This window comes from Anopheles stephensi, chromosome 2, assembly GCF_013141755.1.
Source record: "Anopheles stephensi strain Indian chromosome 2, UCI_ANSTEP_V1.0, whole genome shotgun sequence".
NCBI classification, from domain to species: domain Eukaryota; kingdom Metazoa; phylum Arthropoda; class Insecta; order Diptera; family Culicidae; genus Anopheles; species Anopheles stephensi.
In genome coordinates, this window is record NC_050202.1 from 47,467,686 (window position 1) to 47,589,581 (window position 121,896).

Here is a 121,896-nt window from a genome sequence, read left to right on the forward strand (position 1 = left end):
ATCGTAAATCAATAAAGGAAAAAGCACAGCAGAAAATATATGAATTATGAAATATATAAATATATGAAATATATGACATAAAATGAAATTTAAAACAAACTACTATATCTAAAGGATTATCAGAGAGTTGAAGAGCGATTAGAATTATTCTCGTGACTAATATTTTTTAGAAAGACAAAAACAAATCTACTTATAGTTTCTTCTTCTTCTTCTTCTTCTTCTTCCTTTAAGCCTCGGATCTGTTCATGAATGAAGTTGAATTTAATTTTGCCTCAGATAGTTCGGCTCTGAGATGAAAATAGATGGCTCAAAAAACAGATGGGACAAAAATATGGGACACCTTCAAAATCCAAAGGAAAGCGTAAAAAACCTTAAGATATCTCGTGATAAAGTACATTTAGAAAATGAGAAACAACCTGAAGTTCTCCATGTCTCGAAGTAAATTGATAAGTTTTTGTTACGCTTGATCTTGTTGTTTTCAGGCCAATTGTGTAAAGATGTGACATATCCTCCTAAAAATTCTCCTAAAGATAGCAACAGTTGTCTAAGGAAGGATGAAATGTTGTTCTACTAAACATAAACAGCCATTACCATCTGAATCACAATATCATACATCACCTAATTTATTCCAACGGAAAAGATAATATTAACGCAAGCGAAGCAATTGTTGTTCTAAACGTCTTCCATATCCGTTTGCAATAACAGTGTCCGAATTATACAGCAAAAGCTGATTAATGTACGAAGAAACTTTTACTTCTCCCGTGTGTGAGTTTACGTTCCTTCCCGAAAAACCCGATTCGAATCGTGTGACGTTAAGGCAACATCCCATGCATTCCCTTACACCGTGTTCCGTGCTGTACGAAACAGCACCCGGTGAGTACCGTGAAGCACGGTCGTAGATGAAGCTCATTTTTCAACCATTTTTTTCGAGCATACAGCATCATACAGCCACTGCTGCGACTACTGTCACGAGTGCCCGGAAGCCCCTTAGGCGCTTGTGAGGCGTAATCATAACGCGCAATTTATTACCTTCGTCTCCGATATTACATTCCGCATGTTCCGGGTCGAGTGGTGCCCTTTTTTTTGCTTACGTCCTACCTCACAAGTCGTCTATTTGTGGCCATGGTTCAATGCTCAATTGAATGTGAACAAATGTGTTTTATCGCTTCGTCTAGCAGTGGTGGACTTCCCATGGTAGCGAAGTCAAAAGTCAGGATACAAGAAAGCTCGGAAAACATCAGCCCTCGGAAGCGTATGAAGCGGGATGACAAAAAAACGGATTCAAACCTCAGCTGAACCGAAAAACATGGACCATGCGCAAAATCAAACCCCCGCCTATTGTTCAATCAGGGACACAAGGAGGTGGTCGCGGTGAACAAAGCCGACGTTCAAGATGAGCTTCAGCCAAACTGTCGCCAACGCAGTGGAGGATGGAAAAAATTGTCAATAATATTTCATGTGTTCAATCGCTTCCGATCGATCGTAATGAATATCCTTAATAAACAATTTCGATGTCTTTCTCGGACGGGTAGGCTTTTATTGGAGGATGTGAGTGGGTAGTGGGCATTTCAGTTTAATATTCCTTGATGCTTGGTTGTGCATAAAAGCAAATGATTTACTTAGTTTTACGGTTGTACCATGACGAAATGGAAGTATATTAGTGTTATGTACTATATGCAAATGTCGCAAAAATCAATTACAAAAAAAAACAATCGCCGTGAGAGTGTCCCGGTGGATCATCAAGACGGTTTTAAGCCGAGAAAAGACGGGACACTTATGCGCAAATCGAATTCGAAAATCGATAATTGATGGAATGGAAGAATGAAATCGAGGGCACGGAAACAAACTCACATGATAACCGACCCCATGCCAGGGAGCCAGTAGTCAAGCGATGCAAGAAAACTTGAGCTTCCTCAAGTGAAACAATCCGGTAACCTTGTTCACTAGCGAGAGCATGTTTAACTTTGATCCTGCATCAAATTGCAGAACCAACCGATACACTAGTTCTCTTCCAGTAAAAGACGTGGCTGACGAGCACAACAACGTGCAACTGACCAAGCATCCTGCTATCGTTATTATATTTGGCTTCCGATGGCAAAAAATGGACCCGATGTTCATTCCAAAAGGCGGCAAGGTCAACACGGAGATCTACATTGGGATTTAAAGTAAGTATGTTCTTTGGTGGATCAAAGAACAGTACGGTCCGAAGCCAAACGTTGTGAATCAACAAGACGAGGCTCCTAGTCACACCTTTAGCCGCACTCAGAAGTAGTTGCAGGAACATTATTCGTTCTGGGCCCAAGGATATGTGGCCACCATCCAGCCCCGATCTTATTCCACTGGACTACTCAATATGGCGCTAAGGCCTGTGCTAAACGCTTCCCGAGTACAGCAAGCCTCAGACAAACATCGACCCATGCGTGGAGAGAAATGGATGGAGACTACATACATTACACCAAAATGGAACTCGTTCGAAGAGTAACATAGTCTAAGACTTCAAGAAACAATCTCCCTTTGGAATGTGTCCATAGTTTGCCCTTGACTACATTAGAAACCTAAATTAGCTTCCAGTACTAGTTACGATCTAATCAAGTGTGACAAACATACAATGGGATTTGAAAAACAAAAACAGAATACTGTAAGTGAAGAAGTAAATTCAGATACACTATATCGTAATCAACAAAATGGGACGAAAAGTTTAACATGTTGATAGCATTAAGAATGAGATTAATTTGGGAGGTCGGGAGTGATTTACGGTCGGAAGGGAACATTAGGCGGGATCGACATAAGCGTTTGAGCAGTAGAACCACAATCTCCAAAGAATCCAAGGCCAAACAGGGCAGAGTAGAGCAACAATCAGCAAGGATTTTACGAACTGAAAACCTCGTGAAGTTTCTCTACACTCGCTCGATACTATCGTTTTGGGCTATGGGCGAAGAAGACCAGAACTCGAAACAATGTTCTAGTACTGTTCTGACCAATGAGCAAAATGATTACTTCAAGCAAAGGGGTTTCGGAGAAGTCTCGAGCATCACATTTCAGTACACCAAGTGACCTCATCGTCTGAGAGTCTTGGATTTTTATAAAGAGCTTAAAATGTCTGTTCGCTTAGTATACACGCAGTGGTGTTGCCGGTCTAATGACTATAATTTGGCGAACGCCTTTCTCTTTGACAGTCATGCTCGGGTTTGTTTACAGATGATCGAAAGCCGTGGCAACAGATATGAACAGGTGTCTGCAAAGGAAATCTGGATGCCTTCAAATTAAATAAATGTGTCTAAGACATGGACATGATATCTGATCTTTTGGTTTCCTTCAATCGATTAGTAAAAACGTGTAGTAAAAGATATTTAAAAGCATATCAAGATCATTCTCACTGTATGGTTCTCTAAGTGTTGACAAAATACAACGTCAACGTCAAGTGCGATGACAGCCGACCGCGGAAGTACGCAGCCACTTAATGAGCCACGAGCGCAGCCGAAGAAAGCAAATCTAGCCAGAGAGAGCCGGAGAAAGAGAGCGAAGGGAAAGGGCGAATGACTGCGTTACACACGGCAGTAACAACCAAAAAGCGAGAGAAAGAAGACGTTTAGTTTTTTATCTACTAAAAGTGTAACCGAAACTTACAAAAAATACACTTATTCACGGATGTAAAGAAGGCGTCAAATTCATTAATTCTCGCGGATTGTTGCCTGTTGCATTTGCAACATTTAGTTTTGGGCTATGTCAACCACCATCAAAGTCGGTCAAAGTCGCGTTTGATTTTAAAGAGTTTGGGAGGTTCATTTCAAGCACTGCCTGAGGTGATTGGCTTCGGCTAAAATTTTTGAACAAATATCATAACATCCTCAGATTTGATAATTTATTATTCACTAGTGTTTGTATAATCGAACCATAGAAAATTTTAGGTTATCATAGTGTGATAAAATAATTTTATAGGAAAATTTAAAGTTTTCTTTTTGAATCATTATACTGCGCACTGTATTGTCACCGTCGTAATGAGGGAGATGAGACATCCTTAAAGCTTAAGAAATTTAATGAACGAGGCGAAGCACCAATTGACTTACAATACTGCCGGCACAGCACCGGCATTCCAGTGCGTTTCATGGTTTCAGGCACATGGCTGTTACCATAACGATTGGAGATAGCGTGTTAACTGAATTTATGCCCGAATTGCATGATGATTTCATTTACCACACTGAAGGAGACACTGAATAAAAGCGTGTTCGTGTTCGAGACTTGAAGCAGATGATAAGCTAAGTCAAGATGCCTTGAAAGTGAGATAATGCCAAAGTCGACTTTAAAATTATCGAAACCCAACCAATACTTGAAGTTTCCCGACGATAGGCGGTGGTGGATATAATTATAATAAAAATATATTACGCTCGCCCCAAATGTGCGTCATGAGGCATTCGAAATCGCAACTACCGGGGTGCGATCGGCGGTCTTTTGAAGCAGCCCCATCCAACCGATGGTACACCGTTCAGCTTAATTTATATTTCCGGCGCAAACTAACGAGACCAACACCCACGAGCGGTGGTGACTTCGTAAAATTGAAGGCTCCCGGCGGCTCCATTACACGAGTATAATGAACGAAAGAATGCACTAATTATCTAAAAACCACCGGCTGTCGACTACCCGTTGTTAGGGCATGGGAGTGAAACGTGATTTCGCTATACGCCGGGTGCCCACGTATTCTATAATTTGGTTTCCAGTTGCCGAGCAAGACTGAACAACGGCGGCGGTGAATGAATATTTGAATATTTGGAGCATCTGTTATGGGGGTTCGTTTTATTGTTTTTGGGGCACTATAAATTCTATTTTTTGGTATAGGTTTTAAACGATCTGACATGAGAAACATGACGACATGTTTGGTATTTTGCAGGTCATCAAATTTTTGGGTTTTTATTTTGACGCTAGCTGGCACCGGTTGGATGGGATGGATGGATAGTTTTGATTGTCATCCACTTATTTTACTATGACACGATGAATAAGCCACTGAATTCTAGCAGCTCGATGTGCGGATAAACAATTGAAAGCTCGCCCGAGGATTAAAGTGGCCGGTTCGGTAACATTTTCTTCACGCTGCGAGCTGCATTGTGGTGTTGACAATATTTCACAAATACAGCAACTCACAGTTCAAAAGTTTTATGAAATCACGAAAAAATAAAACAGATTGTGGGTATTTTTTCGGTCCTGTCACTCAAAAGGTTGCTGATAGTTTGGGTCTAACTACGGTGAACTGTAAAAATGACCTAGGAATGGATCGGTGGCATTCGTATCCGTTGCTACAGCTACAAACTTCGGATTTAGGTGAATTGTTTCGAAGCAAATGTGCATTAATTGTGATATGATTTGATTGGATGCGAACTGAACTGATTGAATTATTTGTATTTTGTTGATTTTTATTTATATAATACAGATAAAAAAATTTAATCACTTGCCGTGAAGTATTATGGAATGCAAGTTGAAGCAAATGGGCTATAACATATATGAAGTACAGAATTTAAGTTTCAATAACTAATGTAACTATACTGGCGTAATAATAAGAATTAATTTCAAAGACTAATAGAACCTGTAGTAGATAGAAAACATAGTGGTTTTGGCTTCTTCATACAGTGACATTTCATTGCGTCAAAGATGCGAATCTTTAATAATTCGACATAGATATTTTGTAAAAGTTTGTTGAAGATTTTGGAAAAACGCTCCTGTGATTGAATTAATAAGGAAGTTGCTTTTTGTGTCATAAGTTTTTATTGCGGTAAAAGACTCGAGAAGGTCCCCCCTAGAATCTTTTGTGTGCAGCACTGTGGCCTGTCATTTTTGATGTACAGTGGGAATTCTGTATGGTCAAAACACATTTGATATAAACATTGTGCATTGTTCCTTAATACTGTTAATAGACAGCAAGTAGAAGTTGATAAAATACATTGTAACAAGTGGTTTGAGATTTTGATATTCTTATGTTTCCTCCTTTGCTGAATATCAATCCAAGGTAACAAGTATTCATCGAATTACTGTTCCGTTACCGTCCGAGAACGCCGTGCATGTTTTAGGCCCGATTGCTCACCCCTAGTGCGACCGAAAATTAGTACGAAGCCCCTGTTAGCCAAAATGAATGGTAGGGTTAGCGGAGAGGGGGTTTTAATGAAATAATAACAATATTTTATTCGACTTTCTTCAACCAATTTTGACCACACTGAAAGCACACTGAAAGCACACTGTGAAGCTTTCGCAATGTGTACTGCGGATTGCATACCTTTAGGCGTATATCCTATAGTGCCTAACAAATTTTGTCACTTTGTCATTTTATCATTTTGTCATTTTGTCATTTTTTGGGGGGGGGGGGGGGGGGGGGGTGGCTTCTCGAGTCTTTTACCTTTTTTGCAATGTTTTATCAAACTTTAAATTATAAATATAATAAAGGTTAACATAAAAGTGGTCTTATTCTGTTGTCCATTGCTGTATACATCATACGTCTCAACAATGTATTGAATTTAAATTAAGAACTTATCACAAGAAGCTGCATCTATCTACTAAAAATAATTGAGCCAAACTATGCAACACATTCTCAAGGCCAAAGGTTCAAATGTCAGTGCTACACGTTTGAAGCAACCAGATAACAACATACCCTTTTGGTGGTGTGATAGTTTGTCAAGATAATTTTAGTTAGCTGATACAAAAATAGGTTTGACCTAGTTTCCCAGAATCATCAAATGATAAGAGTGCTCAATGATAAGAGTAACTATCGGTTAAGGATAGCCAAAGTACTCAAAGGACTTGAAAAGACTTGGCAGCCTCAGTTTGCCAAATAATGCATAAGTATTTCTTAGAGCCAAGACCAACTGGGATTCCCTGTATGCTTAGTATTTGAATATTTACACGTTATTTAAAACTATATCAATAAGAATTTGTATTCTACATTTTTGCTAAACACAACATCTCGCTGTTTGTAAAAATAGCTTAAAAATACACAGTTACTCATTCACATCTTGAAATGGAAGGAGTAATATGAAGACTATGAGCCACTTTACATTCAAAGCTCATATTGAAAACCTAAAATCAAAAACATGTGGTCTTCTACTCAGTATGTATCCTCTTATCAAAAGACGGTCCACTCTTACAATAGAAAGCAAACTTATACTGTGCAAACAAGTTATACTACCTGTAATTCTATATGGATCACACATCTGGGGGTCATGCTCCAGCAGGAGTATGCTTGTTGTACAGCGAATACAAAACAAATCTTTGAAAATGATCCTCAATCATCCGCCAAGATATCGCACAGCACAGCTTCACAAGGAAACTGGAACACTTCTTGTCAGGGATCAGATCCAACAAAATCTGGATAACCTTAAACATAAATGTTTCTCATCCAATTTTAGGATGATTCAGACGTTGTTTATTGATGATTAGATAGGAGAATTGAAAATGTACATATTGTAAATATTGCCTTGTTTAAAATAAAGATAATTCAGGTAAGTTAGTAAGATACGTTAGGTACGTGAGATAGATTCAGAATATTCAAATAATACATGGGATGATTCCTTTCATGAAGACAGCTTAAGTGACCTTCCTCTGACTTATTTTCTTCAAATTAATTAAATTCAGTAGAAAACTACAGCGTAAACACTAAATAGAAAGTTACCTGTCAGGATGTTCAAAGCGACCTATTAATGCAAATATTATTGTAAAATAAAACCAATTTTGTTCTTAAAAAATATGAAGACTATGAAAGCCTCTTACAATAAAAAGAAGCAAATACTATCTAGTATATTTATAACATAAATCAAATGCTTTAAAAAACCATAATAATTTGTCTTCTAATATTTGCTTTGTACTGAATTTAATTTGAGATAACAATTGGAAACAATCCTCTACAGTACGAAAATGTACTTATTCCACGAAAACATTTCTATATTCCAAAATTTTGCGGCTGTTAATTTATTTCACTGCCGTCGGGTGCTATTCTACCGATAATTACGAAAAAAAAGTCTTCCGTCAATGCTTTATTATATTAAGCAATTAAAAATTTACCGAAAGAGATCACCAAAGTTTGATTAATTCAATCCCTTGCTGTGGTTTATGTGGAGAGGTGTGTGTGTGCATGGGGGCAAGCAGCCGTACGAAACAAACACGCTCGTAGCGAATGTTTGCCAAAAAAAAGGAGGATGAAAGTAGGTAAAAAGTTTTCCCATCGGGATATGCCGGTTGTTGTTTTTTTGTTAAAAGTAAACCTTCCCCCAGGAAGTTCGAAGAAAAGGATCATTTAAATGTACGTCAAATATAGCAACACTTGCGTTGCACGGCGGAACAGCGCTCCACGGGATGGAATTTCATCGTGAACCGAAATTTACCAATTCACCGAGTGGATGAAGGGATCGGTTACTTTGTATCGGAGGGTAGAATTTTAATATTTGTCAAAAGCAAACATTCAGCCAAACCTTGGCTCGGTCGAAAGGTTATGTGGAAATCCCGGTAAATCTTTCATTAAGTTTTACGGACATGGAAGCCAAGGAACACGGGTAAACATTCTTCAGGTTTGGGTCCGGTACCGGTGTGGTAGAGTTCGGTGCTTAATTTGTTGGTGCTTTAAAGACTTTTTCTTCATCGCTTCTGCTCCTTCCATCCATCTCCCCTACTGAAACCTTCCTGTTCCGTCCCTTTCCCCATGGGGAGTGCCCGTTGGAAGCTTAGCATTCTATTTTGGCTACCATTTTCCTTGCTCGTTCGTTCGTCCGCGGAATGTTCCGAAAGCCTAGGACCGATTAATTTTCATGGTGCGTGCAGGACGTAAACATGACGAAAGCAGAGACCAGCTTGTACGGTTGTACGGGCGATAGTAAGGTGAATGACATGATTACGGCTTCATTAGGCGCCCCAGCCTAGGAGAGAATGGTTTTGGGTCAGATTAAAAGAAAAAAAAGGGGGAGCCGATCGGGAGCCAGCGGACACATTTCACACTCGCCCAATAAACAGGGAGCTTGTTGCTATTTTCCATTAACTACCAACACAAAGGCACCGGAATGTCTAAACGTTTGCAATCAATTTAACACAAAAGTTTAACCGAGCCGAGCGCAGGTAAAACTTTGTTCCTCATAGACCTTCTGCGCTCAGGCAGCTTTTCAGCAATATATCTCGGGATGGTTAAAAATGTTGAAAGAAATGAAAGAAAAATAAAAACCTTCTCCTGCCTTCTGGAAAGTGAAATAGAACACAAGTCAATTTTAGCGAATTTCCACGAACCACTGCGGTTCAACCTTCGCCGAATGGCAATGTGTATTTAGTTTCACTCTCGTTTGACCTTTTGGGTTTTGTACGTGGGGAGGGTTGTTCGGCGTTGCAAAACCCATTTCTCCGTTTTTTCCGTGAGCATCCCTTCTTCGGGTTTGGATGAGTATGCTTCGATGTTCACTAAGAAATAAGCACAAGCACTGGACAGAGGCTGTAATGGGCTTGAGCTTCCTTGAGGATGTTTAATGAAGTTGTTACGAGAAGGTGTAAGATGTTAGATGGATAGGATGGACACGCAGTGGCAAAGTTGAAGCTGGATTGTTGGAAAAATGAGCTCGGTTGCAATATTAAATCTGTGAGACACTTTATTTCGGGAGAAGGAAGATGTTGTACAAAAAATGTCTTGTAACTGGCAATCCACTGGGTGTCACAAGGCATGGACTGAGCATTAAATTCAGTACGGATAATTTTTTTCACAAAGAAGGATTGATTTTTTAAGCTATAGGTATACTAAAGTAAAGGTAACCATTAGCGGTTGGTCAAGAATTCTTGAGGTTGTAGAGCCAAAGAATCATAAATTTTCCGACTACCATCGAAAACCGACCTTTGTACCATCCTACATTAATAGTACATTGAATACTTTTTGAACAGTCATGTCATAATGCTCATGGGCACATTTACGCCATATCACTTGTTATGTTAAATCTCATGACGACCTTCCTTGTAGTCGAATTTATATCAATCAAGGAACTGAGAAAATGATGTTGTCTGGTAGCGATAGCGTATCGATTGTCGATAATATTAAGCCATCTATAAATAAAACTTGTGCGTCTCTTTGTCCTTTTTTCCAATGTCTTTAATCACAACAGCAACAGGCGTTCGTTGTATCGTGATAAATTGGTTTGATCTCTTAGGATCAATTTAGAAAAAGTAGATCGGCATGACTTTTCTTTGTAATGCCTCCAACCTGTGTATCAATGCTCCGGCAGACGCATATCTCATCTTCTTTCTTGGCCTAACGACTTATTAGGCCATGCTTGCCATTTTTGGCTTACTAGACTTATTGTAATACGTCTAATAAGTGTAATAAGTGGTAATTGGCATACGCTGATGAAATAGACATCATTGGTTTAAGGCTCTCCTATTTAGCAGAAGCTTACCAAAGGTTTAGTCGAGCGAACAACCTCAGGTCGGCGAAGGCACCACCAGCGACCCTGCTAACAAACACTGATTTACGCAGGGGTGATGTACAGATAGGTGACCGCACCTTCGAAGTCGTCCAAAACTTCACCTATCTGGGGTCAGAAGTCAGCACCGACAACAACATTGATGTTGAGTTACGCGCATGGGTGCTGGCTGCCAACCGTTCCTACTACAGCCTGAGGAAACTTCTCCACTCAAAATACCTGTTGCGACGGTCGAAGCTGGGACTGTACAGAACATTTATAGTCCCAGTACTCACATACGCCTCTGAGACATGGACTCTGTCCAAAACTGAAGAAGCCCTCTTAGCCGCGTTCGAGAGGAAGATGCTCAGAAGGATTTTTCGCTTCTGACGACGGCGCTAAACCGTGAGCGGTTTCGAGGATTTTTGCAGCAGGCCAAGACCGCAAAGCGGTTGTAGCACCTGATAAGTAAGTAAGTAAGACTGCAGTACAAAGGGGTTTGCATATGGTGAATAGGCTGCATATGAAGATTCATACTTCTAATTGAGGTATTAACGTAAGTCTTGGATTTAATGACCACCTCTCAGTCAATGCTTGTCCATCGATGGTATTTTTTTTTTCTGATAGAGCGGCCTGGCCTTATTGCAACCATTGTCGCATTTAAATCGTTTAGATGAACGAAGACACATTTTACTGTCTTTTATTATTATCATCTATTTGTAAATTCATTGCTTGCTGAAGGACTATACAAAAGAGTCAATCACAGTGTAAATAAAGTCTTACATTACATCGTCAAGTCGGGAAGGACACATTAGGATGAGGTTAACATAAAACGGTAGCGAAGATAAGCGAAGGACATATTGTGGTCGAACAAAACACACGTCCACAGAATTATATTCCTTTAATGCAACCAAGGTTCACTCTGAGAGAACTGCGTGCGTCTCAAAGGAATAAGAAGGGATGGGCGTGCGCGCAAGTGGTAGGATGAGACATAAAGGGGAATGATCACCAGGAGGTTAGGGGAGTCCATGTTGAATAGAAGGATGTTGATAATAAATAGCTTGCGCACATAGCCATGGCGTTCTTTTAACCCAACCAGCCCTAGCAATTGACACCGCTCGGGATAAGAAGATAATCGAGCACTGGGCCCATTTTGGAAATACCAGATGGCTACTTACGCTGTACTACCCTAGCCATAGAGGGAACGCCTGCAGGAGAACAAACGAGGCTCACATAGTTCAGGAAAGGATGGACCCAGCAGCAACATAACGCCCTCGAGTACAGTGGATTACGAACCTCGGTCACCATGTGGATGATGAGATGCCAATACCTTGTTGGTCCGCTCGTGGAATCGTTATCTGGTTCAAACAACAATGTTTCGTCGAGCCACACACCAACAACTTTGAGCAAAGTGACTCACAGGAAGTGTGAGCCAGAGAACTGGTAGTTATGTAGCTACTTGACGGGAGATCAACTTTTCCATCGGAGGCAAACCAACCAGCATATGCATCAGCGTAGATTTGGAGGGAGTGACAATCAAGAGACGAGAATGCTTATCTACGAAAACCCACGAAAAGTCAAAAGAAAAGTAAAAATAAGAAAAAGAACAGCCTTATAAAATATGATACACACCAATAATTTAAACGTAACTCACCCATTCTCCAGCGTAGTTTTATTTTAATCTTCTGATATTCTCAGGTATCCTCCTTGAGTTACCTATTTTTTCTTTCACTCTCTAGCACGTGACTCCACTTCCGAACTCTCTTGCTAACATTTGTCTGTGTACAATTTTCCTGACTGATCATTTCCGGACGGGAGTCTATTTCACGACGCAATTTGTGGTACTTTTTGTTGCCGCATTCTTGGTACGATGTCAGGAATGCATCCTGTTTAGGAATCTGCTCTGAACACGCGCAGCGCGACCTTGGAAGGCCTCTTCGGAATTATTTTTTGTTTCTCATTTAGCTTCACAACACAGTGCTATCGGATTGCATGTCCTGTGTGTCTTGAATTTCCTACAGAGATGGACACTAGAATTAGACCACTTTTTATGCTTTCATTATGTACTTTTTTCTTCTTTGGCACTACACAAAAGGACTAGGCCTGCCGTATCTAGCTATTCGTGACTTGATTTTACCCATAGTTGGGCAGTAAGTCCTGCATACGGGGAGGCTGTCTGGGTGGTATTTAATTCCCGATCCTATTCATATTTATGATCTAATAGTTTTAATTTTGTTTTATTTTCGTTTAACAATTATTGTGCCGTTGCTTAAGAATAGAAAAGCTTGATTTAAGCAATCAAACTTAGCAAACAAAAAACATCTCTAGTTTTCCTTATACTAAAGCTGAAGCATTCGAGCCAGGTCGTTTCTAAGGGATAATAACGATATCGGAGCTGGATCGCGCTAAAGTTGAAAACTATGAAGGAAACAGATGCCCAGGAACCAAATTTCTTCGCATAACCTAAAAACAAAGCTCTTTTCTGCGCTATTTCAATAATAAAGTAAAACAATTTGAAATATAATATATCAGTACTTTATAACTTGCAACATGTTCTCACTTTTACTGTAATGTATTTATTTTATTTATTTATTAATGATAACGGACCGATGCCGTATTGTCGATAATGTTATGTAGTAGCATGACAACTGAAACAACCTTTCGTAATTCAAAACTCAGCGTAATTCATTATCTGAATAATTATTACTCGAGACACTGATGGCAAACAATTACAGTACAATAAATCCTGACAGCTGGAGGTTGATTTACTCGATTAGTCTAAAAAGAAGAACAACACGTTTTATAAACTCTCCAAAAATCATTTGAAAAAAAAAATCCTCCCATCACATCGAATAATTTTTCAAATCACATCATCTCCTCTCGGCCAAATCTGTCCAGCCGTGCCACTTAAGCGATCCATTCATTTCCCCCGGGGCAACCAATCCATCACCAGGTTTTTGGGAAGCCCTTGTATCATCATCGTTTGGCTCGCTTCTGAAAAGCAAAATGGGCATGATTGGGAACCGATAAGGACATCACAAATGAAGACCTTTTCGATCGATCGGAACTGTACCTTCGGGGAGTTTACACGGCGTTGGTCCAATGCCAAACTTTTAACTCACTTAGTGTAACACTAACCTGTCGTTAACACTGAACGAGTGGTTCGATAACTTGCTGTACTTGTATGACATGGTGTTTACGTTTAGATGTTTTGTTTACGCTTAGACGTCACACCATACTTGACGAAAGCTAGTTTCGTCAAGTTTTTGATAAACGAAATATTTCAAGTATACAGTGAGTAAGGATGAGTGTCGCTCGCGTGGGGGGCACTCAGAAAGTTTATAAATAGGGCAGGAAACACAATTATATCTCTCTTCGAATTTGGAATCTGAACACGACGCTTGGTAAATATTGCAACACACCTCGATCCGAAACTCCGCGAATTCTTCATGGTGCCGTGACCAGGATATAGCTCGAATTTCTGGTGCTTTCGCGAGTTTGATCGACCCATCGTTCACCGTTTTCTGTGTCGTACCACATTTCGTTTGGATTTTCGTGCACCGTACAGCTGTTTTTGCCGCATCACGCATTACACTGCAGGTCACTCACTCACACGCACATACACACACACAAGATTGCACAATGCCCGTACCACCCGTTGTTTTGGCGTCCCGTCGGACAATTTTGTTGGCGTCCCTTACTCGGTACGAGAAATTTTTGGATAGTTTCGTTCACGCACGGGATCAAGTACAAGTGGAGGTTCGCCTAAGAAAATTCGAAACATTATGCAAGGACCTAGAGAGTGTTCAACAAGAATTAGAGGATTCCGCTTCCACGCTGGAAGAAACAACGCAGAATGCTGCATTTCGAGAGAATTTCGAGAATAGATTGATTCGTGTCCAATCTCAACTGCAGGCAAAGCTAACTCCTACCGCGCACCCGAGCACTGGATCGAACTCACTCAAGGGCATCAAGCTTCCCACCATCGCGCATCATACGTCACAGGGTCACGAACTGAGTCACTCGCGGCGAATAACCTTTCCGCGTCAAACTAGTTTTGGTACCACGTCACATGAAACGCCAAATTGCATTTTATGCAATTCCTCGCATTCATTGCTAAAATGCCCACGATTTGAAGGAATGGAGCCTAAGGATCGCTATCGTTTCGCGATGACCGCGCGTTTATGCACAAATTGCTTACGCGAGAATCATGCGGCTCGTGATTGTCCGGCGCACTACAAATGCCGGTATTGTAATTTGGCACACCACACAAAACTGCACTTCACACCGAATAGCCCTAGTGACACAGCTCCGCCACATCACACACACAACACCGCTAACGATCACACGGCCACCGATAACACACAACGCACATTTGCAGCAGCACTACAGCAAGCACCCGAGCAGGTATTGCTCCAAACTGCTTTCGTGAATATTATTGATAATTTCGGAATTGCTCATCCTGCGCGCGCGCTGTTGGACAGCGCATCGCAGCCGTATCTAACTAGCGATCGACTCGCTAAACGGCTAAGTTTGAAGACGAGTAACGTACACGTTACCACGCTAAATTGGATTTTGTCACTACCCAACACCTGGAAAACCGTTGTGGCTAATCGTGTTGCTGAGATCCAGAACTATTCACGTCCTCGTCAGTGGAAACACATTCCCGGCTCAACAAATCTCGCCGGCCTGGTATCTCGTGGGATGTCAGCAGTGGACATGCTGAAAAGGTCGATATGGACTTGTGGTCCCGAGTGGTTGGGGCTACCTGCTTTTGATTGGCCAATATCGAATTCATTGCTGGCGGCCGAAGCTGATATTGAAATTCGTCGGACACGCACACAACAATCGTCACAAGTTACTTCATCCGCGATCACACCTAAATTCCTGGAAGCAGCTAAACTCACATTATGCATCCTGGCGCAACAAGACGAGTTTTCATCGGAGATCCGGTTGCTGAAAAAGGGAGAAACTATAGGGCGGCGCTCACCTCTACGGCGCTTGAAACCATTCCTCGATGAGGAAGGAATAATGCGAGTGGGTGGCCGATTGAAGCTTGCACAGCTTCCCTACCAGTTCAAACACCCTATCCTGCTTCCCAAGAACCATCTGTTTGCTCGTCTCATCGCATACCACTTTCATGAAAAGCTGATGCATGGCGGGGGAAGACTATTACTTTCCCAGATTCGAGAAGAATATTGGCCGCTCGACGGACGGAGATTAGTGAAAGGAGTAGTCCGTAATTGTTTTCGTTGCATACGACAGGATCCCGCCCTAGTGCAACAACAAACCGGCCAACTTCCGTATCAACGCATCACTCCGAGCCGGCCGTTTTCTGTTACTGGAGTGGATTACGCCGGCCCATTTTGTCTTAAGCCGACGTACAAGAGAGCTGCCGCTGCCAAGTGTTATTTGTTTTTGTTCTTTTGTTTTGCAACCAAGGCGGTTCACCTGGAGCTGGTCAGCGATCTCACCACTGCAGGGTTCTTGGCCGCTTTACACCGCTTCACAGCCCGGCGCGGGCTACCGTCGGATATACACTCCGACAACGTGAACAACTTGAAGGTTCGTCACACGCGCTAAAAGAATTTTTTGAGTTATTTCAGAGTGAGCAACAGCAAAACATCATCGCAACCAACTGCTCTGACATGGGGATTACCTGGCAATTATTCGTGCAACGTTTCTGGAAGCATTGGGCCACTGAGTATCTGCAGGAAATGCAGAAGGACAATAAGGTTGCGGTTCGGTGCGAAATCGTTCCCGGCAGGCTGGTCATCCTTGTGGACGATTCCCTCCCCATCACCCGCTGGCCACTGGCGCGCATCATTGATGTACACCCTGGAGAGGATCAGCTTACTCGTGTAGTGAAGCTGAAAACGGCAAAGGGATTAGTCACGCGTCCTGTTACGAAAATTTGCGTTTTACCTGTTGCGAAACCGTCCTGTTAGTACCGCGTGTTAGTTATTTTGTTATGACATTCTGTCATGGGGGGGAGTATGTTTACGTTTAGATGTTTTGTTTACGCTTAGACGTCACACCATACTTGACGAAAGCTAGTTTCGTCAAGTTTTTGATAAACGAAATATTTCAAGTATACAGTGAGTAAGGATGAGTGTCGCTCGCGTGGGGGGCACTCAGAAAGTTTATAAATAGGGCAGGAAACACAATTATATCTCTCTTCGAATTTGGAATCTGAACACGACGCTTGGTAAATATTGCAACACACCTCGATCCGAAACTCCGCGAATTCTTCACATGGTGAAAAGTGAACTACACCGGGCAAGCGTGGATGATTCGCTTTTAAATCGGATTAAAAAAAAGATGAATGCATTTCAATTCTTTTTGAATGGTTAAAAGGTTTTTGGAGAAGATATTTTTTTCTCATATTTAATCATTGATAGTGAATTAAATGTACAAAGATATACAAGGATGGTATTAAAACATAAAAATAAAAATATAGTTTTCAATCTTCACCACTCGCTTTGGAACAGTTACACTAACAATGGCAAGTGAAACGTCGTCACAAAGAATGGAAACGCTAAAACCACAATCGAGACACGCATTTCGAAGAGGGAACGGACACAACGACACACAATGCATGAAAAATAATATAAACTTTTCATCCGCCCTTGTCTGCACAGCCGTATGCCGCAGCTTCGATAAAGCAAAATAACACTTTAAATCAACTCCGAGACCATTAGATGTCGCTTCCTGGTGTAGGATGTAGGTTTCCTCTCGAGGTGCACCATTTTGTCGTGCGAAACGACCGTAACAACTCGATCGATTGATATTTTTTGCTTCACCCATCCGGTCGTTTTGATGATGCTCGTGACGGTGCTGGTGCATCGGTACGTTTCAACTTACACTTCAGGATGCCCCGTTCCTCCCGCGGTGCTGCTGCTGGAGTGACATTGAAAAGAGTCACTAGTACGGCATTAGTTGGCTCTTTGCGTTGGTGTGGAACTGCCGTTTTATCGCGTTTATTGGTGTAGTATTAATTTACACTTAAATTCAAAGGGTAGCAATATAATACAACACTCAGCAAGGCTAGAAGCTCTACTTGCATCTTATATCTACCATGGAAAAGCTCCTGCTGAGGAGTAATTTGATAATATAAAATTTTAAAAGGGTTTTAAAATAACAACAAACTCATCTATTTTCTGGATGAATGTGGTTGAGAAAATGGAATCGAACAACAAAAACCTTGGAAACTTCTTTCCGCTTATGGAATAATAACGACCGATAGGAATCGTCCTAGTTCCAGTGAGATAAAGCTTCCTATCTGTGGTAGCTTTAATCGCTTAGGTTTAATGTTACCACACTATAGCGCCAATATGTCTCATTATGGGCGAGCCTGAATCACAAGGACTATCAAAAACAAGAATGCTGAGCTACTCAACCTAGAATTGATTGAATTAAAGTTTTTTAACATCAAGAGAAAATATACTCTAATGATGTTCGGATTGTCTTGAAGTCTGAAGCATTTGAGATTCAACTGATCGTTTGATTCTGGTTACTTAAGCGGAGACATTTGTTTCTCCAAATCGTGAAATGACTCTTTATCCCGAGTGAGCTGGGCCAAAAATATACTCTCAATATTAGAACAATAATTTGGTTCGAGTGGTTAATTTTGGGCGAATTGAAGATTTATTCTGGTAGATTGGTTGGGCATTCCGTTTTTAAAGTATTTTCTAAATGCACTTGTTATGACAAAAGGCTGGCACTTTGATGGTTACCTATGCTCAGACAATTTTTAAGACTTCTTTGTAATCCTGGGCAGTTGTTGGGGCTGTCCGTTGGTTGCAGCATCCGGACAGCCCCCCGTAGTGAGGGGTCAGATTTTGCAACTCCGTGACATCAATAAGCCTTATTCTTCTTTAGTCGAAACGTCGAAAGGTCTCGGCCTGCCATTTCTAGCTTTCTGCGGTCCTGCCGTGTGAAGACTGGTGCCGCTGTCGCCTCGGCTACTGGGTACCACCCTCATCAATAAAACTAGTAAGGCAGAAATGGTGAGCATGACTTAAGAGGCCCAAAAAAAAGGAGAGATAGTTATAGGGAAAGTGACGTTATAGTAAGGTTAGTGTGGCCAAGTTTTATCATGCAGCAAACTGACTTTGTCGTAACCACATCTAACTGATCCTACTAAATGCGCGCAATATGATCGTCGCACCGTGAACATTCGGCTTTATGTCCCATAAATACCAACCTAATGGACCCACTGTTTTAATCGCCAATAACAAATCGAGCTAAAAATCTATCCGGTATTTTGCTGTTGGAGCCGTTGTTCAGAAGTGAATAAACGGTGTCCAATATCACTTGGCCTCCGTCTGTATACGTTAGCCAATTTCCCAATTGCCAATGGCTGGCGGTGTTACTTCAAGCGTTTTCGGTAGTTCGACTTGGATGTGCAATGGATCACGATCAAGCATTGCCTCTAGTGCTGTGTTTTCAATTTGAAATGGGCCCTTCAGTACGTTTTTCTTTTTTTTTAATACAAAACTACCACTTGTGAACCGTGCGAAACACTTATGTACACGGTCGTATAGCCAGGGTATGGATACCAAAAACTTGAGCTAACATTTGATTACTTTCGGTAGCCGCTTTTTTCATATTGCAAAATAGTAGTAGCACTCTCCGTAAAACACTAACTGTTGTCACTGCAAAATGGCAATGTTGCCAGATTGAACAAAAATAAATTGAATTAGAGGGGATATGGCATATCACAGCTGCACATCCTTATTTATATTCGTGATAGAAGAATCCTATAGCTATCTTTTACACTGTTCAACTCGTTATGGCTAAAGTGCTCGACAAAGTTCACCTTTAACTTTTGGATAGCAGCAGGTTATCATCTCAAACGGATTTGTTTTTCTGAAGAAATATTGGGTGATAATCCGAAGTTAGTTGGTCATTATTTTCTCAAGAAAACTTCGTCGGTAATCCCGAGTTCTGCAAATTCCGGTCTGTGTTATACTTTGAGGTCTCATATAGAATGCTGTGTGGATAATGAAAGTTAATAGATTAGATATGGTTTTGTGTATACTTATGTGAAATAGTTAGATTTTTTATTGCACTCAAAACCAATTGTTTTGTGGTTCAAACAGAACCACCAAATCTAATTGACTACCTGAGAGTCCAAGCTCTAGAACAGCATCTAATCGAAAAGAAGTTAATAGATTTTGTCAATTAATAAAATATGTTATCACTTTGTAACATATAGTTTAATTCTGTGCAGTGTTTTTTTGCTCTTGTCAGCATGGAAAATTGCGTACAGCTTATGCGAAATCTTACCTATTTGCTTTTTTATTCTGAGAAAGGACTCAATTCCAGTTTTTTTTTTATATTTTTAGCAATACATATATCGATTGATACCATAAACAACATCTGTACATAGCTCCATCTATTCCTTACGTCCACTAGCTTCATACAATTACTTTCTTTGATATGATACTGGTGCAGACACCAGACCACTGCAGACATAAAAACCATTCCATAAAAGCGAAATACCACAGCTAAGCGACATTGTGACGGTGAAGTAATCAAACGTATCGACGTTTCGGCACAAATCATCCTTCTTCGGGTGATGGTGCCGCAGCGCGTGTGTGTGTGTCATCCGGACACCCGACAACTCACAACATTTTGGGTCGGACATGATTGGTAGGATCAAGCGCTTGGCTGTCCTCGAAGGTGTCGAAAAAGAGATTGAAATTCAAATCACTTTCCCTGGCACACATTCGATTCCGGGCGATGTAACGTGACCGACAACGAAGATGAGCCTGATGTCTGTGTCATTTCCTCCAAGTGTTTGGCCTCTGGCTGGCTATGATTTACAGTTGATTGGAATGTGAGGTTGGCGTGACGGGTGGCTTTCTCTTCCGCATTGGAAGCATACAATCATACCGAAGCTCTTATCCTTACGATCGAACCGGGCAGTTCGGATACTTGGAACGGTTGTCTTACTTCTCTGTGTTTGCAATGCCGACCATAGGGTGAAAGGTCAGCCTCAGCAGGGTAGAGGATTGGTTGTGCTGTCCAGCCGTGCTTCGCCGGGAGCGACCGTTTTTATGAACCTGCGGGTTGTCTTTGGGGTTTACGGTGCAAACTGTTCCGGACCGTTGGGGATGAGCGATGACTATGATTTTCTGCACAATATGCGTCACGGTTCGGTTGCACTTGGTTCCAGTAAAGCGTTCCGGCAGTGTATTGCGTGAGATGAAGAAGTTGACCCTATGTGTGTGCTTCTACACATATGTAACACATTTTCCAACTCAATCAAGCTTTTCCATGACGAACATTCAATACTACTAATTTTTGTTTTTCCCTAACGACCATACGATTTGAAATGAACACCTGAGCTTGAACTTGAATCTTCTTCTGATCTGAAGGCTCCACTTATCAGATACCTTATGATGTCGATAAAGGTCACGGTATGGTATGTACTCATAGCAAAAAGTAGAGGAAAGGAGAGGGAAGATCATGGCCCGAAGGAACTAGTTTAGAAGAGGTGCAACAAGAAGGGGAAAATATATGAGGAAAAATAGGTTGTACATCCATCGAGTCGAGCACAGGAGTATTCAAAGATGTGGCTCACGCTGACTTCCGGGAAACAAACCCTTTATGCTGATAAGCTTAATGTATCCGTCTTCAGTCTCGGGTAAATGAGTCGTTCAGCAGGATGGATGTTGTTTGAAGTGTCAGGCTGTCGAATGGAATGCCCAGCATTTGGAATGTTAGCTTTCGATGGAAAGAAAATAAGTTGAAGACCTCATAAAATGCAGAAGTATTTCCCAGACAAAACAAACGGAATAGTATCAATAATATCTGGCTTTTTAAGAGGTATTTTTTGTGAAGATGCTACAGCAAGAACATCTTTTATTCTTTTGGCTCATTCCTATGTATTTTTTGTACCGTGATTTTTTGACTGATTTTTATTTAATTTTGATATGCAACAACTCGAGAGAAGTTTCATGTATACAATTATAAGAGCAGACCACAGGAATTAGCTCTAAGTTAATCTGTTCTTACAATGTTATTTACAGGATGTTATAAATCAGGAGTTTCAAATGTAGGTCAAATGTATTTTATTTATTTATTTACTTGTTTATTCATAAATTTATCAATTTGTTTATTTATTTAGTTATGAGTATGAAACCCTTCAAACCTTTTTGAAAGGCCTTAAAAACAAATATTTTTATTTTCTTTGCACAGAATGAAGTTATAGTGATTTATGTGACTAAATTACGGCTGGCCTTGCTGTTGATGTCGGCCAGTTCGCTGGAATGATGAATTCTCGATATAGTTGACCGGAAGAGCGTGTCGGGTTGCTTCAGCAGTTACCATGCGTGTCATACTTACGAACCGGGGAACGCGTGGCCATTGGGTGCTATCTTACTGTGTGTAGCAATATTTTTATTGCAGTGATTATGCGGATAGACCGTACAAAACAACATTATAAAATCTAACGAAAAGTGCATAGTCTTAAAAGTATTAAATTTAACAAGTATTGATTCGAAAACAAAATTGTTGATCAGCTTTAGTTTGTAGCACTGCTTGGACCGGTAAGCAAGGCAAGCAAGGCAAGCAAGGTCTATCATTTGTCCCATTTAAATAATTTAAAAAAAATCTATTATACTGGTTTATTTTGTTGCGTTGTAAAACCGCAAGACGAAGTCATTCATATATAATATGAAAATGGTAGTTTTCTTTCGGGCGATCCGTTGGCCAAGTACACGGCAGGACCGGGGTTCAAATCCCTTCAGAGACAGCCTCCGTACGCAGGGCTGACTAGCTTGCTACGCTTTTTGACGATTCTTCCATGTTCCTTGTTACTATTTATCTGTTGGTTTTAGTGATCCATCGTCTTTAATCATAAAAGTGTTTTCATGCCAAATTTCTTCGTGATGGCTCTTATCTGTAAGCCTAAAAATTTTAATCGATTTTATAGTTAACTTTTGCCGGATGAATTAATTATAATATAAATAAATAAATGAGTAATTAACGACCGATTTGGATAAGAGATTTGCTAGCAGCTAAGAGTGATGGAGTTGGTGTCCGATATATCATGTAAAAAAAAACAGTCCAATGTCTCAACTCTATGATCGTATGAGCTCTTTATTTTCATCGTAGTAATGCTAGCTGAAAGCAATAACAAAACAAAACAAATACAACCCTATTAATTCCACCACTACGCCAAACGGATTCTGAAGAAGCTCTGAGACACAAGTTTCCTTCGACATAGTGTTACGGCACACGTGTGCCACGTAACAGTTCGTTATACAGTGTGCTCGGCACATTGGATTAAAAGATTGACATTTTCAACGAACACACATAATCCATTCTTGCTTCCGAAGAATCCATCCATCGTTCAAGCTCCCACCATCTCAACTGTTGATTAATAACTTGAAAAAGCAGCACTTAAGAAATCTTGTCGGGATTCGTTCCTCTAACACACACAGCTAGCGGGGAAAAACATCTTCCCCGTACGATCACGTTTTTGTTTGTCCTTTTCTTCGGTTGGATGGGAAACGAAACCCTTTTGCCGTATTGATGTCACCATATCCGGGCCGGATTGGGTCAGTTGAATGAAGAATGCAAATTGCTACAACAGCCCAGGTTCCGTACGCCTTATCTTTCGACATCCGGTTTGAAAGTTCATCCCGTGCACCATTAGCTGCCGCCATGCGTTGTGTCGAAATGGAGACGCCTGGTAGCCCGTGACCAGAATTGACCATTTCTCAAGCGGGTGTTTCTGTGTTTCGTTTCCGCGTGCTAGGCAAACAGCAAGACTTTTTCCACCGCTCTGGTATGATATCAGTCATCGTTCGTTGCGAATCGAAACCCGAAACCGGATATTGAGGCGCTGTGTGTATGTGTCTGTGAGTTCTTTTTTGCCATTTTTGATCCTTCGGAGCCGGGATCCCCAAATCTGGTTTACATTGGAAAATTGAATTGAATGCGGGAAATGAGGATGTAATTTATCATGCGTTCAAAGCCGTTCGAAGCAGAAAGGTTCGAGGTCGGGGGTAGCTTACTTGAAAGCTGTATCCTGTTTGCTAAGGAGATGTAGTACGAGAATGACCTTTTTGTTGGAGCGGAGATCATGTTTAGCCATGGATCACCGCCATCAAGATGCCTATGAAACATTATCATTAGAAGGATCTTTCACACCGAAAGGTTTCTTGAAATATGAGCTCATTGGCAAGTGATTTGCTACCAGCTAGAAACTTAGGCGAAAGGAAAATATTGTAAACAGACTCCCCGCGATGGAACGAGCCATGTTAAGCCCATCGAGGAGCTGAATGAAAACGAACGAGATGATACTTTATGCCAATGTTTAAAGCTCAAACTTTGCTCCACTCCCCTCGTACTCCTAGACACATGTGAAGCTACCCAAAAGTCACCGACACCATTCGCACACATCGTACAGTAATGAATTCTCCTATGAAATAAATTTTACACTGGATGTAATTTCCCACTCAACACATCACGGTGCACTGTTTGCCCGTCGGAAAACTGATTTATAGCACAGTCGACGGGAGGTCTACACGTGCGTACCGATATTTACGTGCCCGAAACAAGGTGTCCCGAAACCGACTGTGCTTTGATCATTGGGGTGCAATGTGCGAGCAAGAGTAAAGCAAAAAACCCGGCCACGACAAGCAAACGGCGGCGAGTCATCAAAGTGCTACTTTACGACACATCTGGGTAAGAAATTATTACAATTTATGTTCTTATCATCGTTCATCTCGATGCCGGGTGGAAGGTTTCGGTCGCGTAAGAATGGATTGTGAAGAAATTAATAACGCTTAAACGGCCGCCTGTTTATTGCGAGTTTGTATGTGCTTTCGTGGGACTTTTACCTGTGCCTGACGCTTAGGGAAGGAGATTAACTGTTTTTTTTTTTATTTCTCGTGGCAGGTGAGATAACAAAGAAATTTTTGCTCCTGTGGGGGAAACAATTTCCTTGAATTGTGGAATTGTGTTTAATCTTTGATACATTTGCTGTGGTTAAACCGAGTGTTGCTTTTTGTCTGAGACAACATACAGAGAATTGATTGTGAAACTGGGTTTTCAGTTACTTGAATCTTAAAAGCGTTACTACTGCTTAAAAAATATTCGTTCAAATGTTTTAACGCAGATTTTTGTTTATCCAATAAGCGCTTTAGCAATACAGCCGTTGTTTATGAATAAAAAAACATAATTTTTTTTTATTCGATAGGTCAATCGTTTCGGTTTTAAAAATTTAAGAACTACCTCGAAAGTTTTCATTTGATGCAATAACTGATGAAATATGCCTGGGCGTTTTTTTACTTAAATTAAAATCAGGAAAATTTTGGAATACCCAGATGGCAAATAGACAGCAGCTTTGGGAGAGTTTATAAAAATTTTGAGAGGTTTTGAACGTATCTTGCTGAACATATCTTTGCTTTTAATGTATGGGTTTTCTCAAGGGTGTTAGATAAAACCTTAGCAAAATGAGACGATTCTCAGCAGTGTTTCCAGATAAAGATACAGTGAGAAAAAAGAGATTATTTTAGGCATTATTTTGAGGCAGAAAACGTTCAAAAAGTTTATAGAAAAAGGTAAAATAGTGATGATTGATGGAGAAATAAACTAATCAACTATTTTTGAACTTTCTATGTCTTTTGCTGTACAACCTCAATAGGGCTTCGTTTGCTGTTAATGGCCTCTTAATCTGACTATTGAGGCGGTCCAGTGGCTGAGGCGATAGCGGCGCCGGTCTTGGCAGCACTGGGGATCAGATTACATTCCGACTGCCTAACTGACTATCCAGCTACTGGTTAAATTAAGTAAAGGGAAGCTAGAAATGGCAGCCTCAAGTCTTCTCGAGATTGAAGAGCCTAATAAGAAGAAGAAGACGACTTGACCATATCCCGCATAGCTGGTTAGTCGGACCAGATGGATAGCTATGAGGACCTGGTCCTGCCTTGTGATAACTGGCATCGCTCATTTCGCAATTGGTTACAACGGGTGCACCAAAACTTAGTTCTTTTGCTTTAGTTTTATCTTATTTCACATGTGATACGGAATTCCCCATCATTAGATGCTTCCGGATTCGCATGGAGACGCCTGGTAGCTCATGATGTATGTACTACGAGTAGTGTACTTACCGGCAACCAGTGCTCTACTTTCTCTGCTGGGATGAACTAGAATATTTCAACATAGCTGGGGAAAATAGTCCACACAGATGTCGATGGCCATGTAAAGCGTTAGGTGGTAAGGGTGAATCATCTTGTTAACGGTAATAATAAAGAACCGTGCAGCACATTCGCGCTACAGTTTCACCAGGTACTACATGCATTATTTTGAGTAACTTCAAGCTTGTTTTCATAGCGTATGCGGTTTGCGACAAAAATGTTTTTTTTTATTCATAAGGAACGGCCTGGCCGTATTGCTAAAAGCTAAATTACAAATATTTTGATAAAAATATTAATCTGAAAGAAACTTTGTTTTGACTGTGAGCATTTTAAAAATCAACCTTCAAACAAGCTTTTTTTAGCACATGATAACTGTGTGATGCTCGTTTCTATCCTGACTGATCTCATTTTTTGGTTGGATAGAAAAGGCTTGTCAAAGCAAATTGAAACGGGATTGCAGGACGGTTTAGGAAACCTTTTTGTGTACGGCAAAAGATAAAGAACCATTCACACAAAGTGGTCAACATGAATAGAACAAAATTCTCAATTCAGTCGTTGCTCAGCGTCAGCTTGATTTGCTGTTTAAAAATAAAATCAAGCGTATACTGTGGTGACTGTGGATAACCCTTACAGATAACAAACAGACAAACAGATATCATAATTTTGCAATCATGTTGAGCATTCTTTGGCTCTAGAAATATTTCAGACGACTGCAAAAAGCACTCATTGAACCACATGAAGAAAAAACCAGATTCTTCGCTAGACTAGCAGACACAGAGGATAAAATATGCGAAAGCCCAACCGTGAATAAATTTATAAGTCGAACGTGTGTTTCCGTTCCGGAGCAATGCTTTCACAGATTGGGCATAGCTTACACCGAGCTGGGCTTACATTTATGACAGCCCAAATCCATGCGGACTCACAATTTTACAGTACAATGTCTTCAGATCTGCGAGCCAATGGCAACGAGCTGAAGTAAGCTGACTGCAGTAAGCCGATACACCGTAGAAAGGGCTCCGAGGGGATGTGTCTGGGAAATATGTGCATCAAGTATGTGGATGTGGCCGGTGTCAGTTCATAAAGCTCTTAAGAGTTAGTTTGCGCGTCTGGAGATGTTTGTTGTGCATCTTGCCAAGGATAAGGATATGATGCGACAGGATTCTCGGAACACACAAGTGCCAGGCTATGGCTTGAAGGTTCGCCCAGGATGCGATGACTGAGGCAGTATAAGCCTGCTTAAGCGGCGAGGTGGTTAGTTTCGAGTTGGAAATGTGGATCTGAAATCCAGTTAATGTACCAGCATATAAGCATAATCTCATGATTAGATACGTACGTTTCACATCTAGTTGATGCGACGAGTGATAACAACAACGGGTGCTTTCTCGAGAAAGATAGTTTAAGTACGTGATGATGATAAATTGATAAATTGAATTTATAAGTTTGGTGCCCAATCAGTATCAATATTTGGCTAGCTATAATTATTAAAAACAATTTGATACAAAAAATAATCCTTTCAAATAACTAAACGCAATGCATCTATTGTACAATAAAAAATGATGAAATAAAAATTCTTCAATTCTTGCCTAAAACACGTATAGAGCTTTGTTGCTTAAGTAAATCATAAAATGACCTTCTGAAAACTTACACAACTTACATACAGTTTGAAAAACTAATAAAAAAATTAAACGTATTAAAATATAATAAAAACAATTGACGAAGGCGCAGAAAAAGGAATGAAAATTTTTAACACCCTTTTTTTAATTAATGTAAGACGGCTTAGTCGTATTGCTTAAAACAAGATTACAAAACGAATACAATTCAGGATGGTTTGGAGACATTTTCATCTCCAAACCGTGAAAGAGCACCTTATTCCGGGTGAGCTTGGCTGGTTTTTAAATACTTTAAGCTTGGGACGGCCCGATAGTGAATGCAACAGCGGCGCCGGTCTTCACACGGCAGGACCGGGGTTCGAATCCCATTTCGACCGGTCTCCCCATAGTGAGGACTGACTATCCAATTATGCGGTATCATTAAGTCAAGTGAGCCATGTATGGCAGGCATGACCCAAGAGGTCGCTTGGCCAAATAATAATAATAATAATAAGAAGATAACCTAAGCAATCTACGACTTCTTCTTATAATATAATTATAAGCAATATAATTGTTTTATTCAATTCTAAGCACCAAGCAGAACGTTAATAGGCAGGCAACTAATAAGACCAAACAATCACTGTCATCGTATGAACAGGTATCCCAGTCTTCATGTTTGCTATGTTATGTTTTCAATTTTCGCGGAATGACTAATACTATAAAAATACCATGTAAATGTATTTACGAATTAAAACAATACATTTACATACATACATATGAATTACGAATTAATATGTATGTATGTAAATTGTAAATTAATTACGAGTTAATTATTTAAGAATACATACAAGAATTACGAATTAAAAATAAATTAACCAAAAATAACGATATCCAATACATAAACTATATCCAATATGGCATATCCCTCCTATCATTAGCTTTATTCCGGGGCATGCTCGGCTGTGGATATGTAGAGATTGCGGTGTGGTTGTCCAGGTCTATCGTGGTGGTTTTGTTCGAGTAGTTTGGGAGGATATGATCCTAGCAGTGATAGCCTCAGCTCGACCAGACAATTGCATCGAACTCAGAAACTATTGGCAAGTTCCATCCTTTAATAGCAGGGTCTCTGCTAACCACAGGGTTGCACTTGCCTCCGAACCCAACGCCAGCGACACCGAACTCGTTCCATCAAAGCTAAACTGAGGTGATGAGATGAGAATGTCAGCGTCACCATTGTCCGCTGATGCTGTTGCTCCGTCAACGGATCACCCGAGGAATCACAAACAAAAACACCACCTTCACTATATCAGTTTTTATTTTTTCTTAAAAAAATAATAAGTCATTGCGTTGAGAAACTGAGTTGAAGGTTAACAATGGAAATAGATCAAATTGGAAAAACCAAACCAAAAACCAATAATGATATCTTTTTACTGGACTCCCCAATTCTTGTTCTTCTTTCTTGGCTTAACGACCTCTCAGGTCATGCCTACCATTTCGAGTTGTCTAGACTTATTGTCACCGCATAGTTGGATAGTCAGTCCACACTATGGGGGAACGGCTCAGATGAGAATTTTGAACCCCGATCCTGCCATGTGAAGACTGGCACCGCTGTCGCATCAACCACCGGATCGCCCTCAATTAAAGCGATCTCCGATTACACCGGATTCTCCCCCAGTTAAATAATACAAGAAAGATAAAAGTAAACCATTCGCTGGAAAATTTTCATCAGAAATTAATTTTTACGCTTGAACGATTTTATTTTTCGTCGCCCCATACGTATAGACATTATTTTATACATTGAATGCTATCAGTTTGACAAGTATTTATTAAACTTTAGAAATTTTGAAGTTGTTAATCTCAGTAAACATAAAAATAGCCAAGTGCTGGATTGTCCAACAGATTGTTCAAACCCCAGGACATTAGGCAAGAATTTGTTATCAATTTGAGTCTAAAAAAGATACAACAGAGTCGATAGTGGTGTGCGTGCTTTTCAGCCCCCGATTAAAATTTACCATGTTCCGCGTAAGCTCACGTGCAAATTTTCCTAGGAAAAGCAATCTCTCTTCGAATGTAAAATTTTAAAAGGAAAAGCCATTATTTAATGGATGGCAAAAGTAAAGCAACAAAAAATCACTTTATCCGCTCGCACTATTCACCCCACCGAGTACGTGCTACGGTGACATACACAGCATAGTGCGCTGTTCCAATCCCACGTCCAACTATGGCTTACCATGGCTTGCATCACAACAACATTTGTAAAATTCCCTCGGTTTTTTGTTGTTCACTAACTTTTATGCAAAAGTTTTCTACCACGCAAACGACAGCAGTGCAACGTGTGGGTCCAGCGTCGAAGCAAATTATCATATAAATAACCAATGTACTCAAAAAAGGAAGCAGGGTGTCTGCAACAGCGCCGAATGTTAGGCTCCATACAAAACAACCGGGGTCGGGCACGTGTTTAGAAATTCGATTGACAGCAGCAGCAGGGGGGTCAGTTTTTAGCAGGTCACAGCGCCAATGTACCGTGGGCGCTTGGTTGGTTGACGAGCGATTTCTAGCCCCATTCTCTAAACCCTAAACGTGCAGGGTTCATGTTGCAGTCCCCTTCGGGTCGGAATGCGCTGTCCAATGGCGTGTGCGATATGTTGTTTTCCGTCGAATAAAGCTGTATTCAAATTGACATTGGGACACCTTGCGATGGGGGCAATGTGGGCCGGAGCCGTGGTTCAGTTGGGATATATTTTACAACTTGTTGTGCTCCTTTGAACTATTGCGCCATGGTCGACGAGTTTTGTTGCGAAAGTGGCACGTCCGTTATGTTTCTCCGTAGGATGCAACAAATCTAGAGTGATAACTATTTCAAGTTTTCTGTTCTCCTTTCTGCTTCCAGTGCACTCGCTTGGCGTAGATATTGGCCAACATTCAAATCTTCACCCGTCGCACGACCCAATCACCCAGAATGTCCTTCCTGCGCTATTATCGAAGTCTGAACGAAAGCTTTACCGGCGAGGAACCGACACTGCTGGACGGGATGGATGGTGTGAATCGGATACAGAAGTCAATTCGCTTGCTTTCCGGTGATGCAATGGCGGGCAGCTCACCGTGGACCAGTCCTGCGCCGGGCGAGGGAACGCCCCACATAAAGGACATCCTGCAGAACGAGGTGATCGTGGACGATTATGTGCCGTACGAGCAGCGACCGGAAACGTACATTGTGCCCGTCGTGTTTGCGATCATCTTTATCGTGGGCATCGTGGGCAATGGGACGCTGGTGGTAATCTTTCTGCGGCACCGGGCGATGCGCAACATTCCCAACACGTAAGTGAAGCGACCAATCTACAACCACCAACCATCCACACTTTAACGCTTTAAATCATCTAGCAGAATTGCTTTAAGGAGTCTCCATTCACAAAAGCACACCACGGTGAAGCTTTTCCATCCCTAACACCTCCAAAATGTTACCAGCGACGAGCATGGAAAATTGAATCATACGAACTTTTTTGGAATCAATCAATTTAGTGCTTTTGATGTGCACGGTGCAGTGTGCTCAGGTCTCTGGGTTTTTTTTTGTGCCAAATCTGGACTATAAATAACTTGTATCCACGCTCCCTCGAGCTGGACATCATAGCTGACAAACAATAGTTGACTTCTGTAGGAAAATACCTTTTACGAACCGGACAGAGTTTTACGTGAAAACCGATTACAGCTATGAAAATGGAAGCTTGGTTGGTTGTTTGTGCTACTTTTTTTATTCAACGGGCTCGATGTTGACGATAACCATTAGGAGTATTAAGGAGTTATGTTTTTTTTTTCGCCGGAAAGTTTTCATGCAGGGCAAATACAATTACTCTATGGAAAAGGTAAACCATGCATATTTTGGCTACTCTTACAGCAACCCGTTCTATTTTAATACGACACGTTTGAAGAGACGTTTCAATTTTAACTGCAATTTAAATGTGGTTGAAATCGAAGCTGTAACACTATTGCTACAACTCATTAACTTGCGCTCGCTGTTTTTGCCAGTAAACTCCACTAGCTCTTCGCTCGTTGATGTCCTTAGCTGTCGCTTCGTTTTTCTTTCCCTTTTTCTCTCTATTGGGCAGACAGAACTGGGCTCAATAGGGTAGATTCGATTATTTGGATATTTATTTTATTTTAATATAATGAAAGCTTAATAGATCTCATTCATCACGAAAACGGGGGTCATTAAGCTACATGAAAATTGCCTAGGGACATTGCCGCGAGCGGAAACCATCGTTCAGACGGTTTGGTCAGCACCTGATCGTACAGCTTCTGAGTCTGGTTTCTGGCCATTGTTTGTTGAGGTTTAGGGATTGGAATGATTACTTGCTCGGTAACACTGAAATCCTTCTCAGAGTAGGAGTCAGAGATCACCGTAACGTAGAGTCCTATTTCCAAATGAATCAGCCCTTTGACTCTGATGAGAAAAGAGGCTTGGGATGCAGGATTGAGGATGTGAATCGTTCTGTTTAAAGACTTTCCAACCCCATTATCTGACATCAAGTTGGAAAGGGAGGAAATTGGTGATCTTCTCCCAAGATCTTTCAAAGTGTGAAACGTGTTAACGCTTTTGGCACTCGTACTAATCTCAGGATGGGAGAGGATGACGACCAGACAACACTCGAAAACTCTAGTATTCGTCCCACAAGAATACTATATAGAGCCTTCATGCACAGAGGGTCTGAAAAATCAGAGTGTCCCCTAAAGCTCAGGCCTTGGTACAGCCATACCCCTAAGACTTTTACAGATAACACTTGGTCGAGGGGTTTACCATCGATGCAGTTAACATGGTTGAGGTTCATCTGAGAATTATAGGTCAGACAATCAGACGGCATAGTTGCATCACCATTGTTGACAAACTAGGAGCACAATTAAGGACTCAAAACATTGCCTTATTCAGAGAAGGACACACCCACACATGACGTGGATCTCCTTCCAGTTCAGGAGATTGTGTGCTTTGCATGGAATCAATAAGAAAATGATTGGAAGGAATGGAATTTCCTTAATGCTAATTTGGTAATTTTTCTTTCAATTTCCTCCTGAGGAATCTAGGTTTAAGTTAGGTAGAATCGAATTGCCTGAAAATCTCCAAGAATCAATTATTTTTGTTTTCAGCTAAAGTTCTCAAAAAACAATGAGATAATTTGAGATTGATATTGTTATTTTTTATCACCATACAATGTCAACTATTGTTGAAAGAAACCGACTGTCCAGTCTTGAATAATTTGAGTAAAATAAAGATAGAATGAAAGCAGTTCATACCAACACAGGCAATCAGGGTAGAAGAAAATGGTTTCCGAAACCACACAACAAAGGTTCTATGGAGTTCTATGCGACAACGGAAGTTGTCGCAACAGGTAGAAAAAGCTTTTCCGTGCCATTTTCGTAAGCTCACTCACTCTCTCTTGTGTTGAAACTCGGAGGAGCTCTTGGGATAATAAAATCCAAATACTTCAACTTCCCAATTGGAGAGTGCTTATCTGATGTCTCGCCTAAAACCTCTCAAAAGTTGCGATAGTCAATGACTCTAGATTTCTAACTCTGGCAGTGCTGTCACCACCAAACATCAAACTATAGTTCTTGCACCACAAAGAATAATGTATGTGTGAACCCCCGTCGAGTTTCTGCTGAGATTGGGCTTCAAACCTCCGTGTTGTTGATGGAACAACAAAAGTGTTTCAGAGCTATCCGGGCACTGCGACGCCCTGGCGAGACTAGACACAAAGGATATTGTTTGGCGGAAGCTTTCATATCCAAATGTAGACTGTGCATTATAATTGGTATCTAGTGTGAGTGAAAAGGAAATGCCAGATTGTCAGGGAACTTGTTCCCAAATTTTGACTGTGAAAAAAAGTTTAAATCACCTTACATAGTTTCAGTTTTTATTAGAAATTTTAGTCGAAATGCAATTTTAAACAATATTGAAAAGACATTTGTTTTCAGAAACTGACAAGAAAATATTGAAAATCTAAATTTATGATTATTTCTAAAAATATTTATAATTAAGATCAATTTCAAACAAAGTCCACATCGAATTATTCATTTCATCAAAACTAAATATTTGCTGGTATAACGGGAAAATAAGCCTTGCAGAATTATTTACTCATTCGATAGAGGGTTTATGTTTTAGTTACCACAACGTAGGTAGCATTCCGCTAGGTTCCTGCCATGATTGACACAATACAGGGTTTACGCAGCCAATCAGTCATCGTAAAGTGTCTGAATTTCACATTGCCTGTAGTTTGGCTTCCTGCATCTCAATGAATCGGTCAAACAAAATAAATTGTGTCGCCGGTTAGTTTTGCTTAGATTCTGGATGGTAGATCTATACCTTCATTTGATTGAAAAAATAACCGTTGTTACGTACAAAAAGCTAAACTTTTTCAATCTGCTACACCGTTTCGACACGAGACAGAGAAATGGGAAAGAATCGAGAAAAAAATGAGAGCATATTGAGAGAGAAGTTTGGGAGAATTGAGAGGAAGTCGCGAGAAATGAGAAAATCGAGCGACAATTGAGAGAATCTTCCGAAATGACTGAAAAACGAGAGAGAATTAATGAGAAATCGAGAGAGAAATGATAATTTTTTTAAAGAGAATCGAGAGAGAAATATGTGCGATAGAAATATAAGAGGCTCGAAAGAGAATCGGGAGAGAAATGGGAGAGAGATGAGAGAAAATTGGGGTATGCTCGAAATAGAAATGAGGGAGAATCGAGAGAGAAATCAGAAAGAAATGAGAGAAAAATGAGGCAGAGAAATTGAGATGAGATGAGATGAGATGAGATTAATTTCTCTCGCAATTTTCTGTTATTTATCCTCATTTATCTGTCAATTCTTTCTTAATATTTGCTCATTCTCTCTCTCGATTCTTTCCCATTTCTCTCTCGACTTTGTCTAATTTTTATCGAAGCGATAAAGCAGATCGAAAAAGTTTAACATTTTGTACATAACCGTGGTTATTTTTAAATCAAACTAACTTATAGATCTACCAGTCGGAATTAAAGCGAAGTGAAGCGGCCAAACCACTTATTTTGTTATACCGATTCAAATTTTGTTTTGAGATGCAGGATGCTAAATAACAGATTCAGGATGGCAATGTGAATTTTAATAGAAAAAACATTCGGGAGTTTTACGTTGACTGATTGGCTGAGTAAACCCTGTAAATTTCTCTGTGAATGTGGTGTGAGTTCTGGAAAAAACCGAATGATAGATAAATTTCTGCAACAACAAAAAATTTAAATTATATTTCCTCCTACAAAACGATGTTTTTTTTGTGTAATTGGGCATTAAAACACTTTTTTTTACATATAACAGTATTTATTGATCAAAGTATTGAATGAGCTTATGAGTAATCTAATTCCGGTTGGCAGATTAAAATGATGTTCCATCATATTTTGTTTCAATCGATCTTTTATTATTTATTTATATTTTATTTTTAATTTCAGTATTACGGCATGACATCGTTCTTTTATTGTTAACAATATTTCCTTTCTATTACTAAAGCAGGATTTAACTGGTTTTGGGTTAGTTTAATATTAATATATTGTTGATAATTTTCAGTCTTAAATCCTAGCACAATAAGTACCAGTTTGCTAAAATTTGTTTCAAACAAATTCAAACCAACTTCCTCAACCGAGAAGCCACTCCAAACTTGTATCCGCCGGTTGCAATGGACTGAGGTACTAATCTGGACTTTAGGGCTTGTTTGATAAAAAATAACTGGCAATTCTCTGGTAAACTTCACAACCCCTTTTGTTTCTGCTCCACAAGCACCATTCTCGGATGCTGAGATGTTGCCAATTTGGTGTAAATTATTCTCCCATCTGCCCAAATCTCCATTTTTTCTGTTTTCCTGCCTATTCTGTTTTACCAGGGTTTTGTGTGTGCCGATCAACTGACTTTTTACCGAAAACCTTGTACTGCAAATCATTGTGAGGATGTTTGCATCATTCGCTTCCCAAACCAACTCGTGGTACGGTTCGTAGTGTCTTCTGCCCACTCCAAAACCCCAAATGCCCCAACCGGCGAGACCTTTTTGCATTTCTCTCGAAGGGATTGTTGGCTTCCGGAAAGGTGGAGAGCGAACAAAGCAAAAAAAAAAGAGAAAAAGAAGTTCATCATTTCCATTCTGCATTCCCGTTTTCCCTGGCTTTGTTTTGTGTTGTGGAGCTTTTTGTTGTTGTTGTTTGGCTTCTCTTTTTTTCTCCCACCCAACAAAACAACCTGAAAGGTGAAAAACTCTCGGGCCTGCTGGGGCGCTGGCATAGCCCAGGTGCCGCCAGGAATATTCAACCACCATTCGATCCGATCGTACATCTCGTACATTTGTTTTTCGTGCGCTTCCGAGTCGCTTCAGGGCGAGAGTGGAAGAAGAACGAAGTCGGCCAAGTGATTGATTGTTGGGATGAGAATGCGTTCGTTTAAGGTCACATCCACACAAACACACGCTTCATTCACTCATTATCATCCAATGAGGCGCTAGTGCTAGTTGGTGTGGTGCCATTTGTTATGTGTTTTTCCTCACATGTGCAGGGTGAAAAAAAAAATGGAAAAGTGCCTGAAGTAAATACATTCCCAACCAAACACTACCGACACGGCCAAGGCATTCGGAGAGCAAACCTTCCAAAGAAGCAGCAGTGCGAAAGAGTTTCCCACACGACTTGTGTGATATGGGAAGATGTATTAGTGGAGCTTTGCGAACATTACGGACGTGAAATTCGTCTCGTCCTCTTCGACAGGATGTTGTTACTGTGTAAGCAATTGATAGCAGCGAACGTGACGAACCATACCGAATGCTGGTGGATGTTTTCCCTTGGTGTTCCATTTTTGTTTTTGCACACTCACACCCAGCCGGAGCTCGTTCGTTACAGAAAACGGAACTTAATCTTCTTCACCGCGCAAAGGTCACCTGCTTAACCCACAGTCTATTTCTCGTTATGCGGTGTACGGTGAAGAACAGAACCTTCCTCTTAATGGCGGAAAGACCTGCCCGAGGAACGCTCGTGTACACCGCACTCGGTAAACAAAATAAAGTGCCCTTAAGCAGCGTACGACTAGTGGTATGATTCCTGTCTTACGATACGTACGTGCGGGTTGCAATCGAGCGAATAATTTTGCGTTGACGGGGGGGCACGCATTTTCCGCACAAACTAAATGGAATACACTAATAGCGAGCAACGCGAGTGGTGTTGCGCTGTACGAGCTTTTGCACGTGAATGGTTTTTAGGGAACGGTGAATTATGTCATGCCTTAGTTATAGATGATGCGAATGGGCTTTGGCGGGCTTTCCGGCAGCAGGATAGTAATTATAGTTAGTAAATAGAATTGCTCGCGGTGCTTGGAAGGGAATTTTAATTTTAAAATTTTGAAGGATGCTCGAACTAAGTGTCGTACGTGGTAATTGAATGTAGGGCTGTGTCGTTTGTGAGTTGTTTACTTTACTGTAGCTGTTGAATAATTTAATTTCGTGTTGCTGAGAGATAGCTTGCTTTAGATTCGATTATTTCAAGCCTGAAAGTTTATTAAAATAGTTATTTTATCGTCTTCATCCTGGTCGTGTGAAGAATCCTGATAAGGTGTTGCGAATAGTCTAACCGCTAGGCGCAAACCATTTATTACTTACATTTGCACTAACAGACATAACATTTCAGGATATCTCAGAGATTTTTGACACTTTTCCTTGTCGAGATTTGTCAACAGTCGACAGATGGCTTCCTCCTACAAATGTTTAGATGGGTTCTTATTTTTAAACATAAAAAACTTGACGAGTTGAATTTAAGACATACTCTAGAACTAGTACGCTTATTATTGTGATATAGTTTTAATACATTTTTGAAACTTGTTTCTTTAGCAATTCGTCCAGATCGTTCTCATCGAATAACAAAAAGTAACTCTTTCATTATCCAGAAAATTGGGGCCTGTCAATTAGCTTCAAATTAATATGAAGAATGATTTTGCTTGCCCTTTTTTTATTCATCAAGACCAGGTCCGTATTGCTTAAAACTAGATTATCAAACGAGTACAATCTGCACCGAAAGGGAACCTTATTGGCACCAGCACCTTTAGAATGGTTTTACTCTCCCGTGGCATGAAACTTTGCAATAAGACTGTAGGAAGGTAAAATAAATGTCTTTGAATGTGTGGTGTGTTGTTCGCCCATAAGAAAGACCGACTATCCAACTGACTGACTATACAAAGGACTGACTTTGCGGTATCAATAAGTCAAGTGAGCCAGAAAAGGTAGGCATGACCCAAGAGGTCATTAGGCAAAGAAAGAAGAAGAAGCAGAAGATAACTCATGAAAAATAATGGAATTTTCTAAATAATTTCCAGACAAAACTTAAAGTTCTAATCATTCTTGATGATCATGATTTGAACAAAACTTATTTTATTCCATAACAGTCTTAAATCAGCAACTAGGAATCATGAGAAAAAAATGTTTAAGGAAGTATAAGATTTTTTTTATTCATGAACGACAGTCTGGTCATATAGCTTAAAACAATATTATAAAACAGACTACAATTCACGATGGTTTGGGAGACATTTCTTTCTCCAAACCCTTGAAAGGGCACCTTGTCCTGGATGAGCTCGGCAGGGAAGTATAAGATTTAATCAAAACAGAATTAGGCTTTGAAGGTCAAAAACTTTTTTTTATTTATTAAGGAAGACCTGGCCGTCAACTGCTTTAAAAAAACAGTATACTATTCACCTAAGTTGAAAGGTGTTCGTTCCTTCGAACCGTGAAAGGGCACCTAATGCCGGGTGCACTCGGTTAAGATAAAGAACTTTAAAGCTTTTAAAAATAGAACCGGCCGACAAACAACCTTGAACAAAGTTCTCGCTTGCAACACAAACCTGACGTTTCCCACAATGATTAGCATTTGCTTATGAAATCAACTGAATTATTTAAGACTACCCTTTTATACTTCCTTATTGCTGCGTAATTTTATTAAATAAACAAACCTCGCTAAACGACCTTCACTTTAGCTTAATACACGTATAACAACAAGACGTACCCAATAAGTTGGAAATTTGAGCTTTTGACATAATCATGCATTTGACGACAGATTTTGAGTCAATTTATATAAATCATAGCATTCTCTAATTCCATTTTTGTTTAATAAAAAACCACCCTGCTACACTCACTCGCACCACCTCACTGTTGTAATTCATTTAATTTATTACCTCTAAATCTATAATAAATGAGTCTATATTCATTGTTATTATTCATGCACCGGTTTCAGATACATCTTCTCGCTTGCGTTAGCCGATCTGCTGGTGATACTGATCTGCGTACCGCTCGCCTCCATCATCTACACGCTCGAGTCCTGGCCGTGGGGTGATGCCCTCTGCCGGGTGTCGGAGTTTGCGGAGGAAATCTCGATCGGTGTGTCCGTGTTTACGCTCACCGCGCTGTCTGCCGACCGGTACTGTGCCATCGTAAATCCGCTTCGAAAGCTGCAGGTAATATGCTTTTCTCCAAAATCCCCCGAACGGCAGAGTCTTCCAACCCACGTACTTACCGGCTGCTTGCGTGACGGCTCTATTTTGGGCTAAAAGTTTGCTTCACCCTGGTTCTTACAGACGCGCCCGCTGACGGTGATCGTGGCCTTTCTCATCTGGGTGCTGGCCATCATCTGTGCGATACCGTCGGTCGTCATGTCCGAGGTGGTGGTTGTGCATCTGTCGAACAAAACCATCGAATACTGCTCACCGTTCGGTCCGAGAAAGAAGGATTCCAACTATTCCAAGTAAGTGCGAGCTGGACCGTGTTGGAGGGCTTGTAGTGCAATTTATCATCGGAGATGTCATGAGTTCGTTCGAGAAATTTGGACCATGTCTGGGCCGCCTGACAAATTGTTAATCATCTAATCCCATTGTTTGCAAAGTACTGCTTTGAACGGGGGCCTCAAAGACATGACGAGACCAACAACAAAGTCCTATCATTTTCCCGTCCGCATGAATGATGCTAATGATAGCTTGATGCTTGCTCACCCACCCTTCCACAGGTACAAAACGGTGCTCAACTCAATCGTTTACTACTTCCTGCCGCTGTCCATCATCGGAATCCTGTACGTACTGATGGCGCAGCGGCTACACACGAGCGCCCGGGAGATGCCGGGCGAGAATGCGGGCCCCCAGAGCCGTTCGCAGGCCCGTGCCCGTCGCCACGTGGCCCGCATGGTCATTACGTTCGTGATAGTGTTCATCGTGTGCTTTCTGCCGCATCACGTGGTCGAGCTGTGGTTCCATCTGAATCCGCACGCCGAAGATGATTACGATGACTTCTGGCACATTTTCCGCATCACCGGCTTCTGTCTCAGGTAAGTCTGTTCGGGTGGTTGTGGGCAGTGGGGGGGATGTTAGAAAAAGGATTTACAGGTCGGTGTGGTAAACCGGCGGTGGGGTTAACCGGCGGTGGGGATTTTATCGCCCGAGTTAGCACCGGTTGCGGTTCGGTGAAGGTTTGACGGCTGTCCCTAGACTTCTGTGGGTGTAGAAGTGTGACAAGTGCCAGTCATTCGTCTTCCGATGACACTGCAAACGACCCGGGCCCCTTTATTTGTCGCTGATGATCAATTAATCTGGAGACCGCACGGGATCCCGCCATCTAGTCGACTAGTGGCGCACGGTCGTGCATTGTCATGCTACATTGACTTTGGCTGTCGCTTCATTGTCACGTGGTACATCTTCGGTCTATATTTACCATTTGAGCTGTGAAATGAAATGTGTCATGTAGGACATAAAAATAAATATATTAATAAACCGTTAATTACATGAATGAAATGAATAACGAGTTGGTAGATGTTTTCATCAAAGCTTGTAAAAAACTTCGATTGATATATTAATAATTTCTATTAACATTTGCAATGATTGTAGTAAGTTTTACCATATATTTGCTGTATTTATTCATCACTGAGACTTGAGATATTTCTTATGTTCATTAGCTGAATAAAGATATAAAAAAAATCAGTGAAAGTATGCTTAGCTTCTTCTTCTTCTTTCTTGGCCTAACGGTCTCTTAGGTCAGGCCTGCCATTTCTGGCTTACTAGACATAAGTCTAGTTCTAAAAATAAGATACCGCATAGTTGGATAGTCTATCCTCACTACAGGGGAACGGCTCAGATGAGATTTAAACCTCGGTCCTGCCGAATGAAGCCTGGCTCCGCTGTCTTCCACCGGGCCGCCCTTAAATAGTTTATATGCTTGTTAAAACGGTATAAAAATTAGATGAAATAGAAACTGTATTTTATAAGAAGAAAGAATATATAAAACTCGGTAAAAAAATTATTTAATTTTGATTTAATATAATTCAATTTAAAAAATTAAAAAAAAATACACAAACATTACTACTACCTTTATCTTGCACAACACCAAATGAAAATGATTTATATACTTTTTACATGGAACAAACTGTGGGTTTTAATTCAATTATTTTGTCCTGCATATTCATGTGCTTCTTCCATAGTTCATTTCTACACAAGATTTTCTACGGGTTAGTTCCTTATAATTTGTGTGCCTTTTCTACTCCTTAGTCGAACTGAAATACTAGAAGTTTGTTGGTGATTCACAAAAGTGACTTATTTTTGGCTTTAATTACTAGTTGTAAGCAATTCGGTCAAGCCATTCCCTGAAGAAAAATCAGTGGAAGCTATTAGTTGTAGTGTAAATTTGATACGGTTAGCTGCAGTTCATTGAAAGATCTACAGAATTCCTTTTCGTAAGCTATTTAGACCGATTACTTCATCGATTTTATGTTCCGTTTCCCTCAAGCTCATGACACTGCCGATACGCCGATAGACATTCTCCAAATCCACAAGACGCGAAGTACTCACAACAAATAAGTGTCTGTGTGCCAGTAAAAGATGTGTCTTATCACTTTATAGGACCAATGACGGGGTCTCGGGAAACTCGCACACAAAATCGATTGCACATAACTTGGTCAAATTGATTCTTTATTCGTGCTTGACAAAGTCGTGGTCCGTTGCCATTTGGCTAGCTTAGATACTAAAAGTTCCATTAAGCCTCCTCAGTATCATGCTTTTAGGCACTCGGACGATCGCCTTTTTTATCTCGAGGAGCATCCTTGTATTCGTTTGACCTTCAGCTGTTAATGATCACCAACCGTTGAAATCTGCTACGCCCTCTGAATGTCGGACGGTGAACTAACTAACTGAGTACTAGTATCTAGCATAAAGACGAGATATACAAATATACAAATAAATCTTGCTCCTACTCATTGACTCATCATATTCGGGAGGTTTTAGACTTTCACTTCTGGCACTCGGATTGAATAGTTAGTAACCAAGTCCTTTGTAAATAGCCTTTATAAATTAAAGCACCTGACGGTAAATTAATTTGAACGGGTCGGTAAACGATTATAACTATTAACACCACACCTGACAGGACATCAATCGTTATGCACGGGCATTTCCTTCCCAAACCGCCCCTACCACAAAATGTAAAATTTGTAGTAACTAACAGCTAATTAACTTTCTGAGCCCCCAGCGACACTGCTGCACCCCATAGTCTCCAGTTACTATTTGCGCCAGCCCTATCGATTGATGAGCTCCTTTGTAGGTTGGGTGCTTGATTGAAAATTTAATTTAGTAAAGCCCTATCGCTGCTGGCCACCAGCACCGTTACCGCGCCGAGCCATGTCGCCGCGAGGCCTTTGAAGCGGAAGATGTAATATGCATCAATTATTGACTTCTATGTGATGGGATATGCAGCGTATCGTTTGAATTGTGATCAAAATGTGTTACTTGAATCAGATGTTACTAACCGGATTGTTGACACTTGATTCTGATAGTTTGTAAATGGATATAGGAAAATAAGGCTAATGAGTAGCTTATCTTTTCTAAATCTTTCCTATTTATTTTGGAACCATGAAAGAATATGACAAAAGCTTTCCTGCAATATTTTTTAGCAGCAAATTGCGGCATGTATGTTATGCTACGGTTTATTGCATTTTTTATCGTGTCAGTTACAGGACAGGAGTCTTTTAATTGTTTTCTTGCCGTAAACGATAGGCAATGTGTACAATAAATCTTAACGCTCACCGTTAACTTCCTTTTTTTTACTGTTTACACCTATAATTGAAGCTTTATAGCTACATTTAAGCGCCAAGTGCTATAGTACTTTCACCTGTCAGAGTGCTTCAGTACTAAAAGCGTAAGACTGTAAACCAGATTTATGGTTCTATTCTACACAGTCGAAGGATGAGATTATATCTAGACTTCAGAGAGTACTTATAGGTTTGTTTGAGAAGCAGGTGAACCCAACCAGCGATTCCTATTAACCCAGAAAGAAGGCTTTATGTTTAGCTTGAATGTTGTTGGATAAGTATAAGTCTTAAAGGTAATTTGAATTTTATTTTATTTGAATCTAGTTGTAATATCTAACAGTCATACTCAAGCAAGTGGAGCAAACAAATTCAATTCATAGGAAAAGATTTTTTGCAGGTAATCTTCCAATCAAAAAATCAGTGTAAAGCTTTACTTCTTCCCTTCGCCCACATAAATTGGTGGACATAAATTTGACCGTAACGAGCATTCGTTAGCAGCATTTTGTATCGTTTGTTCAGGGTAAATAATGCCAAAAAAAGTTCGTCAGTCGATCGGTTTGATTGAAGAGATTATTCCGAGACAAATACGTCATGCTTGTTGCAATCCATCTACAGACACACCCTGAATTCGTCCGTGAACAATGGACTCTGGATGGCATTTTGGCAACTGCCGATGATTGGCTGCGGTGATGATTATGATGAAGGTTCGTGCGTCTTTATTTGCGCCGTCGTAAAAAGCTTTATGTATCATCTGGACTAAGAAGTATCAGCGTCTACAATATCTTCACGAGACAGACGAGCCTTGGGGAAATGCCTTTTTTAGCATGAACGCTCAGTATTATTGGGTATTTCGTTTCCGTTAGTGTGTTTAAGTGTGGTATAAATCGTCCACAAATGATGCTCATTTGTTCTGTCGCTCATGCTCATAGGAATCTTCTCACGTAGTAATATATTAAAACGATATAATTTATCTTTATTTCAGTACTCATGGCACAAAAACTTGCAAATAGAATCTTCATCTCACAAACTCACCAACGAACCGAAAAGCTTCTCTCCCAATGGAAAAGCTCGTCAAATATTTGTTTTCGGTCTCTTTGGTATGATTCGCTCGTACGGTAGCCTTGATTTTGTACAGCATCCCACGAGATATCCACATGCATGCTGGTTTGGGGTATTGCGCCTTAGATCCAATGATTTCATATTCGGCACGCATCTACAGCTAGCAAACCAGATTTGCTCCAAGCTATGGGGCATGGACTTGAGATTACACCAGATCGATCAGATCTCGTATGGTGCGGTAGAACAGCTTTGTTCATAGTTCTTAATTTAAGGAAATTCCCCGGACTCTCAATTTGAAATCTATTGATGTATCGTAGTGCAGTTTTGTGAATTTGCAGTGCGTATGATTGGTATTTCGTTTTCCTCACCCTGTCGACACATGACACACCCTCTTTATGTCAAATATAATGTACCTCGGAGATATGATTGACGATGTTGAATTGCGTGTGGAAAGGAAGAAGTGGATGAGTCAGATGGTTGCTGATATTCAGTTAAATCAAATAACGACTAAGCTATTAAAATAATATCGATAGGGCTATTCTGTGAAAAGACGCTGATGTGGATATTGGCTTGTAGACCTTGGCTAAAAATGATTTCAATTCTATGCTTATTGCTAGGAAATCAATCATCGATGAGTTTGTAATCCAAATCTAGAGTATTACAAGGAAATGCCACGTTCAATATTTTTTCTACAAATAATTTAGCCATTTCTGGAATCTGTTCAAGGTGAAGTAGAGCAGTTTACTTCTCAGGCATTTTCAAGCATTTTCTCTGGCAGTCATTGTCCGATTCATTTAAAAAAAATTTGCTTCGGAGAAGTTAATACAGAAATACTAATAGAAATACTACACCGTATAACAGATTTTGATGCCTAACTTTGCCCTACTAACATCTTAGCTATACTGTGATATTTTAAACAAATCCAACAAAATATAAGGATTAATTCGTCGCTGGTCTGGAGAACTTAATGAACAACACTGTTTATAAATGTCGTAAAAATCCTTTGTTCGTTCCGTTATTGAGTTCAGTTCTGTCCTTTAGTTTGTTGTCTACTCGTTGTTTGTTGATTGGCTTAGATACACTCGCTAGGAGACGTGATAATGCCCTATTGCATCTTTCTGCTTAAGCTCTTTGTCGATGAGATAGATGCAACTGATCTATCGGCTGAAGTAAACTTAAATATCCCTCCTAGAATGTTACTACAGAGGTCTTAGAAGAGATCTTAGAAGTCATACAAACAGTGAGAACGACCCTTTAACGGCGATGGCTGACACCCAGCATTTTAATTGTGACTGAATTTATTTTAATTCTTGTGCCTCTGTCATCGTTTTTACTATAGTTTACTAAGCTTTACTTTGAAGACAGTGATACATAGGTTGCAGGCATAGTGAACATGGGCTGAACAAACCAACTATCATCATTCGTAATTTAGCTGTCCTGCCAGTCGTGAAGAATCGAGGTGAAAATCTTCCTTACTTGCTCGTTGAAGACATTGAGGCCTTACCGTTGGTGGGGGAACTCCCAAACGCTCATAGGCGTATCAAGTCGGCCAGAATTCTTTAAATATTCATATAATATATAATAGGCGTGTTGATATATACTTGTCGGGCAGGAATCGATTCGTGATCATCAAATTTGTCCAAAATGTTGGCTTTGCAATTAATATCGGCATTTCTTTTCTGCTCGTTGAAATTGTTCCAGTAAGAGTGGATTTGTATAGTAGAGGTTCGTTTACGACACGTTTACGATACAACTTCAATCCGAATTGGGCGCCATAGCAGTGCCCAATGAGTTGGTGCTTCAAATCGACTGGGCGCCTGTATCGACACCACTCGAGTCTTCGAGGGTGATTACATTTTCTGAGTGTCACTCAGACAACACTTGCCGTTTTACTGATATCCTGAAGAATCCTGAATTCAAGCCTCTTCTGGACTCTACATTCTACAGGTAGAGTTGCAATCTGTAGCACTTTACTAATGTTATTATAGGGGAAGTTTAATGTTTCCACGGGTTGATGAACTGAAATTTGTCAGCTGTATAACTTGCTCATTAAATGTAGTTATTCTTATTCTTGAGAAAAAATTTGCTCGAAATTTACAAGAGTTTGATTAGCTTTTTTTAATCACCCTTGACGGTTTGACTATATTGCTGACTTGAAGGACTTAATGTACTTAAAAAAATGCAAACAATCGTCGATGTGTGTTTCAAGCATATATAATATCTAAATATGTTAATCAAAGTATTGAATAGCAAAATTAATTAAATAACGAAGCCAACGATAAATGCCACCCGTAAATAATGTACCAGAAATTGTTGGAATCAATGTTGATTGCAATAGAAACCATTCCTTTGGCCCAGAAAAGAAAGGAATTTCTTCCTATTAGTTGGCTCTGGGACCGTTGCTGGGATACTGCTTGTGCTTGCTGTGTCAGCCTGACGGCAGCTTCGGCTGCCTATCGTCTATTGATTCTACCCAGCACTTCCCCGTGGGCGTTTTTATTCGGCGCTCGCCTTTGTTCGCATCACAGGCCGCTTCATCGGATTTATCGATATGGTGCGCAGACTACCGATACGATGCATTACTACATCCATCATACAAAAGGGTGAAAACTGCAAGTGCTGCGCTGTGTTACCAACAGTTTAGTTTGGTAGAATTTTCCCAGGGGAGGATTTAAAAATGGTTGGTTCCGACGTTGATGCGGGGACCGATTGATGCGTGGGCTAAACTAAAGCAACTCATAAATCTTATCCCGTTCGATAACGCCATTTTTTGGCATACGATGGACGGGATAGCCTGAAGAAAATGGGATCCATCATACCAAGGTTCCTGCCCGAATACTGCAACTGATGCTACACACTAGCGCATGGAAGCTTCCCGAAGCGCCAGCAGGGCCTGGTGATGATGATGGGTAAAACTTTTCACGGCACTGCATGTCGGAAAACCGTATCCGCTAACTGGTGAAGTTTCATCGATTACGAAAGCGTCCTGGAAGTACGCATCAGTTTCGTGCCGCGAGCATGTTACGGAGCCTTCATTTCATCATACATTAGCTGAAAGCTCACTGTGGCAGTGTCTTGTGTGTCGTACATTTAATGTAATCCCGTGCGCAAACCACGTGAAGATCCATTGAAGTTTATTTGCACTGCTGGTTGGATCCATTCAAGGGGACATACTTTTCCGACCTTTAGCATACTTTCTAATTGCCATTGATCTGAAAGCAAAATGGCTGCCATAATTCTGTTAATCACTCCGGCTGGCTACCACCTTCCGTCCGAGTAATATCCCATCCACATGGCAAGGTATGTTTTAAAGCATTCGACAACATTTCCGCCTGTGCCATGCTAGGAGGCTAGGCAATCGGGGCGAGCGGCCAAGAATTTCATTAACGCTCGTACACGTCTGAAACTATTTCCGTTCGCTCATTGGTGCCGCTTTCTGTCCCTTTTCATCTACTTTTGCCACATAGTTTCTTCGACGCCGGTGAGATATATGGCGAGAGTTCTTGCATCCTCACGAAGAACGGAAGTTGTAATTTACTCTACCGCTTCTCATTCCATAATTAGTGCCAACGATCAAAGCTCGCTCAGTCAGCGCTTTTCGCGTGATGTTGTGCGTGATGGTTTTTGGAATTTTCCTTCTTTTCTTTTGCTTTCTTTAGGGAGTTTGTTAACATCGTTTAGAAGGAGTGAGAGAGAGAGAGAGACTGCTATGTTTACGAGTTTTCCCACGCTGTACGCTGAACCCGTTGATTGACTTGTGCCTGTGGAAATGGAAATTGTTTTTCGACATTTTTAATGGTATTTGGCGTAAGCACGCCACCGAAACTGAAATTTATAATCGTGAAATGGTGTTTCCTTGGGTTTTTTGTTAACATTCTATTCAATTTGTGCCTTCCTGTGGGCTATGGTTTTGTGAAAATAAAAGTTCTTGCTGATGTTGCATGTAATAATAAGTATCCGTTGTTGGAAATAAATTTAACTGAAACTTTTGCAACCTTCTAAGTATGTAGGTCCATACAGTTTTATTTTTATTACATTAGTGCTTTTGTAGCCAGGGCTTTAACCGGATCTGGCCAATGGTCTGGCCGTATCGCTCGTGCTTATTAAACTTTTTTCAAGCAAAGCATTTCTAGCAGCGTAGCTTGAAATGGGATTAATTGGTAGCTTAAAATAAATTTTTTGGGGAAAATATGTTTGGTAAACATACCAAAAATTAAGTACAGTCTACTCATTAACTGGGTGGTCGAAGTGACAACGGCGTCAGTATACACACGGCAGAAACGAGATTCAATGTATTTCAGCATACACACAACATTAACGAGAATCATCAGATCCTATAAAGAGGGCTGGTTATCCATGGACGGAAGAATTAAGCCATAGTAGAATGAAGTGAATGAGTGTGAATGAGTGAATGACTTAAATCTTGATCTTAAATGACTTAAATGAATTAAATGATTTAAATCATCACGAAGAGTTATTTCAACTCACCTTTGATTTAACTCTCCGTGCCGACTAGCCACTCACTCACTGCGTTTTAACTCACTCATGAGTTAAATAACTCCTTGGTAATTTAACTCTCCGTGCCGACTAACCACTCACTTACCTCGTTTTAACTCACTCACCTCGTTTTTACTCATTAGAGAGTTAAATGTCGTATTGGCATATCGCATTGGTCACGATCACACAATATTCAAGGCAATAACAGGGAAATATTAAGTAGTACTGGTAGCAATAACTTTCTTCTTCTCTCTTGGCACTACAATCTCGGGAGGTCTCGGCCTGTCATTTATCAATTAACAAAACGGCAACTTCAGAGCGTAAAGCAAATTTTTGCAACACTCAGAATTTGTGGATGAATTTCGGCTGTGAAGGATCATTTGAGTTATTATACGTTCATACTAGTATGCGCGGTCTTCCGAGACGAAGATTGTTGCGGTGATAGCGGCGCTGGTCTTCAACCGGCATTAAACACGGTTTTTAAATCCCACCAGGATCGTTCGTCCACCGACTGGGATTGACTATCCAACTCCGTGGTATAAAGAAGTACATGTCTAGTAAGCCATTATATGGCTGGCTTAACGTAGCAGAATGTTAATTCTGACTCGCTGGCTGTATGGCGATAAATGAATAGACTTTGGTTTGTTTTGGAAGCGTTCATTTGAGAGGTTCAGTATTACATTTCTAAATGATTTGGTGCAAGGCTCGAGATGAATCTCGTTGATGCCTTCTCCGACCAGAAAATCATCGCTTGTTAGCGCTTCAGCGTAAAATGCACAGTCAAATAGTGTGTTTCTGGTAAGACCTACAGACTTGGAGAATCTCGTGTGGAAATGTCGAGAATATAACTTGGTACTTGGTAACGTGGTTTCAGAAATAGGCCTCGTATTCATTAGGTTCGCTGAAGTCAAGCAAATTCTAGATCTGTTTTTGACTGCTGGACTGTTTTCCTGTACGAAGAACTGACCTTACAGGTACAGATAAGCTAAGTCAAAGAAACCATTCGACAAAACCTGTAGAAGTTGTACAGTCAGATTGAAAGGAGCTGAAGGCCGAAATTCACTCGCGAGTCCTATGTTTAACTTGTTTAGCATGATTTATTCAACCAACAATACAAGGATAGAAAAAATATCATGAAACAATAAAAAATGTTCCATCTTCTGTCACTGCGTAAATGGCGCCTGGCGTGTCAGATTACGCTCACCACCTTGAGATAATGCCTGTGTCTGTACTGCCTGTGGTAGGTCCTCAGAGGCGTACAATTACTGCTAAAAGCCTTTGCCAGCCTCTGTACCTTTCCTTGCAACATGGAGACATGAAAGCCTTGATTGATTCTGCGGCACTTCAACAGTTCGGACATATGACGCAAACAACAGTGACACGTCGTGGTCGTCGAAGTTTTGCGTTTATTTGGATGTACTGGGCCTTGTGATTCCCTGTGGAGCTTCACTGACACTTCAGGAGGTGACAATCGAAGAAGCCGTGTTTCCTGTTAACAACTGCTTTGTGTAGAAAAAATATTATAGCCTTAAAGAAACTCTGCAGGAAGGAATGTATTTAGATAATTTATTATACTCGTAAAATACTACATGTACAAAACAGCGAGAAGGATTGGGGACGTTACCAAGAGTTTCTAGACAATGATTTTCTTTTATTAAAATAAGCCGTGTACATGACAGGCATAATTCATTCATCTCTTTCTTCAATCTCTCCATCTTTTTTTTCTCAACAGCTTCCTAAACTCCTGCATCAATCCGGTCGCACTGTACTGCGTGTCGGGCGTGTTCCGGCAACACTTTCATCGCTACCTGTGCTGCCGCCCCATGACGGTACAGCGCCGGATCGGTCTCTCGTCGGCTGGAAACGCTTGCGAGACAAGCTTCGTGTCAACGATTCGCCGTTCGCAGCATCACAGCATCCGGAAGTCACTGTCGGTGCAGAGCGTTCACGGGAAGAGGTGAAAGTTTGTGCGTCTGGTCGTGACTGGCCGCGATCGTACGGACATACAGAAGCAGCAGTTTGATCAGCTGCCGGAGGAGCCGCACAAGCGAAACGGCCAGAAGCATCCGGAGGGATTGGCAATGTAAAAGCTGCATATAATCAGACACATAAGCAGAAGCACACGTACAATTACACTGCTTGTCATCGACAACGACGAAGGAAAAGGTGCGATTGATGTTAGGGTAAAGATTATGAACTTTGCATTTCCATAGGACCATAGGAACTACAATGCTCGTTTGCTAAGGATCGGAAAGATTAGGAGTTGCATATGAAAGCCGGAAAAACTTACTTCCTACGGGAAAAAAAACTTGCTCCCGGAAGCTTGTCAGCCGGTACTGTTTGTTGCATTTCAAACGTCATTCCTCGAACTCCCGTATCATTTTCCCGAGAAAGACAAGTCAAACGAAAGGCTTCTATATGGAAAAAAAACTTCAGCTCTTTCCCTCTATCTACTCCAGGCGAGCAGCAGTTGGATATGAAAAGAAATCTCTTAAGGCAAAAATGTTTACCACTGGCCCATCACAAACATTTCCCAGTAACCGACAGCGACACAACACCGAAACTTTATCAATCTTGACTGGAAGGAACAGGAGTGATATCACCTGTTTGCCATCGAACACAGCTTTCCACAGTTTCCCAGTGTCAGTTTCCCTTTTGTCGGGCGGCTCGTTGGTGGTGCAAGGTGAACAAACTTTTTGCCCACCACCAGCACCACTGACCGGCCTGTGTCGGGAGCAAAGCAAAAGGAAGCGAAATACTCTCGCATCAGGCTGGGCCGCGTTGTTTCAAGCCGTTACACGTGCGATATTGAACGACGGGCGTCGGCGAAAGTCCTTGAGCGGGTCTATTTATTGGAAAACTTGAATCGTGATCAGCAAAAGGTGATAATGAGAAAAGACACGAGTGGGGATGGGTTTATCGGTTGGAAGGAGAGGCCGCGAAACAATAAAAATAGGGAAGGAAAATTTTCTGCTGAGCGAAATAAGAATAGTGTTACATCGTCTACACATTCATTTTCTTCCGGGATTTAAGAAAACTTGGGTTTCTGAATTTAAGTCTTTTGATGTTATGATTTGAAGCGGCAAGATAAAAAATTCACATATTTTATTTAAATTTATTTCCTTAAGACAAAAGATCTCAATAAAGTAGAATACTAAAGGATGATGGATGGGTTAAGTTTTCTTTAAAGTTGCTATTATCGGACACTTTAATGCGACAGCTGTTGCTTACCAAGATACGAAAGTATTGAATTGAGTTTAGATTTTTCAGTATGCTTGCTACCTGGAAGTAATGTTCGATGGTAAGAAAAAGTAACGATGAGGGGAAATTATGACGTTTTTACTATTTAAAGTTAACGCCAAATGGCACTTTTTCTGTAGGATCAAGCGTGCATACGGTTAGCGCTACCTGGCGCCAAATCGTAGAAGCATGTTTGAATCATGACATTTCCTTTGCTTTGGGCAATCGACTTAAAGTTCGTAGCTTTTATTAAGTTTTCTCCTGTGATACAGACACAGAAGTGAAGTTGGAAAAATCACACTTTTGTGATACATGTACTTACAGCAGTATGCCTCGTCTCGAGTTAGGCTGGTGTCATTGACACCGGTCCTAAGCAGAACCACATTGTCTGGGATCTCCAGGATGGCATTAGCATCACAAATCAGTTTCCAGATTTATTTATTGTATAATTGTTCCTTTACCAAGAGCAGACTGTAGGACTGCAAACTGCTTTTTCCGGCCGTTAAGTATTACCAGTAGTCTTGAGCGCCACACTGATCGGGTAGCAGGCAGAGGTCTCTCCTTAATACTGATTTTTGGTGGCAACAGCTACTCTATGGCCTGTTCTTCCCACCGTCACTCCGAATGTCTTGTGCATTGCTGTCAGTTTATGACTTTTTAGAAGGGCCACTAAAGGCTTTCGAATCGAATATGTTCCTCTGCTGATTGGAATCATCAGTGGCTTGTTTGTCCTGGGAAATTGTGACCGTTGCTGGATATTCCCTCTTTTCGTGATGGACGGGCATATTGCCGCATGAATTTTCTCTTTCCAGTTCCTCAAAGGTTTATTAGAATTATCAATTTTTCAGCAGAACTTGTCAAAGACTTCTTTTTATTTGGTCGATAAAATTTTTGATCCTATACTGTAAGAATGCATCATGTTCACAGCCTTAACTATCTCTGGTAGAGTGGACCTTTGGAATTTTGTTTCTGGACATAAGATTCATTCTACGTTCAAAAATATGTCATTTTTTATATTCATTAAGGACTACCACGCCCTTACGTTTAAATATGTCTGTTTTATAGACTAAAAATAAATTCTATTTTTCGTATGCTTAGAATTATACTGTCAAGAATATATTTGCAACTATCCTCGATAGCGCTCATGGTCCAGCGCCTTGGTCTGTCAATCGATTATCCCAGCCGTTCTGGCGGACGTATCAACGCCATGAGAGAGGGCCATTTTAATCTTCTTCTTTCTACTATGGGGCGGTCCGGTTGCCGAGGGCAGCGTCGGTCTTCACTTGACAGGACCGGGGTTCAAATCCCATCCAGACCGCCTCCCAGTACGTAGGGCTAACTACCTTGCTACGGGTAAAAGCAAGTCACAGAGAGCCAGAAATGGCAAGCTGAGAACCTTCACGGTTGTAGTGCCAAGCAGGAAGGAAGGATTTCTACTTTTCTAGTTTAATTTACTTTACAACCTTACTTGTTCCATTTTACTTCAACCTCAAGAGGGTTGGACCTACCGACCTACGGTAGCTTGAGAGTGAGTCCAGGACACGAGGAGAGGGTTTAAACGGGATTTGATACATGGCCCTTCTGAGAGACGACTATCAACTTACAAGTGGTTATTAAATGTTTTTTTCCCCATTTCCACGTTCAACTAGCCAATTTTGGGAGTGTTTGTTTTTTTATTTTTATGATAATCTTTCCCTTTTTGTTTTAAACCAGCTAATATGGCCACCTCGCCAACAAAATCCTTACTATGTCCCTGCCCTATTCTTATTTCGCTCAGTGCATGAGAAAAGCAAGAGTACAAGAGAAATCAAACTGAAAATCAAATTGAGCTAAAATAAAACCTGTAAAGAAATGGTATCCATTATTTGTTCAATGCCAACCGCACACAAAGATGAATTTATTATACTATAAACAAAAACAGAGGAAGGTGAAAGAAATGAACGCACAATTTCAATGCGCTTGCCAAACCGCAACACGAAAGGCACTGCTACCTACTAAACTAATCTTTAGGTCGTGAAACGAGTTAGAATGTTTTCTAGTTGTATGATAACGATTTATATAAACGTCTTCAAATAAACGAATCCTATGTGTAAAACGAGAACATCCGTTTGCTTTCTTTCTTTCTAATAATTACAACACAGAAAAGTCATCTCGTTACGTTTGGTAGAAGCTTTATTGGTCGATTCTGGTGGATAATAGGTAAAAGAAAACTACTGCTAAACATCCATCGCTCTGCAAACAGCTGACTAGAATTTCCTCTTTGAAGAATTGGATTTGAAGGTGTGCTGTATCTGTATTGTTGCCCGGTGCTGCAGCCATCTGCCATCCCTACCTGAAAATGGAATCCCACCAGACGGTTCCGATTACTTTACCATTCCATCCCGAGCAACATCAACGACACCGGTCCCTTACCATCCTTCACCGGTCGTCCCGGTTTGACTAGAAATGTTGTGTTACAACACAACAACACAACGCCTCAGCAGGAAAGTCCTTCGTCCGGTTCGTCCAACCGACCGACGAGCCGTCGCCGTAGATTCACCATCAAAGGACTGTCCGGTGGGATGCCTTCGCGCTGTAGGAAATGCATCGTTTCCCGGGCACAAACGGCCCAACCCATCGCTTCCGCCTGTCGGCCACCGATCACGTTCGGCTGCGCCGGCTGTCTCCCGTCGCCGGGTTGATCTCCCTCATCGTCCGTATCCTCGGCGTATGGGTCATTCTGCAAAAAATCCAGCTCGTCCTGTAGCTCTCGAATGCGTCCGAGTGCTGCCAGCATAAAGTCCGTGGCGGCAGCGCGTCCTGCCGTGGGCGATGTGTCGGGTGTGGTGGAGCTAACGCCCGTCGGTGACTCCATCGTCGTTGGAACGCATATCCTTTTTCCTGTCGCGGCACGATCCACGGGACGGTACGGACTGGAAGGAGATGGTCCTCGTTTTCGCTTACGCGCACCGTCGGACGGACGTCGGCAGGGGCCGGATCTGTCACCACTCTTTGGAACGCTTTTTGGCATGGTGGCAGCCGTGAAGATGGCTTTCTGAAATTTGACACTCACTGGGTGCGTTGCTGAGGACGGCAACTCAACCGGACATTCTGTCACGCGCACGCAACTATCATGGAGAAGTAATCGAACAACCACTCTATCAACACCGATGAAAGGCACGGATTCACTGCACGGTGATCACTTACAACGATGACGGGTATGGTGGAGACTGGATGCAACGGATCACCTGGCACGGTTGGAGAAAACACGGATCGGAGGCACTGCCGGACTGCACGCGATGCACCGACTCGGTCGACGTCACTGCCCAAAGTGAGACCGCGTGTTGTGCGTTGGGTGTGTGTCGGACGCACTTCGGAAGCGGGCAGGTTCTTCTTTCTTCCGCCCAACCTCACACAAACAAACACACACACACACATACGTACACATTTCGCTTGCACTCGTCTGCCGCCTGTCGACGGTTTCCTAACGGTTTGCGCTTTGTTCATCTGTCCCCCTTGCCAGTCGAGCCGGTTGAAAAGGGCCCGGAACATATGCAAGTTGCTGCAGGCTGCAGACCGAATCGTACGCGACCCAGCAGAAGCAGCAGCAACAGCACGGTCTCGCGAAAGCTGCACAGGCGGTGTGCGGTGCGAAGGGTGTGCCTGAGCGAGATGGCACGAAAACAACTGCTTTTTTTTCTCGGGAAAAGGGCACGAAAGGGAGAAGGGCAGCGACGGGATTTCGATTCCTCTTTGCACCGAGTTTTATCAAAGGATCTGGGCACTATGGGTGCAGTGCGGAGTGTAGTGAGGAAAGATTTTTGGTGACAGAATATTTTAAACCTTTTTGATAAATTTCCTACGTACGAATCAAGCCAAACATTGAATTATCATCCATCGGGGTGTAATTTAAAAAATATACTAAATTTAAACCGTTTAAAAATCCAAAAGATAAAAAAGGCAAAAAACACATAAAACCGTTTCGTCCATCAACTCCATCGACTTTGCCATGTGTCTTTGATACCATCGATGTAATATGAACCTATCTAGTTACTAAGATTTTGTCATTGCTAATATTTTCAATTTAATTGTGAATATAGTGAAAGGTCATAAAATGAAAACAATTTATAAGGTATCCTGGGTAATTTTTCTTTACAGTGTTTGGACTGGTTTCCAGATGTTTTTATTTTGTGTCCAAAGTTTGTTTTACGGGTTTTCAATTGATTTTGAAATTATAATATTTATTTCAATTTCTGGTTCAAAAATACTGCTGAATAATATGTGTAATTAAAAATCCTTAAATATATGATAAAATATCAAAATACTACTAAGGGAAAATTAGGGTTTTTCTTTCCTCTATATTGGCACAGTTATTCTTCACAAACCGAACATTTATTCCGTATTTTCTAAATTTCAGAACGAAATATACAACAAAGATTGTTTAATTATCAAACCTCGTATTTTTTTAAAATTTCGATCGCTTGAATCCTGTAAGTTATAATTCCCACAGTGCAACCGTCATTAGCCGTTTTTAGTTTTTTGTTGTTGCTTCCTTATGTGGGTTGCGCTGCTCAACGGACCGCGTGGAGGTGATGTTTGCGTAGACTGCGCACCGCGTGCAGCGACTGGCCACAAAACGGTTCAAACAGCTGCCACGGGTTCTTTCTTCCAGCCAGCGTCGATCAATTCCGACCCTAGCCGCCGTACGTGCGCAAGGAGAAAGCAGGAAAGAAAGACACATACACACACACGCACACGGCAATCAGGAAGCGCACCGGCATTAATCGCAGGGGACGATCAAATGCGCGTGCAACTGCTAGAGGGAAGGAAAAGGACTCACGTATACGAGTACAGGGCGAGCAGGGTGGATGTTTTGTTTCGCTCTTAATGCTCTACCCTTCGTCCATTTCATCATCACCGATGGCGTGCGTCGATGGTGGTGCGCTACGCGTGCCTGCCATGACGTACGCCAGCACGCGCTGCAGCTTGTAGGCTGGTTTTATTATTGTTCTCGTTTCGGTTCGCTTCGCACAGGGATAGGGTGGCTCAGAAGAGTTGGCAACGTACACTCAAGGGTTAGATGGATGGATTTACCTTTACGGTTGGAAGGGTACGAATCTAACCTGCTGAGAATTATGGCCAGTAAGAAACATTTATTTTATGAATGAACTATAGGTGGTATATTTTTATAAAGTTGTAAGGCTCGTTCTGAGAACATTTGAAATATTTTTTAAAGCATTCAAAGTTTTTAAAAAAATTTCAAACACAATGAATGTTTAAAAATACAATTAATCAAATATTGTAACAGATAGCTTATATGAAGTAAATTAAATACATTAAACTGTTTGGTTATTAAAAATTTCCAAATCAATAATTGCCTTTATGTCAAATAAATATTAATTACTCAACATCAAAATGCAGAACAATCTTCCTTTAACAAATCGCACTCCTAAATACGTAAGAGCTTTACTCCTACAGGTATGGCAACCTTTGAGGACATGTAACCTCGCCCATGCTTGACATTACCTTTAGCCATTTCTTGGAATGAAGCATCATGTGGATACGTTCGTTCTAGGACCGCCTCTCACCCTCAAGTTCATTACGCGGTATCAGTCAAACGAGAGTTCGAGGAAAGGTGAAAACAAGTACAAACCAAAAAAACAACATTTAGTGGCTGGGAATGCCGAACCGAAGCGAAGCCCTGCATAAGTCAATTACTCTAAGAGCCTCTAACAGCCGTGCTGGAAAACATCGCTCGATGGATGCTTCCCAGGACGTATTGCAATGGGGAAACCGAAGAAGAACAATATCATACGCACAGCCTAAACGAACCGACGATGCTATTTGTCTGCAAGAGGGCGTACAGATTCATCAGTGCCTCCGAAAAAACGAGCACAGAAAACCGAAAAACTCCGCTTGGTAAGTAATCCGCTTGTAATATTGTTGCTCTCTTGTGCAAGTGGGATACGTTCGAAATGTAAAAATTTGACTGCTCGAGGTGCTCCAAAAATTACGAGACCGAGTGCGTAGGTCATTGTTTGCTGGGAGACGAACGAAAGCGTAAGCATAATACCGAAATCTGTTTAAAGCACTCAACCATCTAATGTGCTGCGAATGGGACGCGATTAAATTGTGTTGACAGTAGCGAGCAAATATCAACCGATCATGGGATGATTATTGACGTTAAGAGCGTTGGCGATGTACGTCCAACGCACGGTTTACATCGATAATAACTCATACTGTTATACATCTCAATTTGGGAGATTTTCACTTATTTTGCTGATGTAGAATGTATGGGTTGTCCGGAGTCACTTGAAAGACATGACTACTAATAAACTTACTAGCTATATCCATCTTTCCTTAGGTCACTTTAAAACATATGCAAAAGAAAAAATGAATTTTGCTCAAGTCTAAAACTCTGGCAGTCCTTTAGTATGTCCAGGACTTCCAGCCCCAGGGTTTAGTCCGTCTAGAATTTGATTATTTTAGATAAGATATCCAATGCCGTATGTCATGCAAGATGCCTTAAAGCCTTTCTAATCTAAGTAAACTAGTCTTATAGGCAGTTTTCCCTTCCACAGGTCATCCGGTATCAATCCTATGAGACCTCGTAGTCGAAGCGTCAAAGCGACTATCAATAGAGTTCGGCATCAGTCCATTGGACATCGTCTATCAAAAGACTTCATTTTCCAAATGTATTCAAGTACTATGAAACTTCCATGCGAGCATAAAGAGCCTTCATTACTAAGATCATAGCCCAAGGAAACTTTTCTTTCAACGCATTGCTCATAATTGTTAATTACGCCATCTGAATGCTCTCGACTAACAAGAGAACTTGTATGCGAAATAGGCGTCATTCAAGCCACATCCACAAGGAGCTCTAGTAATCAAAGTGGCCCCATCCACCAAATCGTCTCTTCAAAGAGACTTGGTATTGAAAGATTCCTCATAGATCAAGAGACATCGAAGCCTAATTTGCTTCATATTCTAATAGGTCTTGTCGTTGAACTTTATCATCGCAAGAGCCATGCATTATGATTTAGAGAGATCGAGCAAGTAGTTCTCTACTAAAATAAATGTGTAATTGTTAGTGACACTAATACGGTCCAAGGGACGATCCGGTGGCCGAAGCGATAACGGAGCCGGTCTTCTCACGTCAGGACTGGGGTTCAAATACCATCGGACGCAACGCTCACTGACTAATCAAGTCACAGTGAGCCAGAAATGGCAGTTGTAAGTTGTAGTGCCAAGGAAAACGAATAATACGAGCCAAACTACATTTAAAATTGATAAAATAGTAAAGAAAAAAAAATCTCCTCAATCAAATTGAACTACTGATAGTTAAAGTAAAGATAAATAAAATTTAAGCGTTTTTGTCGCTAGAGGCTTTAAACAGGTTGAATTTTTCACGATAAATCTCAAATTTAATGTTTTTCTTGTTATGTTATGTACGTGCGTTGTACATTGGATAATATGTTTTCAGAGTTAAGTTCATTGATCATCTCGCAATATTTCCTACTAATAATTCTTTAAATTTAAAGCCTTTTTTCATGTTCTACATTAACTAATTTGTAATACTAACTTATGAAAAAATACGAATAGGCGTCCAATATAAATACTTAAAAGCAATGCACAGTATTAAAAAAATAAATTTATTTTTTGTCGATTTTCTCTTCAAATTTGTTTACTGCTTCACTGCTTCGCTTAATTATTATTGCTGTAGATGCGTATTGCTTTCTTCGATGTGTGTCTGGGGTTCGCCTGTTTGATCGTGAATGATCCTGGAACAGCTGTTTGCTCGATCAAACACATCGAAACGCATACCAACAGAATAAGAGCCAGCTGCACGCGAATGCGCTGCAAGCGTGGTACATTAAGCTGAACGATCCTGGATAAGATCGCTACGCACACAAGCACATACTGCCAGAACACGAGCACCGTAAGGATACGAAACACAGTTCCTTCCATCAAATGCAGCTGCTGTGCTGCGGGAAAGGACCTAATGGAATGATCTGCAGGAAAAAAACAACAAAACAACGTGGGGAGAGCTAAAGATCAAACTAAAAATTCCTACCGGAACTCGGTTTTTGACTATTCTTCAGATAGCAGTAGCAGCTTTAAGAATGTTTTTACACTATTATATCGATTCTGACTGCGCACGACGTCACAAGAAAACCCACAATGTTTGTTCGAAGCATAGCGCTGATCTGCTAACTGGATCTGGCTGAAGGCAGCGGGTTCGCCTCATCATTTCACCACCAACGCAACGCTGAAGATGGTGCGTGGTTACTTTCGTTTTAATTATCACCTACCCTCGATGCCTTGAGCGTTGTTTGTAAAAGGTTGCCAGCAAGGAGCAGCTACGAACACACGACTAATCGATACCACACACACACACCACGTGTCGTGTCGTGGGGATGCTTTTCACGCACTAATGATGCCAAGTTTGCTTCTCGTGCGCTAGTACCAGAACGTGTTGTCAACAAACAAAATTTGAAATGTACACCGCGGCATTTTCCTCTTTTTTTTTCATTATCAATCTCCCCGGCTCCTCGGCGGCCGACCTACAATGTAGACGATCGCAAATCCCATGTTTTTGATAGATTGAGGCCCGGTTCGGAAATTCCAATGAGTTTCAGTGGAATCTGTCCAATTAATAATTTCAACTAGCGCACATCGTTAGCTCCTCCAGGATGTATGCTGTTGTTTTTATCGCCACAAATTACCGCCTCCGCGCGTTTAACGCGTTTCCTGTGAAGCGGATTGCCTACCTTGCTTCTGGGTTGGGGCTTGCGTTTTATTGCATAAGTTGAGTGTAAATTGAGGGCTTTGTGAAGGCTTTCTGTTAAAACGTGCAACAAGCAGGAAGGGAAATTGCTTTCACGGCCCAAAGCACTATACTTTGAATTGCATCGTGTTTTGGGGAAATTCATCTATAAAAGGGAGCTTTAAACATTTTTGTTTTCCAGATACATGCAAATACCCAACATTATATCGTTCTGGTGATGTGTTTTGTTTAAGGTTTTCCCCCATTTCTTTAATTGTTTTATGTTCGTTTTAATAAACAATCGATAAAAGTGATAAAAAAAAAATGAAGGGACATGTTTATCACCGAAAGTCGCTGCCTATGCGTTATACATTACTGAACACAATAAAAAGCGATATGCGCCAAACACGAAAATCCCTGAAATTATGCTATCAAAGAAAGAACCTTCAGCTTCAATTGCTTTGATTAGGAAAGTTCTGTGAAAAGTCCTGCTGCGAGTAAGACCCAGTCTGCTGTTGCTGCTGGCGATGAAGTTCATTTGACAGCCGTCCCGACCTTACCGTACCGTGCTGCACCCGCGCGCCATGTACTCGCTTGGATGGACGAATGTTTTCCACTCGGCAAAGCACGACAATAATGAGACATATAATACAACAGCGGGCCCGGTGTTTGCAAATGACATCCAGCAAGTAGTGTGCCATTTGTTTTTGCCTTTGTTCCACCGGGAATGTGTGAGGGGGTTTTTGATATTTTTTTTTGTAATAAAAGCTTTCACCGATGTGGAATAGATAGCCGCAGAACGTTATCACAATGTATTTACACTCGTACTGCATTAATATGGTTGCTTTTATGTATCTATTCTTTTCCCAGCAAGGTTTGAAAACGGGAAAAAAGTGATGCAAAACAAGTCGACCCATAGTGCGTGCCGCCGTATAACAGTTGAGTGGGAAATTATTGCGCCTGAAAGTATGCAATGCTGTGCTTCGATGGTAGCGTGTTATTTATTCTGTCGGCAAAGCATAATTATTTGAATCAGAAACACTCAGACGAAAAAATAACAGTTTAGATATGGTTCGGAATGATCGTATTGAAATCAAAATAAAGAAAAACAATCATCTTTAGGAAGTTGGAACAAAAGTCTCACGAGGGTAAATGAGCTACCCAGCATTTTTAAATAAAAATTCAAACGGGTGACCAAATGGGCATAATGAATTTTCGTTCCTGTATACTCGCGACTAGATGTAGTGTCATGAAATTTATGCATAACTGTCAATTTACCACATTTGATTTACTTTTTTAACTTCTGGGACAGAACTACCAGCTGTTTACATTTTGCTCATTTTTACTTTGGATCTAGCAGTACAGAGTTGAACTATCAAAAACGTATAAATTGTTATCCAGCATCTTCTCGATCTTGCTTCTGGATTTGAGATCGCATCTGGATCGATTCGCATAAGAATCGGATCCCAAACCTTTATCTAGATTTCCTGCATCGTTAGTGATGAATACATCCACAGCGATTATTGGTGGCTATAAGTAGGAAGGAAGCCAGCGATTAGAATGGAGACGGTACGTATAAGCTGTAAAATGAAATGTTTGTTGTTAAATGCTTTAAGTCCAGGGTATTTTTCCCTACCCCTATGGCCGGTTTGGATCAAAGTGCTGGTTGAGGAAGAATTGGTAAAACACATTCACTCCTAACATGTACTAGTGAAATACTTGAGTAGAATTTCCATTTTTTTCACTAACTTCATTGATTTTATCTGTCCGATGGTCTTGTCTCATAGCTTAAAAAATTATCATATTTATAGACAATTTTAAAAAGTTTTAAATCGCGAGATTGGCAATTTACTTTTACTGCGACTGTTTACTTACCTACTTATGGGGCGTTACAAGCACAGCGCACTGTAAGCCTGTTTCAACAATCCTCGAACTCGCCTACGGTCCAGCACAGTTGTTTGCCAATCAATTTTCCCGACCATTCTGGCAGATACATCAAGGCCATCACTTCATCCCAGTTTGGGCCTACCACGTCTCCTCTGTCCGTGTGGACGAGCCAAAAGGACTCCAGGAGCAGGGTCGTCCAATGTCAATCTCATGACATGATCAACCCACCGGAGCCTGGCGGGTCTAATTTGCTTCACGATCGTGAGAACACCGTCCTCCCATACATTCTGGGTCAAAAATCCTTTTGAGCGTTACTATCGGAAGATTCTACGAAGAGCTCGTCAATTTTGGACAGAGTCATTGTCTCAGAGGTGTATGTGAGCTTTATGATGCCTTAATTTTTCAAAAGTCAATTTAAATCACTCGCAATAAGTTTGAATAAAACTGGTCAAAACCGAAACCAAATATTGAAAATAAAATAATAAAACAAAATAAACTTGTTTCGAAGAAGCACAACTACTCCCAACACACCACATGAACGAGAGCGTTGCGAGAAGACTTCCATTCGGTACACGCTACTCATATTAACCCATTCTAAGCCAGCAGCTGGCTCTGGCTATCGGGTGTGTTATTTCCCATCGAGAACCACCACTGACCACCACCGATTCCTTGGTGACCATTTCAGAAATACCCTCAACCACACTCGCGGTCCTCGTGGACATTCGCCGAACCAGTTCAGAAACCACGAGCACAAGTCAAAGCCCGGCACGAGCGAACCGAATGATGAAACTTCAGAACCGTGCGTGAGTGTCACAAAGGCAGAGATTTTCCAAGGATGCCTTCGGGGATGCCCGGTGTTGGGATTGTGTGTTGTGAGAAGCAGCGTAACCAGCAGCAGCTGACGTAGTTACCATTGCTGTTGCTGTTTGTGTTGCTTCAGCGGTATGAACTTTGGAGCTGGCCGGGAGCTACTGTTGCCCTTTCACCCATGCACTTCCGTACGTGCTCAATGGTTGGAATTGGCTGTGTGCACGGCTGTGCTGTTGAGGAGGAAAAAATGTCTTCAAATTGTAGAGCATTGTGCATTCGATATGACGATTCTTTCGCACACATCTCGTTCTCCGTGTGATTGTTTTCTCGGTGTTTTCCGCTTCCAGGAACATTTTTATGAAATCCAGCTTTCTTCTGGCACACATGCTCGGAAGATGTTGTCGCTGTCAACGCACAGGAAACAGCACGGCCAATTAAATATTAGAATCCACATTAGCAATTCCAATGTTCAATGCGCTGTTCTAAGGTCGACGGAAGGCGTAGGCAAGCAACTGCTGCAAACCTGGAGCCGATTCGTACCGGTACCGTCTTATGTGGCTAATTTTATTCATACATACATGTGTTGGGTTTTTTGGTGGCTTCATTCGTTCGTTCGTTCGTTCGCACGCATAGTTTCGTCGGTGGTGCTGTGCCTGATCCTACACAGAAACGGGAGGGATCCAGATGGGCCAGGCCGATTCATGCATCGCTGCAGAAAGGATCTTGATATTCGTACGGCACACGTTTGCAACATATGGGCGCGAGGACAAAAGCTGGAATGTGTGAGCGCACTTACCGGGCCAATAGCAGCAGCAGCAGCAGCAGACCAAGCGAGACGGTTTGGAAAATGTGCAACGGAAATCGGAATTTCGTGCGCTATCCACCTAGAGCATGAGTAGAAATCGGAATGATATTTAGGCTTTTTATTATATTTAATTAACAATTGACTCACTTACTGTTTGATGTATTTAGTTATACTTCTTTTTGTTCATTCACACGTTAATTAATTGGTTTTTATATTTTTTTACTTTATTTATACTTTTTTAAATTTTTATAAATATTTATTTATTTTCGTATTACGTCAATGTTTTATTTATTATTTCGTTCCTTATTTTATTTATTTAAAGTTTTTGCTATTCTTTGATGTTTTTATGTATACCTTTTCACTTATACCAGATTTTATTTATTTACGAATAAAATATTTTGTTTATGTTTTGTTTGTTTCTGTTATTGTTATTTGTTTTTTAATTCAACAGGAACGGCCGTATTTCAACTAATTTGCTAACTTATTTATAAAGTATTCTATTTGTATTGATTTATTAAATATGGTTTTATTCATTAAAGTTGGTATATTTTTGAGCGGTCCGGTGCCCGAGACGGTTATCACACGTCAGGCCCGGGGCTCGAATCTCACTCGGACCACCTCCACGTACGCAGGACTAGAGGCCGAGTCCTTTCAATATCAAAGTGTACAAGAAAAAAAATGTTTTGTTATTTTTATGAATATTTAGTAATTTAATATTTCAATATTCATTTCTTTACTTTTAAGTTGTACTAGCTATTCTTCGCATTTCACTAATTCCACTATTAAATATACCTTTTTAAAAATATATTACTTTATTTTTGTAAAATGGCAAATTTTCCTGATATCACTTAAAATGTAACTAAATTTCTAATGATTGTTGTACAATACGTTACATTGAAGTGGTCCATAATCATTTTTATGTTTCTTTGTTTATTGTTGTATTTTTAATAATAGTTTTTTTTGTTTCCTTCATGCATTTATAACTTTTTATGTACTTTTATGTCCTATGACACTTTTTCACTCTTCATCATAATAGTCAAATACCATTCTTCACCTCGCAATGCATTGCGCCCGGAATCGGACCGAGTCCTTTAAATCTTAGCAATCCGAGCGTTGCTTTCGTTTTTGTGCCGTCGTTCGTACCCGTAGCAACGGTTGCCTTAGAAACGAGGACGGTTTCCTATTCTAGCTTCCTTCTCATTACTCGATCCCTCTCGCACGCTATCCCTCGCCTGTTTTCCGCTTGTGTCCTGTTTTTTCCCCCTTTCACATGACCTCTCTTTCGCTTTCCGCGACCGTTGGGCTTCCCGTCGACGTAGAAACCCTTCGATCAGCTGCGGCACTCTCGACCCGTGGCTTCCATCCATCATATGGCTTCCAGATTCGTGTTCCCCTTGGCTGTGGCCCATTCAACGCAGCTCGTGCCGTACCGTACTCCTGTGCAGTACCAGCGAGAGGGTGTAGCACAGGAAATATTACACATTTTACGAACGTTGAAATGGACCAAACAGGACGAAACTTTACTGCAGCAACATTGCAGTTGCTTGTTGTCATTCGTCCGGTACGGTTCAGGAGAGCCTCCGGGAAAGCCGTTGAAAGCGCCCGTTTATAATTTCCGCGTAACAAGCCCGGCGTGTGTACGTGTGTGTGTGTGCTGTTGTGGTGTACATACGGTTCGACAAATTGAATATCCCGTTTCCGGCTGGAGCCGGACAATCACCAGGACCTGGTCACCGGACCATTACATCACCATGATACCCAGTTCGTTGGAAGAGTGCGGCGAGGACCAGCGCGATCGACGTACCGCGCGACCACTGACGGCGGTCTACATGTACGAACGGCTGAAACGGATGTCCACCGAGCACGGGCTGAACCTAACGCCGGAGGAACTTTTGGCCAGCGCCTATCTGGGGCACAACTTGGTGTACAAAGTACAGGCGCCCGTCGGGTGAGGTGTCGGTACCGAAGAGCGTACCGGCAGTGTGACAAACGCTTGAGAAGAACGTCAACTACACAGCAAGAAACACACAGAGAAAAAGCATCGAATCTAGTCGAGAAACCAAAGAGAGATGAAATCCTTCCGGCTGAAGCCTGCCTGACTGTCCCGGTTGAGGGGAAAGAATGACGCGAGCGCAAACATAGCTGTCGAAGCTCTCAGAAGAAATGCGTTACGCGTCGACGGATGGCTGCTTCGGTTACGAATTGCAGACATTTAGGCGCTGTCAATCTTAGGTGGATGCGCGGCGATGGATATTACATTACTGGGGAAAAAAGGTTTTATTCCTCGTATCAATACGCTTGTATATAATCACAGCAGTAAGCTACTTAATCCAAAGAAGTCGAGTAATTAAAAGCCACAGACGAAAAGATGGATTGCATTAGCCTAGGGACATTAGCCCGTCTGGGATTCGAAAGGGTTTCCTAAGCACGCGTAGGTACAACACTTTCTGGAAAATGAAGGTTCTTGCAAATCTACTTATCGGTCCTGGAGCTCACTTAGTGTCCTTTTCGGTGGAAGCACAGGAAAATATATTTACTTTAGCAACGGAGAATCGATGAAGTAACGTTGGGATGGATTTCGAACGAAATTTAATTGCCTGATACGTTTATGAAGTTTCCGTTCGAGTTACTGCATTCGGGAGCGATCGTTCGGTTGGTGGTAAGGCATAGATTAGACCCAAAAGAACCAAATAAAGAAACTTATAAAGGGATAAATGGCACAAACTCTAGGATTTTTTTTCTATTTCCTGGAGAGAGGCACCGCAAAGTTTACGCAAAGTTCATCGCTCATGGAAAATAAACGGCAACAGTTAATATCTTTAAAAACGTAAAACTTTGTTAAACGATAAGAGAAATGAGGCACCAAACGACGATACCAAAATGTTGCTAAATAAACCTTGTTTAAGTAAAGCGGTTTTTGATTCAATCAGTTTTCGGTAATATGAAGACAAAATTGAAAAAAAAACAGTAAGCTACCATTTTTAACAATTCATTATAATTTAAAATTAAGAGTAAGAATCATATATGTATCGTCTAATGCTGGACTGACTCTATCTTCTTCTGCTTTTTCCTTGGCACAATACCTGATACCTGCCATTTCTGGTTTTCAGTGACTTGATTTTACCCGTAGTAAATTCAGCCCTACGTACGTGCCTCTATCTAGCTGAGAGTAGTTTAAGTGAAGAAAGCTAGAAAAACTCAGCTACTCGGTGGTTGAGGCGACAACGGCGCCGGTCTTAATACGGCAGGACCGGGGCCCATCTAGGCTGTTCGCCCGTAGTGAGTATCATAAAGTCTATAAGCCAGAAATGGCAGGCATGACCTTAAGATTTAGATATTTTTTAAGAAAAGCTTTGCTTGAATACATAATTTTCCCAATTTAAGTTTGGTTTTAAATTGAGTTCAACAATGTATGGACCACAATTTCTCATCCAAATGTTCCCAGATCGGTTAAACCGCACTGCCATGAGAGTTCGGTTTTTATTAATGTTTTAGTGACACAATTTTGTGTTTTGATTGTGTCTTTAATATTTTCACCAACTTTCAATCTTAACTTTAGCCAAAACCAATTTAATGTTTAAAAGGACAGAAGCAGTTAACCAGTTGAAACAGCTCAATTTTTCATAAATAAAAGAGTTTTTTTTTTTGGTGGATATTGGACACCAATGCTACTTATTTTGATCTAGAGTTTAAATACGATAATATGAGTCTTTTTGGTTATTCCATGCAGAAAACCCGATTCAATATCCCTCAAGCAGTTCCTACACCATTGTAACAATCCAAAAATCTCAGCAAAAATCCCATATCCAGGCTCTGTCCATTAGCCTACAAATTTAATTTGTCCGTTCACAGAGAGCTTCTCTTCATCATACAAGATCATTTCCGGTTTAAACAGCAGCATTCAAAGAGTAAAACGTAAAGTGTGGTGATGAGTTCCCTTCTTCTTCTTATTCCTTGGCACTACAACCTCGAGAGGTCTCGGCCTGCCATTTTTGGCTTTCTGTGACTTAATTTTACCCTTAGAAAAGTAGTCAGCCTTACGTACGAGGAGGTGGTCTGGATAGGATTTGAACCCCGGCCCTGTTTTGTAAAGACCGGCGCCGATGTCACCTCGGCCACCAGACAGCCCCATTCCCACTTATAGAATGATGAGTTCCCACTAATAGAAAATATGCTAAATAAGCTGCGCCTCAGCGCTGGCATGTTTAGAATCTGCAACTCTACTCAAACGATTTAAATAATGAGTTACTCATTTTTAATATTAATTTTTCTTCATTATTTTCAAATGAAGAGCGAAAGAAACTATTTTTATGTGAACCTATATTGTTCGTATTTGTCCGTCAAACCAATTTTATAATTTATTTTCATTTGTAAGATTTGTCTGTAGTTCATTGATATTGCTATTTATAGTAATATTCAAACTATTTAGTGCAAATACGACATTTTTCTGAATATATGCACTAGATGTAATTTTGCTTACATTTTTCAATCCATATGCGAAGGAAGTTATAGTCTGATTTGATAAGTGAGGCTATAGAAAATGGTTGCACAAGTATAGGAATAACTGACTTTCATGGCCGAATGCCATGAAGCTTGTGGTAACAGTGTCCTTCCTGAAGACTTTTAGTTCGACTTTCAGAAAGTAAGCTATTAGAAAAAAATGTTGTGTGACTATAGCCAATTACTCAAAAGCTCGTAAATATTTTTTTTATTTAACCAATCCGGAAGTGCAATACGGCCAGGCCGTTCTTTATGAATAAAAAAAACCGGAAGTGGAAACCAAATTTACCAATAACTATTTAAAAAGCCCAGCAACTTCTACAGAAAACAAAAAAAAGGTCATTTTTCATAGTTACTACCAGCGAAAGATAACCGAACTGTATTATCATACCGATGGTAAGCACTGCACTGCTTTATCAACCCACACCCGCGAACCTCAATCGAACGGGCGCCAACTTCCGCACTACGGGCTCATTTATCACTATTATCAGCCAATTAATCACGGACATTGACAAAACTTTTAATCGATGTAATGGTCAGTTTTTTCTCCACCCAGCTGCAAACACGCTCGCCAACCTTCTTTTGCCAAACCAGGCAAACGAAGCTCCCGCGTTGTCAGTATACAACACCAGCAATCGCACATTGTAGGCCGTTACTGCATTACTTGTTGATAATGAGACTTGCAATAGGGGCCGCGTTCTGGATCTATTTGCGGTGTGGTTGGTTCGTGTGGAGTGTAATCTAATTATCTGACGCGTGAGAAATCAAATCATAAGCCTACCTGTGATAATGAAGCTGTCATACGAAGCAAAAGTCACGTGGGGGAGCGACAGAATAGCTTGTTGCGTTTCAGTAATACAGAAGGCAGCAAGTTTATTAGCTTAGGTTATCGTGGATGTGATGTGTTACTGGCAATCCAATAAGCGAAATGACAATTGATTTTCATTCCACATGTGTTTCGATTGGTGATGCTGATCTGATTTCTGGCTCTACAAATCATTAGCTTAACATTTCCTCTATGCTTAGGGACGAGTTAGGTTGTTTCTGCTGGAAACGGATAACTTATCCTGCTTACATCAATTGTGTGATAAGCGAGAACCTCTTCTTTTTGTTTGGCTCAACAATTTCGAGTGGTCTCGGGCATCCATTTATGGGTTCCTTAACGTTGCTCCCATTTATGATTCCCTTTAGAGTTGGCTGAATAGTTCGTTACAGATACCTGGAGTTGTACTTCCAAAATTAAAAATTCTCATACTGGAAGGACAGTACATGCGATACACAAAAAGCCCATTTATGGCACATCTATAGATTCAGATAACGCTTGTAAACTTGGTAAAACTGACTTCAACAATTGAGAAACGTTTGAAGTCTTGAGATATCTAACATGATGAGGGTTATGAATCACCATGAAACATAGCCATCGCTTTCAATATCTGCCGAGATCTATCACTAAATTTACGTACCTAATTATTGTGTGTTAGAACTGTATAACGTTTTTGATCTATCCGTTACGTGTTGTGGAATGAAGTAATTAACGTTATTAGCATGTATCAATTTGGCCCCAGTGAACGAGTTCCGTGAACATCTTGATAGATCTTCGCGGACTAATTTGTCCGACGCTATTTTAATGACCCGCCAACGCGTGCTAATTCGCTCCAAGGTGAAGCCACAAGTCCGTTGGCTTACTAAATTCAAGCATACAATTACAGATTAGCAGAGGATGACATATTTTATATAGCGTAGAGCCCCAACTGTGATATTCCTTAGTAACGAAGGAAACAGCATATCTGATAGGAAACATTGCGCAGTACTGGATAAAGATAACTCCGATCTGCATATCAGGCGATGAAACTGCTTCAAGGACTTGGCCTGCTTCAACATTACTCGATACCACTGACGGTCTAGCGCCGTCGTCTGTCAATCCATGATCCCGCCCGTTCTGACGGACAAATCAACGTCATCACTTTATCTCAATTTGGGCCTACCACGCCTATTCTGTCCAAATGGACGGTCTAAAAGGAGTGTGAAAATCAACACATGACAAGCCCACAGTGAGAGTTCAATTCGCTGCACGATGGTAAGATCCCCGTAGAACTCGTAATTCTAATGAATCCTTCCAAAAATGCAGGGCCAATAATTCTTCTGGTATTCTACACAGCCTTGTCCGTGGTGATAGGTATTTTGAGTGGAGAAGTTTCATCAATTTGAAGTAAAATCAGTTGAAAGCTTGCACCTTTGTGCGTAACTCAATATCACTGTTGGAGACTTTTTACCCCAGGACGACTTCAAAACTGCGATCACCGATTTGTACACCGATCCGTCGAGCAATGAGACTCATCCTTTATTTAATATATGATGATGATGATAAGTTACACCTCTTACCCCAACACAGGTTTTGAGCTGATATTTAAGCTTATAAGTAAAAGTAAAACAGCTACGAGTAAGTGATGGCATCGACTAGCATTCCACAGAGTCCACCGATAGACGCGTCGAAGCTTACCAACATGATTCCACCGAGAAAACCGGGTAACATTTCGTATCAATGCTATTCCTAGATATTCTTTACATAATAAACCGAGAACCACTGCTTGAAACTAGTCCACTACATTTAGGAATACCACTATTACCAATATTATATACAAGATCACAAACCAGTGCTTAACAAAAGACATTCGGGGCTCTTTAAATTAGGTTAAATTACAAAAGAATGTTAATAATGTGAATGTGGGTAGAGGTTACGAGAATTTAAACGAACAGAGAAAAGATAACTAGAACGAGTGGAATTGACTCTATTAGCTTTCCTGTGTTGAGTCTTCTGTACACAGCAAAGAGTTCATGAAGAGTTACATTCGCTAGAGTCAAAATGGCTTGTTCTTACCACGAGGCTTCATATGCTCAAGGTAGAACTTACATCCTCGTGAGTGAAGTATTCTCAATAGAACAAGTTTCTAGAAAACGCTAAGCTTTTCCTATGACAGTTTCGGGGTATGGTGAATTTGTTTGCTCCACACATTTTAACCTGTACGCATCAACGGCGGTTGTAACTGCAATACGCACTACATTGTAGCTGCAATGCGCAGCGTGAGCAGATCTTGGAGTACATCTCCAAATATGGTAGCTGGAATTCTAATAATTATACAGTAACTTTACAACTTAAAGATACAACAACAAACAAATTTTTTTGTTGGGAACTTTGCTTTGGTTTGCCAATTAATATCGCCGTGAAGCTATTCATGAGTAACACAATTCTTCTAAGCTTCGTCCTGCGTCCTCTACTCAAATTCTACCTAATTGCGCTGTCACAAGGCTCTGGAATCCTTTTTCATTACCAAGAAAAGGTAGTGCATTTTTCGGGGCATGCACTTCAAAGCTATGCATTTATTGCCAATTCTTGAAATTATATCGATTTGCAGTAAAAAAACATATTGAATTTGCTGTGACGCGTTCTAGGCAAACATCTTGTAATAAAGTTAAAAATCAGAGATGGAACTTGTTCTCCTTTACATGTAGACAGCTAGACACCACACAACGAGTTAGTTAGTGTAAAGTCCCATCCATCCGCAACACATTTCCCATGTTCAGCTCATTTGCGACGACATCTTGATTTAATTTACCTCAAAAATTACAACCCCTAAGCTATTCCAGGAAGCGTGAAAACGATTCTGGCAGCAGGTTGTCAAACAATGCACTTCCACCACCAAATGGTGGCAAAAGTGCCACGACATCCCATTCGTCATTCCGAGCATCCGTTCGCTCCCGGGGTTTCGCGAGAATGGTATCGTTCCCTATAACCTGGCAAAGATGTCATACCGCAACAGGCGAAAGAGACTGTACTTTTCCTTCGATTTCAATACCCATCATCATCGTGCGCTTGCCTCAACAGCTGCAGGACATCCCACACCACGCCACAAGACTGCCAACAGCTGAACAGCGCAAGCTGCGGTTCCAGAATTCAGAATGCTGAAAAGTGATCGCCCTATCGCCGGGAATGGAAAGTTTTTCCCATACCATTTTCCGTACTCGGTGAGCAGTTCGGAGCGCGTGTTCCAACATCGTCACTTCGTCACCTCCGATCGCCGGGTAACTACGCGCTTGTGCATGTGTAAGGAATTGTGCAGCGAAAAGTAATTTCAGTGCGGAAACGAATTGTTGTTGCAGTACAAACAAATGATCCGAAAAAGACCAAACAAACAAGGTGTTGTTGGGTGGGTTGTGCCCTCACCTCAACCGTTTGCTCATTTCACGCAGCGACCTAACGACACGCAAACGCAAAATCGGCACAAATAGTCACATTTCAATTTTGGTTCGACTCGGTGAGCGAGTTGAGCGAACGGGAAATTCATAATTTCAAAACTTTCTCCCGGTTTTTCCCGTCAGTTTCGTAGTGTCGCTAATGGTACAGCGTCGCCTGTTCCGCGTGAGGCGAAACTTTGCCAAGTGTTGCCAGAACGTTACCGGCAGAACTTTTGCTTCTGACAAATGTCAGCAAAGCACCGGGACCAGGAACAACTAATGGCACGGGTAGAAACCATGCAATTAGGTTGATCGAAAGTGGTGCGCTTTTTCCGTCGAAATCGAGCAGCAAATGGGGATGGCAAAATGGATGAGGAAAATACATGAACTTTTGGTGGATGCAAGATTAAAGTAATGTATTTGGGACGTGATTTTTACTTTAACAGGAATACATTATCTAGCTGAGATTAAGTAAATCAATTAAGTTGAATGTTCTGATCCCTAAGTAATCACACTACGCTTCTCGATGTGATTCCGCGGAAACTTACTAGTTTTATCTCACAAAGCCTGAAAGTATGCAATAGCTAGGGCATGAAGTTGCACCTCGATGAACTCGAAAGAACTGCTCGATATATTTGATTGATAGCGAGTATATTAACATTCCTAGTACGTAATAATTCTTAGCATAGTATTTTAATAATTAATATGTTTACGATGAATTACTGCGTTGGTTATTTCTGCTAAGTATAACAATAGCAGCTCCATCAGCATCGCAACGATCCTTTGCAATTATGTTCCATGGTAATTGTACTTCAAAAAATGCAAAAGGGCTCATAATTTTTCTACGATGTTAAAACACTCTTACAATATACTTTTCCACCTTTCTAGGATAAGTATTTTACATTTAGCTTCGACCTAGTACTTATAAATTCGTCTTTCTATTGGGCCTAGTAGTTCGCACTGTCTACTCGCTGAGGTGTCCTATCTTTCAGCACAGTTCAACCCATATTCAGCAGGATAGTGCAGCTGCACAGCAATAAATGAGAATAATCTTTTAAGTATTAATTTTAATTGAACTTTTCCTTTTGAGTTTGTTGTTAAACTGTTTAACAATTACTTCTGCGTACATGCTTAGAACACTACAGACATGGTTGGATTTGCAGCACTATTAATTAAGGTTAGAGCAAATTTTCGTGAATGCTCTTGCTTTGCTCTAGTGCAATAAATAAAGTTAATTTTATTTTGCACATTTTGCTGATTTTCTGCATTTTGATATCACACAGAACTTTGGTTAGATCGAAATAAGCCAAATCATTGCTTAAGTGTTAAAACCAGGAATAATGTCAAACAAATTTAAAACGCAAACTGGAAAAAAACTTTTTCCTTTATAGAAAGCTGCCAAAATTTAGATCAAATAAATTAAAAAATGTGGCAGCCCGGTGGTAGAGGCGACAACGGCACCGGTCTTCATGTGGCAGGACCGGGGTTCAAATTCCATCCGGATCATTGACTCGTAGTGAGGACTTTCCAACTACTTGGTATCATTAAGTCTACTATTGACAGGCATGACCTAAGAGGTCGTCAGGCCATGAAGAGAGAGAGAGAGATAGAGAGAGAGAGAGAGGTAGAGAGACAGAGAGAGAGAGAGAGAGAAAGAAATGGATTTTTTATTTAATTGTGTTTTACATCAGATTGGTTGAAAGTAACTTACCACCAATCTCTTGATGGATCCAACGATAGGATCTTTTTCCTTTTTCATATAATAAAGTGTTTTTTTATCAAATTTTTAAAAAGAATAATTTAATTCGTTGTAAATCGCCGTCATTACCTCATTATAATGATTCTACAAAATTTGGTGGTCTTAAAATATTGTCCATTTTTTTACATTTAAATTCAGGATACTGTATGTCATACCTAAAAAAGCAAAAATATTAACAACATATTCTAACAGTTATTTCATAACACTTCATTTCACCAGTTAACCTATGCATGTGAAGGTTTCGACTATTACAACTTTTAATACAAATTTAAAAAATATACTATGCTTAATAATAAGCGCAAACATTTACAACTAATAAAATGAAATAAATAAAAGATCAACTAATAGAGTTGATGTTAATTCATTTGATGGAACATAATTTGACAGGCTAGTTGTACAGTACATTAAATACATGTTTGTTGTTGTTGTTGTTGTTGTTGTTTATTGCGGGTTCATACATATTATGTGTTATTTTTAATAATTACTTCTCAGAATTCATGTTACAACCAGATCCTGTACTGAAATGAACACCATCAATTAATCAACGTAGGCAAACGGTACAAATGTTCACTTGGTTCCTAGTCGAAATCACCAGGATGTTCTATTCCAATAAGCCCTTAAGTGTGGCTTTAACACGAAACCTAACATTGCATCATATTTGCTTTGTACCACTTGTGTGCTTCTGAATGTGTTAAAGCTTAATTTTGGCAATACAAATTCATTTTACATGCTGTTTGATTGTTTCCTCTCTATCACTTTAAGCTATTGATTAAGCTATCAAATTTACCTCAATCAGCACAGCTCTTCTCAATCAAAATCATAACTTCTTTAGAAGAAGAAATTGGTACAACTTTATCTCAATAATGATTGTTTGGGAATGCGCCTATGAGTAAGCAATAAGAACCCATGTTTTGCAATGAATTAGAATATTTTATAGCAGTTAGGGCATATTAGTATTGGTAAGCAGTAAATGTATGAAGTACCTGAATATATTGTAATTAGTCTTAAAGTGAAACCCCACCAGAGCAGTCAACATTGTGAAGAGCGATCCGAGATTGGTTGAGCTACGAAACAATGATTGAATTGATTGACATTAATTTAAAAAGAAACTCGTGCTGCTACTCTTAAGATGACTCAACTTTGTATTTGTCATTCACTGTAAACGACCGTTCGTTCCTGCGAAGGCGTTAGACAGTCCACAAATCGTCTGTTCTACTGTTGGCGACGATTTTATTTATTCAGCCTGTCTGAAATGCTAACGCCACATCCATTAAAACTGTCTAGCAAGACATTCAATGTTAAACAAAAAGTAGCCAAACTGTCCAATCGATCATCGGATCACTGATTTTTCACTGTTAAAGCGCGGAAGCACTTTAATTGTTCCGAAATGACCAATTATTAGCCACTTATCAAGTAGTTGCGCCCAGCACGTGTAGCACGTGTTCTGGCCTGCATGACATATTGGTGAACAATTTCACACCAGAAAATTCCCCTCGCTGGACAGCACTTTACAGCACAACATTCTTCTGTAAACGTTAAGCGGTACGCTCGAATGCATGCTTTATGATCAAATGAAGCGTAGCGTATCAGTGGCACATTTGTATGCAGTTAGTGACACATTTTTGAAGCATCAATGTCTTTGGCGTAAATGCTATCTTATCGCGCGTTACGCCAGTGATGGTGCCGCCAGGGCTTGTTTGAACAGATTGACCTGAAGGAGAAAGCCAAATATAAGAAAACGAGTTTTAACGTAGAATTGGTGTGCATAGAATTGGTCTTACTTGTCATTGGATGATTAATCTTTTCGGTGTGATTTTTTCTACTTATTCTAAATGACTGATAATAGCTGAAACAGTGGAAAGAACTGTTTTTTGAATTAGTTATTATACGATACTTAAGTTAATTATTGTTTTCTTATCACGATAGCCTCTCGGCAGAAATCTGAAAGCTCTTTGCGACAGTGTCTGATACTATAATACGATCTTCATCATATATGTCTTTCTGCTTAATGCTTTCAATACTTCCGAAAAGCTATTGGAAAAAAATATCTTATGTTTTTATGGCGATTTTGTTATTGTTTTAAAATTATAAAATAAAAGAGTAGCAGCAGAAAACTGAAGCTTTGAGAGAAAATTACTACACTACACATGAAGATGCCTAAAAATGTTATAAAAGGCCTTTATTTATTGTATTTTGATAATACCCTGGTTGTCAATGTTAAAAAGTACAAAACATAAAGACTTGATACCTCGCATATGAAAAATATCACATTCTGTGACAATTGCATGCTCGAAGCGCACCATCATACCTTCAAAATTATAGAGCGCCGCAATTTTGGGAAGCCGTTTTAAAATTTGGAATTTTTCTTCTAAAATAACAAAAAAAGGAAATAAGTCACCTTCTTGGGTAACAAAGTGGAGAAAAGTGAGTGCCTCTGACCATCCAGTGAAGGATAAAATTAAGACATGGAGGGCCAGAAATGGCAGACCCTCCGAGACCTGCCGAGGTGTCAGAGCCATAGAAGAAGAATAACACAGTTCATTTAATTAAACCAAAAAATTATCTTAACCTTATTTTTTTATCTATCTCGTTTCTAACTCACTGACTGATTGCTTACTTATCCCAGGGCAAACGGTTGCCTTGAAAAAATAATAAGTCAATCGCCTTCACCGCCACCAGATATGCTATAATATGACACGATATAAAAAAGTAAAAAAAATCGTTGAAATATTCTATTCAGCATGCAAAATCACAATTTGCTACAATTAATTTTCCACACAACTTAAACATAATATAAATATCAATTTATGAATGTGAAAATAAAAATGATTGTGTTGAGTTTCTTACATTTTCCTTGGCATTCATCTTGGCATTTCACTCTAATTAATTAAGATCGTTTGAAATTAAAATATGCTATCCTTTTTACGTTTATTTAAGTTCGGTTTAGAAATCAAATCCATAAAAATAAAGGAATGAAAGAATTAGAAATGCTATTACTATTTGAGATAGTAATTAGAGATTAGAATATATTGTGAACTCCTAATAATGATTTGTGAAATTTGGTTAGTCTTCTAGTTTAACATCGTTTTGATTAAATTCATCCATGAAAAAAATTATAATGAAAAATATTTTAGAAAATGATTTCGTCGATTTCCTAAGATCTTTGAATAAATTAGTTAAAAAAATAACAACAATTTTGTAAGATAAAGATAAGATAAAGACAAGATAGCAAAAAAAATACAATCTTATTCTAATGCCCGCCACTGTACCTCTCTTCAATACTATCAGAATACATTAAGATAAGGATGCATGTGGGAGGAAGATGTTTCCAAGATATAGCCTATCTATCTTGCTGTCGTGTCTGCACGCTGATAGCACGCCAAACACCACCACCACGACCACGACCACCGTCCTTGCGATCTCACGTTCCCATTATCGGGCGTCCGATGCCCTTCGACAGCTTGCTAAGCCCGTTCATGCCTATCATCAAAAACGTTATCCTGCGTGATTCCCCTTGCATGATGATGGGCAGCATGAAATGTTAAGTTTTTACCCTGATGATTTCGATGAGCCGCTCAGCTATCAGCATCCCAGCGTGCGCGTGTGTGTGCGGACGCGCTCACGCGGTTTTCCACACACGCACCCAGTCACCCTGGCACGCATTGGAATGGAAGAATAGAGTCACAAACACCACGACACACACGCTAACGACCGAAGCGCCGGGAAACGGAGGACTAAAGGCTGATGCGTGCGATCCTCCATATTTATTGTATCGTCGATCGCCGTCCGGGCAAGTCTCGGTTTGTCGGATCAGCGCGCGTCGCGAGCTTGGAGCTTGGATAAACGAGGCAACAATCTAGTCTAATACCGCCGAATGGCTCGTTCAAGTGGTAGATACTAAGCCATGTACTAACACCCGCAACCCAGGCAGCGTCGTCGTGGTGCTGGAAGCTGAACTGAACCCAATCGACTGAACCAGACGGCAGCGTGCATTAACCCATCACGTGAGTAAAGCTATTGTCTCTTCCGGGCACAAAATATTGGATGGCCGACGGGCTGGCTGTGCTAAAGTCGTGAAAGTGGTCCGTGGTCGTGCAACAAGGTTTGTCTAGCTCAACGTGCAAACGCTTGAGGTGGGATTGAGTAGTGAGTTCGAGTGACCAGCAGTAGTAGTAGTGACCTTAAACGTGACCATTGCCAAGTCTCGAGCGACTAAAAAACACGTTGCACGAATGGTTTCACACGATAAGTGGTCGGTTGAAAGATTGCCGCTGAAAATGATGCAAAATGAGTGTGTTTGTGCGTGGTTTTTATTTGCTGTTGGTTCAAATTTACAGTAAGTGTCAAATTTTGGTTTTGAAGTGTATTTTTTAAATTTAATGTTAATGTTAGAGCAACAAAAAAATGTAACGAAAAAACAAAAGTAAATCAAGTTGCTGCACGCACTTTACCTCCTCCATGCTCGATGGCTTAAAATTATCGTTCGGTGTGCGGTTGTGCGTAATCTGTGCACCGTCTGGTGATAAAAGGACCCAGAACGCTAGAAGAAGTGGAAAAACAAGGCCAAAGAAGTGGAAAAAACAAGCGTTGTTTTCGAAAAAATAGTGCCGCCGGTAAAAATCGAAAATAGATCACACAAACGTTCGCGCACCGAATGCTGTCGAGGAACAGGATAAGGAAATGTGACGCGCTCGCTCGTCTGACTCGGCACACCAGGGTAGCAAGGGATGTCAGGAAGTAAGCCCTTGGAAGCTAACCCGTTCCCGATGACGCGACAGACAGCCGCTTGGGAGACAAGAATGCTGTAAAACGGTGAACTAAGCAAAACACTTCGTCCCGTGCGGGTTAAATGTCACTTACGCAAAACGAGCTGTATTGTCCGCTTTTATCGGATGCACTTGAATCTTGAAACGGAACAGGCAAGCCAAAATCTCACCAACAAGCGACGCCGTTTATCGCGACACTGCTTTCAGTTTCGATCGTTGTGCGGGTTTGTCATCGTGCCGACCGACCGGCTGTCGATTGAAAGTTAATTATATCCATCTGTGTCCACCGCACGTCTCCACGGCACGGGTGGATCGGATGAGCCGAGCGCTCATCAGCAACGGTTCAATTGATGATCGCGGTGTCGCATTTGCGTCACCGGCAGCGTGGACGAATCTTTCAACGCGTTGACGCGCGTGTGCTGGCGGTGTGATGGTGGTGTTGAGTAAATTGTTTACCGACTGTGTTGTGTGATCGTGTGTGTTTACCGGTGAGTCGCGGCGCGCATTGAACGTGGTAGACGCGGCAAGCACGTGACATTGGCACACCGCCGATAGTGAAAGTAGTGCAGTGAGCGACAAACCTAGCGGAACGTTGCCCTTTTTTATTTTTCTATCTGTACGGGTGAAAAGGAAATTACTCCCCATTTGCCGCATGTCGAGGCTATGTATCGAATGAACACGTGCATTCGACTCTTTGTACAGCCACGTGCAAAATGTCGCCGCTTTTTCGCGACCAGATAAGAACCGTACTTACTTCCATTTGAATTGTACTCCTATTTAATGGGTGTGTGCTTAGTTGTATTAGGCAATTTGTATTGTTTTGTGCCTGCTTAAAGGCTTCCCGTAGTTGATGGGCGAAGATGATGCCATGCGAACGGAACAAAGTGCTTCAAGGATGGAAATTCTTAAATGGAATTGGGAATTAATTGCTGTTATGGTGAACGAGCGAACAATCGCAAGCGGGTAATTGATTTTCACACCTTGCTGTGCAGCGTTTGAAGTGGCAATTGCCGGTCATCATTTACGGTCGCTGCAAATAGTTGCGGCATAATTGCTGGACCATCAGTTTTATTCTGAAGAATTTTTACCAGTAGCAAAAAGCATGTTTTTTTGTAATAAACCGTACACAATAGCATTGTGTTGGTAGTTTATTTTTTTTTAACGAAATTATTTTCATTCTTGTTGAATATGCATTAAATCATCTTTCTCCAAACATTCCTCCAACGTCAGAAACAATGGGTTGGAGATGGACGAGAACGAGACTTGTTTACTGCGCGTGTAACAAGCAATTAGACGACGATAAGCTGTACCATTTCCGTGATACCGTTTACAATGACATGATAACAAACTAAGCCTGTTCGCCGAACCATGTCACAGTGGTTCGCATGTAAGTTGGTACGCGGCAACGAAGCATGAGCGTTTTGATTATTCGTTCGCAGTACAGTAACACTTTTAATCGATAAAATAAATATTTAAAAAATATGCATTAATCACCTGAAGATCAATCAATGATTATCTGAGGACAAAAAATAATCACAGTGATGGACAAAACATTAAAATCACTTATCATTTTATAAAATCTCAAACACTAGGTTATCCGTTAACGATATTCAGTGGGACAACATGGCAATTTTTTATTTTTGTTATAAACCTGGATGAGAGTCTTGAGAAAATTAACTAAACGCACCGATAGTAAAATTAACTTAGACTTTATTTATTTTCAATCTGATGGAAACATGCCCAACAACAAGTGAGACAGTAATTACATTAATCAGGTCACATTAATCTAATGGACAGGTCCATTAATCTAATTTGAAATCTCTGTAATTTCTGATCGAACAAAACAAACGAACGAATGTGAAGATTTAAGAGACGTTTTCCCAGATTTTCGATTGGTTAAACTAAGCTTTACAAAGCCATAAGAACATTGCTTTTATCAAACTACAATTGATATTCTAGCAAGTTTTGACAGATTGCTTTTGTAGCGAATTTATTTACTCGTTTACAGCGATATAATGCAGGATCTGGCCGAGATCTCTGAAATCAAAACATGAATACATGAAATATTATGAAGAAAATCATAGTTTGCTATTATAACTGCATGACAGGGGGCCAAACATTTTAATAAAACTATTCAAACATAAAATCAGACTGATAAAAAATAACTTATGTTTCTTGTATTTATTATTTATTTTTAAAATTCATTATAAAAAAGTAAATAATAAAAGTTTAATAATTAACAGTCAGCGGAGGAAACTATTTTCCTGGAGTGTTTGTGTTATACCGTATCTATAAGGAGCCAAACAATATTTTTATTCACAAACTGTGTTTTATTATTCTTTATAACCTGTAAGAAAAACAATACGGCCATGCCGATCCTATTGATTAATGAAATAATTTACTAGAAATCAATTTTAACTATCTCTTGTAAGAATTCGAAGAACTAGCTTATTACTTAAAACAGGTGTTCCTATAGCTTTGTAAAGAACTGTTCTTTATAGAAATGCCAAAAGCAGTTAAAATCGGATATGGAGATGGTTCTACTGTTTTGTCCATCACTGTATGCGTAATGTGACATAGCGTCCGGAATGTTACAGTTATATTCTTCTTTTGTGTTAATTAGCACAATATGCTACAATTTAGTCATCGCTGTCATTCTCAGCAATTAACATCTTCATTCTATCTTCATTCTTCATTCTTCATCGCTCGCGTCGGCTTGGTAGATAGAACAGTTCATTAAGCTACAAGTGTCAACCTGCAGTGGAACTCATATGGAACAATACTGGTTCACCAATTTAAGTAGCTTAAATTATGTCACTATGTCTTATGAGTATTTTTCATTTAATTTTATTTGGGCTTCAAACAAGCATCGGCAGCTAAGATACGTTAAAGCCTTTGAAACACTTGGAATTGCTCCAAAATGTCTTCTTAAGCAGCTTTCGGGGATGTTTCTTTGCTACAATATGTTGGGGGGGAAAAAATCCATCCAGACTGAATCAATTATTGTGCTACGTCCCTCCGATTTGATGCTCTGGCAAAAGACAAAAGAAACGAAATAAGGTAAAGGTCTTCTCGATCAATACTCGGTTCGTCTTGCACTTCATCCATTTTAATGAGCGTGTCTCTAAACCGGTCCATACAAGGGGACATCTTTTGCAACAAGCTGCTACGGTCCTGCGTGTTTTCAAGAATCACTTAGGATCAAGTATTTGAGTTCTTCATGCCATTCCCACGTGGGCGCTCAAAATTGGACAGTTTCGAAGAACGAAGAAAGCACGTGCTCCTACTATCAAGTTCACCACTGTAATTCACACCGACTCTCACTCTTCGCTCCATAATTCCGTTACGGTTCACCGCCTGATCAAAAATTGCTAACAACAGGTTTATTGTCAATTAATCAAGCTTGACAATGTGCACCATCCAGGGCGCACGCAACCATCCGTTTCAGAGATATGAGACGCACTGGTATGAGTTCCGACCTCCTGCAGGACGTCAGAGATATATCGACACAGTCTCTCCGTGATAAGCTCCTGCTGCCAAAGTGGGTACGCGTTTGTCTTGGCAAATGCACACTGCGCACATGGCAGACCAGGCACCGAACCACCAGGCCTAACTTCAAACGACGGGCAATAGGTGCCGCTTGATAAGCGCCAATTGTTATTGATAGCGTAGCAAGATGTTGAATGGGTTCCCTCTTAACGATGGGATGATCGTAAATGCGCACAGGGAGAATCATTTTTCTACGTGATTCGGAGCCGTGCGGAAGCATGGCCCAGTGTGGTTTAAGATAAATCTCTGTAGGTTATAAACTTCATTTGAGTAGCTCAGCTTCCTTGAGTGACCGACGACTTGAGTGACAAAGTGTTGTGCTTAAAGTAGACAATAATCGGTTTTATTACCTGCAGCTATTATTAACATCCAGAACTCGCATCCCACCTTGGAAGCGCTACAACCACCAAAGACTGAACACATTCTAAATCCAGTATGGCACGGAGACTAACAGCGTACGTGCAGCTCGCAGTGCTGCTGGTGGCAACGTTCACCTGTGGTGGACTTGCTGCACCGAAGGCGGGAGATTTGGAGCTTATCATACTGCACAACAACGACATGCACGCCCGGTTCGAGCAAACCGGCGCGCATAGCAACGAGTGTCAACCGTCCGATGTCGCTAGCAACCGCTGTTACGGCGGATTTGCCCGCGTTGCGCACAAGTGAGTATCTACAGTCGGCCACGCAAGTCGGTTGTTGTGAATATATTCTGTTAAAAACTATTTCCCCTGGCAGAGTCCGCGAATACCGAGCGGCTGAAGCATCCGGTGGCCTTCCGGTGCTGTATCTCAATGCCGGCGATACCTACACCGGTACGCCCTGGTTTTCGGTGTACAAGGACAACATAACGGCTGCCTTCCTGAACATGCTGAAACCCGATGCGATCGTAAGTACACCTTCTTATCCTTCACACTTCTAACAAGCTGTCTAACAACGCCTTCCTTCCTTACAGTCCCTCGGCAATCATGAGTTCGATCTGGGTGTGGAGGGCTTAGTTCCGTTCCTGAACGAAGTCGACTTTCCGGTGCTCGTCACCAACCTCGACCTATCCAAAACGCCCGAAATGCAATCGACCAAATCCCTGCAGCGATCGGTCATCTTTACGAAGGCGGGCGTACGGATCGGTGTTATCGGTTATCTGACGCCCGAAACTAAGCAACTGTCACCGATCAATACGGTCGAGTTTTTGGATGAAATCGAAGCGATCAAGTAAGTACACTTAAGCCCAACGAACGCCTAAAAGTATGCAAGTGATCTACATGCAGCATCTCGTATCGTTCAAACATTGCTCCAGCAAAGAGGCAACGGCATTGAAGGAGCAAGGCGTGCACATTCTGATTGCCCTCGGCCACAGTGGATTGGAACGCGATAAAGAAATTGCTGCCAGGTGTCCGGATGTGGATCTCGTCATCGGTGGCCATTCCCATACGTTCCTTTACAGTGGGTCCGCACCGGACGTTGAGGAACCGGCCGGTCCGTACCCGGTGATGGTGAAGAATGCTGCCGGAAAGGATGTCCCTGTGGTGCAGGCATATGCCTACACCAAGTATCTCGGCTATCTGCACCTTATGTTCGACGCGGAAGGCAACCTGATCGAGCTGGACGGAAGCCCGCTACTGTTGAACGGTACGGTACAGCGAGACTCCGACGTACTGCAGCTGCTGGAGCTGTACCGGCCCGGCATAGTGGCGCTGGACGAACAGATTGGACGCTCGAACGTGTTTCTCGACTCAAGCCGGTGTCGGTTTGAGGAATGTAATATCGGCAACATGATTGCCGATTCGCTCGTCATTACGCATGCGACGACACGCGAACAGAGCAACGATGGGTACTGGACGGATGCCGCCATCGGGTTCATACAGGGAGGCGGTATCCGGGCGTCCATTAACGCCGGCCCAATCACCATGAAGGACCTGAAGACGGTGCTCCCGTTCGGCAATGCGATGGTGGTGACGGAAATTACGGGCACGCAGCTACGCCAAATGCTCGAAACGAGTGTCCACCGGTACGATGGTGTTTCCGGGTACGGAGAGTTCCTGCAGATGGCGGGCGTAAACGTAGAGTACGATCTAGCGCGACCTCCGATGCAGCGCGTACTTCACGTGAAGGTGCGCTGCGCCCGGTGCCAAGTGCCCGCGTACGAGGATCTGAAAGACGACGAGCACTACCGTGTGCTGTTGAGCCAGTTCCTGTACGATGGAGGCGATGGGTACGATATGCTACCGAACTCACCGAAAGAATTGCTCACGTTCGGTGAGTATGAAATTACGGAAGAGTACCTGAAGCGGTACTCACCCATCTATCCAGCGATCGAGTGGCGTATCCGCATGGAAGGACAGCCGGCCGTCACAACAACGGACGGTCCGGGAGCGGGCACTACCACCATGATGACCACCAGCACGACCGAGGACAGTGGAGCTGCACGTGTGTACGGCGTAACGATTTCCACCATCGGAATGATGCTATTACCGGTACTGTTGACCTACGTGTAGATAGATGCCGTAGGCACCGAAAGCACTCCAATTGTTTATTTGTACAGACTCGCTGGGTGAGATTTCCCTATTGGGAAACACGGACAATGTATCAGAACAAAGATGCGAGGTGAACACTTTCACCTTCAATGTAAATCGGGCGTTACTTAGCTGATAGACGATCATAGAGGTAAGAAGACATTGGTCAAGATCAGTGTTAAGTGCAACGATAAAAAAACTTGATCGAGTATTACGTGTTATGGTTGGTATTGAAACATAAAAATACAAAATCTAATTCCAACAAATTAACCAAATTAACATTTCTTTTTTGTATAATTCATAAACTTACTTACATCTCAGGCGCATCTTAATTTTGGCCTGCTGCAACATTACTCGATATCACTCAGAGTCTAGCGCCAATGTCTGCCAATCCATTATCCCGGCCGTACTGGCGGACATCTCAACGCCATCACTCCATCTCACTTTGGTCCTATCACGCCTCTGCTGTCCATGAAGACGGCCTAAAAGGACTTTACGAGCTGGGTCGTCCCGTGTCATTCGCATGATATGACCAGCCCACTGGAGGCTAACGAGTCTAAATGCACGATGGCTGCACGATGGTGAGATTTTCGTACAGTTCGTGGAGCTCTTCGTTGTAACGGTTCGTCTATTGCCCTTTCACACATGCGGGGCCTAAAATCCTTGTAAAAATCTTCCCCTCGAACGCAGCTAAGAGGGTTCCCTCAGTTTTGGACCGAGTCCATGTCTCAGAGACGAATACAAGTGCTAGAACTTTAAATGTTCTATGGTATTTTGAGTGGAGAAGTTTCCTCAGACTGTAGTGTGATAGATTGACATATAGAAGGTGGTTTCCAAAGTTTCCACCTCCTAGCTAAAAATGGCTCTCTGTAGCGCCAGATTGAAAAGGAGACAGGCATATCCCATCTCCCTAGGCGCATGATGGTAGAATCTATGCCCTTTGAACGTAGTTGTTCAGTTTGTATGACAAAAGAGAAGGTTTGCGCCCAGGGGGGTTATGCAATTATTTGTTGTGATACGCCTGAAGGCAGGCAATAGCAAAACACGGGTAAGGGTCATGGCGAAAGGAAACACCGGGAATTTTATAATTCCTGTACACCGCTAGTGAAACACTTTATGTTGTTACCCGTACCCCCGGTGGAGACCAATAAAGATCATTAAAGGGTTAAAGCCATAACGGAAACTGAAACCCTGACTGACCACCTAGCTACCGAATCAGGTTGGAGTGCTTGGCTGGTAGCGACATTTCGACCCTCTGTAGCATTCTCTAGTGTTTTTAATCTTTCGTTACCTTCCTTTCGTCCTCTACCTTTGCCTTCTTCCTTTACCCCTCCCAACGATAGTCGGTCAGTTCGGCACAGTACAGCGATCAGTACTGTGCTCTTCCCGATACTAACCCACTACACCCACCAGCGGTTTTTACCATCTTCCTCTTCCTTTCCAAACGAAATCCCCGAATGAAGTAGACCCCTATAGTAAGCTATGCGTTTTCATGGCATTTTGGACTTCTTTCCAATAATGTTTTCACTGGCGATCTTCTCTTCACTTAACTATTAAAACACTAATTCTGATAAAAAGCGATGTAGACCTCTTTAAATATCTTTTATTCCTCTTAGTGAGTTGGCTAGAAACCAAGCAGTTAGTCTAAGCACCTGGCGTAACGCTCGTTTTCTTACTGTAATTTGCAACTGGCTGGTTGCATCTTGCCCTCCTAACTAACTGACAGGACGCTGGGAACCCTACGCCACACGTTCCCAACAATATCCGTATCTACTGCATCTCGCCTGAAGTGGCCTTAAAACTGTTGGCCAGAAAACTTCCTTACGATTACTTCAAACTGATTTCACAATTCTCGTCTCACTCACATTGCATTAGCACCCCACACATTATCCTCTATCCAGTCGATGTAATGCGACACCTTGGTAAAGCCTTGCATCCATTCACAAAAACCAATAAACGATGCTATGCCAACGACAGCGAACGAACAGTTTCCTATAACCTGCACCAAGCCACCCGAGTTAAAAGAGGTTCGACAATTATCATCATCCTCGACCATACTTCCAATACACAGCTGTCCATCGTTAAAACCATCCTTGAGCTTCCTACTTCCATTGAAAGCCTTCTCACAAACACTAACCGGCAACTCGTCCAACTGTACCTTCATCATCACGGGAAGCCTTTGGCCAGGGTTTGATCCAGTAATCATGTAAATACTTTCAATGTATCGCGTAACGTTACGTTCCTCCGTTTCCCACAGACAGGCCGGCCGGATGTGGCTCGACAGCACGATCGGATACTTCAGCTTCACCAGCGCAATGTCATCGTACGAGCGCGAGAATCTATAGTTCGGATGTTTCCGGACACTGTCGATGTCACTCTCGTACTCGTCCGGTGTTTCAACTTCGGTGTTATACTCGCCGAGACGAACCACCGTCGGGTCACCATATGCAAAGCATTGGGCCGCCGCCAGGACGTGCTGATCGCTGATGAGCGTACCGCCACAACTGAACTCGAGTTTATCCGGGTTGTCCTCCTTCGGGAAGCCTAGCAAGGCGTGATGGGGAAACTGGCCATACGTTGCCTCTGCACCATCAGCAACATTGGGGCAACTAAACACATCCAGCTCGATCGGCTTTGTTTCGAGCCCGAGTGGTGTCAGGGTCTTTCGAGTCGTGACCATTTTCCGATATTCTTCACACTCTGCAAGAAGGCATAGATCAAGTTAGAGGTTGGCACTGAAATCTCGAACACATATGTACTTACTTTCCGTGGCAAGTCGCCCTGTGGTTTTGAGTATTTCGAATCATTTCAAGGACACAGTGACCAAACGATAGTACACAAAACAAATATTAGTATTAATTAGACAACAACACTTGATCAACGCAACAATCGTACCTTGAGCGATACAGCTACATAAGCCCACCCCTAACACCATCACCCACGATAACGTTTCCATTCTCCAAGTGGAAAAGGGTTTTCTTTGGTAACAATTTCGAAACACTTGAAAAAACGTCGAAATGTGGATCGAGATCGTCAGAGTGCTAGTTAATGTGGGGAGCCTTCAACAATCGCCAAACATCACACGTCGATAATCAATTCCGTACTGTGCCCATACAGACGACGATCAACGTTGATCTTCCAACGAGCAACGAACAGGTTTTCCTATGCTTGCGATTCTTCGTGAAACTAGAACTAACGAGATGTAACGATGGACATTATCGGATCGATCCCGCAACCGTTTCAGGTTTTGGGTTTTCGGTTTCCCAAGATACCATAAGCTTAAAATCTGGTCTTAAAATTAACAAATCATTAACAACTTTACCACACAGGAAGGATGTGTTGAATCGATCTGGGACGTTTCAAACGGGTTTGTTGGGTTCTGGCTTGGAGGCTAGTTTATTTCAGAAAACCAAGTTGCGAAATGCTCAAGGGTGAGTAAAGTTGGATTGATTAAACGACAAAGCTTTTAAAATGACAACCTATCATGAGAAACTACTTTTCTTCTTCTCCTTAAGCTTGATCCTTTATTGTTTCGTCTTTATACTCCAACATCTCTCGAACCCTAGAAACAGCATTTTCTTGAGTGCGATAAGAGCTTATGATTTTAAATAAACGTTCAACTGTATAAAAGTGGCTGGTGGCCAAGGCAGACCCGATGATCAAATCCCACCTGGATCGCCTCCACAGGACTGATTACTCATCTATGGGTATAACAATGGAGGGTGAAGCCAAAAAGTAAAAAGACCTCTAAAGACCTCATCTTATTTACCTATTTGCTTGCAAGCTAACATTGTATGATTGCAGAGTTCCACAACGGATTCACGAAGATTAGGGCAGACGGTTTACTTACTCGTGGGTTAACTGATTGTAATTGTTTCAACCAAGGTTATTACATAGGTCAGTGTTGATGTGTGTTTTTGAGTGATCGTCGATTGCTCCAGAATTCACAGAAACAGGTTGGCATTTTCCAGTTCTAACCTCAGGACTCAAAATTCAGTGCAATAAAACCATGAAGCCTCGGTCGGATAGCTTTCAGGTGTCTGAAATCTGAAGGATTGTTTTAAATCGTAATATGATCCAATCGTATGGATTGATAACAATCAACCAGATCTAATCGATTCGATCAGCTATCTACCTGAAGCGCCTGAGATTGATCTCGCTATGGCTTTACCAGATAGCATCGAGATAATTAATTCCGCAAGAGCATCCAGTGGACGTGTCTCTCTGACGGAGCTGATAGAATCAATTTATATTCAAATCTAGATTTATCAACTATTTTCACCACAAATGCTCTATAATCATCCAACGAAAATATGTTCATATCTGTACTGAACACGTTACTTTATTCGGCTCTTCTTTAACGACCTCATCCACCCGGTCAGTAGCATATCGCATAAGGTACTCAGTTTAACCCCTCGCTCCTTTCTTATGTCACATAAGAATCCTTTCGTTCAAAGATACCTCTCCTCCTCGTGCTTACATCGCATTAGCACCCCACACATTGTCCTCGATCCAGTCGATATAATGCGACACCTTCGTGTACACGGCTTTCCCTACGCCACAGATACCACCCGTCGACGTGATAGCAACCACGGCGTACGTACAGCTTTTCGAATTGGTCACCACCTGTATCGGGCCACCCGAGTCACCCTGGCACGTGTCCCGTCCCTTCACCCTACTTCCAATACACAGCTGCCCATCCTTGATGCCACTCTTGAACTTTCGAACACCATGGAAAGCCTGGGAACAATCACCGACCGGAAACTCCTCCAACTGTACCTTCAGCATCACCGTGGACTGTACGGGGTTGTAAGCCTCGGTATGTCCGAATCCGGTCGCAATGTAGCTCGTTACATTACGCTGCTCCGTTTCCCACAAGCAAGCCGGTCGGATGTGTTTCGACAGCAAAATCGGGTACTTCAGCTTCACCAGCGCAATGTCATCGTACGAGCGCGAGAATCTATAGTTCGGATGTTTCCGGACACTGTCGATGTCACTCTCATACTCGTCCGGTTTTTCAACTTCGGTGTTATACTCGCCGAGACGAACCACCGTCGGTGTCACCCTCTCGAAGCAATGGGCCGCCGTCAGGACGTGCTGATCGCTGATGAGCGTACCGCCGCAACTGAACTCGAGTTTATCCGGGTTGTCCTCCTTCGGGAAGCCAAGCAAGGCGTGATGGGGAAACTCGCCATGCTTCGCCTCTTCACCACCGACAATCAGCTGGATAACGTTCGTGCAGTTATACACTTCGAACTCGATCGGCTTGGGCTGAAGCGTAAGCGGTATCAGGAACTGTCGATTAACGATGACATTCTGATATTCTTCACATTCTAGAGTCGGAATCACTCATGTTAAAAATGGACGCAGACTTAATTCCGGAAGCAGATCGTACTTACTCTCTGTGGCCAGTCGTCCTGGGGGTATGATCGTCGACACGTTGGTATATAAAAATAAGGAAAACAAATAATGGTTACTTGAATATGATTTGGCACATCATCCAAAACACCCTGCTAGCCCAGTACCTTCAACGATACAGCAGCACAAGCCCAGTATTACCACTATCACCATCGATGGTTTATCCATTTCACAATAAACAAAGATCACCAGAGCGCAAAGTAACTTAGGATGTCTCAACACGGCATCAGCTTCCGTCAAACGGTGCACTCACTTCGGCAGCCAATTCCATACTGTGCTCTGAAGCACGACTAAAATGTTCCCCACACTGATCTCCACTGGCTTATGCTACACGCATTAAGAAACGATTGGATATCAACGAACAGGTTCTTCTATTTGTGTACCTTTTGGCAGGACGCGTGCGCTCCTCCACGCTTGATTAACACTTATCGAAATCGAAAAATGTTGATTCGGATTTCAAGTTTTTCGGTTTTTTCTTTCCAAAATTCAGAAAAAAAATTGGATAAAGCATATAATTAAGGCAGAAAACGGAATCACAAATACTGGCTTTCCGGGATGATCATATCATGTTCGAGGCCATTTTGTGGACTTTGCTCTAGTCAAAGGGGACAATTTATAGGTTACAAGAGTTGGACTCTGGGACGCTTTCTCGACATTCCTCAACATTAAGTAGTTTTGAGAGGTGCGCCAAAATCCAGTCCCAGAAAGGGATCGAACATTCCTAGCTTATGTTGGTTCCCAAGGCTCAAACATTCCTGTAAGTAAGAAGTTCCTATTGATATACATTTCCGAGTCCTCACTACCGAGGGACGTTCCGGATGGGATTTGAACCCCGATATTTATGTTCACAATTGATCTAATTGATGCAGTTAAACGTTTATGGTTTTCTCAATGCTCCATAGCGATGCTAAGTACACATAATGCTCGTGATGTACTTGTCCGTAAAATTAAGATACATATAAGAGAGTTGATTAGATTTTCTAGATACAAAAGCACCTTTTTACAAAGCTTCTCCTAATTCCTCATTGCCTTACATCTTCGAACTCCCCATTGGTGAATATAGTTGGATCAAAAGAGCTGTAATTGTATTTTATTTCTGATCAATCGAATTAACGAACGAACTTCATTCATCACACTGCGAGACTGCAGTACACCAGGTCTATTCACTAGGAACGATCTGTGCCTGCAGGACGAGCCAACTGACCGTCCAATATCGCGAGCGAACTGGAACGACAGATCGAACAAAGGGTATGCAGCACGTAACTACCACTAACATGGCGTTTCAGATCTTCCAGATTGACTGTACTTGGGAATCGTTTATTATTGTTCAGCATATCTTTTGTGTCTTTGGTTTCCGGTAGCCAATAGTCGTGATATAACATAAAAAAACGGAACTGGTACTAACACGCTACAATTAAAACATTGGTTAGGCCGATAAGATACAATATATTCTACTACGAAATTACAACGTGAAAACGCGGACCGCTTGTCCCGAGGACCGTTAGAAACAGAATCCTTGTTGCACGCTAGGCTCCCGTTCATTGCCCCTGGCAACGTTACCCAGGCCTACCGCTCTCACAAACACATCAACAGCATGATTGTCAGCGGTGAGTGACTGCAGCAATCCAGGGAACGGCAGGCCGGGTCACAACAATATCAACGGGGTTTTAGGTATAGACAAATTATGCATCACGCATTAACTTGAAAAAGCAAAATTGTAAACAACGTGTAAATTATTTTGAAACCTGCACATCAATTTAAGCCTGGCTCTTCTTTTTCTTCCTTGTGACTACAATCTCAAGAGATCTCGTTCTGCCATTTCTGGTGTACTGTGACTTAATGTTACTCTCAGCTGGACAATCAGTCCTGCCAACGATATGAAGCGGTCTGGATGGGATTTGATTACATACAATGAACTGGCCTGGCCCTAAAATGAACGGAAATTCAAGTAAATCGACGCCTAAGGAACCTTACCATAAGACCGTTTCGCTCGTAGGCCCCGTCATCCAAAATGCCTGGTCATATAAGGAGCCTTGCAATCCTAGAGATCCTGAAAGATCTGAACTTAGTGTAAATAACACTCTTCTTTACCTAGGTGGAACCACACCACATACGCAGGACTGGTGTTCAAAACCCATCCCAACCGCTCCCCAGTAGTGAGGACTGAATATCCAACTTCGTGGTATCATTCTAGTCTAGTAAGCCAGAAATGAAAGGCATAGTCTAAGAAGTCGTTATGCCATTGGCAGAAGAAGAAGGGAAGGCTCCGAAAGAATATATCCGTCCATGTTATAGCGTATATCGATGTCATGAGTGATGTCGCTTTATTCTGCATGCAATATTTTGGTCAACTTGCGAGTTTGTTTTGACTGCGATCATCTCTTCAGCTAATCCTGAAAGAGTGTCGTGTCTGCTATCTTCTCGGTCGTTTGTAGCAGGCTCCCAGGTCCTATCGGTTCTTGAGCTATGATCTTCTCGGATAGTGATAACATACGCTCACCATCTAACCATTTCTTTCTTTGACTACAACTCATGCGGTCAATTGGACTCTTAAATAATTGGTCAGAGTAACAACTCGTAAGATAATCAACACAGGGTTATGCAACACAACTGTGCATTACCCCAAGCACATGCTGAAAGGGCGTAACGATTTCTCCCACTTATAGAACACAGATTGTGATGATGCTATTATCAGCACTGTTGATATACACACAACACCTATCGTAAATAGATGTAGCAAACTCCTCAGGCAGTTCAACATTTATAGGCGTGTAGGCTAATCATTGGGGAATTCCTATGGAAAATACAGACGATGATGCATCAGCGCATGTGGTGATCGTTCACAATCAATACAAATCGAACATTACGTAGGTACTAGACGATCACAGAAATACGATCACATTGTCCCAGATCAGTATTAAAACAGTGAGAAACAGTGTCAGCACTGCGTTGTTTTCTTCTAACATTGTTTAACCATGACTAAAACTGTTCAGTTCGTTCAAATAATTAAGTGAAAAAGATAAACATCATATAGAGGTTTTATAATGCATCACTTTATTCTGCACTACATTTATCAGTGATGAAGTTATTACGCCTTTGTGGATTAAATAAATATCACCTAAGCGCGCTCTCTATTCAGGCCGCCTTTCCTATGTCACTTACATCAAGATCCTTCCACACACAGTGCACACTGCACAAAACTTGCTTAAACTAACTTCACAGCGAGTCCACAATTATCGACCCACTCACATCTTATTAGCACCCCACACATTGTCCTCTATCCAGTCGATATAATGCGACACCTTTGTGTACACTGCCTTCGAATTACCCACAGCACAGATACCGCCCGTAGACGTGATGCCAACCACGGCGTACGAACAGCTTTTCGAATTGGTCACCACCTGTAACGGGCCACCCGAATCACCCTGGCACGTGTCACGGCCCTCGACGATGCTTCCAATACACAGCTGCCCATCCTTGATGCCACTCTTGAACTTCCGATCGCCCTTGAACGCTCGGGCACACTCAGCTACCGGAAACTCGTCCAACTGTACCTTCATCATCACGGTGGACTGTACGGGGTTGTAAGCCTCGGTGTACCCGAATCCGGTCGCAACGTAACGCGTTACATTACGCTGCTCCGTTTCCCACAGACAGGCCGGCCGGATGTGTTTCGACAGCAAGATCGGGTACTTCAGCTTCACCAGCGCAATGTCATCGTACGAGCGTGTGAACGAATAGTTGGGATGTCGTCTAATGCTGGCGATTTCACTCTCATACTCGTCCGGTGATTCAAAGGTAGTGTCGTACTCGCCGAGACGAACCATCTTCGGTTCACCATATGCAAAGCAATGGGCCGCCGTCAGGACGTGCTGATCGCTGATGAGCGTACCGCCGCAACTGAACTCGATTATATCCGGGTTATCCTCCTTCGGGAAGCCAAGCAAGGCATGGTGTGGAAACTCGCCATGCTTTGCCTGTTCACCACCGACAATCAGCTGGATGACGTTCGTGCAGTTATACACTTCGAACTCGATCGGCTTGGGCTGGAGCGTAAGCGGTATCAGCGTTTGTCGATTTATGACAATGTTTTGGTATTCTATGCATTCTGCGAAGGGAAGGAATGAATCATGTTGAGGTTGGTACACAAATCTCGCACGCAGGTCGTGCTTCTGTACTTACTTTGAGTTGCAATTCCGCCTATGGTTTATGGCGCGTAGGACAGATTGGTAAACAAAACAATACGGAAGAAAAAAAATTATACACCTTATCACACAAACACCCGGAAGACTACCTACCTTGAGCAGTGCAGCAACACCAGCCCAGCAATAACACTGTCGTCAACAGTAGCGCCGTCTTTTTCTTCAGACATGCGGTCTGCATTATAGAGCCACTAGTAACTGTGTTATGCACCGAAATGTAGACCAAAATCAGCAGCGTGCCAAGCAATTGTAGGAAGTCTTCACCGGTACAGCATCCGTCATATGTCACACTTCGGCAGCCAATGCCATACTGCGCCCAACCAAGGCACGAAGCTTCAATGCGAATCGATCAACAACGATGTACGAACTGGTCTTTCCACTTTTGTGCTTGTGTCATGCTATGTGTGTTACGCGCAGTACAAAACTAGTTTTGTTTTTCGTGTTGTTCCCTGTGCCGGTTTGCATCTGCCGCTATCAGCACCGATCGCCGCTACGCTGAACCGACTCAAGGTTCATCGGCGCTGCTTGAGTGGAACTGTAAGTTCAGTCGGAAGAGCTATAAACATTCAACCGGCTCCCGAAATTAAAGTGGCATTTTAACTGGTCCAAAAGCTGAAAAGCGGGTTTGTACGTTATGGGGGCACGGTCCTCACCATATTTGGCGAGACTGATCAAGTTTCTCGAAGTGGAAGAATTCGTTGTCACTCGTGCGTTATTGAGGCGTGCCTTACCGACCGGTGATGCGCTTCGGAAATAGGTTCCGATACTGGGTTTTATTCACTTGGGTGGAGCAGGAACGTACCTGACAGGTACAACAGAGTCCAATCGTATCTGAAATTTCTGTACTAGCTCGCTTAGCTAGAAATCCTATGCTAGCTTGAACAAAGCTAGTTCATCCTGAAAACCCTGTAGACTGAAGCGAAAGCGACAGAGAGATTTAAACGAAAAAAAAAATGATAAGATTTGTGTGTCATTCTGTTTGCCCCTTCCTATGCGTGTCGTTCCCCGGACAAATCGTTTTATTAACATCAAGCGTTGTTTACAGAGCATCAGCCAAGACCTTACGAACCCCAAACGACGCGCTCGATCCAATCCAGCTGCTTCTGTACCTTGGTGTAGGTATACTTCTGGTGCAGCTCATCACACTCGTGACCCTTGGCTTCGAGACCGATAAGCCTATACAGCTCGCCATCGAGCGTTTGCACCAGGCCACCACCGTCTCCTTCGCACGATGCTTTCCATTCTACGGGAGACTCCAGGCAGAGCAATGCGTCAGTGACTCCCTGCGGGTAGTAGTCGGTACCAGCATACTCCTGTGTACATCGTTCATTCGGAACGCTGCTCATCTGTACCTTAACCAAACGCGTATCCTGAGTGTCGTTCACTGTGGTGGGACAACGAAACGCAATCAGCAAACAGTCACTCTACCAAAGCCTAGCTAACGTCTACTTACCCAACTTGCCAGTCGTAAACCCTGTTACTGTAAACTTTTGCGGTAGTTGCGTGTCGTCCTCCGTCCACAGACAGGCCGGATAGATGTGCGAGGTAAAGGTGACTGGTTCGTTAAGGCGAAGCAAACCAATGTCGTTGTACGATGCCTTCGTTAGCTCGTCAAAGGATGGATGCAGAACCAGATCGTCCCTTTCAATCAATAGCTCCGGAAGGGATGAGTTGCGTGTGTAATCGTGGCGTCCGAGCGATACCGTTTTGTCACCCATCGTCCAGAAACAGTGGCCCGATACGAGTACGTAGCGATCACTAATCAGTGCGCCACTGCACCGCAAAATGAAGGCCGTATCGTCTTCGTCCTCGTAGAACCATTGACCGACGCGCACCTGATGAGGGAATTCGCCGTCCTTTGCTGGCGTTCCGTTCGGAGGTGTTTTGTAGTCGTTCGTCCTACCTGTCACCTTGGGCTTTAAAGAGGAAACGATCTTCCGATACTCCTGACATTCTGGCGTGGTGGTAAAGGGAGAAGATCAGAGCTTAGTTTTAAGGAAGGAGACGCACTTCTACTTACTTTGTTCCGCCAAACGAAGTCCTTGGGTGTTAAATGAATAAATTGAACAAAAGGAAAAAACTTGTAATGTACACTAAGGGCTAGAAAGCTCCAGGAAAACCTACCATGAACTTCGTGCAGACACAACAGCAGTACAGCTGCAAACACAGCACGGAATGCTTTGTTGGCCATCTCAAGGTTACCTAAAATTTCTTCAAAATTGCCCGGGATGCTACTGTATTTATACCCCAGCTCGAATCAAAATCAAAACCCGCACTGACTCCTAGCACGAAATGCACTCGACCTGCTCTGGCAAAGGGGTCATCCGGGATAATCTGGTCGCCGCTTTGCTGGATCCGTTCCTAACTGCCAAAATTGATAAGAGTGGTGTTTGCAAATGGCACACTGTCTCTATCTCCCTCTCGAGCATATGCGGAGTGATACAGCAACACTGAGTAATGCAGAATGGCATGTTATTGCAAATGTTTGAAATATTTTTATTATGTTTAATATATGCGTAAGATTGCTAAGGACATGGACTTGAAGAATGATCACCAGATATGTGCACCGAGCTTTCAAGGGACAAGGACAAGCTGGGCGGCTCTAGAAGCCTCGATCCTCTGGAAAGCTAAAATTCTGATCTCCATAAGAGGCCTCTTTTAATGTCATCATTTGGCCTGCGATTCTGGCCAAGTCTGCAGATTCTTCGTGGTATTAGGCACCAACTTTCATCCTGAAATGGCTTTCTAAGGGAATGAACTCTGACATTTGGTATCAAAGCAACGTTTTCTTGAGACTTGGTCAATCTTAAACCCATTTTTATATAAATATATTCATTTTGTTATAGTGAACAAATATTCACCACTCACTTTATCAATTTTGTCTGCATCCAGCAACTAGCATGCTGGCAACTTCCTTGCATTCCAACTTAAAAACCTTTAGACAATAGTAAAAACTGTATATTAAATTAAGTAAGTAATGTAGAAACTCGAGCGTATCACAGAGCGTTCGCGCCCCACACATTATCCTCGATCCAATCGAGATAGTGTGCCACTTCCGTATAGATCCCGAACGACTTCGCATAGGCACAGGCCCCACCAAGCGATGTAATGCCAACGATATGATACGTGCAGGTCGAACTGTTCGTCAACAGCTGCAACGGACCACCGGAGTCCCCTTGGCAGGTGTCCTTCTTCGGCGTAACACTACCGACACACAGCTGACCTGGCCCCAATCCTTTGCGCAACCGCCGAAAGTATCCCGAGCAAGCGTCTTTCGGAAATTCATCCAGCTGTACCTTCATCAGGGTAGGGGACAGTTCCCTGTCGAAGAAATCAACCCGCCCAAACCCGGACGCAACGAACTGTGACGTTGGCCGCCGCTTCGAATCCCACAGACAGGCTGGCCGGATGTGTTTGCTCAGCAGTACTGGTCGTTCGAGCCGGATGATCGCTATATCGTCGTACGGTTGGCTACGGGGATACTTTGGATGTCGCCGGATACGATCGATCTTGAGCTGGAGCTCTTCGTACGTCTTGAACGTCGTGTCATACTCGCCGAGCCGTACGACCGTTGGATCGCGATCGGAAAAGCAATGAGCTGCCGTGAGGACGTGCTGCTCGCTGATCAGTGTTCCACCGCACAGGAACTCATGGTCGGATGGGTCGCTCTGCTTCGGGTAGCCCAGCAGTGCCTGATGGGGGAATTCGCCGTACCGTGCCTGCTGTCCGCCTACAATCAACTTCAGCTCGTGCGTGCAATTGTACACATTTATTTCGTGTGCCGTTGGATCGATGAGAAGGGGTATGATTTTGTGCGTCGTCCGGATAACTTTACGATATTCATTACACTCTGCGGACGAGAGTTCTGGAGTGAACATTTGACATCAGGAGTGGTAATGTAACTCTACTTACTCTTGACTGCAAGTCTTTGCCCTGCGGGTAGAATACGAAACAGAATTTAATGAATGTGAACCTACGTGAGCCTCTTTCTACTAAAATGTGTTCACAGTAACGATACCTTGACTAGTGCAGCAGACTATAAACAAAATGAAGCCAGCTAGATACGATTGCCTTACACAGCAAATTTTTGCCATTAACCTCACTCAAAGCTCACTTTATGGCATGAAAATGTTGGTCACCTACGATTTAAAACGTTACTTGCCGATGTTTACAGAACTGATTATTGTCCAACGGTTAGCCAGGAACTGACGCGTAGCTCTTGACTTGGACATCACTTTACGCACGATAACATCCCATTGTCAACTGACCGATCGAGCACAAAACAGGTTTTTCTTTCTTCAAGCCGCACTCCAAGCTGCAGAAAGAGCAAGAATAGATTTGTGTAAGATGTGGGATTTCTCTCCCGGACGCAGTTTATCACCACGGCTATGGTAATCAAAAGCGTTTAAATTTTAACTTACAAACGCGTGTGCGTGATTCATTAGTGGAGTCATTATTGTTCGATTCGAAGTTAAGATGTCAATACAGCTGAGTTTGCTTGTGCTAGCGATTCAGGGAGGTAGGTTATTTTTACCAGAACCTGCATCATTTATCATTTTAGTTTGAACGTTTTTCTCCTGCGGTGAAATACTGAAATACTGCTGGGAATTTCCAAACCTTCTTCTTATCTGGGCTTCACTAGATTCAAGAATTTAACTACATTATCTCATTCGGTAAGCCTGACTTCTTCGTCTTCGCTTAATAATCTGCTAGGTCATGCCTGCCATTTCTGGTTTACTGGACTTAGTAATACCACATAGTTGGACAGTAAGTTCTTACAACGGAAAAACGGCCCTGATGGCATTTGATCCTGGGTCCTGCCGAACGATTTGATGATCGTGACAGGCAGAAATGGACATCATGCCTCATGTCGATCACGAGACAGAGCTGCTTGCGTTGAAGTCAGAATTGAGGAATAAGAATAAGCTTCAAATTCATGTTCAATGTTCACAAACTAAATTTAAATTTTCAAACTAATTTTCAAAATCTCCCGTCCAGACAATATTCCTATATGTAGAACTGACTCTTCAGATTAGATATTGTTGGAAAAATCATTCAATGTACTAGATGCTAACGATGCTGCCAACCAAATGCGTACGATTGAGATTATCATCATGATTTATCAAGCACAACAGCATGAATGTTTGACGACATCAGACTGACCAGTAGCTCAGACTAGAGATTTTCTTCTTCCAAGTAAAAGGAGAAGAATCGAATGCTGCACTAAAGAGGGCCAGTTGTTTATATAGCTCAATGTAAGCTGTACGATAAGTCCCCGACGCTATGGTATGAGCAGACTCGTAGTGTGATCCCCAGGCGCCGTAGTCAAACAACCTCCCATATTAATCTTTAGGTGCCCATTGGAAAGGAAACTATCTAACTAAGGTCATCAAATAGATTCAACATATTATATTCGTATGAGCCTTCTTCTTTCTTGGCCTAACGGCCTCATAGGTCATGCCTGCCATTTCTGGCTTACTAGACTTATTGTTACCGCATAGTTGGATAGTCAGTATGGAGGAACGGCCCAGATGAGACTTGAACTTGAATTCGTATGAGCCTGAGAGAATGAATTTCCTTTATTTAGTTCCTAATCTACAGATTGAGACTCCCTTATGGTAGATTCGTTGAGATGTAGGTTGCCATAAGGCACAGGGAGATCAGTATCTTATCCATTCGGGCCTATCCCCTTACATGAGCCTGACAATCCAGCTGCAGGTAAATCATGTCAAAGAAGCAAGAAATAGCACGCCCAACCCTCTCTAAACTATGACGCGAAAGGAGTAAAAAGAGCAGTTAAAGGATGGTTCGTACTAAATATTCACTAAAAATCGATATTTAAAGTAATCCTGTAGTGTTGTTTGCATACCTTTTGGCGTTTCTTCATCTTTTGCTCCAGCGTTAATTCTTCGACGAGAACAATAAACAGATTTTGTTCTATTAGAACCCTGTTAACATTTTCATGTTTTTAATGACACAAAACGTCAAAATCCAATAATTTAGTTGTTGATTTTTACTTTTATAGCTTTATTTTCATTAACATATTTTATGATTTCTTCTGCAAAATCTGCAAATTGTGTTGAACCAACATACTAACCCCAAACAACTTGCTCGATCCAGTCCAAATAGTGTGCCACGTTCGTGTAGATCGCCTTCGAGTTGCCCACACCACAGGCAGCCCCGGTGGACGTCACACCGACAATGTTGTAGATACAGCTTCTCGGTTCCGTAATGATCTGCAGCGGTCCACCGGAGTCACCCTGGCACGTATCTTTACCACCGATCAGACTTCCCACACACAGCTGACCTTCGTTGATCCCTTCGCGAAAGTTTCGATTATCACGAAACAGCTCACCACAGTCGCTGGAGGGAAACAGATCCAGCTGTACCTTCATCATGATAGTCGACAACTCGACGCTGCCTGCAAACGAATCATCGTTAGCTTACTGTCACTTTCGTGTAAAATCACACACAGAAAGCCTACCTTCGTCCAGCTTGCCGAACCCCGTAGCCACAAAACGGCTCACATTCAGCGATGGATCCGTCCACAAGCATGCCGGACGTATTATCTTCGAGAACAGCACCGTTTCGTTAAGCCGTATCAGGGCAATATCATGGTACGAGCGCGAGTTTCGATACTTTGGATGTCGAACGATCTCGGCAATACCGAAATCGAGCTTGGACGTTGAATCTACCTTGAGATCGTACTCGCCCAAACGAACGATCTCCGGATTACCGTAACTGAAGCAGTGGGCAGCGGTCAGTACGAAGCGATCCGAAATCAGTGATCCACCACAGCTGAAACTGTACCGCACTGTTGGACCATCCTCCTCCCGTGGATACCCTAGCAAAGCGTGATGTGGGAATTCACCGTGCTTGGCCGCTTCACCACCGACGATCAGCTCTACCACGTTGGAGCAGTTGTACGATTGGTAGTAGATCGGTTTCGGGTTCAGCGTGAGCGAGATCACACCACGCTTCGAGGAGATGATCCTGCGATATTCCTCGCACTCTGTAAAGCGATCGAAGGGATACCATTATCACATAAACAGAAACGCTTAACATTGGCGCATTCCGCATACATTCAGGCGCCCAGAGCTTACTTTGCACCGAGATCCTCTTGGCTGCAATGAGAGATGTAGGAAAAGCTTGTTATCCACAGGAGTTTGAGGCAGATTTATAAGCCGAGCCTTTACCTGTCTGTCCATTGCAGAACCTTGCTAACCACAAACCTAGCAAGAAGATTAGAATGTTACCAACAACACTGCGACTTAGCATCCTACCCGAGCGAACGACACGATGTGTTTAGTGTGCTGTGGCCAGAGGTCAACGGTTCTGGCTGTGAAGTCTGCGCTGCCGCTTGATAAGACTGTCCAACACAGACTAGCATGTGCAACGGTACGTGTAGGCGAGCGGTATGCGAAAATCAGGTTTGTGGTAGTGTTAGTTTTTGTTTTGTTCTACCAGTATTACAGTACCCACCCAAAAAAAGTCAATACACGTACTTTTATACAGAATTTGTAATTGTATCCCAAGGCTTTTTAATTCATATGTGTTTTAATTAATCTAATGGCTTTATAATTTTTTAACAGGATATCTTAAATTATTATTTCATGATGACTCTGTCGTGAAAAGGGAGGCAGACTATGATCTGAAACAGAGTTCTTCATCTCAGTCCAGCCTTGATAGAACGAGTTTGACTTGGTTGGTGTTGGATTCGGGAGTTTGGTTGATGAGTCTCATAGCAGGCTCTCTCTTTCTCTCTGCTACGGAAGAAAGTGAGTGATAGTGTAGTCTTCAGAAACGGAGCTAACGATAGGTGGAGCAGGCGGTCGCTAAGGTCCTACCGATCAGAGGAGACTCGTCGGTAAGAGAGCTCCATTAGCCTTACTACACTCTCTCTAGCTCTCTATTCTCTAGCTAGTAGGACCCCAACTTGATCAGGTGCTTGATCCGCCTCGTGCAGTCTTCTGAGTGTTCTTCCTTAAAATCAACTCAGAGTTTTTCTCATTATCACTGCACCAATGTGTTGGGGCGGTCCGGTGGCCGAGGCGACAGCGGCGCCGGTCTTCACACGGCAGGGCCAGGGTTCAAATCCTATCCAGATCGCCTCCCCGTACGTAAGGCTGACTACTTTACTACGGGTAAAACTAAGTCACAGAAAGCCAGAAATGGCAGGCCGAGACCTCTCGAGGTTGTAGTGCCAAGGAAGAAGAAGAATGTGTCTCCAGTATCAGAAGATTATTTCCATTTTAACGTTCAAGCTAACAGCTAGAACGAACAACTACAGAACACCTCCGAACAGTATACCGGCACTGGTCGGTGAATTCCCTCACCAGGTCTTTATCAGCACTTGGGTTGAACACATACAATGTGCGCTGCAGTGGAGTTTTTATTAGCGATCGCTACATACTCGTATCGGGATATAGCTTCATGCATTCAGATGAAACCTTTTCGATTGGATGACGCAAACACACGTGACTCAGTCTTTCCGGAGCTCGCGAGTTTGTTTCGTCTGCAACAACCAGTCACCTATAACTTGCATATCTATTCTGTCTGTCTGTGAACAGAGGATAACACTCAGCTGCTGAAGAACTTCACGATAATAGGGTTTACCAGGGACAAATTCAGTCAGTAGACGCTAAAATGTGTTTCAAAAGGTGTAACTCAAATTAAGTTGACCCAACTGACTAGATAGTACCGCGTGTTTCCGGTAGGCAGCGCCACTAGCGCCAAAACGCATAAATAAGGCAAAAGACGACATGTTCTGCCAGGCGTCTCATGTGAGTTGGAAAGCATCCTAAGCGACTGGACGATGTTGGTGGACTAGTGCAGACGTTCGATGGTTAATTCGGAGTCGTGTATCATTAATGTGATTACCCGTAACAAATGAATACCTACAACAAGGTACAGAACCATCCAGATTGGATCGAAAGCGTCCTATACGCTATGTTGTACCTTATAAAACAATTTGGCTTCGGAATATGTTATCGACCATGTCAAACAAAAATCTCAAACGAATTTTGTACAAATCTTATCATTTATTTCATTCATACTCTCTGTCTCTCACTCGCTCTCTCTTTCTCTCTTTCTTTCTCGTTTCAGTGCATTCCAGTGTCTGTCCGCGGAAAGGCATACCCGGGTCCGGGGAAGGATCCCAGGCTACATTTCCTGTTGCTCTTCCGTCTTGTCTTACAATGATCTCTCTCCTGCATGTTCAGTTTAAATCACAAGAATTCTAGTACACTTACGCCTACCGTTCGTATTCTGTTACTTGCTTAAATGCTTATCCTTATTATCCGTCACTGCGCAAGGGGAGTGGGGGGTGTGCTAAGGGGGGGATGTGGTGAGGAGATGCTGCATTCCAGGGAACTATTGAAGGTGTTTTGAAAATGTTTGCAAAAACCATCCACATCGTCTTGGTGGGGAGAGATCAGCTCTTTCTAAAATATGATGCTGGTGATGATGATGATGATGATGATGACGGGGGAATGAGGTGAAGCCGAATGAGAGGAAAATGACAATATATTCCCAGGATCCCCATCGGACCCTCATAAGCGAATGGAGGGTTCCCTCGAGAAGTTGTGTCTCAAAGTACTGCGAAGAATACACTTTGGGACTCTAGTCCTCAAAGAGAACCGCACCTCACGCTTAATGAATACCGCTATGAACCTACAGGATGGATGCGACCAACCGAAGCACCTACTCAAACAAACCGGAAACTAAAGACAGTTAAAAACACTACAAACATAGCTGGACGGATGAGTGATCGGATGCACGGTTTAAATGCGACGCCTGTGCTTCTACCTCTCGTTAAAAACTGGTTAAACTAATGCTCAAAAGTCTCGCTCTCAACCTTCGTACTTCGACATCGTTCCCTTTCTCGCTTATCTTTTCTGACTGAGGGGCTCTCCAAGGACACGCATCGTGTTGGCGTAGGACGAATCAATCTGCGGCACCACCTTCTCCGCCGGACGAATGTTTTTAATCAGATCCGACAGCGACAGGAAGCTCTGGCGGCTATCGACGCGCAGTTCACGATCACCGGCCCCACCACCGGACAGCTGCTCGATCTCCTTTGTGATCTGCTTCAGCTTCTGCTCGACCGGTATGTCTTCGGGCAGGGTCGACACGACGGCGTCCGTATCCTGACCGGCGGCTAGTGCCTGCTGGTGATGAAGTTCTGCCGCCTGCTCATCTTCGTCAGCCTCACTTTCATCATGCTCGTGCTCGTCCTGCTCGTGCTCGTCCTCTTCCTCATCTTCAGCAACTGCATTCGCACTGCTGCTGCTACGTCCGACCACGTTCGTCTCATCATCTTCCTCCTCCAGTTCGTCTCCGTGCAGCTGCTGCTCGTCCTCTTCCTGATCGTGATCCAGCTCCTGCTCCTCGTCGTGTTCCTCTTCCGCGGTGTTTGCATACTGTGTGGCCGACGGACGTACGGTACGATCCTGCTCCAGAATGTCGCCGGAGAGTAGTGCCGCAAGCGGAGAGGTATGCTCAGCATTCAGCTGCGGGACGGCTGTAGACACGGTCGAGAAGGACACAAACTGGCGTGCCTCGGCGGAGGTCGAAGTCGTAGGTTCGGTCGTGGTAGAGGTCGTTGTGGTCGTTGTGGTCGCAGCAAGCGTTGTGTAGAGCGCGGTACTGGTGGACGTTTGAATTGGACGGCTGTGGCACAAAAAGAGGGGAACAAAAGGGCGTTAGAGAACATCCAGTATGTTTTATAGCATAGTGAGTTATTTTACAGAGATTGATGTTGTGGTGAGAGCTACTGCGTACTGGAAGCTTTGAGAGAAACTACTACTGCTGAAACTTTCCTAGCACATTACCAAAATCCCATCTAGTGTCATTAGTCCTTAATGTCCAAAAATGCAACCCTGCCTAATCGCTATCATTATCATTATCTGTTAACTTTGTCTGAGTTACTTAAACCTATATCGCCAAAGATGGATATCTACGTCTAGCAATTGCGTGTGCGTTTCAACAGTGCGAAATGAATTACTCTTTTATGTGGATTTTTTTTAAAATAAACAATAACGATTTCTTATTCCTCTTTACGTTAGATGAACTAACTCCAAACCACCAGCCAAACGTTAAATTAGAGATTAAATTAGAAAGATATAGCAGGAAGCGAAGGATGAGGCTCTACTAACTACGACAGAGAGAGAGAGAAAACGTGTGTGCGTGTGCAAGGAGATGTAGATGTGTGTGGAAGAAGTACGTTTAAAGCTCGCTCTACATGTGTATATGGACGCGGGTTGAATTCTCGCAACACAGCATCCATTGAAAAAAAGCCTTACTAGCCCCTTTTTTCGCCCTAATCCTTAGTGAGCAAGCTGGACAGTATACAAAACAAGGAAATAGTAGGGAAACCCCCCTCAGAACTTCAGCCTTCGGAAGGTGCATTATTAGTGAGTGGAAAATGGCGTAGATTCAAAGCGTTGTAGTAGCTAGTGGAACTTAACATTAAGATGGTGGAAAGGACGTTAGCTCACCTACGACATGACACACCGCACCGCGGTAGTATCTCGATTGATGTTCGGTTTATTTTTGCAAATGGCGCCCAAAAGCCTCGCATCGGGCAACGCAAAAGGTTAATCAAAGCCAAAAAATCATGGCGCTGATGTATTGATTTCTGTGTATCTATGATTTCCATCAGAGGGCGCCACCGGTTTGCGGTCGCCGAGTGCGAGTGTTATTTTAACAAATTGATGCCTATGTGTACACATTTTGATTGGAGCCTCGCATTGTTTATTCTCCAGTTTTTTTGTTTGTCATCCTTTGTTTTTCGCGTCCGCTTTGTGAGATGGCATGTTGACTTTCAGTGTTTGTTTGTGTGCGTGTGTGTCAAGTTTCAAGTTGTTTCAGTGCGTGTTTTATCGTGTTGGTATTGCGGGGTAAAAGGATCGTGTCAATTCTGTCAAATCGGGAGCCGTCTGTAGGGTTTACTTCGGGAACAGGAATATGGGAAAGAATCTTGGCTCTTGGTGCGGGTATGTACGTGTACGTGTATGTAGCGCCATGCCGGGCACTCTCAGTCCTTCTGGATCGAACCCCACGGGCGATATTTACCCCTGCGCCGACGAAACCGGAATGCTACCGTAGTTGTAGTAGTAGCATCGCGTCTGCTCGCAGATGAAATCTTTCACGGCCGAACAGTCTTCCGGTGCCCACCGTAGGCTTGGCGCCTTCAGATGCACGCATCCCTTCTGCAGTCCGCTGCTGCTGAAGATGGAACGAGAATTGCAAGAAGAAAACAAAGAACAACACACAGGGAAGGTTAGTCATCTCGCCCTCACTATCGTTGGGCGTGCGAGCAAAACGCCGCCTGGCCGCTTACCTGTCACGAGCGGTGCGCTGGGGCGACGTGTTGCTGTTGTGGTCCAGCGGATCCATACCGACGGTTTCCGGCGATTTCTCGAAGTAGTCGAAGGTGGCGTTGAACGGCAGGCCGGTGCTCATCCACAGGAACATCCCGGTACCGAGCCGGTTGCCGGACGTCCAGAAGTTGTACTTGCCGTAGCCAGCGTTCTGCAGGTACTCGGTCATCGATTCGACCTTCTCCTTTGTCTCGAACGAGGCGAGCTGCAGTCCGAGCGACCGGCAGTACTGGTAGGCAAGGAAGTAGTTCAGCTCCGGCGAGTACGGGTTCATCCGGCTGATGAAGTACTGCACACCGTCCAGCTGGATGGTGGTGATTCGTTGTCCTGTTTTCGGGAGGATAAGCGATAAACGACACAAGGGGTTTTAATCAATCTGATACTATGATTTTGCTGCCACTGCTGATGTTGACACACCATCTGGCTGGACAGTTGTTTAGATAGTTCCCTTTCGGAGCATAATCCCCATGAGATAGCCCCATACCAGAGAGCTTCCTTTCCAAACAAGTTTAGCCACCCGTCTGAAGCGAACGCCGCTTTGTTCGCGTTAAACCAAACGGAAGCTGGTGACTTTCCGTGGATTTGGTCAGCGCGTTCTATTGAATCTTGTATCTCCCCCGGGTGTCCAGCCGAGCTCCTTCGGCTCCCCTCCCTATCAAGCGCTCTACATTGTGCTGGCTGTCCGTTCGAATAAAATTACTGCGCTAAGGTAAGTTCCAGCAGCGATAATGACGGCGTCCGTTCGTCCGTTGGGCAAGATATTGTCCCGCCACAGTTTGTGGTTCGCATTAGAATTTTCCGTCCCAAAGGAAACTAATAGCCTTCCAGACTGTCACCTTGTCCTGGCCGCACTGTTATGCACATTATGCCTCCAAAGCTCCAATCGATTACGATTTTAATCGACTTCCCTGCTCAGAAGCTTCCAAGCATTCCAACCCAGTAGCAGTTGTTAAGGAGCAATAGTGACAGCTGGTGGTGGTGTCTTTTCAAATCGATTTAAAATAAAAAAACTGATCAACAGCATTTTCTTTTCCACGCGCGCTTTCAAGCAATAAACGGCTTTTAGGATCAATTTCTTGCGTATTGCGTTTCATCCGTCTAATGCTAGCTCGTTCTCTCTCTCTCTCTCTCTCTCTCTCTCTCTCTCAGCTCAGGATAATATTGATTGGATACGATGTCTTCGGCATCGGCATATCTGAACAAGCAACAGTAGCGAAAAGAAATATCAATTTCATAAGTAAGCACACCATCACTCCGATCCATTTCTCGGCGTAGGAAAAATGATTCTCCAAAAATATCAAACATCTGTCACGCCGGCCAAATGGGGGCGGGAATTATCTCGAGAATTGATTCCGCACCACGCACTCGGAGCCGGGGGTCGTTGTTTTCTGAGCGATGGCGCTCGTTACGCGGGGGACTGGGTGGAATTTCCATTTTATTTTTCCCACTTCGCTCCGGGAAACGCTCATCATCGGTACCATGCATAAATCTGGTAAGCCATCGTCAGAAAATTGGCTTCTTCTTTTTTCTTTCGGGCTTTGGTTTGGTGCACCTCAAAAAAGAAAGTGGCTCGTTGCTTATACCCACAGCTTCAAGGTTGAGAGGATCACGATACGATACGTCAATTGCATTAAAATGTTTTTCGCTGTATTTTTTGGTTTGAGCTCAGGCATGCTTTCGTCGCCCCCACATTCTGGGAAGGTAAAAAAGGGGAAAAAAGTAAAGTCCATGAGTCACATTCAGGGTGGAAATTATTTTATTTATTTATTTATAATTCCAGTATGACGGCATGACGCCGTATTGTCAACACCGCATGTGTTGACGATTACAAATTCACAAATATTAACAAGGCATTTCCTCCCTGTTATTCTGCCTTATCCCGGGCATGCTCGGTTGTCGGTGTGTGGAGATTGCAGTGTGGTTGTTCATGTCTATTGTGGAGGTTATATTGATGATTTGGTCCGGGTCTATTGCTTTCTGTTGCTGTGTTGGTGGTAGTGTGGTGTGTGGAACGGAACATCCTTCCGTGTAGCGGATCTAGACTGTTACAAAAACAAAAAGAAAACAGTAATCGGGACATTACAAACATTTGCCTGCGTACAGTGTTCCTCAAACTGCCCAGCAGTGATAGCCCAAGCTCGATCAAGCCAGCACCGAACTCAGAAGCTATCGGCGAGTTCCATCCCGTAACAGCAGGGTCTCTGCTAATTACGGGGTTGAACCCGCCGACCACCTCCGAACCCAACGCCAGCCACGCCGGGCTCGCCCCATCAAGGCTAGACAGAGATGAAGAACACTGTTACAGAAAATTCTGCCTCCCTTCCTACGACAGTGTCGACTTTGACCCCGGATGCTGTTGCTTTGTCAACGGATCACCCGTGGCACTACAAAAAAACACTTAACACTTAAGACAAAGACAACACAACGAATAACAAAAAAGGAATGGCGGATATGGTTTGGTAGGATAATGGGGATGTGGAATCAAAGGATAAGACCGTTGTCTCTGGCGAATCGAAAGATGAGCCTCATGTATGCGAGGTCTCTGGTCGCCAACACTTCTCTAATTTCTGTGCCCGGTCGTCTGCCAATGCCCTCGACTGCGCCCAACAAGGAGGGTCTTGCGGTTTCAAACTCCACGCAGGACCACAGAAGGTGATCCACATCGTGAAATCCGTCACCGCAGCCACACACCTTCGTCTGAGCCAGAGTTATACGCTGCAGATGAGCGTTCAACGCGAAATGATTCGACATAAGTCGAGACATCATGCGTATGAACGCCCGGTCTACAGAGAGCCCACCGAACCAAGGCCGCAGGGACACTTGCGGAGAGATCGAGAAAAGGAATCGCCCGAGATCATCCGCCTCCCACATGCTCTGCCAGCGAGACAGGAAAAGCTGCTGTGGTAGACGAAGAAACTCTCGGGCCGAGATCGGACGGTCGTAAAATGCGCCTTGTTGGACGCCTGTTTTGGCCAGTGAGTCTGCCTTCTCGTTGCCGGGAATTCCACAATGAGAAGGTACCCAAATTAGCGAAATCCTGAACGCCTTGTCGAACATGGAGCCAAGCAATTCTATGATTTTAATGACAAGGAAATCCTGGCTCTTAACAGCCTTCGGGGATCTTAGTGCTTCAATAGCGCTAAGGCTATCTGTAAAGATGAAGTACTGATCCGAAGGTCTCGCTGCTATAATCAATAGTGCGTACAAGATTGCGGCTAGTTCTGCGGTGTAGACACTACACGGCTCCCGCAATTTGAAAAATGCTTCGGCGGACTCACTAAAAACGCCGAAGCCGGTGCCCTCCTTAGAGGATGATCCATCAGTATAATACTGGCTACTTTGGTCTAAATAGCCATACTTATCCCTGAAAATGCCCGGAACTACCATCGGGCGAAGATCATTCGGTATGGTCTTTATTTCCTCGTGCAACGAGGAATCTGTTGTTAAAAGGGAACTGTAGGTCTCAGGAAGGGCAGCACGGTTTAATGCCTGTGGAGCGCTAGGATGCACTTGTAGGGCAACAAAATCTTCATAGATCTTCAAGATTTTGCTCTTAGAACCTGTCTCTAGAAGTGCTTTAAAATTTTCTTCGATCAAGGGATTTGATACTGAAGAACGGACTAGAAGGCGAAGCGACAGCATTTCAAAACGAAGTTTTAGCGGCATCACTCCGGTCATCACTTCTAGGGACATGTTATGTGTGGATTTCATGCTCCCTAGTGCGAGTCTAAGACAACGATACTGTAGCCTCTCTAGTTTGAGGATATGCGTGTTGGATGCCCAATGGAAGCATATGCTTCCATACTCCAACACGGATAGTACCGTTGTCTTATACAGTCGCAGGACGTCTGATGGATGTGCGCCCCACCAGAATCCTGTGACTGTCCTTAGAAAGTTGATTCTTTTACTGCATTTTTGCACCAGATGGGTGATGTGTGTACTCCAGTTTAGCCTTGAATTGAACCAAACACCAAGGTATCGAAAATTGTCGGTAGTTGATATCTTTTCACCGTACAAAAAGACATCAATTTTCGGGTCAAATAGTCTTTTCTCCCTGTTTTTCGTCGTGTCGCTGAAAGGAGAAAAGACTACCATCTCAGTTTTCGTTGCAGAGAACTTGATACCAAGGTTTTCAGACCACTCGGCAAGGTTGTCCAAAGTGGTTTGTAAAGCCAGTTGGATTTCGGCGGCGTCCTTGCTTGCAAAAGATATGACGCCGTCGTCTGCTAATTGTCTAATGCTGCAGTTTGGTGCTAGACAAGAATCTATTTCGCTAACATAAAAGTTGTATAACAGGGGGCTCAAGCAGGACCCTTGTGCTAGTCCATGGAAACTGGTCCGCTTTAGTTGCACATGACCATTGTTGAAACTCATAGCTTTTTCCGACAAAAGGTTGAACAGAAAGTTGTTCAACTTTGGACCCAGCCCCACATTTTCTAATTTTTGACTCAGCTTGTATGGTGATACTGAGTCAAATGCCCCCTGTATATCCAGGAAAATAGATCCCATGTTCTGCTTGCGTGCACGAGCAAGCTCTATTTCTGTTACCAGAAGGGCTAAGCAGTCATTAGTACCCCTGGCTTTACGAAAACCAAACTGGGTATTTGAGAGAAGGTTGTTTGATTCCAACCATTCTTCTAACCGGAAAAGAATCATCCTTTCAAGGAGTTTCCTCAGACACGACAGTAACGATATTGGCCGATACGAATCGTGTCTTGATGGCGGTTTGCCAGGCTTCAAGATAGTGACAACTTTCACTTCTCTCCACTCTTGCGGGACGCTGTTGACCTCCAACATATTGTTGAAAATACTTAACAGACGCTTCCTCCCTATGTCGGGCAGATTTTGAAGCAATTTGCTACTAATCTGATCCAGACCCGGGGAGGAATTTTTGCTTGATAGGAGAGCAAGTGATAGCTCTACCATTGTGAACGGTGAATCCATCCTAGGGTCACTACCAGGCGCATGTTGTGTAAAGCTTTGCGCAGGAACGAAATCGGGGCAAAGCTTGTGGGCAAATTCATACAGCCACTCGCCAGAAAAGCTTTCGCTCTCATTGATGTTGTTGCTGTTTCGCATCCTTCTAGCCATTCTCCAAAGCGAATTAAGTGAAGTGGCAGGGTCTAGATTATTGACGTATCTACGCCAATAACCCTTTTTCTTCGCCTTCAACAGGTTTTTGCACGTTCTCTCCAGTCCTTTATATTTTTCATATAAAGACCTCGAGCCCGTGTCCCGGAAGGCTTTAAATGCCTCACGCTTCTTGGTGAAAGCCGCTTGGCAATCCTTGTCCCACCAAGGAGTGGGAGGTTTTTTAAATGTCCTTGCTTGGTGGGAGCGCCTTGTTTGGGCCTCAAGGGCGCACTTGTTTATGAGTGAAACAAGTTTTTCGTACTCCTTGACAGGAGACAAATCTTCCAAGTCAAGTGAAAGCGAAGCGGCTATTAATTCGCCGTATCTCGTCCAGTCGATGTTCCTCGTTAAGTCACATTTAACGGGGGTTCCTTCTACTGGACATCCTCCCTTGATGTAGGAAATTTCTATCGGCAAGTGGTCACTGCCGATAGGGTCCTGGATCACCTTCCAACTAAAATCCAGGGCCATTGCTGATGGACATAGAGACAGGTCCAGTGCACTCGCCCTACTTTGAGGTGTCTGCATCCTAGTTGCCTCTCCTGAGTTGAGAATCGAAAACCCAAATCTGTCGCAGAAATCTCGGATGATAGGAGTGCGAATGTCATCCTTTTCGCACCCCCAGTCGATTCCATGGGAGTTAAAGTCTCCCAGGATCAAAAGCGGTCCAGGCAAGACCACTGCTAAATTTCCAAGATCCTCTTTGAACTTTTCAATTTTTTCCTTTTCATTATTGGCTATCGGGGGGATATAGATAGATGCAATTGTCACGTGAAGAACGCCCAGTTTTGCCTGAACTGCGACAGTTTCTATCATTTCTTGTCTAGGGGTGGGTATTCTGGTGAAAGTGTGACTCTTTCGAACACCAATCAGTACCCCCCCACCCCTAGTAACACGATCTTCACGGATTATGTTATATCCCGGGAAGGTTAATTTAATTTCATCCGATAGCCAAGTTTCACAGAGGGCAAACACATCGCAGTTGTGTTCGCCCACTAACGCTTTAAAGGAGTTTAGCTTGCCAAGTAAACTCCTACAGTTCCACTGTATGATAGTAGCCGTAGGAGCCATTAATCATCCAAACGGACCATCATACTTAAGCATGGCCATTGAGCCAGCCACTGTTTGATCATCCCCTTCAGGAAAGGAAGGGCCCAAGTTGCGATCATATGCAGATGCTGCGGGAGGTTAAGGGTCAAGAGGAGGGATTCTAGGATCTCGGAAAGGGACGGTGTAGGGATCCTCGGGAAGCCCTTGGGCTCAGTTGGAAAAGCTAGGTTTTCCAAAGGAACTTCGGCCCGAGGTGATCGCTTCTTCTTGGGCTGCTTCCTGGCAATTTGGGGGGCGGGAGTTTTGGGATCAGCGTCACGTTTTGGGACGGGAGGAGAAACTTTAGCGAGGCGCTGTGGTGCCAATGGTTTATTTTTCGTCTTTAAGACCTTCCGTTGTACCTTTTTATAAGGTACTCTCAGTGCTTTTACCGATCTCGGTGGCACCTGTTCCAGTGCAGTCGGATTGGTCTCGCCATTTGCAGCCGTGTTATCCAGCACTGCAAAGGGGTTCGATGCGTTTGCTCCCTTTAGAGCATCGCTGTATGAGCCGCGTGCCCGCTCGGCTACCGTTTTGGTCTGCTCCCTTTGCAGTTTCCGGTACACTGGGCACAATGCAACCTCATGCCACTCCTCCCGACAATGCGAACATTTTTGGGATGGGGCTTTGCACTCCTCGGTAGCGTGAGCCCCTCTGCATTTTCCGCAGCAAATCTTGCGAGTGCAGAACGGATCAGCATGTCCAATCCGGCTGCACTTCGAACAGGTGGCCACCCTTGGCACGTATGGCCGGTTGATGGGTATCCGGAGGCCTTCTAGGATGAGGGCCTGCGGAAGTACCGTTCCCTCAAACGTGATCCGGAGAGAGGAGGTCGGAATATATTTTTTTTCGTCCTTTGTTGATGGGTCTAGCTTAAAAAGCTTTTTCACCTCAAGAACTTTTACCTTTGGGGTATCTGGTGCGAGAAAAGCTCCCACCCCAAAGTTCAAAATTTCCTCCTCCGGGTAATCAAAATCCTCAATCACGCCGGTCACTTCAACCAGACTACCAGGGATGTAAACCCGGTAGTGCTCCGTATAATCTGGATCAGCCGCAATTACATTGGCTTGAGCCCGGTCCTTTGCGGTGACCCTGATCTTATTAGGGCGCATCCGAAACACATCGGCTACGCCCGGGTACTTTTTAAATAACGATGCCGCGATCGTCCTCACGTCGAGCTGTTTAGTGCGTGGCATAAAATACACTAGCGGCTTACCCTCCCACGACACCGGGTAAGCACGCGCTCGATGCTCAGATGGCTGATCATCATTTTTCGCCAGCGGGGTACAAAAACTATTTGCCAGCGGGGCACTACACAATGCCTTCGAGGTAGAAGGTCTCTCTTCTAGTGCCACTTTTTTATTGGCAGGAGCGGCCTTAGGGCGACCAGGCTTACGCTTCACATTCGGCTCTATCTCCCTCTCCGAATCCGATAAGTCGGTCCCCATGTTAGGACCGGAGACAACGGGGGAAGTAGGGGTAGACAAACTTACCGATAAACACGATAAGCAACCACGCGCGCACGAGCAAACACACACACACGCACACAAGACAGTTCACGATCGATGCGACGATGCAGCGATACGCTTGCTTATCGCAACGATCGGCAGATACACACACTCACAACACTAAGAACACACGTTGATCGGGGCTAGGCGCCACACGATCGATAAACACAAACTCCGAGCGAAAGCCGGAGAAAGGCGGAGACACCGATTAGTGCGATACGGGTAATCACGTTGATTACGCAATCGCACACGAGGACAATGACCACTATCTGCCGTACGCAAATGATCCTTTTGGCGCTCCACAGCGAAACACGTCTAATCGCCACGGAAGCTGGAGGCAGAATGGCAGGGTGGAAATATGTGGGAAAAGCCCTCTTTCGTTGGCTCTTCTATACATATCACCCTAAATACTTGCATATTTATGTAAACAACCTCCTTTTCATTTCTAGAAGAATGTTTTCGGCATAGAATTATAGTTAATCATTTTAAACCGCCCATAGAACATCTTTAAACGGTTAAATGTCAAACCGGCAAAGGGATTTGAATTTATGTGTTCTGCATATTGCATAACTTTAGGCGTCCGAAGGAAAATCGAGCAATTCTTAGCTCGTGATGCACTCGACCGATGTAAAATATTTTTTAAAGGCGGTTCCATTTCGTTTTCTGCACATTTTGTTGCTGGAGTTCCATAATTAGCTCATTTTCTAACAAAATGTGTCATCCAAGCGGATAGCCTGTTAATTACATTTATTCAAAGAAAATCTGAGCTGAGCATAACGCACACGGAATTCCAATGTTCTAATCGAGTGCTAAAATTAGCATCCAAAATAAAGAAAACAAAACACAAGCGAGCCAAAAAGTTCGTTTTCTTGTACACTTTTGGACATTGGCGGTAAAAATAACATTTTCAGGAAACAGCTCATTTGCCAGAAAGAAAAACGTAGGAAGATAAAAAAATAAATCCCTCCCTTGGGACTGCTCTTGTGCTGATAAATGTTGAAGCCAAGGGCCACCAACCAGGGGACAAATTTTGCACACAAAAAAGCAACACGAGAAGAAATCAAAAATTGCTTCGTTAGTGTAGCATGTAGTGGTTTTTGCTGGCTGAAAGGTCACGGTCGTCTGAATCGTATGATTTATGAACTCTTACGGACAGCAGAAAGCCCAATGTACTATCGTTTTCCGCACGATTTACCTTTCGAACTCCTTTGGGTAATAATTTAAAACTTGTTGGTTGTTATGCTATTTTGGGGTTATTTTTACCGACGAATTTCTCTAACTCAGTAGTCCCCCAAATAGACTAGCTCGACTGGTTTAAAGCTTTTGACAACAAAACGTAACACAACCACCGACATGTTCAATCAGTCTTATGAATTTCGTTATGTGTGGCCTTTGAAGCCTCATAATCGAACAATCTCGAAAACAATCTCCCGAGCAAGATCTCGCCCCAAAATTGTAAACTGATTCACCGAAACCGGGGACAACAGAAAAATCCGATTTTATCTTAAGAACAAATTCAATGTTCTCCCTTTTACACGCCATATCACTAAACCCTAAAGTCCCTGAGCGTATCATAGAGCGAGAGAGAGAGAGAGAGCCACCGAAGTAATCGAATTTCATCCGTGCAGTGTGAGTAAGACAAAATAAAACAAAAAACTCCAATCCAATCGATGGCGATGGCCACAAAAGAGATACGTCACCGGCGGGCAGACGTGTGCGAACATCATCAGCAGCATCATCGCCACTTCCGCTTGTACGCGTCCGTCCGTCGTTCAAATTCCTGTGTCGTGGCAGGATCGCTTAGCCCACGCCCTTGCAAGTGTCACAGACATCCACCGAGTTCTGCATCGTCTGCATGGCCCAAAGGCAAACCCGAATCACATACACACGCCCCATGATTCATGCAGGTTCATGAATTATGGAAACGCAACCCGTGTACCGGAGATCGAACTTAGCGTCACAGCAGAGGAATCGTTGGGTGACATGGAATCGGGGAGCAGTAAAAGCGACGCACCATAATCAAAACGATCATTTCCGGTTTCCTGTCACTGCTGGCAGGGGGATCGCCGCAAGCAGCTGCCCGTGACGAATCAGCGTTTGCTTAACGCCTACTTATCGTTGAATGAGCTTTTATCCGTCGGATTTCTGTTGCATACGATAGACACCCTTCTTGTCACGCGGTTTCGTTCGTACCATCTCCATTTCAATACATCTTAAGCAAGCCTTAGGTGTCCTTAGAATTGTAATTGAAAAGAGTGGCCTTTAATTGCTTTAATTTCTTCTTTCCCCATGACGCAAACGATCGGTTTTAAATGAAAGGTTATTGAAACAGAAAAAAGAGAGTGCCAAGGTCACTTTTTCTCCAACGGTAAGGGAGTTTAAATCAAACCGATTACCCGTCGAACCCTTTCGAAGAAGGATTCTAACGAGCTTAACCCGATTTAAGGAACATTGAGACGTTCCGCTCGTGTACGTTATCTTTTTTCTCTCGAACTTGGTCGTGTTTTTATTAAAACACGGCTTGCATTTTAAAGCTACTTAAAGAATAGCTAGAAATGCTAAGAAAGTTGTTTCAGTGGAATCGTCTAGACCGATCCAACGATGCGGCTGACTGGCTATGGGACTTAAAATTGCAATAAAAGCATGAGAAAGTAAATAAAAGTATACCAAGAATTGTTTAAACAAAATCGGGATATAAAAATCCTAACCTGACTAATAGATGCGTTGGTCCAATAGCTTAAAATCAGAAAAAGGACCTCTTTCGCTGTTTTTAAGCTCGTTAAGAAGTTTCTTGGAACTTCAAAGCTGTTTAAAGCGCAAATACAGCTAAAAGCTGCTAGATTGTTGCTGCAAGTTTGTAGTCCATTCTACGAACTCAAAAACAGCGTTTTTGTTTAAAATACCAAAGCTAATTACCGTTAGAAAAATATCAGTAATAACTTGGATTTGGAGATTCAGCAGAAACTATGGTTCAAAAAGCACCGACAACTACTTAAGAGCTAAATAACCATACCCAGAACTTAAATCCTTTTCATCGAGGTGCATTCCAGGCTAAAACCTGTTGACTTGGATTAAATTGAGATCATTTATTTTACTGTATTTTTCATCATTTTTGCAAAAGAAGAAATTGCTCCCTTGCGGGTTTTACTTCAGACAATGAGTTAATTTCTTTCTTTAAAAACGGGTCAACTGATTCTTTTTGGTTTGGCGACTACATTCACCATGCTCAACCGCCAGTAGGGAACAGTTTGTCCGCCAATGGTAATCGGTTGCGGGCACCAGTTGCGTTTTATTGACTCAACTGTGCGCAACGAATGTCTAATGAAGCCATCTCGGGGAAGCCGAACGGACCACTTCTGCCCAGGATGGTCTACCACCGATGCTGGTTATGTGGTGCGCTTCAGCTCTCACACCAACCCAAATACCAAAACGACGATACGATCCACCCGGGAGACTCGCAACTGTCACTCTAAAGCGCCCATAAATTGATCCCGCACCTCGGCAATGTTTCGCCTGTTTGTTTGCTGCTTATCGGTGGATGTGGATGAGTTTAAAAAAAGTAACGCAAACGAGACTCGATCAAAAGGAGACGTGCTACCAAAATTACCCGCATAAATTTTCCCGATTCCTTCATTCTAGCGGCCCCGTAACATAAATATGCGAAACGGACTGGCGAAAGAAAGTTCTCGGCCGTACAGGTCTGTTGTGTTGTTGGAATGAGGGCTTTTGGTGCCACTTTTGGTGCCAGGCCCACCTAACGGGTTTAAGTCCCGCATTTCAACCCCGGCTAACGCACTGGAATGGATATGGCAGTAACGGGAAATGAGCGGGAAGAAACAACGACAGAAAAAAAAATTGCAACTCGATTAGCAGGCAGCCTTTGAAGCCGAACGCATCTTTATGGATGACTATCGAGCGTTGATTGCTTCGTAGTGGTTTCCACACACTCTCTCACCATTCGCTTTTCCCAATCGTTCTTAACTACCTTCACAAAAGGAGTTTGATGATGATGCTTTCCAGAGCTTAGCCTAACGGAGGTTTTGACAGTGTGTCATAAAACTGTGAGCATGCAAATGATGAGCCAAAGCCAGAACCGGAATGCGATTTACGATTTCATTGCCACCCCGGATACTGATGACCCGATCAGATTGGCCCGCGATGAACCTGCTTTAGCAAAACTGGAAACTGGCATCCCGGTTCAATCGGTCAAGCGAACGGTTCTTTCTGGCGCAGGAAAAGATCCGAATCAGACGAATCTCCCCCTCTCCAGGTGATCCACGAGAGCTGTGAGTCGCGTGGAAAAGAAACAGGAAACCAATAAAACTATTGAAAAGCTAAAACTTCTCAGACAAACCTCGTCGCATCGGGCACGATTCAGACGAGAGATAAGAAAACGATTTTCCTCCCCCTTCCTACCGGAGGAATATCTTTCGCCCGAAGGAAGGCTTTAATTTTCTCGGACTTCGATTCGCTAACAGATTTCCGATGTGGCGTTACGAGATGGACGACTCTTCGCTTGAGTTGATACATCCATAAAAGTAGCGTGTCGGACGAATGATGGCGGGTTCTTTCTTCTGGCGGAAGATCTCGAGCCAACGTGACAGTTTATTTTTTGGCCGTTGTTTTCTGCATAAACCATAAAACGTTTTGGGTGACCACGTAGAAAATCAAATAAAGTCCTAAACACACACACACACACACACACACACACACACACACACACACACTCCCAAAAAGGACTTTGTTTTTCGATAGAAAGCTTTGAGGATGCCTCGCCTGAACCATAGCGCTCAGAACCTTTTATACTGTGAGCGGTTCTTGCCCGATCTTTCCCTCCAATGCTAAACTAAATAGCAAAAGGCACGAGCAGAATAGCCCTGTATCATTTTTTTTCGGTTGCCTTATTAGCTTTTTTTGCTGTCCAAAATCTAATCAGCGAAACTGCTGGGCGGCTTAATTGCCGACTTCCTGTCAGCGCTATTTCTGGAACCGTTTTAGGTGGATTGTTTTTTGTTCTTCCCCACGGTTTCCAGCCATTAAACAGGGCCAACTTAGAGTTGTGATGTGCAGCAACAGCGTTAAGGTTTATGTGCCCATTTTTGGAGCTCCATTCCATGCAATTGAACATGCCACGCCGAAAAGGAATAGCCTTTGCAGTCCGCTACTGAGGAGGGAGTGTGTCAACCATTTGTTGGTCGTTGTTCTAGCACGTTGTGGACACATTGGACAGTATTCTTTTGAATTTAAATAGAAGAATAGTGAAAGAACCGCTACCGGCAGAAAGTATAGGCACTTCCGCAGTTGGTGCGGCACAATGGAGAATCAACTATGGCTGTCTGCACCGCACAGAGGAAATGATCGCTATTGAAGGTGCTTTCAACTCTTGACGGACACTATCTATAACAATAGTTGGGTTAAAAAATTTTTTAATTTAAAAATAAAGTTAAATAAGCACAAATGAGCTCTATTTTACGTAGAAGACTTCAAGTCGAAGAATTCACCCTCCATCTTGACTGCACTGACCTCTCAAGGGTTTTTTGTACTGGCCGTGCTTCTGAGCTGCATTTCATACGGCTGTTTGTCTTTGCAGGTGGTCCACAAACGGTACCATTGTTGCATTTGATGCTTCGTGGGACAGGATGGGAAGCACAACTTTTAACGCACGTTCGGACGTTCTGGACACTGGACAGACTCTCCCCCATAAGGGGAAATGTACATGGATATTCATTTCCTTTCCGAATAGCAACACGTCACACGTCCCATTTACGGTTAACGCTGTGCCTCTCATCTAGACACATCTTCTGCAACCGCACACAGAAGGGCCAGAAGGGAGCCTCAGAATTAATGAGCCTCAGAAATCGCATCCCAGCGAGAGATGCAGTAATGACAACCTGGACGTCTTTATTTCATCACATCCCATCAGTCCTGCTTGCCGGAGGAGAGCTTGGTAGAACGTTTGCCTCATTGGTGATTCCGCACTCAACGCCCCATACCAATGTTCTCTCGCGCTCGTCTGAGTACCTTCTTGCCAGACACAAAAGCGTGTGTTTCAGCGAAAAGAATAAATTTAATTTCCGATGTCCCGCCGCTAGCGGCAAGCACACCACCGCCAGCAATGACACATTGCTTCAGCGAACATCCGGTGACGGCTGAACAGGAAAAGCGGAAACCACCGGAATGGGTCTCACAAGTTTGCGCCTGTCTTGCTCTTTGGGTGTGGATGGAGAGGTGTATGGAAATATCTTGAGCTGATAGTTTTTTGTCGTATGGCTCGCTGCATTCAATTTGCACCTGCCGGAAGTGACCATGTGAATGAAGTGGTTTATCAACTCGGAAAACTTATTTCGCTCTGCTGGAAAGTCGTGACAGTGGTAAAAAGCGCGTCACGATAAAAGACGGACGGATGGGGTGCTCATTATGCGGCCAGAGCTAATGAAACATCCTGTAGCGTTCCGGGCTGGAACTATTCTTAGCAATGGTCGCTAATGACCTGAGGTCTCTTCTCGGCTGAGCCGATCTTCTCCAACGAACTTCACACGCTGTCCATATGTCTACCAATCGCACAATCTCCGGATCACTACGGGTCAACTTACCTCCTGCGTACGCCAGCACAAACACCAGACACAAAATGATGGACTTCATGTTTCGTGGGGATGTTGTTAGAATCGTTTCGTTTGAAGTTTTGCGTATCGCACAGGTACTCGGGCTTCTACCGATCAACCAATCACAGATCTTGCACGCACGCTCCGTATTCCACCGTTTAGCACGCAACACTCTTCCAAACACCTCGAAACACCGATCACTCTTCAGCAAACGTTGCAGCTCAGTCTCAACGCACTCAACTCAAGCCTGTGTCACAAAGTCCGCAGTAGCAGCAGCAGCACCAGAGCCAGCACCAGAACGAAAGCGACCCGCTTCTCTCGGACGATCTTGCACAATTGACCGCAGCCTGGGCCGAGCAGTCCCGCTTAACGCATTTCCATCGAGCGTCCGATCGGGCCAGGTGCGGTGCGGCCAAGTACGGGCTGCAAAAACGGGGAACCACGGCCTCGCGTGTTCTACCTGATCCACCCCGATCTTCTCCTTTCTTTCTCTTTCGCTCACCTTCTCTTTTGCACACCCGTGCTGACGAACTTCTTGCCATCACCATCCTACTCCATCCTGACTTGTGCTCGCTTTCACGCACACACAAGCAGCGAGCCGAGATTCATCCTGAACTGCGTTCCCTTTTTTCCTGCATTTTCTTTGCATTTCTCTACTCTCGCCACTTTACGGCGACTCTTATCTCACCTGATCCCCCGGGCGACGCACGATCGCGAGAACGCGATCGCGTAATCACGCATCGCTGTGTGTGTGTGTGTGTGTGCGTAGCAGCCGCACGAAGAAACAAAAGACTGAAGCGAGCCAGCAGACAGCGAACCCTGCACCCGGGTGTTCTCTGCTCTGCGCTCTCCTTTCTTCAGCATTTTTCCAGCATCCCAACCATCCTCCCAGCGCAAAGTGGTGTTTCGTTTTTTCATCACCTTTTCTTTCGCTTAATTTAAGCACCTTTACCTCTGTGTGTG

At 42.6% G+C, this 121,896-nt stretch overlaps 8 protein-coding genes and 2 long non-coding RNA genes across 20 annotated transcripts in view; 2 read left to right on the forward strand and 8 right to left on the reverse strand.

Annotated features, from left to right (window-relative positions):
• The window catches only part of LOC118507048 (neuropeptide CCHamide-2 receptor-like), a 62,124-nt gene extending 12,219 nt beyond the window's left edge, over positions 1 to 49,905 (forward strand). For 2 of the 3 annotated variants that reach the window (XM_036045006.1, XM_036045007.1), the window contains exons 3-7: positions 30,038 to 30,465; positions 38,413 to 38,632; positions 38,729 to 38,919; positions 39,178 to 39,492; positions 49,526 to 49,905. In XM_036045006.1, coding sequence (XP_035900899.1) covers positions 30,107 to 30,465; positions 38,413 to 38,632; positions 38,729 to 38,919; positions 39,178 to 39,492; positions 49,526 to 49,754 — 1,314 coding nt within the window. In that variant the 5' untranslated portion in view covers positions 30,038 to 30,106 and the 3' untranslated portion in view covers positions 49,755 to 49,905. The remainder of the gene's footprint in view (positions 1 to 30,037; positions 30,466 to 38,412; positions 38,633 to 38,728; positions 38,920 to 39,177; positions 39,493 to 49,525) is intronic. The other variant, XM_036045008.1, reaches the window with a different exon arrangement.
• A 3,282-nt stretch (positions 49,906 to 53,187) lies between these two features.
• On the reverse strand, positions 53,188 to 54,608 carry LOC118507049. 2 transcript variants are annotated; one of them, XM_036045010.1, is made up of 3 exons: positions 54,220 to 54,608; positions 53,446 to 54,140; positions 53,188 to 53,365 (listed from the first exon to the last, which is right to left on the reverse strand). In XM_036045010.1, exon 2 carries the CDS (start codon positions 54,041 to 54,043, stop codon positions 53,510 to 53,512), a length of 534 nt encoding a protein of 177 aa, XP_035900903.1. In that variant the 5' UTR covers positions 54,044 to 54,140; positions 54,220 to 54,608; the 3' UTR covers positions 53,188 to 53,365; positions 53,446 to 53,509. The 2 variants fall into 2 exon arrangements, with proteins under 2 accessions (XP_035900903.1, XP_035900902.1); XM_036045009.1 differs by having other exon boundaries at positions 53,446 to 54,608.
• An 18,926-nt stretch (positions 54,609 to 73,534) lies between these two features.
• Positions 73,535 to 77,468, reverse strand: LOC118507051. 2 transcript variants are annotated; one of them, XR_004905582.1, is made up of 4 exons: positions 77,327 to 77,468; positions 75,555 to 77,253; positions 73,726 to 75,484; positions 73,535 to 73,584 (listed from the first exon to the last, which is right to left on the reverse strand). It is a non-coding gene; the product is annotated as an uncharacterized LOC118507051 (long non-coding RNA). The 2 variants fall into 2 exon arrangements; XR_004905581.1 differs by having other exon boundaries at positions 73,726 to 77,253.
• Positions 77,469 to 77,540: 72 nt separating this feature from the next.
• LOC118507050 (protein 5NUC) lies at positions 77,541 to 84,873 on the forward strand. 3 transcript variants are annotated; one of them, XM_036045014.1, is made up of 5 exons: positions 77,541 to 78,109; positions 82,445 to 82,750; positions 82,824 to 82,974; positions 83,041 to 83,297; positions 83,383 to 84,873. In XM_036045014.1, exons 2-5 carry the CDS (start codon positions 82,524 to 82,526, stop codon positions 84,578 to 84,580), a joined length of 1,833 nt encoding a protein of 610 aa, XP_035900907.1. In that variant the 5' UTR covers positions 77,541 to 78,109; positions 82,445 to 82,523; the 3' UTR covers positions 84,581 to 84,873. The 3 variants fall into 3 exon arrangements, with proteins under 3 accessions (XP_035900907.1, XP_035900904.1, XP_035900906.1); XM_036045011.1 differs by having other exon boundaries at positions 77,542 to 77,777; XM_036045013.1 differs by lacking the exon at positions 77,541 to 78,109 and adding an exon at positions 82,240 to 82,336.
• LOC118507052 lies at positions 80,759 to 82,173 on the reverse strand. Its single transcript, XR_004905583.1, has 2 exons — positions 81,639 to 82,173; positions 80,759 to 81,570 (listed from the first exon to the last, which is right to left on the reverse strand). It is a non-coding gene; the product is annotated as an uncharacterized LOC118507052 (long non-coding RNA).
• A 1,571-nt stretch (positions 84,874 to 86,444) lies between the features above and the next one.
• Positions 86,445 to 101,604, reverse strand: LOC118502395. Its single transcript, XM_036034617.1, has 15 exons — positions 101,415 to 101,604; positions 101,322 to 101,342; positions 100,703 to 101,230; positions 100,316 to 100,639; positions 98,131 to 98,151; positions 97,232 to 98,068; positions 95,672 to 96,172; positions 95,288 to 95,602; positions 94,315 to 94,569; positions 94,199 to 94,216; positions 93,265 to 94,124; positions 89,079 to 89,869; positions 87,494 to 87,657; positions 87,362 to 87,379; positions 86,445 to 87,298 (listed from the first exon to the last, which is right to left on the reverse strand). The coding sequence occupies exons 1-15, from the start codon at positions 101,494 to 101,496 to the stop codon at positions 86,460 to 86,462; spliced, it is 5,574 nt and encodes a 1,857-aa protein (XP_035890510.1). The 5' UTR covers positions 101,497 to 101,604; the 3' UTR covers positions 86,445 to 86,459.
• Positions 88,915 to 93,261, reverse strand: LOC118507054 (serine protease snake-like). Its single transcript, XM_036045016.1, has 4 exons — positions 91,422 to 93,261; positions 90,124 to 90,343; positions 89,998 to 90,015; positions 88,915 to 89,931 (listed from the first exon to the last, which is right to left on the reverse strand). Exons 2-4 carry the CDS (start codon positions 90,182 to 90,184, stop codon positions 89,075 to 89,077), a joined length of 936 nt encoding a protein of 311 aa, XP_035900909.1. The 5' UTR covers positions 90,185 to 90,343; positions 91,422 to 93,261; the 3' UTR covers positions 88,915 to 89,074.
• On the reverse strand, positions 95,181 to 96,544 carry LOC118507055 (serine protease snake-like). Its single transcript, XM_036045017.1, has 4 exons — positions 96,343 to 96,544; positions 96,239 to 96,259; positions 95,672 to 96,172; positions 95,181 to 95,602 (listed from the first exon to the last, which is right to left on the reverse strand). Exons 1-4 carry the CDS (start codon positions 96,407 to 96,409, stop codon positions 95,280 to 95,282), a joined length of 912 nt encoding a protein of 303 aa, XP_035900910.1. The 5' UTR covers positions 96,410 to 96,544; the 3' UTR covers positions 95,181 to 95,279.
• Positions 96,912 to 98,910, reverse strand: LOC118507053 (serine protease snake-like). Its single transcript, XM_036045015.1, has 3 exons — positions 98,237 to 98,910; positions 98,131 to 98,151; positions 96,912 to 98,068 (listed from the first exon to the last, which is right to left on the reverse strand). Exons 1-3 carry the CDS (start codon positions 98,310 to 98,312, stop codon positions 97,215 to 97,217), a joined length of 951 nt encoding a protein of 316 aa, XP_035900908.1. The 5' UTR covers positions 98,313 to 98,910; the 3' UTR covers positions 96,912 to 97,214.
• Positions 101,605 to 103,239: 1,635 nt separating the features above from the next.
• LOC118507056 (C-type lectin 37Da) lies at positions 103,240 to 121,360 on the reverse strand. Of its 5 annotated transcripts, none has more exons than XM_036045019.1 (4): positions 120,925 to 121,354; positions 106,562 to 106,928; positions 106,294 to 106,443; positions 103,240 to 104,889 (listed from the first exon to the last, which is right to left on the reverse strand). In XM_036045019.1, exons 1-4 carry the CDS (start codon positions 120,971 to 120,973, stop codon positions 104,106 to 104,108), a joined length of 1,350 nt encoding a protein of 449 aa, XP_035900912.1. In that variant the 5' UTR covers positions 120,974 to 121,354; the 3' UTR covers positions 103,240 to 104,105. The 5 variants fall into 5 exon arrangements, with proteins under 5 accessions (XP_035900912.1, XP_035900911.1, XP_035900913.1 ...); XM_036045018.1 differs by having other exon boundaries at positions 106,294 to 106,446; positions 120,925 to 121,352; XM_036045022.1 differs by lacking the exon at positions 103,240 to 104,889 and having other exon boundaries at positions 105,952 to 106,443; positions 120,925 to 121,360.
• Between the last annotated feature and the right edge of the window lie 536 nt (positions 121,361 to 121,896).

What these genes read in the sequence shown, in the direction of transcription:
- LOC118507050 (XM_036045014.1), top strand. Translation starts at nt 82,524, where the DNA reads ATGGCACGGAGACTAACAGCGTACGTGCAGCTCGCAGTGCTGCTGGTG. An exon ending in TTTGCCCGCGTTGCGCACAA is followed by an intron (nt 82,751 to 82,823) that starts GTGAGTATCTAC and finishes TTCCCCTGGCAG; the next exon opens with AGTCCGCGAATACCGAGCGG. An exon ending in GATGAAATCGAAGCGATCAA is followed by an intron (nt 83,298 to 83,382) that starts GTAAGTACACTT and finishes ACATTGCTCCAG; the next exon opens with CAAAGAGGCAACGGCATTGA.
- LOC118507053 (XM_036045015.1), bottom strand. Translation starts at nt 98,312, where the DNA reads ATGGCAAAAATTTGCTGTGTAAGGCAATCGTATCTAGCTGGCTTCATT. An exon ending in AGTCTGCTGCACTAGTCAAG is followed by an intron (nt 98,152 to 98,236) that starts GTATCGTTACTG and finishes TTCTACCCGCAG; the next exon opens with GGCAAAGACTTGCAGTCAAG. An exon ending in GCAAAGACTTGCAGTCAAGA is followed by an intron (nt 98,069 to 98,130) that starts GTAAGTAGAGTT and finishes TCTCGTCCGCAG; the next exon opens with AGTGTAATGAATATCGTAAA.
- LOC118507055 (XM_036045017.1), bottom strand. Translation starts at nt 96,409, where the DNA reads ATGGCCAACAAAGCATTCCGTGCTGTGTTTGCAGCTGTACTGCTGTTG. An exon ending in GTGTCTGCACGAAGTTCATG is followed by an intron (nt 96,260 to 96,342) that starts GTAGGTTTTCCT and finishes TTAACACCCAAG; the next exon opens with GACTTCGTTTGGCGGAACAA. An exon ending in ACTTCGTTTGGCGGAACAAA is followed by an intron (nt 96,173 to 96,238) that starts GTAAGTAGAAGT and finishes CCACCACGCCAG; the next exon opens with AATGTCAGGAGTATCGGAAG.
- LOC118507054 (XM_036045016.1), bottom strand. Translation starts at nt 90,184, where the DNA reads ATGGATAAACCATCGATGGTGATAGTGGTAATACTGGGCTTGTGCTGC.
- LOC118507056 (XM_036045018.1), bottom strand. Translation starts at nt 120,973, where the DNA reads ATGAAGTCCATCATTTTGTGTCTGGTGTTTGTGCTGGCGTACGCAGGA. An exon ending in CAGCGCACCGCTCGTGACAG is followed by an intron (nt 106,447 to 106,561) that starts GTAAGCGGCCAG and finishes TTCCATCTTCAG; the next exon opens with CAGCAGCGGACTGCAGAAGG. An exon ending in CCGGTTTCGTCGGCGCAGGG is followed by an intron (nt 104,890 to 106,293) that starts GTAAATATCGCC and finishes TTTGTGCCACAG; the next exon opens with CCGTCCAATTCAAACGTCCA.
- LOC118507049 (XM_036045010.1), bottom strand. Translation starts at nt 54,043, where the DNA reads ATGCCAAAAAGCGTTCCAAAGAGTGGTGACAGATCCGGCCCCTGCCGA.
- LOC118502395 (XM_036034617.1), bottom strand. Translation starts at nt 101,496, where the DNA reads ATGCTAAGTCGCAGTGTTGTTGGTAACATTCTAATCTTCTTGCTAGGT. An exon ending in GATCGAGCGCGTCGTTTGGG is followed by an intron (nt 94,570 to 95,287) that starts GTTCGTAAGGTC and finishes TACATCGTTGTT; the next exon opens with GATCGATTCGCATTGAAGCT. An exon ending in GTGTGGGGTGCTAATGCGAT is followed by an intron (nt 87,658 to 89,078) that starts GTAAGCACGAGG and finishes CGATTGTTGAAG; the next exon opens with GCTCCCCACATTAACTAGCA.